The sequence below is a fragment of the Apteryx mantelli genome, chromosome Z (assembly GCF_036417845.1).
Source record: "Apteryx mantelli isolate bAptMan1 chromosome Z, bAptMan1.hap1, whole genome shotgun sequence".
NCBI lineage: Eukaryota > Metazoa > Chordata > Aves > Apterygiformes > Apterygidae > Apteryx > Apteryx mantelli.
Genome location: NC_090020.1, coordinates 26,962,207 through 27,106,385, shown reverse-complemented (window position 1 = coordinate 27,106,385; position 144,179 = coordinate 26,962,207). Strand labels below are relative to the sequence as shown.

Genomic DNA, 144,179 nt, shown 5'->3' with positions numbered 1-144,179 from the left:
GTCTTGTGCACTTTGTCTTTCAGAGCTTCTTATGTTGATTATCCTTCCGTTCAAAAACTGCTGTCTATGCTGAAATATTTTTAATTGCATCAGGTGAATTGAAAATGCAATTCTCCAAACACTGAACATTTCTGAACTGTGAGTACTAAATGTATCTATAAATTTGTTCAGATCCTAAGTGACATCTTAATAGCCCCCCTTGACTTAATATGAACTTGCATGACTTTTCTAGATAGATGGCACTGCTTTCATCTTACAACTGTTCTTCCTCTTCATTGCAAATTGCAGCACTCGAATCTCATGTAATTTCCCTTCAGAGAACAGGTATTTTGTAGCTCCTCTAAGAATGATCCTGAGTAGAAACAAATCTTTCTCTGCTTTTTGCAGAAATATGACAGTATTCTGTCCCACTCTTAAGTTCCCTTGGCAATGCAGGACACTACAAACAAACAAATGAACAGATAGGTTTCTGCTTCTAAGACCTTATAATCTTGGGATGATACTACACAGCGAAAGTTGCAAACTGTGGATGTGTACAAGGAGGAAGAGTTACTGTGGCTGGGCAAATATGCTTAATATCAGGTATCATTTTGATTTTTTTTTTATTTTGCTTTCTAACAAGAAATCAGGCACACTTATTTGGCTGACAAACTGAAGGCCAAAAGAGCTGGTAGTGATGAAAGGTTGAAAAATGGAAGTGAGTCTTGTGAAAAACAGACCAAAAAGTGTAGATATGCACAAAGAGGAGACTCTAGCCTGATATTCTAGTCGTCTCAGTGCTGGCTTAGAATTACTTGTGAGAGAGGAATGAAATGGAATATCTTCCAGTGTACACTGTATTCTAGCGTGCCAGCTTCACTACTTGTGAGTCACGGTCGGAGAAATGGTTAATAAGCCAGAGGTGAAAGCAGATTTATTAAGGGATCCATGAAGGAGACAGTGATAAGTTTCAACTTAAGAAAGAAGATTGGGAGCTTCTGTATGGCCCCAAAAGAGGTAATTAATAGGTTAGAGTAAAACAGAAGAAAACTGATTTTTAAAATGCATTTGCTGCAGTTCGAACTCCAGCTCCCAGCAACTGCCAAGTTTTACAGTGGCTTTGGGAATATTTCTCTTCAAAAGCCACAGCTCAGAGGTACGGACGCATGTGCACTGAAAGGGAATGTAAAATTGTCTGTTTGTGCTATCACTGAGGTAATGAAAGGAGGATCTGGCTATACTTAACCTATAATGGGAAAATATTCAGAGTTAAACGAAAAATCCTAAATTTCCTATTGCAGTCCTTTCTAACATTTTTCATGTCTTTTTAGTTTCTTTCAATAGTTAGATATACATAATTCTTTTTGATTTTAATCTATATCTGAGTCCACAGTAGCGGAATCTTCATCTCAAACCTTTCTTTATCTTTACTAACATTGTAAGTTTTAGTTTGCCTGTATTTTGAAAAAAGTCACTCCTTTCCTCCCTGCTCCTCCCCTTGACTGGTTTCTTTTTTGCCTTATAGTTTGGTAAAAGTGTTCATACTTACATATGCTGAATTAATACAAAACTCAAGGTGAAACTCAGCTGTAACCAACACTTTGCTTAGTTTTGAGATGAAACAGTAAATCTTTCTTGGCAATGATGGGAAAGGAGTGGTTTCATGCAACCCTCATCCTGAGCAAAACAGCTATGAATTTATATTGGTTATGAAAGACTAAATTCTGTCTGCCATGGCCTGCAAAAATTCCATGTCAGTGGAGTCTGGAAAGCTAACTAAACAAGGAAGGGTAGCAATATTTTAATTTTTCTAGCCCAATTTATAACTTTAGCTGTATGCAACTTGTTTTTCAGGGAAAAATTGTAAGGAATCAATAGAAACTCCTACCTTTGATAGTCATCCCCTGCCTCTGACTCATTTTTGCCTCTCTGCCTTCTCCAGAATCTGCTGATTGTTCAGGTGAATTTCGTTTTATTACTATCATTAACATCACTCCAGAATACAACTTTGGTTATCATCCAGATAATGGATAATCCTTAGAATTTTTTGTGAGTTTAGTATAAGCATAATTATTGTGCATAAGGCATAACATTATCACTCACCACCAAAGCAATAAGTCAGAAGTATGAGGCAGCTTATATATTTGACAAGCCTCAGCAGGATCTTGAAAAATGCATTGAAATCTTGTAAACATGCACCGATTTTTCCTAAGAATAAGAAACCTTGATGTTCTGTGTTCTCGTATTCTTCCTTACACAAAGTGACAGAACCAAGAAGTTTTTTGAATTACTCTGCTAGCTAATAATTGCAGCAGTCAAACCAAAATAAATCTCATTTTATTTTAAAGCTTAAAAAAAATTCAGCTCCTCAAACATTTTCTTTAAAGGTCTGAATTTGTTTCTTTTCTTGTAACACTAAGGCAGCAGCAGCCAGAATACATTACACAAAAATGGTGTTAAAAGGGGGTTTATTTACATTCTTAATTATATAGATTACCAGTGGCCCAAATCCACTGATGATCAGAACAAGCTTTGGAGCACTAGCCTACTTAAAGTTGCCTGAAATATAATCAGAATAGGATGAAATATACAATGTGAGATTGAAAGGTACTTTCACTGTTCATTGTCTTTGTGAAAAGAAAAACATCAACCAAAAAAAAAACCAAATAAAAAATAAAGATTAGAATCACAAAGAGATAAATGGTTTTGTTGCTCTAATTTGCTTATAAATTGTTTGGTAATTGGAAAATAATTGCAGCCTTTTTTTTCCTCATAATTACATTTTTGGGGGTTATACAATTTCTGGGTTAAATATTCCCATTCTTTAGAGAAAGGATTTTTTTTCCCTTTGTCCGATTATCCTCTTAGAAGAGAGGTGAAGCAAAGGTATTGAATCAATCAAAAAAAGTGGGTATAGTTCTATCAATCTCTGCTATACTCTGCATGTATGTGCAAATGTACCCACATTACACATCCACAAAACATATTTGTTCACAGTAGTTCTAATTTTAGATGAAAAAGTTAATAATGTCACACACCACATGCAGGGATGTGGTTTTCACCGTAAGCATGGCTTCTTCCAAGATTTTCTGTAGCTGGTCTTGCATTTGTAAATCTTCTGGATAACATTTTTCTGTAACAAAGCAGGAAATTAGTTCCCCAAATGTATTTTATTTGTCTGATTTCTTGTATGAGGAGGTTGTCATCTTTTTCATTCCTGAGTTGAAGGGATCTTACAGGAATGACTAATATATTTCAAATTTGCCACAACACATATTACTTTTTAAATGTTATTATTTAACTAAATGGTACACAGGACTTAACACTACTCATTCTCAAGACAATGGGAAAGTTGTCAACAGCATTCAGTGAGAGCTAGACTAATCACATCATTTTTCTTAAAATCATAGCCAAGTGTTTTAGTTCTTAAGTCTCACTTACCATTGATGCTAATGAGTAGCATATGTACATTAGTACAATACTCCTATCAACAAACACATAAGAATTGGATTATAACCAGGACAAAGTACGTGGAGAATGGGAATTACAAATAAGAAGCTAATGCAGTCAACTCACTATATCTAAACTTGAAAGTAAGATGTGAACAACAGGACAGGGATAATGTCAATCTTACTAATTACCTTAAAAGGAGAGTAGATTCTGCCAACAGGAAAACAGAGACAGTTCATGATTTGTTGCAAAAGTTTTATTGTATATTGGGACTTGCATTCACAGTCTTATCCCCAGAGCACATGTATGCTCAGATCTACAACTTGGTTAAAGTGCACTTTTCATTATGAACAACACTGTCTGAAAGCATCCACAGAAACCTCCCTGAACTCAGTAAACAAAGAGAGGTCTTGCCTAGTGTTAGATGTTTGTTTATTTAAGTTAAACTAAATTGCTGAGAAACAGGGGAATTAGAAATCCATCAAAATCCTCCTTTGGCATTATAATACTAGGAAAATACTTGAGTGTCGCAGTTAATTTGGAAATACCATATGATGAATCACTCTGCCAAGTTATTTTTTGTTTCTGATAACTCATATACAAGCAGGGTACTTTCCTGGCATTCCCTGTTTCACTTCAAATGTTATAACATTGAGCTCTGATCCAAACATTTCTTACCCATGTGAGTAGTTTCTAGCAAACTCTGTAGGAACTTTCTGGGAATGATCAGGCTAAAATCAAGTCCAGGAAAAGATAGAAGGCATGTTATTGATTCCACATTAGCTTTAATTCTAAGTTCAGTAGAGATCCTTTTGATTTCTCCTACTACAAGCAAGTTTCAAATCATGTCCCAGCTGTATAGGGAAAGTGCACTCTCCTCGAGTGAGAAGGCTGTTCTCATATCCACTGTGCAGATCCTATGGCCCTATATATCCTATACAAAAAATAAATCTTGCAAAAACACTGCAAGTTATAATAATGCTGCATATTAATGCCAAATACAAACATTAAAAATAAGAAAAATTGATACAATCAAATTATGGAATATATATTTGGAAAACTTTTTTTAATCAAAAAAGAGGTAGATTAAATATCCCTCTGATTTTTTTTTAGTTGTACATTAAATGGTTTTTAGATGCTCTTTAAAACTTCAGAAGTAGAAAGAGGGTTATTTTTACATGTGAGGCTTTCATAACTGAAGAACACAATCACTACACACAGACTTATAAAGCACACATAGCAATTATATAAAATCAATTGAGACGGTCTAAATCTTGGCTTGGAAACAAAGGTTCAGGGAGGAAATGCTGAAAACTGCTTGGCAGCACTGTTGCTAACAGTGCAGGTTAATAACTAGCATTGGGCCTGATTCTGATCTAACTCAGAGTAGTTTTGCACTTGTATGAAATCCATTGATTTGCAACAAGTTATTCGTGACATTCACTGATAAGAGCTTTTTTCTGTGACCTGTGGCATAAATCTGCCTCCTTATTCATAAGCAACTATTGGAGGAAACTTTAAACTATTTCATTACATATTTTCAAATAAATAAATAAATAAATAAATAAATCTGGTTTAATTTTTAACAGAAAGGCAGGAATAAATTTGTCATCCTGACTCAGGCAAATTGCCTCTACTTAATGTTACATTTCTACAGCATAAATTAAGGACAAATATAACAGTATTCCAGAAAAATATCTTAAATGTCAAAAACATTCTTTGCTTCCAAGACAGGCATGAAGTCTCTGAAAGTATAACGGTGAAAACCGTGCTCATATTTATTTACTGATAAGATGTTGCTGTGGTAATACCGTTCTTTTATTAGTTCTCATTTGTTACAGCTCACATACAATATTCTTTCCACAGTTTTCTCAAAGCAGTATTGCAGAAGAGGTATAAATCTCCATTAAATTTCAGAAAATAGTTAAAAAAGCAACAGACCATTAATAATTTTTTTAATTGAATAATATCCTCTTGACATGAAAACTAGTTTAGCCTGAGTGAAAAACACATACTTTTGTCAGTTGCTAATTTACGAATGAACGGTTTCAGTGACCTTAATTTTGCAAATATTTGATGTCATGATAGAAGATAAAGAGGAATGAATAGAGCAGGAAAAATTCTATTGATATAAAAGACATTGTTTAGAATTGTATGTTCCATATTTTAAGGTAAACACATGCAGAAGCAGACCATTAAGAATCACGGTTACATTTTTCATTGGTATAGTTTATCCCTCTCTCATGAAAACTGACCTTTTCTCCTTGTATGTACATTTCTGAGGCATCAGACTATAGAGTTTGCATTTGTTGCTCTCTTCACGGACACTATGATCTGTTTTATTTTTCTGTCAGTTCTTTGATGATAAATTCAAGAAGGGAGAAAAACAATCACATGTCATTTCAATCTAAGGGAACTTAATACATTAAATGTTACTAAATATTCTTGCAACTTTTAGGAAGTGCTGTAATGCTGAAGTAGTTAGTACTTAATCATGTAATTTGTTTTACAAAGAAAATTGTTTCCTATAGCTGAAATAGGTTCTGCAGCTAACCTTTTTAAAAAAATGGTGTTAAAATTTCCTGAAATAATTACTCTACTCTCTCTCATTGTCCCACAATATTTCTAGCTCATTTTAACATTCTCCTTTTGTTTTTTTCCTTGGTGTTGTTTTTGTGACGGTCCTAAATTCATTATTTTATACTGAAATTGTCCTACATATGGAGATGTGGCACCTGTCCTCAAAATTAATACATGTTAAGAAATGTATGCTACACAAACTATAGATCAGGAAGAATCAGTGTCCAGGTAATAGGAAGAGGGATGAGAATTCTAAAAACATATGGTTGTTTAGATGGATATATGTGCTTTCAGTAAATTTTTTTGCCCTAACTAAACCCTAGAATTTAAGCTCGATTTTAAATAAATAGTCCTGAACTCCCAGTCAGTCTTTTAAAGAGCAAAGGCTCTCCTGCACAAAGGATATGTTTATCTTCTCCTGAGGGCCAGTAAGGGGCTATATCCATGGAAGGGATACTGTTAATCTCTAATGTTGTTAAGATTTATTCACAGATTATTACAGCTCCAGAAGAAATATTAAAGATCATAAAAGATAAACAGGAAGTCATCTCCTTATGGTCGGGGGAAAAAAAACAAACAAAGTGAGACCTGTCTCACCTCACTCTAGATATCTCCAGTAAGATATTTGTATCTGAATTAGTTGTCTAGACTCCTTTTACAGTCACCAACAACACTTAGGCACCTCTGGGATTCCATTTAGCTGATCTAAACTAGGTGCCTCCTTCACAGTGGAAGGAATTTTGCTCTAAAGGGGCCCATTTCTCACCACTGATTATGGAGGGACGCTACATGGTTAGCACAGATGTGGACAGCTGTGTAGGATTTACCTAAATTTGCTCAAGTGAGCCCCATGCAGATGGGCTAATCATGATGGATCATGTCAACTCAGCCCAGCAAAACTAGAAGGACTGGGATTACGACTGGTTTTCTAAAGGTAGTTTTTGACTGGTTCTGCTGCAGCCTGGATGATTTGCAGAGTCTCCAGTCCACCAGGTAACTTTGCTGTCCCTGTGCTTGGGGGTTGCTGGGTAGATACTGCTATCCACACTATAAATATGGATTGTGGACTTTCCATACTGAGACCCAAGTTTCCTTTCTAGGTCCTTTGTTCTTTCTTGCTCTGTCTATACTTTCCTGCCTTTTGTGAAAGGATATACGGTTAAAAGTTGAAATATTTGTTTCTATGTCTGTTTAAAGGTCTGGATTCTGCCTGCAGAATACAGAGTCAAGAAAGGAGTTTCTGATCTGTGAATGAAATTAGAAGAAACAATATTGATCCACTAGTAGATGGGTCTCTTTCTGAATGAGAAAGTATTATATTGTGGTTACCTATCATCTTCTACATAGGAATAGAGGGGACACTTTGTCCCTCTTTGCAGAAAGTGTCTTGGGCCAAAAGTGTCAATACTGGATTCAGCAGAGAATAGGCCTCACTATGCCCTCTGCACAGGCATCCAAAGTACAGATGGCAAGAAGTTATTCAATATCTTTTGATACCAAGATTACAAAATACGTAGCACTAGTTTTGCTACTTCTTACTCTGCCTCTGCCCTTGTTGTAGAGAACCAATGCAAGTTAACCCTGACCATTACTGGAGCAAAGGTGTTTGCATGAACCAGCAAAGCAGTAGCTAGCATGATATGTGCTCAGACTTGTTTGTGGAGGCATTATCAAGAAATATCTTCTGGGACATTTCTTCATACGCTGTTATCTTTGTAGCAACAGGGAAAGATTTTTCACTAAATAAAATATGTTAAAACTCAAATATATACTTTTTCATCTGTCAGCTGCTTCACTCCAGGAGTTTGTACCTTATGGACATTTTATAATGAATAAAGAATAGTTGGACACAGAGATATCAATATTTATATAAAAGGAATGCTTGGATTTTCAGAAATGCAGCATACTCAGTATGCTACAAAAGTCAAAGGAATTTGCTCAATTGCCTTGAAAATTTGGTCATTTTCACTTGAATACTTCAATCTCAAAATTAGAGTTATCAGAGCTTTTAAATCCCAACCTTCTTTGGCCTTTCAATTTAAACTACAAAATTCACAACAGTTCTGACCAGTTTCTAATGTGGCTGCCTTTCCACAGTAGTGGAAATAGTGACCACTCTTTCTGTTTTATAGTTTTTGATGGGATATCAGAAGAAAGATTAACAAAGTGAATAAAAGATTTTAGAGTTAAGGTCCATTGATTTCAAAAATATCAATGACTACCACTTTTTTTAAGCATATTTTGGTGCTTTTGATATTTGTTGCTTCAAACCTTTCTGTCAATTCTACAAGAGGATCTATATGAATCACCGAATCATTTCCATTCTTGATTCCCTGGGTAACATGAATTTGGAAGAAGTGGTTCAGCTAATCATGATTTTGAATAACATTGATTTTGTTTCAATGGAGATTTTTCAAGTGATTTTTCATGATAAAGTTTTGCAAGGTAAAAATGTGTTTTGAGCATTAAATACTTGTCTAAATTCAGCACAGTTGATACAACAGTACTACCAAACTGTGGAGTACATCAGATGATTCAGTTCATTTCCTATTCCAGGGGACATTTGACAACAGCACTTAAAGATGCTAAGTTAGGCTATTCACCTGAAATGTTTTGAATTATAACAATTACAACTTTGGGGAAGTTGCTTAGACCATTATACCACTTTCTAGAAGGCATAATAGTTATGCAGCTCAAGGAGTAATTTTGGTAGATCATCAGATGCCAAAAACATGCAGTTAGGAACATTCCCAGAACTGTACAACAGCTGTACAACTGTACAACTGTACAACAACTAACAACTGAAAGTAGAGAAGATCTATTGTCGGTTTCCCTACAATAAAATCCTTGCACTGTCCTACATTAAAGGCAGTGCAAGCTAAATATATGCAGTCTTATCTGATCTACCCAGTTTTTAGCATGTCTAGTAGAAGATAATAGTTAGATGTCTTTAATGATCAAATATATGTATTCTGAAGGGCATACTCTCCTTTCTATAGAAACTATGGCCAGAATGTCTTATTGCTGTGATCACAATCTCAGCATTACGCAAAGAGTAAGTCACCTGTCCCCTATGCTGGAGAACGGAGGCACACAGACTGTGGGAACTGGGGAGATGGCTGGCACTGATTCAAGAAAAAAAATAGAAAAGAAAAAAAAAAAGATTGTTTGAAAAGAGACAAGTTTGTGTATATTCCCATAACAGCTTTTAAATGAATATTTGAGAAACAGATCTTTTGAAATAATATGGCGTAGTTAGAAAGCAAATATTTCTATATTAAATGCTGGAAGGTGGAGTTCCGTAACAATTATATAGCTTTCAGACTGTGTCCTGCCTGACATAAACTAATGCAAAAATACCAAGCAGAACCCTAAACCTTAGTTCATGGCTTCTGGTGCAGAAGCCTGGCAGAGATGACACAGGACCTACAGGAGTCTCCTGAACTGACATCCTGGGGTAGGTAAGGCATTTCAGATAGTACTAGTATTGCATTAGGGAAGTGAATCCAGTGACAGGTTATCTTGGGGTGATTTCATTAGCTGACACACTGATTTCATTAGTTGAAGATTTCCAGCTGACCCAACTGAAAACTTTGCCTTAGCCTGTGTGCTGCTGGCTATTAAGTAATATCTCATGTGCAGACCATGCTAGTACAATGAATCACAGAGTACAGGCCAAATCTGCTTCAAGCCAAATAACTTGCCCACCTAGATTTCAATAAACCTGATCAAAAAGTAACTGCTAACAATGTTGGTAATATCTCACTGTATTGCCAACTGAGGAAAAAGGTAAGGTTCATCCAGTCCAGATCAGGTGTTTTAGCACTTCCAGTGTCCTGCAGCAGGGAGCTCCATTACTTAATTACAACTTGTATGAAGAATCATCTACTTCTCTTTGTTCTTCCTTGATAATGTATTAAATACAGGAAATTAGTAGGTTTAAACCAGGAATAAAGTTATTCATTAAAGAGTAGAAAGCACTATCACACAGTTACATATGATATTGTGTGTTTCTTCAAGGTGTAGAGTGGCAAAGAAAATGGCTCTTACCTTAACCAAGAAAAGATAATAATAAGTAACTATCAAGACAATGACCAAAAGAAGAGAAAAAATCAGATGGAATCTAAAGTCTTCAATGTTAGGTGGAAAATATTGACAACAAAACTATGTAAACTTCCATGTATAATAATATCTGCAATATCTGAGTGTTGTTTAATCCACCAGCTGAAAAGAATAGTAGAGTCTGCTAAAGTGAAGCTCACATCTTTATTTTGGTGAAATGCGTAACAGTAATGTTGCAAAATGGGGGGAAAAAAAACTCAGAGAATGAAACGGAAGAAAGTTGTAACAAACAGGAAGACAGGAAGTGAGGAAAGGGAAATCATATCTATACTGGGCCAGAAGGAATGCTAGGCTGAAAGTGAATAGGAAAGTTATTGGAGGAGAATGGCATGATCATGAACAATTACTCTAAGTAATAGAATTTCCTGGAAAAGGGATGGGAGTCAGGCATTCATAGATGTGAGAAGAGAGAGAAAAAGGAATCATTGATATTAATGGTAATGCAAGGAACAAGCTTCAGCAGATAAGGTCAGACAATAGGACAAGCAAAGAGCTCAAGATAGCAAGTAATCTTTTTAAGACATGAGATGTCTTTAACAATGTGCAAGGTCTAGAGAAAAAAGAAAGGAGTCACTGGAAGGGTAGTAGTGAAGGTGATTCATGCAATCCAAGAGTGAAAGAAGGAAACAAAAAGGAAAAAAAAAAGAGGGTAAAATAAGTGTTAAATGAATGAATGGTGTGGAAAATAAAGCAATGATTACCAGAATGTTTGGAAAAGTTGAAACTTTTCACCCAGGGTAGTATCTCTAAAGCCTGTCTGATGAGATTTCAGGCTCTTCTTACAGGCATGAAAAGTGGATAAATGCCATTGTTTTTCAGAGAAGTTATCTTAATTCACTTGTGGTTCAATCATTAAAAAAAAAAAAAAAACAGGAATGTAGTAGTGCCTAAAAAAATGAGAATGCATCTAAGAGGATCTCACTTGGGAGAAAGAATTTTTTGTTTGTTTGAAAGCTTGAAACCAGACAATTCCACTGATCTCTGTGTTATAGCTCCAGTTAAATTCAGTTTAAGTCATGCAAATCTGAGCAATTAGCAGGTGAGCTAACTGGAGACCAAATCTTTGTGGGTTAATGGAGAAATAAGTAACAGGAAGACTATTATGAAGATTAGGGTTTAGTATCTAAATCAGAAATTTGCATGGAAATTAAAAAAAAGGCACAAAAAACTGTTGAATGAAAATAGCACTGAAAAGCTATTTTTGCAGATGAAAGTGTGATCATACAATGAAAATGCTTAAGCATCTTTAATGAACAACTCCTATTTAGACACTGTGTTTTTTCTTGAGGCTCAAGGACATTCTTTAAGGCAGGCAGACACTGTAACCCAAAATGTTAAGATCAGCAAGACATGAATACAGCACTTTTGAATATATTGTTCTACTTTAGGATGTCTTGAGCCAGCCAGTTGATGCAGAGAAGATGAAGGATGCATCCAGAAGGAAGTTATTGAGCTGGTAGCCTTAGAAATCATGGCATTATAGAGATGAGAACTGGAGCCCTTTGTTCACATGAAAGAGTGGATGGCTGAAACTTGTTCAGGTCCCCAAAGCTCTTTACATCTCACTGTGAGAAAGTTATTCTGAGAATAGAACCATCTCTTTTCCAGAAAATACTTTGAGTTTTCTAAAGGCAAGAAACTCTTGCTACAATCATCTGTCCAAACGCAAAAATCATCAATGAGAATTATAGCATGCTCCTTAATTCAGAAAGTACCTTACATATAACTAATGCATCATAAGATTAATCCCATTATATGTCTTATATCATCCATCAGTTAAAAGCAACAAAGCCTCCATTGCCAGATGGTTTAGATGAGTCCTGATACAAGAATTAACTGATCTCAGTGAGTTCTTCAAGGTCAGTGTAGTCTCAATGAAAGCAATAAGACCATTTCTCTTTATTTCTATGGCTCAAATCCTTTGTGCATATATAAAATCTTAACGTAAAAAAAAAGTGTTAATTCAGGAAAAAAAATCTCAATTTGTTCCATGATATCATTCTTCAGAAAAGGTAGAACTTCATGAAAAAAGGAGTTTCATGTGCTTTATAAAGAGATTTGCCTATACCATAGGTATGCTTCTCATTGAATATTCAGAACTGGACATATATGCACCAGTGAATTCCCCCTTGGTAGAAAGGTTCTGTCTATTAAATAATTCATTTGAAGGACAAACCCCCAGATTTTTCAAGGGTTCTGCAATAAAAATTCTGTCCTTACAATCAGCCGGGGGGGGGGGGGAGCCTTTGCTAGGTTTTACTCACAAAGGCTTTTCTGGATCAATCAATTTTGTTCCACCTTCACATTACTTGAAAAGTACATGAGGAACTTTGTATTACCATAGTCATCCCTTATCTCTGTGATCTACACAGAAGGTTCTAATTACAGGAATTCTAATCTACTCTGAACACATTATAGCACAACCTAGAGTTTTTTTTTTTTTTTGGGGGGGGGGGGTGTTAGTGAACGCTTTGCAGCTCTGGGAGTTACTCTCGCTAGCTCTACAGTGAGGGCTTAGTTTGTACCCAGAGATAACAAGTCTGTCTTTACCTACAGAACTGCCTTCAAGAAAGCAAAGAACTCCACTTAAAATCTGGGGACCCGCTGACTGAAAGAAAGCAATTTTACTGGTAAGACTATGTTTCCCAGCAAGAAGTTTGTTGTGTCTGGGTAGACAGATTGGTACAGCAGAATTTACTTTGTCGAGGTCTCAGCTCAGCAAAAACACTGTTGCTCTTGGTCTTAAAAATAAGTAGTGTCATTTTCTCTTTGCAATGAATTCTTTCATCCAATCATATTCCTGTATGCAAATATACTATAGCTGGTACAGATAAAAAAGCACAAATAAAGCTAAGGGCTCAGTCAGGGCAAAAATCACTGTGCTTCCCTGATACCTCATTTCACCTGTGTTTCAGGAACGTCCCCAAACTTCTGAACTGAAAATATGAAGAAACAAGGTTCAGACAGCAATCCTGCTCCAGTTAATCCAGCATTGCCAGAACCACTCAAAGATTTAAAAATTAAGTACACCAAGGTTAGTAGCATTTGCATTTGTTAACTTTTCTTATGCAGTCAGTTTAGAGTGTAAGATGTGCTAATTTAATTTTATTTGAGCTATGGAAGTAAAATTAAGTCAGGGGTGTGTTTAAAGTGTTTAATCAGATTATTGTTTCTGATACTGTACTTGTTAGTAATTAATGTTCTATGATCCTTTTGCCTAAGCATTTCAGGAAGTATGTAAGTGGGTCAGGAAACGTGTAAGTGTGATAGAATTATTTCATGCTTTCTTGGTAAGGGGAGCTCTTCCCCCTAGCCCCCCCCCCCAAGTTTCTGCAGTCATGTTTCCTAGAAGGTATAAATGGAGCAAAGAAGGAAAAGTTTATATTATTTTTCAGAACAGCAAGACCAAATTAAAATGTTACGGTATCACAATGTATTATAAGCAGATTTAAACAATTATGCCAGATATGCTCATGTGGAAATGGATGTGTGAAAATGAAACTAAAGTTCATACCACTCATATTTTTTTTAGAGATAATGTCTGGTTTTCAGCTTAAGCAAGTAACTATCAATAAAAAAGATGAAGGCTACCATTGCTAATTACTCAATATTATTATTTTTATTCTTTCCATATGCAGTCAGCAATACACAGATAAAGAAGACTTGTGTTTGCAGCTTTAAAAGACTCCTTGCCTGTTTGATATCATAGGAAGCAGATATCTGCAAGAACTTTGAACAAACTGTTGGCAAAAATATTGAAACTCTGCCCTCTGAAACTTTCGGGTAGAGCATTGATCAGAAAGGACCTCTTCTCTTTGGAGACTCGGTTACAGTTTGGGTTTTTTTAATCATTACCAGTGCAAAGAAAATAATTTTTACTTTCCTAGAACCACTGCTTACTTTCTTTTCCAAAAGAGAGGTGCTTAGGTGTTCAACAATTACCTAGACTTTGAATTCTGTTCTATTCCATCACTTAATACTTTTAATGTAAAAATCTACCAAAATTTCAATGCATACCTTGCCTGAATAAAGCATGCAGGACCTTAGTTTGTAAATATTTAACAGGCTAAAGAAGCAGTGTAGTTCTGCCATATGATAGTTCACTAGTGCTCTTCCTTTCTCCAAAAAAAAAAAAAGGGGGGGGAGGGGGGCACTCAGTTCAGAGAAGATAATTTAGTTCCTAGTGGACAGTGGTGTTCCAGAAACTACAGTGATATTTGTTAAATTTCTAAATTTTCCAACAGAAAACAGCTAATAAGAGCTAGTTGCCAACTCAGAAATCTGCTGTCACTGAACATGACAAACAAATTCCAATAAACATTTCTATTCTTCTAAAATATTTAGTAGACAAAAGCCTACTTCATTAATATCAGACATACCAAAGGCAACCACAGGATAGAGAGCGTGGCAGAAGTTTCTATATTTTGCATTAAGGAGAGTGTCATCTAGCATATAGATGGGGATTTTTTTGCCTTGACAACAGATAGCAGTTCCTTAAAAACTGCATATAATGTATTCCTTTGCAAATTTGCAAGGCATTTGCAGAATTATATACCTACAACTGAACAAATCAAACATACCCTTGCAAATGATTTCCTTTTGCAGTTCTTTCGTCCTCCTTCACCATTGTCTGAAAGCCACAAAAGTGAACAGGGGGACAGGGAGAAGGGATAAGAGAAATTTCATCTCATCAGCAAAATATCCAGCAATCCTCCAGCAGTTTAATGTGAACTTAGTATGGCTGGACTGACTTTCCAATAGCCTTTTCACTCTATATCTTCTTACCTGCCCTGTTCCTCTCCTGCCCCTTCAGAGTTGGTGCACGGTGTGTGGGTTTGCCTTGATGAGTTATGTTGGGCCATTGTGAGATCAAGACGAGAGAAGTGTTAATTAGTGCTGATGCACCAACCCTGCTACCTGAAGCACCCTGACTATCAGCAGCCACCTCACCTCTGTGAACTCACTCTTCTCCTTGTATATAATGATATAATCTCAACTGCCATCACACAAGGATCTGGGAAAAAGTCTACAGGAGATGTTCCAAGCACTTAGTTTAAGTCCTCTTAGTTTAAGTCTCTCCCTATTTTGCTTTCTACAAGAGGAGTCAGCTTGGGCCTTATATAAAGTTATTTTAGTTAAGTATTTCTAAACATCTGGGGCATGTAGGTTGATATAGTTATATTGCAGATTGTGCTTTTCACATAGAGCATAAGACTAAGCACACTTCTGAGAATCGGAATTTCAAGAATTAAATTGTATGAATTTTAGACAATTAAATTGATTTGGATATTGAACTGTTGTGCGATCTTGAATTGGTTTCCTATCTGAATCTCCTTTAAAGATATTCCAATGAACTCAAAGAGTGTTTCAGTGTTGGTAGCTGACTACAAATGTACCAGTAAATGTTTTACTTAGTCAGCTCTGAGGAATTAGACAATGATTGTTTGACAAATTATTTCTGTCATGATTCTTTCAATATATAATAATATATATAATATAGTAAGTCCTGTCATGCTCCTTTAATTAGGAAAATCCAGATCAATTAAATATTAGGTTGCTAAATTGCATTTGGAGGAAAAAACAGCAAAGTATTTTCTTACTAGGCTCCTTATAGGATACCAGAAAGCATGGTAAGCCACCCTGAGGGAAGAAAAGTTGCAGCCAAGTATCGTGCATGTTGTAATCACAAACAAAAATGAGGGGAGGGGAGAAAGGGAAAAAATTAATTACAATGTCTGCAGTAAAGGTAATCAACCATAAAGCTACTATAGAAACCGATTTTTCTTTTTTTTTAAACTCAGCTGATTTTGTGAATACCAAGCCACTAACTGACACACTAAAAAGTTTAAATAAATAATAAATAGAAGGGATAGCCTCTCTGATTGCTTGTTCACTGCAGAAGTAAAATGTAATTCCTGCGTCAATAATAAACTACAGTTCTCGGGGAAACAAAATGTTGTCACATGAAATATTAATCAAACAACTTCTTGTAAGGAAAAACTTGAAAAAAAAAAAGAGACATCACATAAAATATAGGAAATAGTTATTTAAGGCTAGCAATTTCTTCCCTTGAGAAGTTATAAAAGTAATTTCACTGATTTTAGTGGTACTACTTAAAGAATACACGGAGGCTTAATGAAACATATTGGAAGAAGTAAATCGGAGCTTATGGCACTTGAAATGAGTCTGTTCTTGGGCCACAGATCTCTTTCAGATTTGGATGTAGCTCTAAGATTTACTGGCAGCATCAAAACCAAGAATAACTGAATAATTCTTGCAGGCTATAAGAGCAGGTGTAAATAGGCACCAACTTTTTTTCAGCTTTGTGCTTCATCTCACCTGAGCAACGCTGAATTCAGCAGCCCAGCCAGAGCCCTGGTGCACCCTTTCTATTCCCAGCCTTTAAAAAAGCTGGCAGTGTAGCTTACTGGTTGACCATCTGCGCTAGGAAGCTTGTGAGCAGAGTCAGCTGAACAGCTGTTGAAATAGGGTGATCACATTTAGGTCTACCTATAACAGGCAGCACATTTGAAGAGCATTGTAAAGAAAAGCTTTATCAAGCCAGAGTTGTAGGTCACCAGGTGCCAGATTCATAGGGGAAAGAGGCTGTGCATTTTCTACGAGTATTTGGAAAAGCTACTAGTAGCTAAAGAAAAGTTAGATTAGACATATCCTTGCACATTTATAAAGCCACCTTTAGGTCAGTTTGAATTGTCTGCATTTTTGATGGTTATTTTATTTTTCTTGACTAGATCTCTGTAGTATGGTTTATATATTATAATAGTAACATTATAATAAAAATTCTTCCCTAATGAAGAATAAATTTATAGACAGATCCTGAATATAGGACCATGTATAAGATCTTTGCAGCATCAGAAATGAAATATTTTCTCCAAGCTGCACAACCAACTAAAACTTTTAATTTACTTCTACAGAAGCACTGAGGCCTGAAAATCCTGTACAGACTTTGCACAATAGAGAGCCCACAAAAGGAGATCTTTAATCTCTGGGAGATGCTGTAATAAGCTATGCTTTGCTAGGGGCTGGCACCTAGGGCAGAGCTCTGAAATCCTTCTCAGCAGAGCTACAGCATGTTCCACCTGAGACAAAGCTGTCCCGAGTCAAACACTTTCCTTATGCAACAAAGACACAAATATGGCACTCTCTAGCTAACAAATACTTTGTGAAATGTGCAAAATGATTTCATTGTCTTTGAAACATACGCAAGGGCTGAAGGGAGGAAAAAAAAAAACCACTGGGATGACAAAGAAAGGCAAAGAGCAGGTCTCTGCTCAGATCACTTGAATGACCAAATCAACTGTCTAAACAAAGACAGAAACACTTCAGTCTTGCAGATAACTTAAGCCTCAAATGGTGGAAGCTCTATATCTGATTATCTGATTTGAAATCAATCAGTTCAGAGAATCAAGATTTGATTATACTCTGACACCGTAAAATAAAATCAATCAGAGGCATTTTGACTGTGATAGCCTGTTACCTGGGCTAAATTTTAAACAGAAAACTTTAGTAGTGTCCAGCATCATCTACATCAAAAGCTGATTTCCACCTCCAGTGCCAAGAAGGGTAAAAGTTATAAATTCTTAAATTTGTTGTTTCTTAAAAACGCCAGTGAAATAGCAGTTACAAAATGCATGCAACAGTATTTCTAAGATGTCAGTTCTTGCAGCATAAATTTACAACCCTAAGCTCCATGGGCTCTATTCAATCATTATAGACAACCCCCTGGACAGCATGTGCAAGAGAGAAGTGGGTCTTTTGCATTTACATCTGACAAACAAACAAAAAAAATTTGGATTTTGGCTGCCAAAGAAGTTCTGCCTGACAGAAAAAAACACTGTAACCTTGTGCAAGGTGATCCCAAATGCTTTTTTCAGTAAGACGGGGGAGTAGCCAGAGACTGCTTTTGGCTAGGACATCAATGCTTCCTGGATGTAGAAATACACATCCTGTTTGTTTGCAGCATGTACTCGGCAATGTTAAATGAGCAGGGCTTCTTGCACAACTGGGAGTGCAGCTGCCTGCAATATATGTAATACTGTTTACATGGAGAGTTTTGGCTTTTTCCTTCTTTTTTCTGTCTTTCATACCTGCTTAAGGAAGACTGCCATCTAACTTAGAGAAGACATCTGGATAGTTTGATTTATACAGTCATGATACAATGTTGTGTACATATTTAATGTAATAAGTTAGTTTTTTAAAAGGGGATGGTATTAGAAACATTAATAAGAAAGATACTCTAAAGTAATATCATGGGTGATATCAGTTGGTGCAATAAATGTAGTATTTAAACAAATACTTTCAAAATTTCCAAAAATGGTATGTTTTACTATTATTCCTTTCACAGACAGATATGAATTTGGCATACTGTAACATCATAGCAGTGTTATGTTAATATTTACCTTTACTTTGTCTCTTTTCTTGGCAATGTAACTAGTTACTAAAGACTTTTTTTTTCTTATTAACTATTTAACTGCTGTCTTTACACTTGCATAACAATCAGAATTTTATGTGGATATTCCTGAAATTTCCAGGGACTCATATTTCCCTTATTTTCCTTACAGCTTTTGATAAGTTAGGAGTTTGCTGGTCAGCCCTGATAGCTAAAGGCAACAATGACACTGTATGTATGGTGCCCACATATAAACAAACTAAAACATATAGGAATATCATAATAGCAAATTGTTACCATATCCATTTAGAGAGAAATACTTTATTGGCCTTGGCAGTTTATTACCAAATTATTCACCAATTATTAATAACTACCCAGAGAGTCAGTGTAAGTAATTTCAATACTATGCAAAAAATCTATTCCCTGAAAGGTTTCCTGTTTTCATAGCATATAGGGTTGTAGTGGTTGTGTTTAAATTGCAGTTCTGTGTGACAAAATGAATTTATCCTGCAGTTATGGTGCCTTGCTTCTGCCCTCCTCTGAATCAAGCATTATTTGCTTTGATTTGCCTGCCCCAAAGTATTTCCTGGTTCTCTGTGTAAATGTAGAAATTCCTACTGTTATGAGCAGCAGTAGTGTTCTATCTTGATGGATAGGAAATGGGAATGGTACCTTTTCTGCTTGTTGATCTTCTTTTGATGGTGTGGTTATTAAGCAATGGGGCAAGGTGGTAGTTTCAAACTATAATCCCAAAGATAGTTGTGATCTGAGAATAAAATACCCTTGTAGCAATGTGGTGCAGTCAGAGCCCATCGCTGTCTGCAGGAGTGTGAGGTGTACTCACGCCTGCCTTGTGCAGGGGCAGGCAGCGCAACGGCGTTGGAAGCCCATGGGAAAGGAGGATACCACCCACCAACGGCGAGGAAGATGGGCTCAAACACAGGGCTTGGGCTTACTCAGACAGGTGATCCCATTTCAACACTGACCTCAACCTAGAGAGCATAGGGAGGATGCAACAGAAGCGATCCCTACTGGTAATATTGGACTGTACACATAATAGTGTCCACTTTAAAGAGCAACCCACACAGCACCAAACACAGCCTCCTCTTTTTATTATCTGTGCAATGTTTTAGGTCTTTCCATTGAGGTTTTTCCTTCTCTTTCAAGACAACTTACAGAATTAGAAAGAGAAAATTAACTCTTTCATTATTTCACCAGTAGTGGTTCAAAGATGGCAGTCTTTAGGGTAGCACAGATCTAACACACCTACTAATCAGGCCCAGATTCCACTTTGAATTTACAAATAGAGATAAGTAACTCAAATTTCACCCAGAAGTCCTTGGCCTTCACCCTCCTATTGTCTTCTAAATTTTTATAACTTTGTTGTATTATATAATATCTCAGTAATTGCAACCAAGACAGGGAATATTTTTAATAGATATATTCCTTCTCTACTGTCTAGCAATTGTTGAATCAGTTCATTTTGTATCATCTTCAATATGATGAGAGAGAAACTTCAACAGCATTATAGTCTTTTTAAAAAGGTGTAACGTAAGTGTTTTAGAAGACAGCATTTTTACAGTGGTGTGGAAGGTGTCATATTTTTCCCTACAGAATGAAAAAAAAAAGACTTTTCAGTAATAATTTCTGTGGCTTATTTCCTTTTTCTTTTTTTTTAATGGGGAAGCAGATTAATTTCTACAGATTGCATAAACTGTCATATTATCCAGACGGGATTTACCAGTAATCAGAAACCTACATGGATGCAGAACTTCTCACTCCTAAAAAACTCTTTTGGTGTAGTTTTAAGGGATATACAGCAAAACTGAAATAAGAATGCCAGAGCTTGGAGGAGCAGGAAAGAGCCATACTAAACACATAACAAACTAAGAGCAAAAGCAAACCTTAAAGGATTTTGTGCTGTCTTTGTAGAAAGTATTCTTGTCTGACACTGATTTCATTTAGACTTTATAAGGAATTCAGATATTTAATTATTTCTTCTACTGTAATGGCACATTTGTCAATTGCTTATGTGAAGGGGTCTAGATTTGAATTTCTGGTACTATTATACCATGAAACGTTATGAATCATAAAATTTCAATATGGGAAACCACAATTCCCGTCTTGTCTTATTTTGTTCTTATTATATGTGTGCCAGCAGTGTTTCAATCAAGATGTGATGGTGTTTGTTCCAGCTATGCAAAGTAGTTTTGGTACACACTGTGCTTTCAGCCTGCATAAAAGCTTAATCTTTGAATAAGGAAACAGTTCCTAGCAGTTATTAAATGAGCTTTGGATATCAGTTTCATTGCTGCTGGGTAAGCTGTTATGATTAACTTTGATGTGGGCCAGCCACTGTGCAACTGTTGCTTTTATATGCTTAATTGCTAACTACATGTTTGGCCCTTTATTAAGAGCTTGAAATAGAATGATACTAAACAAAAAGACAGAATATTCTGGCAAGATTGAGGAAAGCATAATTTTAGCTTATTTTCTTGTGTTTAATGTTATTAGACTTGCTCCCATCCCTGTCATGTAGAAGTCATGAGAAAACACTTAAGTGAGCAAAGTATGGTTGCCTGGTATTCCTGAAATATGATTGTTCAACTTGATAGCAACAGCTTAGAAAAAGGAGCCAGGAAAAAGAAAGGAAATTCAAAAGCAGTGGTGTCTCCTGAGGAAAATCAGTGCAGAGACATAACAGAGATCCTCAGAACTGGAATGAAGTATGAAAGACTGTCAAGCTGGACACAAATATTACTAATTTGCTGTGATGCCTCTTGCAATTCCAATAAAAATATTCTAACCGGTAGTGACAGTCAGAATAACTGGGGTATATTTGCACTCTATCCCTATCCGCTGGATGGGAGATAGGAAAGCAGCACTGATACCAGGTAGACAAAAGATTTGGAGCCTGTGGCAATTAAACTGGAGATAATCAGAGCATTGATGGAAATTACTAAATAAGCACTGAATCACAACAAATGATTGTGACTGGCTTGAGGAGAAGATAGTCATACTGGTTATGCAGTAATGACAGCTAAATCTGTCACCCAAAGACCATCTCATTGAAAATTGAAGTCATATAATGTAAGTAACTTCACCTTTCAAAGGCAGGAATTGCAGCACATGCTGAAGACCAAAGAGGGAGAGGTTTGAATTCCTGATGTGTTGGAGAGAAAAGCTGAGGTAGGGAGGGGAGAGAGAAGAGTTGCCCATAGATGTGACCATCATCTGTAGTCCTGTCCAGCAGTGAGGGCACATATAATGCCAGCAGCAACATTCACTGTATGTTCATGTGAGTATACACACACGCAGAGTGAAGGATTATGGTCATATGATTATAACCCCACATCTGGCATCCATCATATAACCTCTGTGATGAGAAAATGTTCAGGTCAAGATCCTATAAATATTCTTCCAAAAAGAGCATCTTAAGCTGTGATCAGAGATTGCTGTTTCTCATACATTTTCAGCTAGGACATATTTAGCTGTATTGAATTATATGTGTAGCTGGGCACCACTATCATCTTCTGCCCAAGAGCCACCCTTGAAAGTCCCCTTTTCATCGGCTCTTGGACTTTTTTAGCTTGGCCGATATGAATATTTAATGTGCGCTGGTTATGGTCTGGAAGGCAAGACCGTGGCATGGAAGGCAAGAACTCCCTTCCTTATAATAAATACTAGGACAGGCTGAAGCAGGCAGCAATTAAAAAAAAGGTATCTGGGATTTAATCAATGAATTAATTCAACTTTTTGCGATGTGACCATGGTATATGAGAAAGAACTTTTTTCACAGTATGCACTGCTAAGCTTTTTCTTTTCTTTTCTTTCTTTTCTTTTTTTTTTTTAAGCATGTGTCTCTAAAATGTGCCTACTACCAATTGCAAGGACAGTCTAGGATTTCTCCATGGTTGCTAACAGTACATTTTTGGCAAACACATCAATAACTTGCTCTTGATTTGTGATTCTTGCCTTTGTTTAATGGCATAGATCCTGTTTCTCCTGTAAAAGATTAATAGAATTATGTTTCTGCTTTTAAATGTTGATTATGATCACATCCAATGAGGCAGCAATCCACAAACCCAAAGGATTTTGGTGAAAGATAAAACAGGCTCCTAATCTCTGATTATTTTTCTCCTGTAACATGGAAATAGACAAGTATACAAACAACTTTGCTTGACGTTGTACTTTGTTTAAATGGTTCTCTTTGTTTCATTCAGTGGACTGTGATTTTTTCAGTCTTGACTTCATTTCAGAGAAACATGCTACCATTTAATGTTGGGCTTCCTTTTTTTTTTTTTTGGCAGGAGAGAATGAAAAGAATTGAAAGAAAGTTGAATAAAATGGCATTCTACAAGATACTACATGAACTACATGTGTTAAACCCAACTGTTGGGTTTATTTCTGTAGGGACACATTTATTTCTGTAGGAGCAGAAAGGCCCTCCACAGTTACTGAACCTATGAGCATAGTAAAGATGGGTAATTTTAGGTAGGTCACTGAGGACTGTGTCTCTCCTGCACTTCACAGACCTCGGTTTGAGAGAGGAAGGACCCCTACAAACCAATATCTTTTCATAATATGAGACAAAGTGAAAATATTTTGTGGAGAAAGTGGCTTGTCTCCATAAGAAGTTAATTTTAAAAAGCTATTCTTGATTAACTGCCTATATGAGCACTATTTTCTTCAGAATAATGTAGAAATAGCTATTCCATTTTGCATTCAGGTGCCAACCAGACAGCTCTTGGTTATGAACAATAGATTTAGTCATTAAAATAGATAATAGACAAGATGTTACTAATAATGTTGCATTATTTCTTTTCCTTTGCAGATATTTATAAACAATGAGTGGCATGACTCTGTCAGTGGTAAAAAATTTGAAGTCTTTAACCCTGCAACCGAAGAGAAAATCTGTGAGATTGAAGAAGGTGACAAGGTGGGGTTTTCTTTCATGTTTTTAATCTTGGCTTTGAATATAATTCTGTACCTTAAAAGCAGGAAGGCAACATCTTTCTTTGTTCATGTAAAATACTACTTCAGGTGGAGATATATCTACTTCTTCCTATATAAGTTCTGCAAACATAATTCTTACCTTTTCCCCAAGACTTAATGTTGTGTGTAAAATGACACTGGAAAACTGATTTACACTTAGGACCGTGCTCATCTGAAGAAGATTATGAGGAAAATCTTTTTGCTAATTTTTATCTATTATCTTTGATCTGTGGCATGTAGTCATTTTACTGTCGTTTTAGCTATTTTTTCACCTGTCTTCCTTACTCAGTAATGTGATCTGTTCATACCACATGTTACATAAGGCCTTTCATTACCAATAACATAATAAAGTGGACAAATACTAATATTTTCCCATGACAGGCAAACTCTGAGAAAATGTTAATGGGATCATTACTATCCACATTTATAGCTGTGAATTTCTGTCTTCTCAGTACTGCCCCCTTCAACAAGGTGATTTTTCAAAAACATATTGGAACACAGTACTAAAAAAGACTCTGAAGATGTGGTTTACCTATCAAATAGACACAAATTCCACCAAAGCTGATTTGTATGTTGAATTAATGAATTTAAGAAGAGGTCTAAAAAAATTGTTGACAGCTATAAACAAACATTCATTCTGACATATATGAGATTTCTTAGTGAAAAATTACAGATAAACACAGCTTAATCAAAACTGTAATGAAAACCTAAGCACCCAAATAAGCAGCTATATATTTGCATCATTTTAGGTAAATTTCATTTGAAAAGAGTTTGCTTAGTGGTACTATATAGTTTAAATGCATGTTATCAAGTAGGGGGTTACTTGTTTAAAAAGAACAGACACTGCAACTTAAACAGTTTCAAAACTGATGACCAATGAAATTTTTTGGATAAACTCTGAGAAAGTAAGTCTGAGAAGTGAATGTTCTTTTTCTAGCTGACAGCTATAAAAAAAACTGCTAGCTGTGCTTGAAAATAATACTGCTTTTATAATTAATGCTTTGGTTCATGCAAATATTTATTTGCTTTTCTACACTTTCCCACCAAGGGCAAATTTTCATGTCCAAAAGCCAGAAAATTTGTTCACATTTCTCACAAAATGACATCTGACATTCAATTTGTTTTCAATTGGGCTCATTTTTGATCAAGAAGTATGCATACTTATAATGATTTGTTTAAAGAATCTGTTTTATATTTAGCAGCAAAATGGTTTAATGGTAAACCCCTTCTTATCCATGAGAACTATTATGAAGCCTATAAGCACTGTATCTATCTTACCAGTTTACCGATGCAATCTCTTTCAGAATATTTTAATTTATTGTGTAGAGATTCTACCTGAAATTAAATTCTCTTTTTAAGGAATTCAGCTTTCATTGAATCTCAGTTACTTGATTCTATAATTTTGTCACAGATCTCCTGATAAACTTTGGCCCAAATGCTATCTGTCAACAGAGATTGTGCATGCTGCCAGTAATAAGAAAGTCACAGTGAAGACATTTTTTTAAACTTTTTATTATACAGAAGATGGCTGAGTAATGTCTGCATAAATCTGACTTTCTATAATCTCAAATATCTGAGCGTGAGTCTTGAAATGTCTCATTCTTGCTTTCTTTAGTTCTCGTTATCTGTGTCTAGAGCTCAGTCTCACTAAGATTGTTTCAGGCTCTTTCTGCCGTCAGCCAAAGAATTTCATAAGCATGCTGTTAACTGCTGAATTATATCACGCTAACAACATAGGTGCTTTTGATGTAAAATGCTACCCCTTCTACCTCTTCTCTGTTCAGTCTTTGAAAATCAAATTACATTGCAAATCAGGCTGGCCTGATATTTGATCATCCTCAAATTACATTACTCATGACCTGCAACTGTTCACTTAGCATTCAGAACTCTTGTAGCTTTCATTCTTTACAAGCAATCTAACAACTCGTTAAATAAAGAGATAATACTGTTCGACACACAGGTTTGCTTTCTCTCCAGTAATTTTGCAAACTAATGTGTAATGACAACTGCTATTAACTAAATTGCCAAGTGAAATGTACAAATCTAGTAAATTACACAGTCATTGTGAACCTAATATTCTAGAGCCTAGTCTTTAGATAATGAGCCAAGAGATTTTAGGAATTTAATTTGTGTGTACAATAGAGTTGACAAAGGGCTGTACACGGCCTTGCAGTGGTATTTAAAAAAAACAAGTGGAGATTACAAAGCACAGACACATATGTGGGTGGGAACTGTTTTCCTTTCAGTTTGATGGCTCTTTCAAGCTACATTCACTAATCCTAAAGGCCCCTGCTAATAATAAAGGAGGACTACATTTGCTTAAAAACTGGTCAGTGGGATGTAAAGTAAAAAATCTATAAAAATCTATTTAAAAAACTGGCTCTGCAAGGCACTATCAATCTTGATTCTCTCAGTGTATATATACCTAAATTTAATTTCATTTAGTTGAAGAAAATCTTTTTTTTTCTTACTTTACATTCACAGCATTTAATTAGTTTTAAATATTTTTTTCTTGATTTTTAATTATTTCTACCTGTAGTAGAAAGAACACTTGACACTGTATTTAGTTTTAATTTACATCATTCATGAAGGTATGACTTAAGTTCTCAGCTTGTTCTGCCTTTTCCAATACTTATAAATGCCAGATATTACAGGCCAAAGCAAACATCCCAAGCTGTTGTATTGAAAAGCTTTAGAATGTTTACAATAGTTAAATATAAGAAAAAATGAAAGTATAAATTAATTATTCATTGAATGCAGTTTTCTGGTCTACAGATAAGTGATAAGGTATTTGGTAAGATTCTGACAGTTCAGAAGAGAAGCAATCCTTCCTAATCTGGTAGATTTCATCTACCCGATATAGGTGACTGGTCAGAACTACTGTATAATGATGAATCGGCTGATGGATCCTTTTGATCCATCCGTTTCCCAGATCTCCTGCCTTTGCAAGTAGAAGAAGTTCTGGAGGGTCTCCTGCCTTGCAGGTCTGCCCTGGCTTGGGGATTTCTGGGCTTTCCAAGGCAATATTTGAGGCTTTTTTCTCCCTCTAAGGAGAATTAATTATTGGTTATCAACATCGGTTAAAAGTTCTAGTGCTGGTTTGCATTTTAAAATAATTGACTTTGGTGTTGACTTAGTCAGCTTTGACTGACTTAGTCCACCTTGATAGTGATTTACCCAGAGGGGACTCTAGCAACCAGCAATACAAAACAAGTTCAAAAGAAATCCTTTAAAGAATGTGTGCAAATTTCTCAGAGAAATGTGCCATAGATAGATTTGTGCTTTCTTCTTTAAATTTGTTTTAATCTATAATAAAAGACTAGAATAAACCTCTTTTTTTGTTTTGCTAGGAAAACTTTTACAAGATTCATGAAATACAGAAAATTTCCAAGTATTGAAAGCCATTTCTCAGGAGATTTTTAATTGATTTTTTTTATATCCTGGAACACCCTCACATACAGAAGAGTGTATGTTTCTGTGCTATAGCAAAAGCCAAATAATAAATAATAAATTATGCTATAAAAAACATTCATAATCTGACAAGTTAACTCGTTTAATGCAAAGACAATGCTCAGAGTGCTTAGGCTCAGCATTTTAAACCTGGTTAGCTAGTCAATTGTTCACATTATTTTAAATACTTATGTTCCTTAATGTCTTCAAATACAAATGCAATGATTTGTTTCTCCCAAAAATACATTTGTGTTCATTATACAAAACATTTTAAGGAACAGATTTTTCTAAACCGGTCTTCATCACACCACCAGATATTTTTAGATTATGTTGGATGCCTAAAAATTTAACTTGCAGATTTGGGCATTTCTTTGTATGTGAAAGAGTTTAAATTGCATGAGCAATACAACTTATGGGTACATCCCCAATTATGGATGCTAAAATCTGGACAGGTTTGAAAAATATAAACCTAAAAATAGAGTTCCTTAATATGTTTTTATTTTAGGAGCTTTGAGAACCCATCTGTTTCTCATATGACTTCACATTGCTGAAATGGTAGTAAAAATCTTTGAAAGGAAAAGAAAAACATGCACCTAGTTTACTACTACAAAGTTACTATACTAATTTTGATTAGATTCTAAGTTTTCTAATGGGATGAGTGTCTCTTATTTATTCTGCAAAACACCTTGCATGTTTAACAACCAACAAAACTGGGTGACAGAATCAATTATTGATCATAAAAGTTTCCCTGTTTTCCCCACAGGCAGATGTAGACAAGGCTGTTAAAGCAGCCAGAAAGGCTTTTGAGCTTGGTTCACCCTGGCGAACGATGGATGCTTCAGAACGAGGAAGGCTCTTGAATAAACTGGCTGATTTAGTTGAAAGAGACCGGCTGATTCTTGCAGTAAGTATAATATGTGAACAGAAAGAAGGATAAAGAAGTCTGTGCCCTGAATTTTAAAGGAAGAAGTATCAGCAAGGGTAACATGTGCAACCCCTTGGAAAGTCAGGCTATCTCAATACTTGGTTTTGCTCTGTATTGCAAATGGACCTCATTAAACCAGCTTGCACTCTGGTCCCCTAAGGCCCCAAATCCACAAAGTACTTAAATGTTCAATCAGCTTTAAGAGAATGCTTAAGCCCCCTACAATCAATGCAGTTTTAATTGTTGATTATTAAGGACACACTGACATCCAACATGTGCTTAATGCTTGGCTGAATCAAGACCTGATTCAAGGCTTAAATAACAGTTCGGCTCGAAGGTCCCATACTTACAGAAGAAACAAGTCAGAACTAGGAGAAACCTTGAATTCATGAGTGTGATTTTTCTTTTTTTTTAATCACTGACCTTTCATTAATTCCAGCTTGTACCTGTCAATGAGTGAAAAATATTAACCAGAACCAAAGGCAACACAAATTATCTGTTAGTAGGAAGAACATTGGAGTAGGGCAGAGGGAGGAGGATTTCCTGTCTTTACCAGATCCTGTCTTTTGGCGCACCCATTTTACCACTCCTAACAGCAGCAGCACCACCTACCATCTGTGCACAAATGCAACAAACAATATTTAAAAGTAGAAATGCACCACTTGTTTGGTAAACTGTTCTACCCTACATGTTTTAAACCCGAAATCTGAGGCTATCATTAAGATGATCTCTCTGCTATTTCAAGTACCTCCCGGAATTAAATTTTAGACGGGATACTTGTTTGCACTACCTTGAAGATGAACTCTGTTTTCTGTGAACAGTGTCAAAAATTTAAGAAAGCATAAGGAGCATTGAACATTCAGAGTCATCACTTTGATTCTATCACAACTCAAAGTATTTAGCCATTTGCTACAAACAGCACCAACAATAAGCTAGTAAAACTTAAATCTCCAGAATATGTAAAATGTGCAAAAAGGATTCCATTGTCCATGGTTTATTTCTGGCTCTAGTCTAGACAGATACTTGCACTGGAACTGAGGTTGTTTCCTCAAAACTTCAAAGTTTGCAATTGTCAGCTTTACACTTTTCTTCAATTAAGGTCTTTCTCTAAATTAATCCTGTCACCTTGAGCTGGAGTAATAATTAAGTTTCTCAGGAGAAAACTCAGGTGGCTATCCTTTGTGTCATTAACAATGTTAGGTTTATTGGAACTGAGAGAGACTACATTTTAAAGGAGTTGCACTTTTTATAGGAAAAGTATACCTGCTTGTCAGCTCAATATTGGATAAGCTGGCATTTTCTTCTCTGTCGTACAGCCTAAGACATTACACATGCAAAGAGGGCAGAGGAATAATCTTTCTTTCTCAAGGAAGCAGAGCAGTCAGTTTTTGTTCTTATTTGTCATTTTTATAGTAGCAAAGTACTCCTTCCATCTGGGGCCTATCTCTTGTTTCTATTTGACTGACTTTGTTTTTATTTCCCACACCTTCAATGTGTTATTGGCTACTTTTCCCTTTTAGATAAGGTGTGTTTGAATGAAGTGCTTTCCAGACTTCTTCAGAATAGTCCGAGTTAGCCAAAGAGATTTTCTCCACTCGCAGTTTATCTGAGGAGCCAGGGAGCCAGTAGAGAGAGAATAAAAAACAGCCTTGTAGCCACTAGAGGCCAAACAGACCCCCAAAGTTCATTGTAAAAACATTTTCACAAGTTTGTGCATCTGGCCAGGATCAAAATTATTCCATTTCGTTATTTCATATAATGATAAGATGCCTCTCCCAAAAGCTCCAGAGGCTGAACAGTCTCTTAGGTAGGCTACTGGAAGAGTAAGTCTAAGTAGAGAACTGAAAGAGCCACAAAGATTTTTGTTTCTAAAGTTTCAGTCTGTTTTGATGTTCAGAGTTCATAAGTTTGGGGCCAGAAAAGAATTTTCTCCTATGGCTAAAGAGAACATAAACAATACGGGGCTGGATTACCACCTTGAGTGGCAAGATATATTTCATTTAATCAGTTCCTTGTTGTTGAAAACCATCAAGCATTGCTGGCTTCTCCATTTGCTCTGCTCTCTTCCTGCAGTCCTTTCACTTAACTAAAATTATGGACAATACAGGGAGTATTGAGGTGAGATAATATCTTTGCAAGATCAGACTATAGATTCAGCCTGAAACGTTAAGAAACCTTAGCTATATGAAATACTAAATTTCAAAAGAAAAGAATATTTCCAAGATTTGACTAGATCTTGGAACTATAAGTTGGGATTTTTCCGCCAAGCATCTTCACAGGATTGTCCACAAAACTGAAGGTCCCCAGTGTCTCTGTGCTTGGAAAATTTGGGGCAAAACTTTTAGGAGTATCAAGAAGATGTTGACATTATTTAAGAATTGTATATGGTCTTTAATTAAATTTCCCAAGAATTAGGAGTATTAAAATGGTCCTAATCCAAACCACACCCCCTAGATTTGGCTGGAATTCCACCATACTCAGTGCTGTGGGATCATTAGAGCACTGTGGGAGGAACAGAATCAGTCAGTGGAAAAGTTATAGATGAATACTTGCTGATTATTATTCTACAGGTTAAGGTTTTGGATATATATTTGCCAGGCATGGAAAGATGCCTTCATATTGGCTAGTTAGTTCACTCAGTTATTAGCTAGCCAATAAAAAGAGTCTCTTCTATATAAATGTGCTTTTTTCATACTGCCTTACTCTCCCTTAAAGTTCCTTGAGGGCTCAGGTCTTTCGTTTGCTCATTCAGTGACTCAAGGTTTATTTTGGGACTAGTATTGCATGCTTTGGGTCTTCTTGCTCATATAATTTGCCACTTATGCATTCATTAAGCACCTAGAAAGATGTCCCTTGCTAATTAAAAAGCACAGCAGCCTAAATAAGTATGATAGTCATTGCCAGGAAACTACTACCTACCTTGGATGTCAGTGCAAAAAGCACATAGTGATGGTGACCAGTCGTTTTATTTACATCAGCTAACCCCCAGACTCCTAGTTCTAGAACTTTTTATCTGCACTTGTAGACTATTTAGATTAAATCAGAGAGGTTTCCCTGATTCAGCTGGGAGAAATTTAATGTTTTCAGAACCTCTTGTCATTTCAAATGTACCATGACCAATTTATCTGCATAGATTGCTGAGAATAAACCTTTATGAAAATTTCTCATTTGTAAATTGTCCGCTAGGGTTTTTTCGAAAGTTAACTCTCCCTCAGAGGAGAATTAATGTTCTAGATGATTGTAGTAAAGCTGAAAAATTGAACAACTGAAAGCTGTGACAAATTACTGATATAAGAATGCTTATCAGTATTTGATATTAACTTCTTAATTGTTGTTATCTGCAGACAATGGAAACCATTGATGGTGGGAAACTCTTTTCCACTGCCTACCTAATGGATTTAGGTGCCTGTATTAAAACATTACGCTACTGTGCAGGCTGGGCTGATAAAAACCATGGTCGTACTATGCCAATGGGTGAGTAATTTTGAGAAAACCAAAATACAGGACTGAATCCATATGATCTTTTTTTAGGAAAAAAAACCTCTTTCTAAAAGTGGTGCCACACAAAAAAATCTTAAAAGGAAAATATTTTTGAAAGATTTATATAGGTTAATTGAGGTTTATCATAGAGCTCTTTTTACATATTAAATGTAGTTATTCAAACTTATTTATTTGATAGATACACCACTAATAAGTACTCCTTATTGACTGGAAAGGTGTTAGCCTGTCTGTGCATTGAAAAACTCTGATAGTTTCCTTTTACATAGTAAAGTGTAGCTTATATGATGATACAATAATGTAAGCCAGGTATTTACTCATTAAGGCTAAGATTAGCACAAATAATAATCTTTGATTCAGTTATCGGACAGTGTATTAGGAAGAGTTCAACAGATAGAAATGAGGAAACACTCCCTTACTTTGCTGAAATTCCATTCTGATCTCTCTTCCCATTAACTAGCTCTATGAAAACATTGTGTCTAACTGCCTTCTCTCAGGAGGAAAAAAAAAAAAGGAATGGTAATAAAGAAGGAATTAAGGAAAACTACAGTGATAAAAACTTCAACTTTTTGCACCACGCAGATCCCTAGACTAGGCTTAATGGAACACATGTTTATTTGAAACAAAGAGAATTTTATACTTAATGGATTTGATTTAAGCTAAGATCTAATATTAAAAAATGTCTGATATGTATCTAGGATTGCAAGTAGCTTTTAAAAAAGCACTTTCCAGAAAAAAGGTGATAGAAGAAAAAAGAAACAAAGAATGCTCATTGGTGTTCTGTGCATACCATATTGAGAAGCAGGGTTACCATTGCAGCAAGTCAGTCAGACTGGCAGAATCAAACCTTGAAGCTATGAGGAAAGTAGAGACTGAATCCAGATGTACTTTTTGGTTGTTGTTGCATAGTTAAAATTTTGAAAATGTCACTTATAAGTAAAATAGTATGCAGCTAAGTTTGGTATCCAAGTTTATCTTCTTTTTTTATTTAACTGTTTTTCCCAAATGCTTTGTCTGAAGTTCTTATTTATTTCTTCTTCCTCTAGATGGAAACTTTTTTACATTTACAAGACACGAGCCCATTGGTGTTTGTGGCCAAATTATTCCCGTAAGTTGGAGCCATTTATCAAATCAAATGTTCCTACTGTAAATGGACTTGCTTGTGAAATTTTGTCTGTGCAAGTGGGTATGTGAAACATTATCAGTCAGAACTTCTCTGGTCCTATAAGGTAGAGACTATCTTGAGTATTCTTCAAAGTCTGTAAAATGGCATTTTGAAGAATGCTCACCTGCTCACCCTCACTTTTCTCTTTCGTGTGTTTGGAAAAAAAAAAAAAAAATCTCAAAAGACTTATTGATAGATTGCTTTGAAAGACAGGTCTGTGTTCTGTTTGAATTGAAAAACTTGGGAATAAACTAGTAGGAAAGGTGAATATTTACAGCCTATAAACAGCATGCTCTTTGGGACATGGAATGTCTCCAATTCTGTTTCATACAGTACCTAGACCACTGGGATCTTTATTTATGACTAAGACTCATACACCCTGTTGACGGTACAAGTAACAACACAAAGAATGTGTCCAATAAGCACAGTGATACTGAGCCACATGTTCCAAAGCTCCTGTTCAGAGTGTCAAAGTTCCTAGTTTTTTTAAGTTACTTGTTTTAAGTGGAGTTAAAAGGACTGCCTGAGTCAAGTCAACTCTGAGATTCTTTGGTAAGGTTTGTACGGATGTGATGGGTTGCTGTGAGAGTAGCTGTTATTTGTTGTAGTTATACTACACACTCCTAATCCACCCACCTCTGTGCACATGGTAGGGTGTGGGGAGCCTGACCTGACCTGTTTGACAGCCTTATGGTTTTTGAAATAGTCAGTTTGCCCACCAGATCTGCTCAGACCTGTGGATCCCACACATGTTCTCAGTGTCTTTCAGCTGAGCTTGGAGATTTGACCTCTTTTTAGACCACTACACTGGTTTTGAGGTCATCACTGGAATAAAATATTTGGATGGAGCCCCCAGGAGAGCTGCTATTCTGCGTTCCCTTGTAAGTCAGACATGAGCTATTTCAAGTAAAGCGCTCAGAGCCAAGATATGGTAATGAACTAGACACATTAGATGTGGTAACTTCTAAGTAAAATTGTGGCCTTCAAGTATAAGCAGTTGGCTTTTAGTGCAAACACTGGCTGCTCTTATAAAATATTCAAGAACTCCTAAGTGTATCTCTCTTTGCTCTCCATTGAAACATGAACCCATCAAGTTGGAGTTTTTTTATATAAACAAAATCTTGGAGGATTATGTGAATGTTGCAAAACACTTCAACTAGTTCTGCTTTTTCCTTCCTCTCGCATAATTCTACTTCACTCAGGAAGACCTAGGAAACCCTGTACCCCCTTACTCTGTGCTAGTTTGTGCTTTTGTTATTTTGAGGGGGAGAAGGGTTGGAATGAGTTAAGGAAAGAGAGAGAGAGCAGTTGTATATGTATTTCTCCAGGCTTTTCTGGCGTAATAGGTAAGGGTTAACAGCCTTTTCCCCCTCTTTCTTAGATATAAGACGCTCTATGTCTCTTGCAGTGAGGCTCATGGGCTCAGTACTTCCAAAGCCACTACAAGTATTCTCAAAGGGGCAGAAATGACCAGCCTGGTTTGTGCCCCAGCCACACTGTGACCCACATGGCTGAACAAGGGGCCTGAGCAGTCAGCCATTCTGCAGCCTGGCTGGGCTCACCGCGATAGACAACTGCCAGTGAAACGGGTAGGGAAGAGGGCAGGGGCAGTGTTACAAATTATTACCTTATCTCCCTTAGAAGGCTGAATTGGTGACGGATGTGATCATTTAAGAAAGAAGATAGCAAAACTCCCAACTTCACCACTAATCCAGCAACTTTTTGTCAAGCTTTGTTAGAGGCCTACTTTTATTGTCTCCTGAGCTTTTAACTAACCCTTTGGATCCCCTGGACTCATATGTACCAAAATCACTGGTCTTTGTGTAACACCACTTGCTAGTTGCTTTTTCAAAATATCTTCACACTGAAAAGAGTTCAACAAAGAGTTCAACCACCCAGTTGACAATTCATGTTATTATTGCAGAAAAAGCAAAGGCAATTTGGTGGTGTATTAGAAACAGGATACACCTTCTCATCTGTCTTTCAGTGGAACTTCCCATTGGTTATGTTTGTCTGGAAGATCGCCCCTGCCCTTTGTTGTGGAAACACGGTGGTTGTCAAACCAGCAGAACAAACTCCACTGAGTGCCCTTTACATGGGATCCTTAATTAAAGAGGTAAGTCGGTAACAGCCGAGTTTTTGCACTTCTCAGAAATGTAAGAGAATACTTTGGCTGAAATGCCATGGAGGTAATATAAGCCCAGCTGCCCTGTGCAAGTACTTCTCATTGCGTGTCTAGCCTTGTGCTATGGAACTCGCCTTACTGTAGAGCAGTGAAGCAAATCCAGGGCAAAAGCATGAATATCTTTCAGCCTAGTCCCAGCACAAAAAAACCCACAATAGCAATTTAGTAAACCCCATTCCTTGGCAAACATATGTGTATTACAAAAGCACCATACCTTTCAAAAGTCAAAAGCAAACAAGGAGTCAAGAGCAGGGTTTTTAGAGATGGGTGTCAACAATTTTATTAGCATAGTTATCACAGAAAGGGACCTGTTTGTACAGCTTATTATTATTATTATTATTATTAACTGAACAAACATTTCATCCACATGAGTTTATGATTAACAGAGAGCTGTAAAACTAAACTGCCTAACTGCTGCCAAACTCATGAACTCTCTTCACACAGAAACTGGGAGAAAGATACACCTTGTGCTTCTGAGTGCAGAGCAGGGTAGTTTCCCCAGTGGCTCCAAAGTAGCCTTGATTATTGTGCCCAGCCCAGCAAACAACCAGAGAATATCAGTGAAATAATTTAACTATCCTGCCTCGCAATAAGGTCAACAAATGTAAGGTCATGTGTTTGAGGAGTTGGTGCGAATGTCAATAACTGCCAGCTTGGTGACCTTCCAAAGTGCTAATGGCAATGACTTAGCACTTTTCAGCATGCTGAACTGCTCCAAAGCAGTGATTCAGCTGGATGCACAGACTGCCTGCACCCTGATACTTGGTGCAGACTGGAGGGGATGAAATGAGTGAGTGTATGAAGAAGCCAAGTCCTGCCATTAATGCATTACACAGGAGTTATTATTAGAAAATATTGAATAAGAAGGGGAGGCTTTTAGAAACATTCAGAGGTATTTTCTCTACTAATTTTTAGCAAGTATAAAAAAGTTTATTTCTGTAGAAAAGCAAATTTACAGGGAAAATAACTCAGTTCTGCCCTGAGTCTAATAAAGTATCTGTTCTGATATGACTTCTTGAAAGGAGAACTAATAACTGGGAATGTGGTCATGATTGCATTCAAGCTCAGGACTTTTGCATAGTGATAATGACTGGTATGACATTACAGCACTTTTAGGAAAAGACAAGAGATGATCCACATTTTGCCTATTCAGTGATCAACTGAATGAGAAATTTAAATATATCAGTGTTAAATGTCTTTAGTGGCTTATCTGGCAGACATCGTAGGACTTTAATTAAAGACAAATATTTATCTCATCAGAAGACTCAAGATTTATTCACCAAAATCTAGCTGAGTTTTTGTTTACATCTGAATTACCCAAATAAAGTGGGAGCCCAAATCTTTGTTAGAGATCAAAACTCAGTGATCACTTCAGTAGCTTCTTTAGAGTTCTAGTGAAACTAACTAATGAGCTAATTTAATTTTATATTTCTCAAGTGTCTGAATAAGAAAAGAAATATAGTCATGGCTGGTAATCCTTACTATCCTTATTAATAGCCCGTGTGAGGCTCTTTTGATATAAATTATAGCTTCTACTACAGACACAGAAATTAAATGCCCAAAGTGAGAAGGTGTGACTTAGCCCCCCCCTCTTCCCACCCCCAGTCTGCAGAAGATATCTTCCTTATTTTTCTCTACAAACTATTTGTCCAGATTAGGTGTGAAGCATACTGCTAAGGAAATGCAGAGAACCTCATTGTCTCATCAATTCTGGGTAAATATTGATCTGAACTGTTAAATGAGCATAAAAAGATTGATGGAGTGAATAAGAGCGTAATCCTGTGAGCAGCTGAAATTGCTAGAACAGAAATGCGTGTCTGGTGTCCATAATGCAGGATATGAGGTACAGGAGCTATAATTCACCAGCAGATAAATGAAAATGGAATCTAGGCATGTTATTCCAAAGACCTATTTAACCCTTAAAAGTGACTCGTTTAAGTGATAATACAGGAGATGAGTATTTTTGGTCCTATAACTCTATGCTTGCTCTCTTCCTAAGCAACATGGAGATCCTATAGCTGCTTCAAAAGTGGGAAGAAAATCCAGCTGCACCTCACACATTCATGAGAATTTGGGCTGATGGGCTATTAGAAGAAAAATAACTTATTTTGTCTATGAATGGAACATATCCAACACAGAATTAGTAGGAGACAGCAAGTTTTATTTGACCTGTAGGAAGGGCATCTTTAAAAAGAAACTTTGCAAGATACTAGAACTGCAGATATGCCAGGTAGCCAGCCTTTTCATGGCTGTTGGCCAGATCTGCCTTCTTTTGTACTATAAACTGTCATGTTGTCCATTGCTCTGCTTTCAACCCATGTCCAGAAGGAGAAGCAAAACCATTTAATTTGAAATACTATTTATTTCCATCATTTTTCCTAATAGAATTTCAGATTCATATTATTAATAAAATTAATAATCATTAAGTAATCACTTACTAGCAAATTAAGTATCGTCCAACTTGAAGAATAATGCACAGAAGTCAACAGGCAAATAGAATGATTCAAACAGCTTTGATGAAGCAGGCAGGAAACTAAGCAATCTTTTTCTTTACACATCTGACTGAGGGAGAAAAGAAAAAATAAATGTATTTGTTGGCAATGTCACTGAAAAAATACTAAAATAAAATAGAGAGTTCTTTTTAAAGGACAAATTTAATGGTCTAAAAGGTAAGTGTGGGGAAAAAAATAAAGTGAAAAATGAACACATTTTGGACTCTACAGTTGAGAATAACTGTATGTTGTGGACAAGGTGGCTGGAGAAATGAAAAGGGAAATAAGACAATACAATATGAGATATATTTTTCTAGTCATTATCACTTCCTCAGCTTTATGGGTTTCTCTCTTCCAATTCAGGCTGGGTTTCCACCTGGAGTTGTGAACATTGTGCCAGGCTTTGGACCCACTGCTGGAGCAGCAATTTCTCACCACATGGATATAGATAAAGTGGCTTTCACAGGCTCTACTGAGGTATTATAATGAATGCAAGAAAGTATAAGCAGGAACTCTGCACCTCTGATTCCCAGTAATGATTTAATGTCTAACTTGTTCTGTGTAACTGTTTTAACTTTTTTCTTTCTTTTGGCTGCTGGTTTGTTAAACAAAGTCTGTTTAATGATTTGTTGGTTATTATTAACTTCAAACATATTTAAACAATGTTTGTAATGCAGGAAAGCCCTTCAAACAAAGGCACTCCATGAGATACAATTGGTTCTAGTATACCAATACTATTTTAAGGCTTGTCCTTTAAAAAAGAAAATATTTTCATAACTTTTTCAGTTTTCTTCTTGTTTAAAAATGTTATTTTTACAAATGCAAAAGTGAAAAAAGCTGTGCTCTCTTCTATTTAATTTTAATAATAACATGATGGTAGGAAGGTACTTCCAAAAATCCCATTTCTGGTCCTGCAAAGACTTAGGTTAGGTTATGGCTTTTGATATTTGAATGATACTGATGGTTATTTGCATGGCCTTGGAAGTCTATTTGAATATGTATGAGTTTAATAATTGAAAGGAAGGTCACTGTTAATTTCCCCTAGCCTTATTTCTAAAGAACAGTGATTCATAGGATTAAAGATTTGTCAGTGCAGACATTATATAACTATATACTTAATACAGTGCATTATGCTATACTGCATGCATGCTGTGTAGAAGAGCTGCCAACTGGTCTTTTAACTTCTTGGATGTAGACTCCAAAGATAAATACTATTGCCTCATGTCAAGGGTCAGTACACACAGAGTGCAAGAGTTATGTTTATTCTCAGAAACCCTCAGTGCTAAAGTAGTGGGAAAAGAAAACAACCCAAAAGTGCAGCCTCTGAGAAATATCCCATAGACATTCCCAACATACAGCAACAGCTAAAATCCCCAGTGCTCCCAGGGAACCTCATTCCCTGCAAGGGCATGTGGAACAGAGGGAATATCTGTATCTGTTGACAGTCCTCTTCATCTGACAGAGCAATTTAGCAGCCAGAAAGGAAGGAGAGGTGTTCCCAAAGGCCAGAAGGCAAGCACAGGGAAGAAACTATCTGAAGTTTGCTACACACTGACCACAACCACAAGTGCTATGAGCACATTTTCCCCTCACAAGTGAAGTACGTATTATATTCTTTTCCAGGACAGTTCATAGAAAAAGTTCTTTTAATTATGCTATCAATGCAAAGAAGAAGAAGAGTCACCCAGGTCTGCACCTTTCTTCTAGCTCTGTCAGACCTCTTTATCAGCGATGAGAGAGAAAGGGTAGGCCATGCGGGCAGTGTGGGTATCTGTATTTTCTCTCATATATTTTGTGCATCAAAGGGCTTTCTCATGTATAAAGTGGAGAAATCTCAACCTAATGGAAGGAACTGGCAGAGCAGAAATTAGTGTCTACTTTAGATTACAGATGTGAGAAAGTAGAGTGGTGGTACCAAGCAAGCACCAGATATCTTTTAGTACAAGAACATCCAGGGACAAACTGTTTTAGGAAGCAGTCCCAGCTTGTGATTCATCTGCATCCTGGCTCTTCCCTTCCAAGTCTTCTCTCTCTTTTATTCATTTATCTGGGGTTTTTTTGTTTTGTTTTGTTTTGTTTCTACAGTTACCGTGATAGTGGACAACTGTGAACTGTGATTTTCACTTTTAAGGAACTCAGAAAAGTGTTACTGAGGTCATAATAAATTTATTGAGATGAAGTTGTTCTTTTCCTACCTTTTAGGTTGGCAAACTAATCAAAGAAGCAGCAGGGAAGAGTAATCTGAAGAGGGTTACATTGGAACTTGGAGGGAAAAGTCCTATCGTTATATTTGCGGATGCAGACTGTTAGTAGTGTTTTTATTACATAAACCTAATACATTTGCAAGTCCTACTTTTTTTCTTTTCTTTGTTGAAAAATGGTTTGTAAAGAGGGGAATTATTCCCTAAAAGAGGGGTAATTCTTCAATTTTTTCTAGTCATGCCATAGTTTTCATTTAGATTGCTGCCCATTGATGGCCCACTGATGGATGGGAACTGCTGACAGCGTCCCAACTCTCACTGTAATTAAGTATCATCCTAATTCAACATGAATTCATAACAACAACAACAACAACAACAACAAAAGGATGGATATTATATAGGTATATTAACTTTCTAGCTGAATATTCCTCTTGGTACTGCTAATAGAGCAAATAAAGTTGAATCAACATTTCACATGGCACAGTCACATGTGCATTTGTCCAGGCATACTGTGCTATTATTCATGAGAGTATCTTTGGACATAAGTAAACAGATGAATATCTGTGTTTTAAAGGGCCAAAATATAGAAAGTACTAAAAAGTGAAATGAGGTGGCATGACAAATGGTAATAAAGAATTGTGCTGTGACACTCAGGCTTATAGTTTGATGAACTCTGTATTTCTCTGCAGTGGACGCCGCTGTGGAATTTGCACATATTGGTCTGTTCTACCACCAGGGTCAGTGTTGTATAGCAGCATCTAGGATTTTTGTGGAAGAGCCTATTTATGATGAGTTTGTTCGCCGAAGCATTGAACGAGCAAAGAAGTACACCCTTGGGAATCCTCTGCTGCCTGGTGTACAGCAAGGCCCTCAAGTAAGTTATGTTACATGTTTCTAATATAATTTGAATAGGACATCACATTCTAATGTACTTATAAATTTATTGTTGTATTAGTGTTAGAGCTAATAACAATTGTCTAGTGGTTAGGCTGAAAGACCAGGAGGAAGAAACCTGAGTTCTAGTCTTTACTGCCACCATCATAGGCCTAAAGGTAAGCTTTGACCCTCTTTTCTAGCTCGCTTTGCTGTGGAATGGGGACAAGCATACAGAACTTAAAACACCTCAAGAAAGCTCAGGTGTGGCAAGTGAAAAAGTGCAAGTTCAGCCACCCATGTCAGAGATTGCTAATAGCATTGTATTCAAATAGTGCCACTCTAAGTGAGCAACTTGAGGAAATTAGTGTCTTTTCCCCTTTTTCAAGGTGCTGGTGTATCATTATGGGAGTCAATTTTAGAGTATTGCACAATTTAAACACATTATTTTGTACTTTTTCCTGCCTATGTTGAAAGATTATGCCAAGAGCTGCCCCATTAAATGAATGCTAACATGCAACATTAGAAAGCATTGCTATCACAGGTCTGTGGATTACATTAGAGAATTTTTAAATTAGTTTTTATGTAGAGTCTTATTGATATAGGATGTACATTTTCTTGGCAGAGTTATTATGTACCCATTTGATCCTTACAGAATAAAGGAACTGTATCAGAGATAAAGCAAAAGCAGGAGTGAAGGAGACTCCCACGCATTTGATAATGATAGCGTGTTCTCTACTGGCTATCACAATCATTTTATATAACCAGAGACATCAAGCAAATTAGAAAACTGCATTCCAAGCCACACAAGCTTTGGAGAATTTGAAAATACTAAGAATGCTATTTTGATCTCCTGAGGTGTGCCTTGCTAATAAACCAATATCTTCAGCTGAATAAATTCAAATACAAGAGATCAGGGAGTCTGTAACAAGGAAACTCTAGGAATTCAGTATCTGCTTTTCAGCCTAGTGTATAGTTAATACTAAACTAAGAGGAATCCACCTTCATGTTATTGTATTAGCAATTTAAATGATAGAGAAAAATAAATTTTACTAATCAAAATGAAAAGTTAAACACTTGAAAATAACATTGCTGAGAATAGTTGAAATAAAATGAGAGCTTCTTTCTCCATCAGGCTCAGCATTTGCCTTTCTTGACCTCTTTTTCCTCCCTAGCAAGCCTTAGCAGACAACTTCTTCACAGGTTAGCAAAGTTTCTCCTTCTAGAACTTGTGCGGTCTACTTTTGTCTGTGCTGCTCTTCCAGTCCAACTTTAACGGCAAATTGTAACCATGCAGTTTAGATTCATTTCTTCTGTGGTAATTACTTTAAATACCTCTCTTTGTCTTTTACTTCCTTGCTGTGCTTTGCCTACTTCTCAGGTTTCCTGGGTCAGGCATATCACTATGTCCTCTTGCCACAGAGTCCTCTCGAAAGCCGTATTTGCCCTCTCTGCAGCATGCAGGCTCTGCGGGACAGCACCTGCCTTGGCACTGCTTTGCACAGTGGGCACCAAAGAAAAGCCAAAGGCCCTGTTGGAATGCATAGGAACATATATATGCTAATTCACACATAGTTAAGAAAAATAATGACGATGATAATAACAAAGGGACAACTGACAGCAACATGAGCTGTATCATCTGAATGTTTTCTTCTCTTCATGATGTTTACGCACAAGAGGTCACCAGGGTAGCAGAAATTTTATGTCTTCAGTGTGCAATGAGGCAATTGTTTGAAAGCATAATGACAAAGGGAGTGCAGGGAACTAAGAATCACATTCTTATATGTATCCTTATAAATAAATGTTCTTATAAAAATAAGCTTTTATCAATTTTTTTTGAATAACTGTTTAGTCTAATATGTCTGCAGGATTCCCCCAAACCTTTTAAAAATATTGTTTTATTTTATGACCACAGCAGCACTTGTTCCTTGTGCTCGAATGGCAAAAGAGAATAAGATGCACATGATCCGTTGCTGAGTGTTGTAGTATGACCACAGAGAAGCAGCTTTTGTGCAAGAATAACTGTCCCTCTGGAAGTAATTTCAGTTACTTCATGAGCCAGTGCTTGAAGGGTTGAACTTTGAAAAAATTAAGAAAAGAATAATGAAATTGTGAAAATGGCCTCTAACGAGCAAGCTTTACCATTGACTTTCTCTTGAAATAAATGTTACCTTGTACAAAATTTCTCTGTTGGCATGAAGCAGTGAAGTGCTGATGTGGAGAGGGGAGGAGAGGAAAGGAAAAGTGTTCTATTTCTATACCCCATTTAGAGCTTTCTGGGGGGCTATAGCTTATTTTCAGTTATCTCTTTGCCAGTGAAAACTGGAAGGGGTTGGAGGAAGGCAAGCCTCTTTGTACTGCCATCATAAACTCCTTTCCCAGGCAAACACTGTACTTTCTGTTATACCACAGAGCCAAAATGAAAATGGCATAAGTTGTATTTGTCGGTGGGTTTGTGCGAGGGACAGGAGTTGGCTTCATCCAGTAAACAATCTGCCACATATGTTTTTCAGGCTCAAATGTACGAATCTTTATTTCACTAACATGTCAGAATGAACTGGAAACAGAAATTAATTTCAGTTGTATTGCATCATTGCTGCTTTTTAACTTTCTTTAAATAGTTTAGGAAAACTGCAGGGCCAATCTACTGGCCCTAGTGAAGTGTGGAAGAATCCCACTGGCTTCATCAAGCTCTCCATTATGACTGCAGAATCAAATCCAGCAATTCTCATTTTAATGGGCAATTTGTAGTTGACATAAGTATTGAAAGAAGTATAGATATATTTATTTTATAGATAATTTTTCTTTTTCCTTCCCTTTCCCTTTCCCTTTCCCTTTCCCTTTCCCTTTCTTTTTCCTTTCTTTTTTACTAAGGGAAAACAGGATATCAGACCCCATAGAGCTGATTCTCTTGTGCCTAAATTTCTGATTACTGATCCATCTGAGAAAAGCCTGTAAAGTTTTGAGAAGTTAAGACCGGAATGCTTGTAGGGCTCTCCAGCTGTTTCACTTCAACAAGTACAATTGAAGAAAACTAGAACATTGTTACAGTGCAGCTAATGGGTCAGAAAAGAACTGTTATCAGTGTACGCTGTTTTCATCCCTGCAATATCTTTTCTTTTAGATTGATAAGGAGCAGTTTCAAAAAATCCTGGAGCTAATTGAGAGTGGGAAAAAAGAAGGAGCCAAACTGGAATGTGGAGGAGGTCCATGGGGAAACAAAGGTTACTTCATTCAGCCCACAGTGTTTTCTAATGTTACAGATGATATGCGCATTGCCAAAGAAGAGGTAAATAAATTCCTGGCAGTTTGTACTTTCACTGGAGATAGTCTGTTTAAATGTCTGTACAAAATATCCATTTAGAAGGTCAAGTGGCTACATAAAAATGTTCCCAGTAAATCTGCCATTCTAGCCTGGTGCAGTTTAAAATCCTTTCCTGTGTTTCTTGTGCCCATTTCAGCAACTCCGTGGAGGTGAGGGAGAGGAGAAGGAGGCTGGCCTGCCAACAAAGGCTCCAGCTGAAGCTGATAGGAGATAAGAAGTGTTAAGGTTGGGACTGTTAATTACATCACTCCAGTGTCTCTCATACCAGAGTCACGGTAACCTGTAACAGAGGTACAAACCTTGGAGGCACAGCTTGCGAATTTGTTGCCCCACATAAGGACCCATGACACTTGGGGTTTTGACACAGCTCTGCAACAGGGAGCTATTATGCGATGAGAGAAAAGAGTTTAACTGTGCCTCCACAAGCATTTTTCTTGGTGGCAATGACAACAAAGCACAGTTTTACCTCTTCAGAGTTTATTTAACCTGGATCAGTTTGCAGATGCTCCCACGCAGTGTTGAAGGAGCCTGCTCTAAGGGAAAGGTGCCCAGGCAGCAATGGCCAGCTGGAAGGGAGGGGAAAGGGTTAAGAGTGCAGAGCTGCTTTGCTTTAGAAAATTAATTGTGTAAACAGAGCCTCAAAGTACCATCCTGGCTTCCTCTCTCTCTGTTTTTTTACATTCACCTTGATTTTAACATCTGCAATTGTGCTGCAATTGGTGCCCATTATGCTTCTGCATACTAGATGGCTCCTTCAAAATCAGTTCAACCCAAGTTATTACTTTACATAGCCAGCAATACTGCAGCTGCATTCTGCTAAAAGTATCCAGTGCATTCATCAAGAGTCAACAGGCTGACTTAAAATTTGCACTGGAACATCTAGACTTCATTATAAAGGGGAGAAAAATAGGATAGCACTGTCTGAGAAGTAAATTTGATTATTTTTGCTGGTCTGGGAGTCAGGTGGGAAATTGCGCAGAGATGTGTTTCTTCACAGATTTATTAGTTTCCTGTGGGTCAGCAGAATCACAACTGCTCTTCTCATGCTATTTCAAATTTATTGAATAATGAAACGACAGTGAGCCAAGGCAATTTGAAAATATTCAGGTTCTGAATATCACAGTTTGAACTGTGGAGCCATGGTCACTAGCTTTCTCATTTATGTAAATCAAATCCTGCAACTATAGTTAGAAACTTGGCACAAGACCCTGTTTCCAGTAAAATCACATGGAAAGCTTATGATGATTTCCATGGGAAGAAAACTCATTTGATGGGTCAGTGCCCCCCTTCCCCTGCCTGACATTAGCACCATGTGGTGGCACTGACATCCCTGACTGAGAACACAGGCTGAGGAGGTAGCAGGAAAGCTGACTCTGAAGGAGTATTCTCTTGTATAATACCTAACACCCAGAAAGAGACCATAATCAGTTGTTTTACTTGATGTATATGTCTGTTTGTGCAGCTGCTTGCAGCGATAAAAACTCTAATAAAAAGTTCAGGAGAAGGAGAAGCTGAATCTCTTTTTCAATTAACTGAAGTTTAGAGAAGAAAATAACAGTTTACAGGTATCCTATATAGACCTGTAATATTTTGTGATTTCATGCTAGGTACCTCTATGCTAGGTGTCTCTTCTTCTTAATTTATTTTCATCATTTATTTTCAATTCCTTTATTATTTATTGCTTTATTAATCCTTTTACAATAGACTATCTTGATATGTGGCACTGTACACAAATCTTATGGTTATGTGAACTTACAATACTTTTTATTATTCTGTTCTAAGAGGCGTAATCTTGACTAAATGAATGTAGGAATAAGGCCCATCCAAAAAAAAAAAAAACTTTTAAAAATGTAAGTTATTCAAAATAGTGAGCTATATGAATCCACTTCATGTGTATGGGTGTGTTTCTGAAACAGATATTTGGACCTGTTCAACAAATCATGAAGTTTAAAACCACAGATGAAGTTATTAGGAGGGCAAACAACACTACCTATGGCTTAGCAGCAGCAGTTTTTACCAAAGACGTTGATAAAGCACTGACATTTACAGCTGCTCTTCAGGCTGGAACAGTATGGTAAGTAATGACTTATTTAATTCTTCCTCCTTCAGAACTGCAAGTGCCAATGGCAATAACTGGTGGTGGTGGACATTTATGTTTCAATTCTTGGCCGTCTTCAAAGAGGTAGATTGATGCCATCCTCCTCTGCTTCTCTTTCCCCCACCTTTCCACATTTAAAGTGCCATAAAATAAATATTTCTTGCAAGTCTTCACATGATTCTCCTGTAAAGTCATTTGGAAAAATGAAAGACACTTGCTTAAAAGGAAAAGAGAGAAAAAGGAATACAGTGAGAGCGCCACTTTCTTCCATTCAGGATCCTGGGAGAGCCCAACACATACTCAGTTTGGAGGGATCACTTTTTGTCCTATGTAAAGAAATCCATTATTTGAAGGCCTTTGGCTATTAGCCTGGGCAGAATGTCCTCCTGTGTTTAAAATGGTTGATAAAACATGTCTGCAAGACTGATGGAACCAGAAATGGGAGGAGACCAGGTGCAAGGAGGCAGGAGCAGATGCAGGGCAGGTACTATGAGGCCGGAGAAGGAGCTAAAGAAGCTGCCACGCTGAGGTGGAGCAGAAAGAGGCTCCTATCCTGCAGGGAGCTGGGAAGGGAAAGGCTGGGAGAAGCAAGAATGAAAGCCTGGAGGAAGAGCAAACTGAGTCTCATGGCTATTGCTGGCAAGACAACCTGTATCTTCCTACAGATATCACAGTGCATCAGACAGAGAACAGACGGTTTTACTTGAACCCAAAACATGTCTCTCTTTTATATTAGAGCTCAAGGAACTTGCAGCCAGCACAAATTCCTGCCCAGGTCCTGTGACCTAAACAAACACACTTTCTAAAACTCAGTTAATATTTTAACTCATGTGTTGGTATTCTTTTAAAAGGAAGAAGATTTAAAAGCAAAAGAAAAACAAAAGCTTTATTTTTTAATCTCATGTCAGAGTTGATCTGTCTAGAAATCTTCAGCTGCAAGAAGAACCTCTTTGCTGAAACCAGTAGGCTGGCAGTCAGAGTAGAAAAAAATTAAGATGTGAAAATGGAGAATCTCTTATTTGCCAATGCTGCAAGACAGAAAGAGCTTCTCAGCTAGTGAGCAGAATGCTCATTCCAATAAAGCTCTTCATACTACAAATTCCCAGTGTGAAATTCCTTTCTTAATAACAAGCCTACCTCTTAATGTATTCCTGTCCTCAACAACAATATACAATATTTAAACCACTGAGCAGCATCAAATAAAATTCTAGTGACTGAAGTGATCCTGAATTTACCTTTTGGAAGCCTACCTGCAAAAGACTAATCATGACTACTCTTTGGTTTGAAAGCTGATGCAGTAGCTAGGAAGAAGATTTACCATAGTGATCAGCAGAAAGATTAGACTGTCACTCTGTTTGAAGACCCTTGATCAACGGTAACACCTGGTCATATCTAGTAGTATAATTTCTGGTGATATTTTGTTTCTTTGAATCTTGATCTACATGGATTTTTGAAATATATAGTCATATGTAGTTTGTGAATATCACCATAGGTTTATTACAGTCAAAGGAACAACACTGATTTTTCAGAAGTGGAAAAATTTTACCACGCTGTGTAAAGTCATTTGCTTGTTCTTCCAGGGTTAATTGCTATAGTGCATTGTCTGCTCAGTGTCCTTTTGGAGGATTTAAGATGTCAGGAAATGGACGAGAAATGTAAGTAAATACTTTTCTAACTGTAGATTCACAAGAACTGCAAAATGAAATTCCAAAGTCCACTATTAATATTCGTGACTAAGATGCCCAGTTTGAGGTTTTGTCCCTATTATTAGGAGCAGTGCCAAGCAAAGATTTCCTCTTTAAAGCAGTAAGAAAATTATTTGCATACACACATCTTTTCAAAATTACAGCTTTTAGTTGCTTGCATATATATGTAAAACTGATCATTGTGTTTACACTGTGCAGTTTTTGCATATATATATATATACAGTGTCATTTGCATGAAAGTGTATATACAGTCATGCATAGTTTGTCAAATCCCCTTTAAGTGCTCAGTTTTTGAAATCATAAGACCTTGCTCCAGTTTCAAAATCTTTGATTTAGAAAAGAGTTTTCAGGTTGACAGTGTTGTGGCACCAACGATTTTGCAGTACTGTCCAGCTTGGTCAAAAGTTATGACAAAAATAGCCCTCTGCGGTATTTAAGCCTTTGGCCTTTTCCCAAACTAGTAGTGCAGAGGTATACACAAATGAAAAGCTAACCAAGTTCTTTTGAACATCTAAGGTTTAGTCCAGTTTCAGTTTGAACAATGTCTTGTTTTATCTGCATTTATTCTGATCTTCATATTAGCAAACAAATCGTGTAATGTGTTACATCATGAAACATTAGAGATCATATATGTTTGCTATGTTATATAGCATTATGTCTTCTGGGGGTTTTTGGAACATAAATCATAAGCAGCCTTTTACTAAAGAATGTCAAATAAGTGAGAATAGCAAACAAATTATTTTTACAGAAAAGAATAAACATCGAAACATGTAAGTTTTCCCTTTTATTAATCCAAATGCAAAGTACTTTTACTGAATTATGGAAGTAATTCAATAATATGTGTGCAGGTGTAATGCATCAGAGAGTTATGCCAGTGATGAGAGCTTTAGAAAATGTCAAAATGAAAAAAATATATATAATAATAATTTAGGCCATTACTATCGAGGACTGTTTTGCATTTGCTGAATGCCAAAAATTGGGAGATCATCAGTTCTGAATTACTGTCCTTTGTGGAAATACTTTTGGGATTTACCTGCTGGTAAGGATTAATAATGTCTGTAACAATGCATTTTAAAGGAGTCCAGCTTTTGTGCATATGATTTTTTTTCCTGATGTTTGGTGTGTAATCACAAGTAGTGAACCAACAAAAAAGTACTTCTGCCACAGGGAAATGAAGGAATTAGTACTAGATAGATTGCTGCCATGGAAAAAAGAAATTTAATGCCAAATAATTTTGTAAACAACATGTGACAAAAAATTTTAGGAGTGGGAGAAATAAGTGTGAAACAATTACACTGTAATAATCAGAAAGTCAATGTATCAAGGTATATCTAGAACTTTCTTGAATCCTAGAAGAAAACTCCCTAAATAATTCCTGAAATGATAATATCATTGTGAAGTAAACTATTGAATGTTACATATTTAACAGGATGCCTCTTCAAAATAGTATGAAAAGGAGATTAGTAAACATTTTCCCACATCACACAGTCCTGAGCATAGATTTCTGTTTTGCATACCTATGTACCTAGTAAGATGGCTGTGGGAACTGGATAGCGTTATATTGCAGCAACTTACTGTTCTATAAAAGGATCATTTATCTAAATTGTGTGACTGCATCAAATACAAAACATCTAGGCACAAGCAATTTCATCTTATAATGTAAAATTTAAAGGTGGAAACATGCTAATTAAATGTCAATAAGAGTTAAGATGTTTTCACTGTCTAAGAGATATTGTAGTGGATTAATTATGTCCCCTCATTTACTTGAGATGAAGCACCTGTTCTCTGACTCTGGGGAAAACGAACAGCTGAGGAAGACCTTTGCAAAAGACTTGTTAAGCGTGCTTGTGAAGACTTAGTATGTCCCCGATTTGGTGGTCAGAAGCCCAATTTAGAAATGCACTAAACTGATTAAACAGCATTCTTCTGCACAGAAATGAAATTTTTCTCTTTCCCACTTTTCACAGGAAACTATTGCTGTTCCTTTTCAAATAGCATCCAGCAGCTATCTAGCTGCAAAGACATCTTCAGAATATACCTAGGGTATTTGCTATACATCTAGCCAATTGTACAGCACCACAGAAAATCCCATCCAGGACACAACTCATATAAAAAGCATTAGTCTAAGTACTGCCTTTTTTTTCTCTTTTATCTAGGGGAGAATATGGCCTTCATGAATATACAGAAGTTAAGACTGTCACAATCAAAATCCCACAGAAAAACTCGTAATGCTGCTTGAGGTGTCAAATTTAGCTTCTTCAAATGCTAAATGACTCTGCAAATGCCATCTGGAATCTGAGAAGCTTTATATCCCAAATCATTCATTAGCCTTTTTGCTTTCTGATTGTATAAGAGATACTTGCTTACATTAACAATATAAACAATAATGTAGAAAATCAAAATGTGATTAACTGAGAGAGGGAAACTTCAATGTCTGGAACATAGCTAACTTTTTGAAATTCATATTAAGAAATAACTTTTTTAAAATTTTTGTTGGAAGTTATCTGTAGTGCTACGAAAATATTCCTTTTTCAGTACACCATACATGTACAGCTTGAATTTGTGTGCTCTTCTAAATGTTAGATGGCAAGCTTCTCTTTGCATTTTCTTTTCTTGTGGCCTTAACAAAAGCACTTATGAGTAACTAGCAGATAGATACCTTTCTGTGTCTTTGGAAAATCATAGACTTCTCCTAGATGTATTTCTTAGAATGTTGAATTTATTCATCATATTAAGTACTACACAAATGTAATCTGAATAATATTAAACAATATTAAAATCCACCCTGAAAATTAATATTGTTTCTTTTATTAGTCTTTTCTATTTCACTGGTTTACCATTGGGCACTGTGTAACACATATTTTATACCCTTAAAGAGGCACTACTGTCTCAGTAGTGTGTTTAGGTCATTGGAAGTATTTTATATTGGCTGTGGAAAGACTAAACTCCCTAATTCTTTGACAGTATTATAAATGGAAAAATATGAACACAAACAAAGAGCACCAGCCAATTTGCCAAGAGCCAGCACTGGGCTTTGTAATGATGAGTTTATCATAAGGTCTTAAACAGATGACAAACGAGAAATAAAAGTGTGGCAGCGAAAGAAGGGAAGTGGAGGGGAAAAAAGGGAGTCTCCTTTCTGATTTATATTGGCTCCATTTTCCCTGTACTCATACACCTGCATGTCACTCATATCTACTCCTCACTCTTTCTTCCCCTCCTCCTCTTTCCAATCCACCTGTTTCAGCCTCTTCCTTCAGCATCTCTTTTCTGCACAGTTACTCTCACAAAGACCCTCTCCAGACGTTCACATCTCAAGATGACGGTAACCCTTTAAGGTCCCTCCATCTGCGCAGCTTTGATGTTTTCATTATTCCCCTCCAACGGCGGTTGCTGTCAGCAGCCACCAGATAAACTCTGGGGTGGTGGTCTCCAGGCACCAAGTAACCCACTGCCGACAGGTCATATTTTCTCTAAACCTCATTGAAGTCCAGAGCCACAATTCATCTCTTGGAAATATATATGTTTATAGCCTTATGTACAAACTCAACCCATTAGGAAAAATATGGTACACTATATAATTTTAAGCAGCAAATATTGAGATGTTGCATAGTATTGAAAGCATGGAGATTTTGTTCATTTGGATATATTGTCAGATCTTTTTTTAAAAAGGGGGTTACAACAAAACCCTGATCAGGTTTTCACACTGTGCATCTTCTCTGGATACAAGCAAGTTTTGTCTTTAGGGAAGTTAAGAACTGAACATAGGCCTTATGGCAGAGGTCCATCCCTTCACAGGCATCCACATCATCTGACTTTGAAGGGTGGCTCTTCCAAATCCCCCTCATTTGCCTTCCAAAACAATTTCACTAGCCATAGTTGGCAAACAAACCGAGTCCTCGACCCATGTCAAGAAATGTAAAATGTCATAAAAGAGAGAAAAGAAGGAAGACTGAATTGAAAATGGAAATGCACTGTGGTAATGTTTAGTAGAGGTTATTCAAAGGAAGAAAGTGTGCAGAAGAAAGCACAGAAATCAAAATAAATACCAAACAAATAAAAAAAAGAACTTCCTGAAAAAATAAGATGCAAAGAAGATGGGAAAAAAGACAAAACACTTTGAAAGACTTTAAAAGCAGTAAAGGACAGTGCATTAGAGGAAATCTGGATACAATAAAAGATTAAACATTTAAAAAGAAAAGCAAGGCAGTATGCAGAGCAGGTATGGGGCTTCATAAATCTCTCATTCTTCTCCAAATTCTGCTCTTGCTGGAGTCAAAAGAGGAGAGAAATAAGCCAAATGAGGGCAAGTCTACATTTGCATTGTGCTTTGGATTAGGAGTGCACCTTTGAAGTGATTTTCCCAATGGTCTCCACTTACTGCACTTTAGTTCACAGGGGGAGTGATCCTGGGGACACAAGCATTCAGCTCACGGAGGCAGACCAGTGCCAGCCTGAAGCAACCCCCTCTGACTGTGTACAGCATGGGCAGAGGGTCATCACCACCTAGTAGGGTCCTTTTACATCATAGGACTGCGAATCCAGTCCTGCTGGACTACACTACCTGCTGCTATAAGCATAAGCAAAGAGTGTCTTCAAAATGTAATCCAAGGAATGGGGGGGGCAAAAAAAGCATAAATACAAGGGGATACAGGAAGGACTGACTCTGTCCTTGCATATTTGTATGTATTCTTCTTTGCAATGCCTGAAATATTTTAATACTGTAAAAGAAGCCTGGTGATGTTCTTGATTTGTCAGTTTAAATGTTTCAATCTGATCAAAGGGTAACACCTATTAGTGACTTTAAGTTCTCATCTCTGCAACACTTTTGAGTCAGAGAAGTGTGTCCAGTGTGCACTATGAGCAAGAGAGAGAGATCAAAAGAAAGCAAAGGCTACCATTCAGCCAGGGTGAAACACACAGGTATTTCAGCAGAGCTGAGTACAGCTTTGGGTTAAGCTGATGACAAACTGAAGTTGCTCCCAAGAGATGCCAATGTAAAGAGATACACCTTTTGGCTTCTGCTTGGTTTAAAGAACTCAATATGTCTGTGTTTGTCTAAAGTATTTGAGATATATTTGAAGGAGGCACACCAAAGTCTCAATAAATTGCACAGCCCATTTTACCTTACAAGAGCAAGTCAGTTCACACTGTATGACAAAAGCATCCAATCCAGAAGAATTTCAGAATATAGCCCCAGTTTTTCCTCAACTGCTCGGTTACTAACTCAGCATTGCAGAGTCAACATCAAGGGTGGATTTCTCTCCATAGTACACACACACACAGTTGGTACTAATACAATATCTCTGTGAATAAAGCAAATTCTCAGAAATGAGCTTCACCAATGAGTTCTTTCACAATTAAGAGTGTTCTTAAGTTACTATTAAGACTTCATTCATCTGCTAGTGAAATATCTTTGTAACGTCTTTGCAGCTATGCGGATGGGTACAGTGGCTTGTGATTACTCAGTCTGGGCAGGTATAAATGAGGACTTACACTCTGCAAATATTACAGAGGTAATTAAGGAGGCCCTTTCTTTCTGGAGTTGAATCACTGTCATGTTACTCCTGTTACATGCCAAAGTAGCACCACTGAAATTTATTTATTAGGATGAAATATGAGAAGAGCAATAGCTGATCTGTATGTAAACACTTCTCATAACATTAGTGAAGTTGAGTTCAGCATTTCACAGAGAATAAAAATTAACAAGGAAAGTGAACTTGCTGTACTTGTTTTCAAAGTTCCTGAAAAATGACTGCTATAATCAGCAGCAATTACTGAATATATGTTTTATGTTTAGATTAAAATGCTGATTTTTTTTTAAACTATGCTTCTCCAAGGTATGTGCCCTAATAAACAATCTACAACACAATAAAATCTTAGCAGCATTGAATGTGACCTTTCCTCCAGGCATCTATCAATGTCCTTTCTACCTCTTTAACATTATTGAATGCTTATTTCTAATTTTGAACAAAAGCATTGCTGAGGAGATGTTTTTGTAGAGTTCTTGGAAACTTATATTTTCAGGTTATTTTAGACCATGTGGAAAAGTAAGTCCTGGAAATTTGGAGTCCTTAATGCCAATGTCCTGCCATTACCCAGGCTGTCCCTCCCCCACATGCACACTACTTTTTATAAAGAGGGGGAAAGCTGTTGAATGGCAATAGCAAGAAAGAGGGACCCTCTGGCTATTTCCTGCAAAATAGTGAAGCTGTAAGGAATTCTCATTCTCTCTGAAGAAAGAAAATTACCAATAATCCCAAGATGCCAGATATCCAGGTCTTAAGACAGACAAGAGAAGATATGGAAAAAATATTCAGAGCAAGAAAGGCATCTGGCTTGGATAAGGAGTGAAAATTCACTGATGAAGTAGATTTTAGGGAGGAATTTGAAAGATGTGAGATCTTGGCAGGCAGAAAGGGTTGGGGGGAGGAGAGGAGGATATTCCTTCTGTGACACAAAAGATAACACAAAAGACAAGTGCAAGAGAAAAAGGGAGAAAGGAAGGGAGCAATAGCAGAAGTGAAAGGAGTGAGACCAGGAATGAAAGCAAGGCTGAGGATCACCTTGACACTCTATAAGATCTCTGAGTTCACATTAAGGGCTTAAGAGATGACGCTCCCTCCCACCCCCATGTTTGCTGTCAGGTTGTATTTGTCCTGCCGGATGGTTCCCTCTCCCTCTTCTCATTCAAGTCATGCTCCAGTTCTCTTGGTGTTAAGGTTGTCTTCCATCTATCCATCTACTGAAAACTGATGTTTAAATAACTCCTTATTAGAAAAAGCCCCCTTTAAAATAAAGAAGCAAAAGCAGAGTGTCTGAAAATTTGGGAAAAATAGTTCCCTGTGAACTTAGTGGGAGGCCCTAAAGACTCTTCTCAAGGGCTGAATTATAACCTTTGCTATGCAGAGAGAAAAACAGCGGCTTGATGAATATACTGCTCTGGAAACAAAGATCTGGGAGCACAACATAAACTGACTCAGTAAAATAAAATGCTGCATAGTCTTGTAAGAAGGACATAAATCACTTGTTGCGTTAAAAATTGAACAGGCATAAGGGTTCAATAAACAGAACTGAGTATTGGCAGAGTTGACTGTTGAAATGCCAACTTGCGAAACAGTCCTAAAAGGGCAGCAACAAAGATGATTCACACACAGTATAATAAACTGGCCAAGCAAGAAGAGACCACAGCTGCTTTTGCACATTACTAGCAGGCATTGCACAAAGACTGAGGAGAAGTGTAAACCAAAACTCAAGAAGGTTGTCATGGATGGGGACAGACTAGTAGAAGAAAACTCTTCTAAGAAAAATCCTTAGTACTGAGAGGACTTTAGAAGCAAGCCACAAGGAGAGTTGTTCATTATTTTAATTTACACTCCTCATATTGCTTTTGGTTCAATATGGAGTGTAAGGTTATGACTAAATAATAGCAAGTTTGCTTGACAGTTATGAATGCTCAAGACACCCCAGTCTAAGAAAGCTCCAGGCTTAAAGAGCAATTTGGCAGCCGCTGACAAGCATTACAAGTTTTTAAAAAAACCACTGAGACTGGGCACCATCCTTTCACTGTCAGCCATGGGTACCTCTTCCGTGGAAAACCAGGACGCTTTGATAACGTAATACAGCATGATACACACAGGACAAAACCAGCTGTGGCAGACAGACTCAGAATATTGCCTTTGTATCATCTATCTTGCAGAATGGTACCAGCAGTCAATGCCTTACCTATTAGCTTCTGGTAAGAGACTAGTGACTCTAGTGACATGGACTCTGCATTTGTACCTAACAAAACTCTTTATTGTATATATTTACCATGCTTAGCTCCGAGAGGCATACCATGTGGTGACAGCAAGAATGAGACTGGCAAGATTTGAGAAAGCTCTGAGGTTGATTGCACTTGGAAGAGAGGAATCTCTGACAAGCAAATAAGTGAACTCAGAACAGACAACACCATCCACACATAAGCCTACTGAAGAACTGAGAAAGATTTTGTGTGAATATGAAGGAAGAAATGTGTCATATGAACATTGCCTCTGGACTATAAATGTGTCCAGACTATAGACATGTAGACACATATCATAGAATGCTTATTACAGACAGAGTATTCTTCTGAGCATGGTACCTATTAGAGATCTGACTGTTGCCCAGAGGATCCTTGATTCTGCTTATTGGCTAAGAGACCTGCTATTCTCTAAGAGACCTAAGGTCCTATGGTCTTTTCCAGCTCCAGAAATACTCAAGGAAGAAAGTCCATGCAAGAGAATCCGTGCAAGTTATCTCATATACACCCTCATGACTAATCCAGAGTACATATTTTCAGCATTGTGCATCAGCCCTCAGACTGTAAACTGGTTATGGCCGAAGTGAAAAAATGCCGATGCACACATTTGGATGATGAATTAACACAAGAAAATCATAATCTGTCCCCAGATATTTCTCCAGCAGAGGAGGGAGATGAATGCATAGAGTAAATATTTCTTGCAAATTATTTGCTCAGTATTAATATACTAACTATTATTCAATAGTCCTCTTCTCGTGTTTTCTCCTAGTAGGGAATTTCAGGGGACTATAGGTCATCTATATGTTCTATGCATACTAGTCAAAATTCTCAAAAAGAAAAGAATATATGAACATAACAGACTAAATATAAGTACTTATTTTTGAAAGTCTTGGGAAATTAAGGGGTTCAATTGAATACAGGAGGCTTTGGGAAAAGGTTAACTAAAGGTAGCAGAAGGAATCTGAAGTTACAGCTCCATGTATCCACATCTCATGAGGAAGATTCAACCTGAAGGAAGAAGGAGACACAAGCACTCACCCTTTGTAGCTGCAATGCTGTTTTAGTTGTAGTGGTCTAAGAACACTTACAAAACACCATGAGAGGAAATCTTTTATAAGACCAAGCGAAATAAAGGGACAATTGCTTTGGGCAGCTTTGGAAGCTTTTGGATACAAAATCCCTTCTCCATGTCACCTGCTGGCTGCCTGTTGTCAGAATGTGGTCATGAATGAGAGTGAACAATTAAAGTTGAAATATAGCCACTTCCATCTCATTAAAAAAAAAAAAAAGTCTTTATTAGCCTCCCTGTATGTCATTTACTGTGCAATGGGAAAAGCAGTCAAGGTTTCTGCTGCCTCAGCCTTCTTCCTTTGATGCACATATTCCCCAGTGCTGTGTGGCTACTTCTCTGCTATCACCTTCATAGGACTTGCTAAGAAATTAGTTTTCCATGTTGAGTTTCGTAATAAATAATTTTAATATGATTGAGGAGATACCTGCATGGAGTTATTTACATGTTATTATGACAACTAGTCATACTAGTATAAAAATAGATAAAACAAGCAGTTCCCCCTATAGAGCTAAAGAAATCTCTATTGAATCTAATAAACAGCATGTTTCATGTTGTGTGTTTTGCTGAGGCTGGGTTTCATTATGTTTCTCTTTAGACTTCAGCAAACAAATGGAAGCAAACAACTGGAGCCGTTAACCCTAAGGAGAGATTAATCTCCATGAGGAAATATCTTAGGAACCTAAACCTTATAATCAACAAAGCAAGCTGTCTTCAGGGTGTGTGTTTCATTCACAGTATGTTCCTTCAACATGTGTTATGTCACTGTACCCCTCTTCAGAAACATCTTAATTACCTTTAACAAAGGAAAAATGTCTATGAGTTAGGCTATTCACTGATACAAGACCAGTCATGTCTCACTACATATGTCATTTTCTCAGGAACTGCCTGCAATTGTTTTCTGTATGTGATACACCAGCCATCACCAAGCAAGGGAGCCCTTGCAAAACTTTTAATATTTTATCTGTCACTTTCCCTTGCTTTGGTGAATATAGAGTCTGAATATATATACACTTTATTCACTGCTAGGAATACAAATACCGATGTACGTAGTTTTATGGACGCTGGAGGTAATTTTTTAACTTCATTTAGCCAAGTGATTTATTTTTATGAGATGTATTTGTTGCATAAGCAACACTTACTTTTCTTTGTCTCATTCTTGTTTTTCATGTAAATATCCTGCTTACAAAAGACTACATTTAAATACTAGTCATGTGCAAGTGACATATAAATACGAGATTACATGTACACCATTGCATTATAGAGTATATTTATAAGAACAGAACAAGATGACAGAATTTTATTTCATAAAAGGGCATTATGAAAATTAAAAACTCTTGGCATACTAAACAGTTAGGAAGAAAAACAATTATGTCTTGTACAGGCCTTCTCAGCCACACCAACAAGCCTGTCCAAATCAAGGACACAGAACCTTCACTGTCTGCTTCTGTGCCTGCTTTCCTAGCACGAAATCAGCTGCCTTGGAGGAGCTGGGTGAGTCAGTTTGACCCAGACATTTTTGGGGGTGGTTATGTAAATATTGCAGCTGGAGACAACAGCTCATTAAGAGTTTCTTCATGTCATATAAAGAGCTGTATGGGAGAAGTCACCTCTATTTTAGAGCTGTCACCCCATGACAGACTGAAATGTTCCATAACCACCAGATCTAGCAGAAACGGATTTTCTAGCATCTAGCATTTTTGACTGTTAAACCAAGCATCCTGCACTGGCCATGCTCGCTCTGACCTGTGGATGACAGAGACCAGCCTGGAGGCTTTATAGCCTCTACAAAATTTCAGCTTTATTCACATTTATTTAAACTGGAGATTTCTATCTGTGTCATCTATTGCTAGTATTAATTTTGACAGGTCCGGATATCCGTGTGATTCAGGTATATATCTTCCATGAGCCTGGCTACATGTCAGCAGAAGAACCAGTTATTCACCATGCTCTGGTACTTTACTATCCAGGATTGCTTGTGTGACTTTGCTGCTTTAGCTTCCAAAAGCATGTTTTATCTGAAAGGTGCATTTTAGCTCTTTAATTTTTAAACAAACCAAATGGACTTCTTTAAAACTACTCTTTCTCTCGAATACAGCATAGAATAAATTATTTTGAAGGTGAGACTTTTAATAATGGCATTCAACCAGGGAAATGTATAACAAATGTTAAGACAGAAAAAAAAGCGCACCAGTTGAGAGAATCCAGAAACAAGTTAAATATTTAAAACTAAAATTCTCATTGTATAAATAAGACATTACATGATTAAACAGAAAATATCTGTTTACTTTTTAGTCATTGTGGTCTCTGTGAGAAAACTCGCTGCTCACCAATGCACAAATCTGCGAGTGTGCATGTCGGTGTGTGTGTGCACATGGACCAATACCACTTAGCAAAATACATAGTGCTAAGGTCAAATCTTGTTCATAACAGTCAGATAAAGGAAGAGGGATTTCTTGAGTAAGATGAACAAGATTTACCAATTTTATCTCCCCAAACATTTATGGGCTTAAACAGTAAAACTGGAAAAAATAAGCAGAGCAAAGATATAAAGTAAATTATGAATCCTTACTGGGAAGGGAGAAAATATATGCTAGCAGAAAAGAAGTAAAAGTCAACAGAGAGTCAATGCAGAAAAATACACCGAATCTTTTGCAGAGGTAGAAATAGCAAAGAAAATGACTCATTATGTGAAAATAAGTCAATTTCATAATTGTTTTGTATATGTAAGAATGCATTTCTGGTGGCATCATTTTAAAGTGTCAATAAGTCAAACATTCCACCCTGTTCTTCTAATTTGTCAGTCATCTTCTAGAAGGTCCAGTTCCTAAGCTTTATAGGTCTTCCCTATATCCTTATATACTTCTTTAAATACCTGTCCTAGGAGGCTATAGTTCCACGTATATATTGATAAGTTAGCATTAAGGAAAAAAATTACAGAGAACAAATTCAGCAGTACAAACAGATTCAGAGATTCCATAGTTAAGATTAGACTTGAAAGAAATGCAAGTACACAATGCATAAAAGCCACAGTGGGGCATGCAAAGTTCTGTAATCTTTACAGTGATACTCTGTAGTTGCCAAAGATTTATGAAAAAGCTGTTTTAGACCCTCTGTTGCTAGGTTAAAGTCACTAATTTATTTATTTTTAAGTCATGTCTAAGTTTTTTGCATACTTTTCTCCTTGTCAGTACCTGAGAAATAGCTGTGTAACAGTGGAGTCATCCACAGTTAACCTGCTAATGGGCAGTATGCCATTCAGCTCAATCATTGATGTGGATATTAATGAGAATTTCAAGAAGGCAGTGAACAATGGCTCATCTGTGAAATATGATTCTACAGCTGTGACACTTGTGACAGATTGGCCTTGTTTTCCCCAGTAAATACATTTTTTTCCTCTGCCATAATGCAATGCAAACACTTGTTTAACAAAAACATATCAACCCATGAAGAAATATTGTCTGTCAAAAGAATATCTGCAGGATTTATATAAAAGAAATCCTCCTAGCCTCTAGGAGGCGATGACACAATATTACTTAAAACTCACCTTGTCTGTCAGTGAAATAAGAAACACAAACAGAAAATAGCTCTACAGCTCCTGCCAATAAGAAGGTTCCTGGTTTTTAACTCAGGATTGAAATAGTCTTTATTTAATTATCTGTCTGGGGGAAAATCATGCTTCTTATGCCACAATCTCATACAAATTAGGTGTAGAGCTACAGTAGCCTTGAGTTAAAATAGCGAACAAACAAATTTTTCATTTACTCTTTGTTTAAATCCCTCTGCAAACACACTTGCCAACTTCTAGGAGATTTGCAAAATGCCCTAGAAGTTATCCTACTGGTTAAGGCTGCAGTCTGTAACCTGAAGGCGCTCTGCTGCCTGCAGGTATTCCCAGTAAGGTGCCCTGAGCTCTCAGTAGTAGAGCAGACTCAATCAAGTGCTTTGGAAAGAAATCCAGAAAAACGTGCATACTGAGCACCAAGCCTCACTGCCAACAACTACAAAATAGTCGAGAGAGTTGTGGCAGCTAAACACAGCACAGACGAGAGGTCAGTTTCCCACATCTGCAGGGGATAGCCCCTACAACCACTAGGCTCCAGAGTCAACCAGGCTCACCCTCTGGCCTGAAGGCTCACTCACTGCAAGTGGAATCAGAGAAACGCAGAAAGAGCCATTCCCAGAGCCCTCTGCTGCATCCGCATTTCCTGCAGAGAGGGAACAAGCTGGGGAAAGCCTGCTCACATGCCAAAGATTTGAAACTGGTGCCATGCACAACAAAATCCTTACACCATCAGGGCCCTAGGACAGAAAAAGGTTAAGTGTCAACCTGACCTTTTATATGATGTTAGTCATTTCAAAGCTTACGTGCTTAAACCAGGTGGGGTTTAAGCCTGAATCGGAGTTACTCCCAGTAGATCTTGGGTGACTTGGTGCTTGGTACAGTCAAGTCTTAAGCAGGTCTGTACATGCCCTAGTAGACATCTAGGTGACAGCGTATCTCTGGTGGTAGAAAGATATAGTCTTAGAAACTTTGATAATATCAGGCAGGGCAGCAAGAAAGTGAATTTTTTAACTCTAAAATTTTGAATACATGCAATGAAAGGGGAAGTTAAATGCCTATGCTCTTTTGCAGATCCACCTACTGCTCCTCTGTTTTGTATCTCTCAGACACTAGTGTAGCTGATACAGGAAATTTATTCACTAATTCTTTGGCCATCCTGCTGAGAGGTCTCAACAAATCACTTCAGATGGTCCTGTATTTGTTTAGACTTACCCTAGCAAGAGAAGCAGAACTACAAGGACAGTTTTGAGCAGAAGAACCTCCTGCAGCCTTACAAGGGGTGTAAGAAAAGTTCACCACATGTGCAGAGACAGTACCATCACTTGAAACATAGGAAGAGGGATTCTGCTATATATCTTTGGCACATCATAAAACACCACAGAGCTGTAGCCTCAATAAGTCATAAACTATTCCTAGCAAAGAACACTGTAAAGAAAATTATCCTTATAGTATTCTTTTCACCCTTCCCAGGAATTAGCTTTCCTCATTTCTTGCTGCAAGATTCCTATACCATTTTAGTTTAGTCTGTGGCTCTTAGGAGACCAGAAAGCATTTATTCTACATTGCACAGTGGCAGCTAGAGTTAAGGCAATATTTGTCTTCTCCTGAGTAATGCTGGAGGTTGTCTAGAGGGAGTATTATTTGCCACTGCGTAAGTATTTGCTGTAGTTAACTGAAATACAAAGTCCGGATTATATATGCCGCATTGCTGTCCATGGAAGCTGGCTGCACCTCTGCCTTACGTTGCATTGAAAATAAGATTCTTCCCATACCTTAATACTTATCTTTTGTGTTAGGGAAAGGAAAGATATGGTCCGATCAGTCATGGTGTGGAGAAATGCCAGCAAGTACCTGCAACCTCCTGCGATGGATTTCTTGGACTTTGAACATGTATTGGACTTAACTCTACAGGCGGGTTTTGTGCAAAAGAGCAGCTTTTGCCTTTGCCCTGTTTGGTCATACCTCTTAAAAGTGTGGCTTTCTCTTCAGTGAAACCTCTGCATGTAATCTCTCTTTCCTGTTGTATTTGGACTATTACAGATGCTCCATGAGATGGAAAACTGCTGAATTCTTTGCAGCACTCCATTCATAATCTACAATGAGAGACTAGCCGTTCACAGTTTGTCCAAAAAACTGTGCTGCACGAAACTGTCTATTGAATTATTCTGGACATGATTTGTTGTCTGAATAGTGCCACATATCTATGGATTGAGCCTGAAAAATGTAAAACCCTGCTGCATTGGTCAGTTACTTTAGACAAGACTCACTTTGATGAGCCTGCAGCTTGACCTCTCTGTGTTTTTATCAGTAATGCTTCAATCTAGATTTTTCAATGAACATTCATTGTCACGTTTGAAATGAGAGAATAAATGGAATATTTTGACCTGCACTATACCTGTTGATCAGACTATGTGATTCAGCGATGTTGGTTTTTGAAAATAGAGACCAGCAAACATACTCCCAAGTGATTATATTTCTAGTTATTTTATCTGAGATACACCCAAATGTTGGACAGACTTTTTTTTCATCATATTTTCCCATGAGATATTTCACACAACCTTTCAAATTCTTTATTTCCATCCTTTTGTGAGAGTCACAGTACAGCAAAGCTTATATTGTGGGTATTATTCCAAAATATCACATCAACAAACTTCTGGCATTCCCATTAATTCCCATTGAGCTGAAGCCCTACAAGCATCCTTAGTTCAGTCAGCTTTTAAAGGATCAAATAGTACTGTTCTGTTTTGTTTTGTTTTGTTTTTTCCTTTCCTAATGCAGCTACTCACATGGGCACATGGCAATATGTTATGTTGCTGTGACATCTGCTGGAGAAAAGATCAAGGCACATGCTTTTTTCTTTTTTTTTTTCCTCTCTGAGACAACGGAAAAGGAAAAAAACAGGACTTGACTGTAAGCTTTATAAGTATTATTTCCTTTGCACTAGAATAAAAGACAGATTAATTCATATCTGGTGACACGTACCAAAGTGAAGTTATTGGCTAAGTACTCACACACCTAGATGCTCGCTTTACTAGCAGCTCTCAAAGATCCCCGTCAGACCAACTCCACAGGGAGATCCTCACAAACAGATTAGAAGGCTGCACTACCTCAGAGAGCAATCAGAAAGTCTGACAAGGAAAAATAGCTGAAAAGGAAGCAGACAGGCAGATAAAGACAGTAGTGATAAAAATGTAGATTTTTTTCATGAGTTAACTTTAGCATCAATTCAAAAGTTATTAAAGTGGGTACACAACTCTAAGAGATGCCTCTGAAGTCAGTGAAACTGCCTATTTCTTAAGTTTATGCTTAAATGCTGGATAATGAGCTATGTAGCTACAGTCTATAGTGACAGAGTGGATAGGGTAGAAGCTAAGCTATCAGCCCAGTCCTGAGGTAGCAAGGAATAAAAGCAAAGAGCAGGATTTTCGGGAAAGGGCAGAAGGTTAAAAAAAAAGACAAGGAAGAATTCGGGGTACAATTTCATTAAGTTCAGATACTGGCAAGAAAAATGTGATATATTTATCTTTGTTGAGTTAAAGCCAACAACCTACTGAGATAAATTATCTCCTAAGTAAAACACTTTGGAATACAGAAGTACAAAAGGGGTTGTATCAATTTAATTTCATTTAGCTTTAAGGAATCTTCTGATAAATAAAGAAGCTGAAGGTGGGATTCAAAGAGATACAGGGTGCCCTGAAGAAAACATTTGGAGTCATGTTGGAGACAGCATATAATCTATAAAAGAAAATCTATAGATTTTATAGCCTGAGTTGCACAGGTAAATGCAGAAGTTGGTCCCCACTGCCTAAATAACCCTACATATAACCAGTGGCTTTTTTGGAAATGGTCTGCAGAACTGCAGATCTGGGAGTAGCTCAGGACCGCCTCTGCAGAGAGAGATTTCCCCTGCCTTTGGACACCATGCTTGGAGGCAGCATCCTGTACCACCCATGTAGGCAGCCTGTGCTGGAGGGAAGGTTTCTTGAACCACATGAGACACGAGGAAGAGATGACTAGGGAAATGGTTTGGGTCACAGAGAGCCCATGGATGCATAGCGTGAGCTGAGGGGAAGCGTGAAGGTACCTTCCCTGCCCCTGCATGGGGCCAGTGCTGTGGCAGGATGGGACGGTGGAAAGGGGAGGGAAGCCTCTCTCTACACAGGAAGGAGACGGTGCAGCAGTCTCAGAAAGAAGAGGTCCTGCCCCTGCCGGGTCTGGATGGGGCTGGTCCCGCAGCGCATGGCAGGACCACCTTGCTGTGACAAGGGCTGTGGGACCACAGCCGGGACTGTCGCCAGAGCTGAGGATTTAGGATAGCATGCCCATGGTGCTGCTGAGCGAAGGGAAAGCACATTAGTTCTTCCCTGTTCACCCTAGTATCAGTCTGTCCTTCTCTGTGCCTGGATCTGGAGAGAAAGGCAAGAGTCCTCTCACTAGATTTGCATTCAAGGTCAGGTGTAAAGCATAACCAAACAAGGTCTAGAGGCAGCTCTGCACCGACATCAATGTGTTTGTGTTTTCACCAAATGGAGCTGACAGAAGGCAACCCTGAAATAAACAATAAAAATTCCTTTTGGCTTCCCTGTATATCACTTACTTTAAGTTATAGTTCTTTGACTAGGGCAGAGGAGAATGATTACCTAGAGAGTACGTTCTGATGCTCCATTTGCTAAATTCTCAGATGAGGTTCTTTCGATGATGTAAAGCAGGGTTTGGAAGGTGGGTGCCATGAGCCGGAGAGCAGGATCCCCCGTGCCAGTGCCCATGCCCTGCCTGGCATTGCTCTGGTCAGGTCTGCAACGTGCTCTGACGGGGAGGGGATGGCTGGGGAGAGGGACCCTGCCACCAGAGCAAACCTCAAACACAGACAATACAGAAAACCCCTGGGAGACACCCCTGAAGTGGGAGGGGAATCAGAGATCAATCCATAATGGGCTTTGTTTTCCTTGCTGTAACCGATTTCCCATTTTCTGTGCTGTCACAAAACCCTCTACACTGTTAGAAACTTTTTTTTTATTTTTATCCTTAGTCTTGCATGGTAATGAAAGTAACGGCATGTTATTCAGGCAGCCAGTGGGCACTCAGCTCCTCTGAAAACTGCTATTTGCAGCAATGTGTCACTGTGCCCCCAGAGTATTTCACTTCAAATGCATGTTATGCCGCACTCCTGTGTGCGGGGGAAGGACAGGAGATTTGCTTTCCCTTGCGCAGCAAAGGTCATTTGGGGACAGCAAATGCCAAGTGCTAAGAAGCCTGCCTCAGCAGACAAAATCAGTGAAAACACAGCTTGTGATCCGAGACTACCCATCTGCGTGATGCTAATCCAGCACATGAGAGCAGCAGTGGCACAGGCAGAACTATCAGTCTGCTCCTGCATGCTACCTAGGAGCAAGGCTGATCTCAACAAAGAGAAACTACTTATTTAAAAAAAAAAAAAATCATATTTTCAATCTGTTTGCAGCTGGAATGGATTCAAGGTCCACCAGTGTGTGTGTCCATCAGAGATACTCTGAAGGTGCCACACTACTGCTGTAAACTGGGGACAAGAATATGCCTTTAGCGTCGGATAACAGATTTTATAGGCTTTCTTCATTAGTTGTTTACAAGCAATAACAAGACTTACAAGCTGTTTTGAAAAATATTCTGAACATTTTAAATACAATTCCTTCAAGTGAATGAATGTAGCATGCAGACTTTCTAAAATTATCTTTTATGGAAGGTACCTGAAGCTGTGGCTCTGTCTGTGCTGCATACATCACAGTGAATTTTAAAAAAGCAGAAAGGAACATTCTTCAAAACTAAAGTACAACACTGAGAGTACATTGGCTTCATCCTTCCTGCAAAAAGAGAAAGAGAAGGAAAGATAAAGGCTTTGAAATACCACATTTAACTCCAGCTGGTAAGAGAAGAGCCCCATATTGATTATGATGAAATTGTGCTTCATACTTGCACACTGTAAGGACTGAAGTATTACTTTATATAAGACAGATATATCTTACTGGTGGGTTTTGGTGTCTTGCTGAAGATCTGGCCTTCATACTTTGAGAAACTCTGAAAAGTACCAGATTTTTTTCCTATAACTGTTATATTTTACTTTTTTTCTGTTTTCCCTTCATTTTTCCATTTTTTTTTAATCTAGTTGAAAAACAGAGACACTTCCCTCATCAGAGTGCCAAGAAACGGTTTTACTTGTTCGTTATTCATTTGACTCTCTTATGGCAAAAGGCAAAACCAGCTTTTAGTTTGTGGAGCCAATCACTTGTGGTGGGCACAAGTAGACCTTTGTAGTCAGAAAGTTCAGTGTTAAATTAACAGTTTTAGTGAATAGTATTGTCTGCAAACTGCTCTAAGAATTATGCAATTTAAATATCTGTAGTATAAATATTTTGTTTCCTGATTAGAGACTATTGGATATTCTTTTGGGATATTTGGATATTGGATATTGGATTTTATTTATTTATTTATTTAATCCCAAAAGACAGAAGATTACATTCTGGTTCTACTTTTATGGAGGTTCTTCACAATGGTTTAAAAACTTGAAAAGCCAAAAGCTTTTCCCACAGTCATGTATCACAGGCCAGGGCACAATTAAAGAAGCAAAAAGGTAATTGATAATCACAGCTTATTGCAAACCTATCAGTTATTATATGATAGCAGTACACAGATGATAAGAATAGATTTAAGTCAGAAATTCAACCACAAGCTTTGAACATACACTCCTTTCTTGTGTAGGTTCAAAATTAAATAGCCAATGTTTTTTAAAATGTAAGAACCTATAATATTAACCACATGGAATAGTACACAGAAACGTGCAAAACATTTTCCAAATATCAAGAAAAAAAAATCAGATAAAGTGTGTAATACTGTTTTTTTTATTATTTTGCTAACACTTCAGCAGATGTGGTTCACAGCTTTCTACGACTATGCACTGCAGCTGAGATGTTATGTCTCAAGAGAAAGAAAAAAAAATTTGATGTGACATATGAGCTCTGCTCTTCAGATTTTCATGCTAAGCAGGACAAAAGATTCTCACCCCTGATGTGTGGATCAGTACATGTCGGTGTTCCCCAGACAGGCAGGGGGCTGATATTTATTCCTGTCTTGAATTATTATTGTCATAGTTAAAGATCTTTCAGCCCTTTACAAGAACCTAAAATCTTCTAATAATGTAAATATGAGCAAATACTCCATGGTGAACTTTGAGACCAAAATACAGCACAACTGTGTCCTAACCTTAGGTGCATTTTTGCTTGCAAGAGGTCAATAGGATCTGTAACCTTCATATAGACCCTTTTATCCTAAAGGACTTGCTGGCCTCCAAGGCATTCTTTAATTTAGGGAAACATTATCTTTCACAGTTTTTTATAATCACTGGGTATGGATGCACGTGAGATAATAATGAACTTCTCTGCAGAAAGTAAGGGAACACTATTTGTGCCGCCATATTTTTATAAGCCCTTTTTTTGACTACTCAGTGATTATAAGGAATTAATACAGACAGGTTATGTGGCACAGACCGTCCAAAGCTCAGAGTGAACTCACATAGCCTCATTCTTCAACAAAGGACATACACAGAGCAGATGTTACCTGCTTTGGGAGTTAATCTCCAGCCACAATTTTAACAGCCTGTTTTTTCACAGAGAACTAGGAACTGAAGCAAAGCACTCAACACAGATAACAACTGTATCTAGTTTTCCAGTGAGCATTTTATGATTTGTTTATCAGTGTAAGGTAATTAAATAATTCTTTGGATTTAAATCTCTTTCAGCTTCACAGCTGTTCTAAATTTCCATGGATTTTCTTGCAGAATGCATGTTATTTTCAGCTGCTGGCTACCACTAGCGATAGTGTTGAAAAAGATATGTTATAAAAAGACCTGTCTCCCAGTTTCTGTGAATTTGGTCAAGGCCTGACTTTATTTTCATTCTTGCGCTTCCACTCCTTCTGAGAGCATTTCAGAGTCCCGGGGTATGATTTTGTCATTGAGTAAAAATATTTAATTCAGCATCAGAAAAAAAGATGAATAGGAGAAGGGAGATATGCGCAATAACTATAATTTTTCAGTAATTGCAATTTTCACAGATCAGTGTGAAATTGAATTTTTGGCAGGGACTTCAAAATATTTTGAAGGCCCCTTTGTGGCAGTACACGAATATAGTGAAATGCACTTTTATTATGCAGAAAGTTACATGAAATGCTCAGCCAAATATTGTGAAGACAGCATGTAAATTGTGCAGAGGAAGCCATGGGACATGGGAAGATGCACTGAGCCCATTTGATGGTAGGGCTCTGAGACATTCCCAAAACAATTTGCAGGTCTTAGGCAACAGCACAGAAGAAAGAAAATGATACATGTGTCACTGCCGAGAACAAAATATATTCTGTCTCTATAAGCAAGATCATCTGGCATGATCTGAAACACAGTAAGCATTATTCCTGCTGTCAAGATTGTTTGTTACTTGTTCAGCACTGTTCAGGACTTAAATAAAGGCATAGATGGGTAGGTCCTGGGATGGAGGTTGCATGAGGTGTTTTTTTAAAGAAAGCAGAGAGAGAAAAGATTTGAACTGAAAGATTCACAATACAGAAGCAATGGGAAAAGGCTATACAGAAAGGAAATGTGAGTGGAAATCTGATCACACAAAATTATTGTAACAATCCTGAAACCAGTTTTGCCAAGAAAAAAGCAGGTTTTCTTAAAGATGGATTTAGTATAGAACATTTAATATTATAGCATTAGATCTTCTCTGCTAAATTCCTGTTATTTTATCAGTAAGACGGCAGACAATTAAACAGAACTAAGGAAGCATTGAAAGCACAGGCTCGTGAAAAACAGTGCCAAAAGATCTTTACTTAAAAGCACCAAGGAATATGAATAAATATTTCATTTTCAGTCACAGCAGTTTGATGCTGATCTCAGGACATGCACAACATCTAGTCTTATTGTTATTCATGTTAGCTATTACATGCTCATCAATGCATGTACAGATGCATTCTGAGAACACATTTATTGTTGAAAATCCATACAACATATAGACCTAGCAGAAAGTTTTTCAGAATAATTTCAACTGGCGTTTTTATTGTTGTCTCTCTCTTCCATTCACTGATGTAAAACAATCATGCAGAACAGAATATGAAGCCCACTAATAATGGAAAAGCCTTTTATACCAACAGAAAATTTCCACTCCTAATAGAAACAGAAATCTTTATTAAGATCAGTGTATATGGCATAAACACCCCTCTACACTTCCGGGAAGTAGGCTGCACCTAAACCAGTTTACAACTCCAATTTATTCCAATGCCTTTGAAAAATGCAATTCTATTTGATCTCCTCTTGAAGGATCATCAGGACATAAAGCATCTCTGAAATCAGTTTATTCATCTGTTGTATATATCAGCATGCAATCTGCAGGTTTGATTGCAAAGTAGCTTTTTTCCTTTTTCTAAGGAATATCCCGTGTTTTCTAAAGTTTTCTCATTTTGAAATCTCTCTTCCAGATAACAAAAGATGAGCTAAAATCTCTATACAAACCAATGACAGAAAAATCACAGCTCGTAGGAATCCTAATCTTATTTTAAAAGCACAGATGAGACGAAGACTTAGAGCATTGGGGCCCATGTTTAACTTTGAAATCACTGAGAATACTTACAGTCTTATAGGTTTATGGGTTAAAAACATGCACACTTTAAAAAATAATCTTGTTAGAAAAAGGTTTGAACCTTCCACTTAAAACACAGATTGGATTACTGCACTGTTTTCAATACATCTGAAGTCCATGGATTAGAAATCTTATCTGAGAAAGAAACAAATTATGTTACAGTTAGCCATACTTCATCTAATTTAACAGTATAAGACCCACTGCACCCCAAATGCGGTCGTGCCTTGGGATCCAGTCTTGGTGTGTTTGTCCCCTCATCTAGTAGCAATTTGCTTCCAGTCTATTCTCTAGAAAAGACCCTCTCTTGTTATCATTGTGATTCACTTATCTCTTGATTTGGTTAACGTTGCTCCATGTTTTCAGGCAGAACAGCCATGCTCATGCTGACTAAATGTCTGTTTGATCTAATATCTTATCTCCAGCTGATAGCAGATGCTTATGGAAGCAGTACAAGAGTCAAGTCAAGTATAAAGGGAACTTTCCCTTCCTTCATCCTACCAGCAGCTGACAACTGATTTAAAGACTTATTCTACTGGAATTTGCACCTGGATCATTGTGTACTATGGGGATTTTTTATAATCCTTTTCTGACTCCTTTTATATCTTTATATCCATGACTTCCTGTGTCAACAGGATCCACAGTTTTATTATATGTAAGTTGATTAGTGATGTCACAGGTTTGCCTTATATTGAGATATGGTTAAAGTTTTTTTGACTGTAGAAAATATACCTGTATTACACAAAAGGCCCCCCATGAAATTATATTCATTTTTTTAACAAGAGTCTATTGACCAATTTTGTTGTTATTATTCTTATGGGTCTTAAAATAAATGTCATGGCCCAAACTCTGGATAATGGAATAAAATCAGAACACAGAAATAAATCTACCTTATAGGAATAGGTAGTAACAGCTTGCATATACACTTGTGTCCATTCTGTGTTTGTACAAGACCCATGACACTAAAGTCCTATTCCACCCTGGACTCTCTGGAAGTCATTACAATGTAAGCATACAATAATAAGTTCACAGAGCTGTTGTGTTTAATTATACAGCACATGTTCTTATGCAAACTAAATGTCTTTATGCAATGACACAATCTTCGTGATTATCTGGGGAAAATATTACAAAAACAGTCTTACCTCTCTTCCCCAAATACTTTTTTTGCATAGGAAATATTCCTTCCTCTCTTTGATTTTTCAAATTTATTTTTAGTCTTTCAGAATGTCATAAAATTAATTATTACTGTATTGACTAAAAGTGGTACTGTAATAGGAGTGAAGTTTTCTTCATTGCAACTGCCAGAATATTCCTTGTCCTTTACCTCTTTATTACTTTCCCAAAGACTTCAGAGGTAACCATCTGCCTTTTGAAAAAATCCCAGTTTCCCATGCAGTCTGAACTCTTTGGGTAAGCATGTTGGACCAGCAGAAGACAAGCTATATGCTTTGTTTAAGTAAAAATGACTGATACACGTTGTGAGAAGTTATGTTTCCAGTCAACTGGGCTTTTAAGCCAAAGAAAAAAGATACTGGAGAAACACTTTCAGGGTTTTAGGCAAAATAACCAACTAAATAAAAAATAATTTTTGTTCCTCTAATAAATATCTGTAACTTTAGGAACATATTGACACAGAAAACACATTTTTGCAATGCCTTCAAATGCAAGCAGACAGATGCAATGGTTCCTACTGAACTTAAATATTGAAGCCTCCTATTCCGCAAATGCTGAAGCATGAGTAACTTCTACGCACATAAGGATTTACAGTGAACGCAAAAGAGTTCTGCACTTATGGGAGTGTTTTGGGGGTTAAAACCACTCTTTGCTCCCTCAGCGTCCTTCATCGTATTACAGAGCATTTTTTCTCAAGGAGAGGGAAGAAGAGCCCCCTCATCGGTAGTTTGGAGGGCCCCTGGGCACTCCTGGCTGTGCCCCTGGAAAGCGTGGGTTTCCAGGTGGATAGCCTGGTGCTCCGTACCCTCGGGGCCCCGGAGGCCGTGTCACAGCCACATGTGGGGGAGGAAGGTTTCCTCCTCTGCTCTGGGGGGGAAAGTGCCCATTTGGGGCCAGACCCGGATGCTGGAGGGACTGCAAGGAGCTTGCTTCCTGCTGCTGGCTTGTCTTCTTTGATTCATTGTCTCCTTGTCCTTTCTTGTTATCTGAAACATATTTGGAGAACAGCATTAAAGGATGAAAATGCAAGACAGAAATTCTTTCCTAGACAGATTCTGCTGCATCCTACCCTCTCCCAAATAGGAAGGCAGCAGACATGCTTTCCACAAGGTTCTTCCGAAGATGATCATTTCTAATGCATTTCTAAGCCTTTCTCTCTCAGTCACGAGCTTCTAAGTGTTTTGTGGCACACATGGAGAGGAAAGCCTAGCAATGTTCAGGAGTAAGGAAACAGTCTGTGAAGTTCTTCAGGATGGTTGAAACCTGCCTGGCCAAGCGAGGCTTTCTGATAAGGACTGCTACCATACTCTGTTCTCAGTGCATCTTCTCCTGTTGAACCTTGGCTTACAGGCCATACACTGTCCTGAATGGTCCTGGATCGAAGAAATATAATAGGAGGATACAATATTTGAACCATACTGATTTGCAATATGTAAGAGGGATCACTGACTTTCAGATCAGACTTTAGGCAACTTTTTTGGACTGGGACCTCACAATATGCTACAGCTGCACTACAGTTTTATTACTTCGGTAAAAAGTTTTGCATGGAATGATGTTACAGTATTTCTTAAAAAAGACACAGAAAGAAAAACGGACTGGCGATTAGGCTAATAATTGTAAGACAGTATTGTGACTGTCATTGAAGGTATTATTTCAAGTGAAGCAATAAAGGCAGCAAAGACAACTATAGTCTGACATACAAATATTCCTCAACCTGAAGAATTCAAAACAGTCCTTACCTTGATTTGGAGTGGATTCATCTTGCTTGTTGTTTTCTTTTTTCTTTGGCTGTGGTGGTTCTGTCTCAAATGGGTTTTCCTCTTGTTCATTTGATTTTTGTGCTTTTTGTTTATTTCTTCTTTTGTTTTCTTCTGCTTGCTAGAGGTGGAGAGAGAGAGAGAGAGGTCACATTTCAGTGAGTTGAATGGTTTCTCTAATATTTAGTAGAAACAAAAATAAACAGTTCTCTATTCCTTACACTTTGTAGTTTCTTTTTAAGCTCCAAGTTAGCTTCCTTGTAGGATTTGGATGTAGCATTGAGATAATAAATACTCAGGCTAAATGTAAAGAAAAAGAATATATCTCGTTAGGTAACGATTTAAATATAAAGAATTTTACAACATTCCTGTAGCAATAACTACAATTGTGTGAATACAAAAATTGTATCCTTTCCTCATTTATACTGCCTTATCAGTAGTAATATTTTGATAATTAACAATGCGCTTCCTCACAGTGTGAAGAAGGCACTCTTATTTTGGGGAAAAAAAGGCTGAAAGAAATTGTTCCATCTATTAATATCTCACATGCAGTATTATGGTAGTTAAGGAAGATGCTCCATAAAGCTATGCCTCGCTATGAAGTGTGTTCTAGACAATAACTTGTGAAAGTTAATTAACTTGTATGACATATTTAAAAATGGCTACACGATATTTATAAAAGCTTTTTAACTTACACAATAGGCAAACTCATGTACTGCCAAGAAAACAACCTAAAGCATAGGTTTTAATTTTTGCTCTAAATTACAATATCTTTCTACCAAATAGAAACATGACTGCATAATGAAATTTTCATTTGTCAATGTATTGTATTACTTTTGCGATAACTCTATGAAATTAGCATTTTTTCACCATCCTGATTTAATTAGAGACATCCTTATGTGATGTCTTTTACTGATGTAAGCAGTAAATAATCAATCTGAATATGTTGTTTTCTCTGCTTTGCCTGATTTTGCCTGGAATTTTCTTTTCTTTTTTTTCAATCTTTGCCTTGAACAATTCCAAAGATAAGAATAGTACTCAAGACAATCAGTGGAAGCTGAGACCATGTATTTCAGAGGACAGTCTGTGCTCTTTATTTTTCTAGCCAAGGGTTAAACAGAACATGATTTTAAGTGAATTTTGACCAAATTCCATCTCAATATTTCAGTTTGCTCACATAACATTGTTCTGTAATTTCTGTTGTATTCTATAATCTTCTGTTGGCAGTGCTGCAATGCAGGGTTAAATCCCAGCTCATTTCCACCAAGAATTAACTTTTAGTTCAGCAGTATACTAAGTTATCCTGTATATGCATATATAGGCATCATCATCAATCATCAGTTTGCAATGATTTTATCTTGAAGGACTTTATACAGTCTCTGAGAAATGTTATTCAATGATCATTATTCTTTAACAGCTCCTGAAATATAGAAAATTCCTACTAGCCCTATTCCACAAAGCAGCTTTGGACATGAGGGATTTCAGACAGATAGTTGAGATAGGAACGTCTCCATATATTATGTCCCCCACCCTTTCTCACACTCCAGGCCCAATGGCATAGAGTGTTCTTTTTATCAAGGAAAGTCTCAGGCACTCAGGATCAGACTTACTGAGAGTTACTGAGAAATAACTGTTTCATAGGGGGTCACAGTTCTAAGAGCCTTCTATTGAAATATTTAAGGATTTATGATGTGTTGTTCTGCCTACTAAATAGGCTGAGCAAAGTCATTGCACTTCAGATTCCTTACAGGCTTTTGCATTTTAATAGTTTGGCTATTATGGTAGCAACAAAAAAATTAATAAAAAAGCAATAACAAAAACAAAAATAAAGCCATTGAACAAAAAAGAGATTGCCCTTTGTGCACAGGCACATTGATCAAATAAAAGGCTCATGAATTCTTCAAGTCCCTCACCATGGGGCAATCAGTATTGTTTTTAATTAGATACCCAGGCAGCGAAGACAGAATGAAAAGAACTTAATAGACTTTAGACTAGGCAAGCATTGAGTTAATATTCTAATACGTACACCATCAGCAAAATGAAAGGTAGGATGAGTCCAGGGTTAGAGGCATACCCAAATACCTTCCCAAACCAAGAAGGGAAGTCATGCTCCAGAGTTTCTGATATGACTTCAAACATTCTAGTTTTCCCACTATTAAATAGAAAAGGTGACAATGTATTACATACAAATATTCTGACAGTGGCAGTGCAGTAGTTTGAATACTTAGATGAATCACATCACAACAAACTTGGGGCAAGAACAACAAACTGTATAAGTCAGCATTATTTAAATCTTAAAACTGTACAACTGTCATTATTTAAAGCAGTATTTATGCATTTTAAAGAGAACAATGGATACCAATATTTTTAATGTCTGCTAACAGGTTCTGCCTGCAGTTTCCAACAGGTGTTTGTTCTATCACCAAGATTAGTACTCCAAGGATCAGTGTACTGATCTGTGAACGCCATATCACCATCAAAGTGTAGAGGGTTATTTGTGCTCAGATCCCATCTTCATGTGATTGATAAGAGAAATGCAGTCCACTAGCAAATAGTGCCTATTCAGCAGTGCACAGGGATAAATTCTCCTCTCTCTTTGCTCTGTATCAATCCTATGGAGGTCAATGGCTGTGTTTTAGGACATTTTGGTTATTCTTCTAGCAAACTAAAAACTTTCATGCTAAATTGTCCCATGACCAACTTATCTAAAGTATTTTTTCACTCGATCTTTAACACACAAGTTTTTCTTGCAGAACCATTTTAATAGATGTTCCAAATGTTCCTGCCTTTTTATTTTGCTTTTGGCTGTGCCTCACAAGGTAGAGTTTGACACTGTTTACCTGAATGCTGCCAGCTACATGGCTTTTTATGTGCATTGAGATCAATTGGGGCAGGTTCACTTGTTTAAAAGATTTGCCACTAAATTCACCAAATTGCCTCCAGATATTCCAGCCATTGAGGTTCTCTATCTCCTATTTTTAGTTCTTGTAAAACACTTCTTCCAATCAGATCTTTTTCTTAATTTAATGATCTCAACCTTTATGCTCATCCTGCAAATATAACAAGATTACAGGCAGAATTCTTCCTTCAGATCAGCTCTTCCTCTCCACTTCCTCTCCACCATTGGTAGATGTGAAATACCACTCTATGTCCTCTTTTTTGTCTCACCAGCACACACAAGACTTCTGTTCCAACTTTGCTAGTCCTGTCCTGGCTCTCCTGCTCCTGGCAGATCTAGAAATCTCTGCTGAGTTGTATATGTTGACTTTAAATTCAGGATTAAAAAAAAGAATTGGAATTTTCATAACGGATAAGCCATTGATTTACCAACAGGATTTTTTTTTTTTTAATATATAGCCACACGTTGCTGGTATTTATCTGCTCAACAGTAGTATTACCTATATAAAGGTTGAATCAAGCTTCTTTAGTTTATAGCCCTTCCCCATTAAAAGCTGTATCAAGGATTTTACATTTTTGATTAAGAAGAAAATATCTTTGCATTTGATAGAGAAAAAGTTACAGGTTAAGTTTAAGGCCTAAGTTAATGTGTCAAGACTTCTGCTGCTTTACAAAGTGTACTGGGGATTATGCAGAGATCATTTTATCCATGACAGTAATGTATTATTCAAGACCTTCACTGGAATCAGGAAGCCTCTTTTATTGTTCTACTGTTCTTGCCCTACTGATACTTTGTTCAAAAGCAAGGACTGAAGCCTTTTAAAAATCTGAATTTTATGTATTAACTGCTGTTGTGTACTCATTAAAGTTGTATCTCATGCTAAGAGGTAAGCAGAGACACTGAGAATGGTCCTGGATTTTCCAGCGGTAGCGTGCACAGAAGGAGGCACTGTGGCAGCGCCTCAGCTAGCTCGTATGCAAGGCACGTGTTTGCCCAGGTACAGAAGGCCTGTTTTTTCAGAAGAGACTAGCAAATGTGGAGGTCTTGAAACCTGAGAAACAGATTCAGCATCACAGAGGTAATACTTCAGCTGCATGAAATGAAATACTGTGCCACTGCAGAAATTCAGAGCAACCAGACCGAAGCGCCTCCTTGGCGCACCACCACTCACCAATGCTCCAGTATTCCTCTCCTGGCAAGGCATGTGCAGATATATCCTGTAACCATCACTCTCAAGCCAACAGACAAGAGATGCCTAATAGGTCACTGCCCTACTCCCTAAGAATTACGTAACGACAAAATTTTTCATTAAAACCAAAACAAACAAAAAAATTTTTATCTTCTACGTTTCAGGAAAAACTTTAAAAAAACTAGCCAGTTTTCTAGGATTTCACCTTCAAGCATTATGCATGATTTAAAAATGACACATAATTAAATATTCAGCCTATCAGATACTAAAACTTCTTAAGGAAGCTCCTTTTCATTATTGGATCATTCACTGTGATGCTATGAGGCAGTTCATTTCATTGGTTAGAAAACACGGACATAAAATACAAAAGACCTGAAAGGACCACAGTCAAAAGATGGTGGGATGGAGACAATAGTGTACACAGCAGGCAGCGTGGACAGAAAGAGAATGAAGAGCAGCATGGCCATGTAGAAGTTGTTGGATCTGGAAGCCTTGAAGACCCTCTCCTGGGGGACATTGCAGCACATCACTGCCCAGCACTGCAGGTACATGGAAGTGTGGAGGCGGAAAACGTTGATCGCTGGTAGGCATGGAGCATAAAAAGATCCCATCCTAGAAACCAACCAAACAAAATATCACCAGTTTGTTGCAGAATTTCTGCCTTGCTACATAGGCCATCCATTCCCTTCTTCCATGTTCTTGTTTTACAGCCACACACACTGTGCATGCAGAAATCTAGTTCATAAAACATTTACATCTTTTTACTGGTCTTGTCTCTCCAGTGTTTTCTTAAAAAGAACTCTAGGCATATGGAGAAAACTCTCTATATGAAATTTTCAAAGTTCCAAAGCCCTTTTTCTCTGTAAATAAAATGACCACTTAATGAAATATTATCCACTTTTACTGTGACTCTTTAATTCAGGTAACATCTCACTTCTATTGTGTACAGAAAGATAACCCAAACTTAGATAATTATCAAAATAATCTTTTTCTTTATTATTGTCTTATATATATTAGCACCATTTTAGGAAGGATATTTTTGCTAAGTTGACATTTATTTTACTTCTGTTACCATGGTTATTTAGTGCCTCATTCCAAAGAACTGTTTATTGATTTGCCAAAATTGTGTGTTTTCCTTATTATCTACAGTTCCATGGTTATGACACTGAAACAGCTGAGACCATTTTATTTTTATCTGACCTTGTTTGTTGTGCCATGCTGACTGAAGAGCAATCATTTTCATCAGCCTGGCGAAATGATACAGAATGTAAGGAAACAGGAATCGACTTCTTTCTTGACCACTGGCCAGTCACCAGGGCTGAGCTACTTTGCCTCTGAGTGCCTCAGTTCTTCTATTTATAAAATGGGAAATAGATCTACTTCTCTACAGGGTTGGAAAGACCTTCAAAGTACAGTGATATCATTATAGAATGAATATATGATATTAATATCTCTTCTTCCTCATTTCATACATCTTTAATGAAAAGAGATAGTAAAGACTTTGGTAGTCTATGGGTGAAGGCAGAGAGCACTTCATCGCCCTGTTTCTTATGCTCACAGAAAACATTGCAAAACACTCAGCTTTGGCAAGTTGAAACTCTGAGTGATTCATGGCTGCTATCATAAGATCCAGGTATAACATTTATTATAAGGTAGAAATATTCTTGCCAATGCCACATTAATATGGAGAAAACTTTCAAATGACTTGCAGTCCACTCACTTTGTGAAAAAAAAGAAGAAAGGAAATTTCCTAAACACATGGTCTCTCTCTCATACAGAAATATAAATGCACACACATACATGCTTCTCAAATCCTTTCTAACTCTGTGATACAGCCAACTCACCAGGTGCACCTTAAACTTGTTATTCTGTTTCAGATGAGCACAAGCATGTGCAGTGGAATATGTAAAACCATATAAAACAGAAACAAATTTATCCTATTTATAATACCATAGTTTCTGAAGTATATATTTACTATAATTCAGTCACCTTTTTTTTTTTTACTATTCTATTACTATGTTTACTCCAGAACTTTTTTTAAAAAAACACCACAGCTCTAGTGCCTTACGTGGCCCAGCAAATATCAATTGGCATGTAAATGTGATCCCAGCTCTGCAATTAGTCGTAACATAGACAGTACAGTAAAATAGATAGATAGTAAGATAGATAGATAGTAAGATAGATGCTGTATTTATATAGCATCACTAAGACACAAGTCACAGATTCTGTGATGGAACATATATATTGGAACATTGTGCCATGGAAGTGCACAAAGTCTGTATGTGTAATGAAGTATAAAATGATAGCTGCTACGTATAGAAGTTTTCTTAGACAGCAATCAGAAATCTCCTCCCTCATCCAGTCCCCAACTTCTTTCACCTACAGAGTGATTTCTAAAGTGTTAATTACAGCAGCAGAAAGTGTGAGCGTGATCAATTGTGTATAAAGTGTGCAAGCACAGGTTACACTGCAGCCTCATCATTTTGACAAACAGCAGCCTGAGAAATGCTTCCTGTTAGAAACTAGGACGCCACTCTTAAGGCAGACAGGAACATATTGATGGTAAAGCTAAGCTGATTATTCAACTCGAAGTGTCATGTGCAGTGCAGGTCCCATGTACTTTAGCAGCAGGCTGGACTCACTCTGCCCATGCTTCAATGGCACGTGGCAGATACGTGGCAATGGCTGATGACACTCTCGTCCTACCAATGCATCCTTCATCTGAGCAAGCCAGTGGGCTTGTAATGCTTCTTGGGCATTACAGACCTGGGGGCTTGCACCAAGCAAAAAGTCTAATCAGCAGAGTTCTATTAAAGTTAAATAAATTGGGTCTAAATGATAATCAGTTCAGAGAAGCAGTCAATATTGCTTGAGGAGGACAGTTCCTGAGAAGGACAGAGCATTTCACATGAGGAGTCGACAATTTGCTTTCTCAGCAAATCCAACTAATATAAAGACCAGAAATGTGATGAAACTTAGATCACTCATGCAGCAGGGTTGAGCGCTAATACTGCAGTGATAGCATTTTATGCACAGACACACACACACACACACACACACACACACACACACACACGTATATACAAATTTGTTTTAAGGCTTTTTTTCACAGGGTACATGGGAAAAAGAGTATAAGATATTTTGAAAGACTGAAATTCAAAGCAAAACAATACAGGCCGGCTGCTTGATGTGCTGTCACAAAGGACCGCAGTCACGAACCCAGCTTTATACTGTTTGGTCTTACCTGCTCATTGCAAAATACTGATGCGTCTGACCCCACAGTCTTAGCCCAGAACTGGTTTTGGAACAATTCCACTGATTTCAGTGTGCCTCAGTTTGATATATATTGTATTACACTTCTATCAGACTAGAGTAATGAGGCAGGATCAGCATTTCAGAAGAACCTTTTACAAATACTGCTAATTCTTGCACCCCTGCTAGGAATGCTGACCCATAAGAGACCATTAGGACACAACACCCTTTGACACACCTACCAGATCATGCCTTGGTTAAAGATTAGTCCCAACACATTCCCACTTATATCAAACTCTGAATATGACGGCTGAAAGAAATAACACAAATACTTTCATTAGGCTTGCACAGAGCATTTTAAGATGAGTTACAGTAGATTAAAGCTGTCACTTCCAACAGCACAAACATACCGGCATTGTCTTGTCAAGACTCTTGTTGCATATTATCAGTGAAACATGAAACAAATTAATATGACTCAAAGACAGCAGGCAGACTTTAATACAGCTTGCAGCATTTTATTGAAGATCCTTTCGAGCTGTTTGTACAGAGTAAGGTGCTAAAAGAGAATAAAAATAATTCTGGGTACTGGGTAAATTTTGAAATAATAATTTGTCAGCTTCCAATTGAAGTGGCTAATAGAGATTGTGGTGGTCATCTAGTCTGCTCTCCAATAAAGTACAAGCCACGAGGCTTCCCTGAACTAATTCCTGTTTGAACTATAACATATCTTTCATATTTTAAATTTAACAATTGTGCTGTTGAAGAATCCATTTTAAGCATTGATAGATGGTGCTAATGGTTAACTGGCTTTCCTGTTTAACATGTATGTCTTATTTTGTTCAATTTTTACTTCAAAACCCAGTCATTGGGTCTCATTATTGCTTTGTCTGCTAAATTGAAGAGCACCATGTTGCAAATTTTTCTTTCCAGTGCAGATACATAGACTGTCATCAAATTATTCCTTAGTCTTCTCTGAACTATTCATCTCATTCTGTTTTTCTAAACCCTAAATCATTTCCACAAATCTTCTCTTACCCTGTTTACTAGTGTCGCTCTAATTCATGAACACTTTTCAATTGCAAACACTGAATACACTGCACTTGAGCAAGGACTGAGATGCACAAGCATTCATTTGTCTGCACACGGTTGCGTGTGTGCACACCTGAACAAAACTTTCTGGTAGGAAATAAAAGCTGTAAATTTTTGGTTCACACCAAAATGTTTGATTCAAGCATATTATCCATAGGGTTTCACCTTGTCACAAGATTTTGTTTAATCAGCTCTCTCATAATTGTCAGTATACTACACCACAGCTGGTGACTTGCATGAGTCACTGTAGTGGGTGGGCAAGAAGATCATGAATGATATATACCATCCAGGTAATAATTACTGATGACTGATAGAGGGAGTAAGGGCATGAGGTACAAAAATAACTATTCCCTTGAGGTTGAACCAAGTCAAAGATATTCTATTAAAAGGGCCAAATTAAAGTCACTCTTTTGGATTGTACTGTTGGAATGTCTGCAGTCCCTGTGCTCTTTCTACATAGTTTTCTGTGCATGTACAGATATTTATGTGTATGTTTGCATCAAACTGCTATATTTATGTTGTGTGTATTTATGAATTTTCTTCCATACAAGGAAAGATGAAATAGACTGGTAGTCCTTGACCAGGCAATAGTTGACTAAAGGGAGCTATACAGAGGGGTAGAATATCATAAATGATGTGGAGAAGGTAAATAGCATCAAACGGACCTGAATAATGTGTCACTTTTTCATAACATAGGAGCTAGCAGTATCAGATGAAACTATCTGAAATGAATTTTTAAACAAACAAAAGGAAGTACCTTTTTACACTGCATGCAAATTAATTTGTGGAATTCATTGCCAAAGGAGGTTTGGGTTGTCAAAAATATTTAAGGGTTTAAAAAAAGTCTGAAAATGAATGAACAAAAGCTACTTTTGTACTACTTTTGTAGCTTTTGTCACAGCTACTAACCACAATGGCACAGGTACAGACTCTTGCTTAGGAAGATTTTAAGATCAGAGCCTGCTAGAGATTCAATGGTTTTCAGTCTGCACTTCCACTGCTGGCTGCTGGCTGAGAGAGGATACTGGACCTGAGGAATCCAGTATAGCCACTCTTACATACTGCCAAACAAAAATTTCATTGTTTTATTAATAATAAATTGGATTCCATAGTACCAATGGAAAATATCAGTTGAGTTTGCTAAATATGTGTTGCTGATCAGGGCATAAACTGTCAAGTGAACACAGGGTGATTTTCAAATTTAACTCTGTCAACAAAAAGAAAAATCTGGACTTGACTCATCCATGGATTCCTAGTTCCTTATAGTCTCTGACAATGTAAAGACTTAGAAAAAATTGCATTTCAAGTGTTCCTTTAGATCAATTTCTAGCGCTTTTTGCACAGAAAGAGCAGCACAAAGATTCCAGGCTACAGCACCGACTCTGAATCCTTAAATCAGGAATCTCCGAGCCTTTTAAATGAAACAGATCTAATTGTATTCTTTCTGTACAACTAATATATTCCTAGCACCCCCTACCAACAAATGCATTGTTGATGCTCTGAGAACAATAATATAGCATGGAAACGAGTCATCCCCTCACTGATGGATAAATACGCTGCAGCTCCCATTAGCAGTGCTTGAACCCTTCTCAGGTGGGCTGTGAGGTTCACTGTCCCTCCTTCCTGACAGTCAAGAGCCGCTCCCTATACTATCACTCTCTATCTGTAGGCAGCTGGCTGGCTGGAAAGAAGGATAGTATCTATGCAGCTCTTTAGCCCAGTACTTCAATTAAAACACTCCACTTTATAGGCTTTGCTCTATCGATTCAATTACCATAGCATATTCCTTTAATATAACTACTGACAAAAGAGCAAACAGCAAGAATTAAGCCTGAAGTGTTAATGGGCAAACTGGTGTTTCTCCAACTGGCAACCCCAATTCAAGCCATACTGTCCTACAGCACACTGCATGGCTCTCAGCTCTGGGAAGCTGGAAGCATCGCACAGATCATGCAGTTAGTAGCCCCATTCAGTTGCTCTGGATATCCTAGGGCATCTCGAAGAGCACTAGACACTGTATTTCAGCAGCTGAACTCTACCCTTAGTGAATGCTTTAAACCTTGTGAGTAAGGTTTGTACCTTACTGTAAAATTCAGGATGCTAACTTTTGTACTACCCTGAAAAGAGTGAGGGGAAAATACCAACTGAGTTTCTGTGGCAGCATGCTCTGTCTCTCTGCCAAGTCAAATGCACAATGGGCAATAGCACTTTGCAACACATAAGGATATCACTTTAAATGTATGAGTAATCCCATTGGAAATTTGCATGCTCCAGTAGCTTGCTGACTGGAGTATTGAAGAGAAATATCCTTTGACCCCTTAGAGCCTCCCTATTGCATAGCTTGCTAGCTTTGAGCATCCCCTTACCCAAAGACATCTTCACTGAGTTCTTCATTATGGATACACCAAAGGGTACAGTGAAAGAGAAGGTTCCCTGTAGCCTACTCCTCTCAGATACATCAACACAGACCAAACCATAACTAAATCTGAAAGCTTTTTCTAAAGCCTACATGGACATTTGTAATTCCTGCATTTCTCAGCTATGCAGTAAAACTTAAAGGTTGTCAACTTTGGCTTTGGATGCCAGCAATATGGAGATCGTACTCTGCTCTGCATCACCTTCAACATCCTTCTCCAAAAACAAATACTGCTACCCCTCATCTTTCTCAGTCATAAAGAGCAGCTGATTCAGAGTAAATGGCAACAGAGAAGCAACTTCAGGAAGCTCAAAAGGCAACAAAAGGAAAGTGAAGCCACCTTAAGTAAATGGTCTGTCCTACAGTCTTCAGAATGACTTTCAGGCTTGCATCCATTTAGGCTCTTTCATTGATCTTGGATATCTTACTAGGGAAAATGTCCAGACTACCACTTCAGCATCTTTGGAAAATATGAAATCTGAGCTACTTCTGGTCAGATGTAGCCTTGGCTACAGAGATTCGTGCATTCTCCACATCCAGACTCAGCTATTACAATGCCTGCTGTACATATGAAAATATGAGAAGGCTCCAGAGGCAATTTAAGTATATGAAAATACATTGTTCCAGTGCTCTACAAACTGTGCTGGCTCTCTGCCCATACTATGTTCAAATTCCAACATTTGATATTGGTATTGCAAAGGATATGACTTGTTTGTCCACAAGCTGTCTGGCTGGTTGTTTCTCCCCAGCCCTATACCAGCCCTGGTTGAGACTCCCTGTCTCAACTAACAGTGAGAAAGCTGAACCTTGCTATAACAGCTGAAATTTCATAGTGGTTCAACAGTAACAGTGAGATTGTAATACCAGAAACCACAAAAACAACAAAATTTGTCCCTGAGTACTAATCATTTCCCTAAAGATGGCTTTCAGTAAAAGAAGAAAAGCATGTACTTGTGAAGGTAAAACTCTGAGGAAGCGAGGACAAATAAAAGGATGTCAGGACAGCTATGACAGCTGTTCACACACACATAATAGAGAGAGCTTCATGTGACTTAGCTCTTTTCCATAACAGTTAGTATGTACAAGATAGGCTTCAGGAGGGGCTTCGCAAACTTTCCTGGTACCCTGGTAAGTGCCTCACAGGTGAAAACTGCAGCCATCAGTGCAGCTATCTTAGCTGGCTAATTTAAACCTAGCTCAGATCTGCTTAAAAGAAAGAAAGTCTCTCCAGAGTGAGGAGCTGGCATACCCACATGCTTATGCTATGGGACTCATTAACTTTGTTTCAGCTAAACTAATTCCAGCAGAAAATATAACTAATAAAATTTCTAGAGCAACTTCTTTCATATTTTTCCCCACAAACACTGGCTGCCTTAGTATGTTAGAAACCATTTAAGAGCCTGACTGAAAGTCCACAAAAATCAATGAGAACCTCTCCATTGTTTTCTGTAGAACTGAGGATGAGGCTTTAAAATGGAAACAAGTCAAAAATGTGTACCCAGTTTGCTTACACAATCAAATGAATAAAAACATATTTCCTAAGGTTACCAAAGCCTATGGAACAAGGTAGATATAAAGACAAAAGTGAGAAAAGCTAACACTTAATGTTGTTCTGGGATTTTGAAGGTGTCATGTCTAGTCAACTATAAACTCTGGAGGCTTGATAGGAAAATGTAATTCAGTACAAAAATGTCAAGTGATAATCTGACGAAGACATTTAATATAGCAAATCAGATACTTACAAATCCATACTCTAAGTCCCAGCACCAGCAGTAATTGAAAAACCTAACGAAGACAGCTCTCAAGAAATCACCAATTAGAATCGTGATATATGTTGTCATCGTGTCAGAGACTGTCAATCGCACAAACTCCTGTTAAAGCAATATTGTCTTTTAAGAATATGTTTAGGCAATTAATAATTATAATAATAATGAAATAACAGACTAGATCCCTAAATGTGCTTACCCCAATTCAACAAAGAAAAGACTCTCTGCTCCTCCTCTACATTCATCAATTCTGAGAGATGCCAGGAGAAAAACTACCTCTCATTTGTTGCTCTAATTTGTATTCATATTTTCTCAGTCAAGACTTCCAGAGTATAATCAGGTTGGGAAAAACTTCCACCCAAAACTGCTGCTAAAACGGAATTCTTTGCTGATATCTTAAATCCCTTTTGATCCCTATAACATTGGGAAGATTCATGAAAAAAAAGGGCTTACTTCCTATAGGAGTACCAACTCTCATGAGAGAGATATGGAGAGGAAGTATGGAGAGGAAAGAAGAAATTCCTGACAAAAATCCCCATTTCTCTAATATCCTTTCACTAAACCCCAGTAAACCCTACTGTATCAGGCCTTATCCCCAATTGTGCAGAAGACTCTTATTCTCTCTGATCTCAAGGAGAAAGTTAACACAGTGATGAGCTTTTGGTGTTCGTCGCTTGTCACTCAGTGCTAGTTGGAAGACCAGAGAGGCTGTTTTCTCCTGCCTGTCTGCTCCCAACCAGTGCCTTCTCCAGGACTGGAGATAACCAGATAGGGAGACTGAGAGAGTGATGGAGCAACAGCAAAAGGTTGTGATTTAATAGTTTATTCAGTCTCAGGAACAAAACAACAACAACAAGAATGAGGTATGATCAAACAGAGGAATAGGAGATGTTGGGAAAGTCTTTGGAAATGGCATATTATATGAATAGGTCAAAAAGTATGGATGTCCAATTGAATCAAATAAAATGTCTGGGCAGATTTACCATTACACCACTGCTGTTGTATTGCAGCATGCTACTTGGCTAAAGATAGAGATACCTTCTCAAATGCACACTGCTGGCAAGATCTGATTTTATGTATATTTCCCTGCTGAGCTACTCATTTTTTCTCTTTGATATAGGCCTATTTTAGTCAGAAATTGATCTTGTCTGATCAACATTCTAATATCAGATGCTGTCAGCTATCAGGAGAAACAAATGAGTTTTTACTAGACAGGGTTCAAAGAAACTAAAATAACTTTTTCTCAGCTTTGTAGCTAAGGAAAACATAGGACCTTGTCATTATCTTGTCCCATATCTTCATTTCACCACATCTTTTTCTGCCTTAATGGCACCCAAAAACTAAAATAGAGAGGGATTTTATATGATATCTTGTAACAGATTATGATCTATTTTCAAATATTAGCTCAGTTGCATTACCTGCCCTACCATTGTTTCCCAGCATGGCCCTCTGGGGACATCTGCAGGGTCCACCTGTATTGGAGGAGCAGTCGAATTTTCTGGAATAGTACCATTGTATAGACTAGCTTCCCATATTGTCATGTTATATTTGACTATCTTCTCTTCTTCCAACTGAAAAATAAATAAATAAGAAAACAACATTATGAGCTTGTGTTACCAATTCTCAACCCTTTCTACCCCAAGACTCCCATTTCCAGCTCAGGCATGGACATATTTCACAATATAAGAGAAGAAATTATCTGCTTGACAAGTCTGCAACATGGCTGGAAATCCATGTCATTGCCCTGCTACATGCTAAAAATGGTGAAAGGAGGTCCACTGTAAATAGCTTGCCTTGAGATTGATTTCATCCATCAAGGCAATAATGAAAGTGTAGAGATTGCCAAGGAAAAGAGCAAAGATGCGTCCCAGCTGCCATCTTAGAGCTATTCGAGGGTGGTAGTTTTCCAGAGAACTGATTACATCAAAAAGTGTTGGACAGAACATTCCTAAAAGTGACATCACCATGTTCACCTAGGTAAAAAGAAAAAAAAGAAATGTACCGTGAAATGTTAGAGGCATGTTCTTTGATTATTGATTTGAGAGAAAAGTATTTATTTCCACTACTACTTTTTAGTTGGTATTTGATTTAATGAGAAACAAAATCAGTTTGGGGAGTCACAGGATGTTTTCACAAAAAAAAGAAAGGGGTAAAAAATCAGTAGTAGTCTACCATAGATGGATATATGAGGTCTTTTTTTTATACTGTACTAAATTAAATTTATCTGATATCTCACCCCAAATTAATTCTATGTGTCTTTGCTGCATAGGCAGATTTAAGTCAATCCTTCTTCTGCCTGCCTGTTGTTCTTTGAAGCCTCTAACAACATTAACTCATCAGCATAGCAGTATGGAAATGGAATGAGTTTACCAAATGCAAACTTAGAAAAAAAGAATAGCTAGCTTTCATAAAAAAGTTTGAAATTCAACATGGATTATACATCCTACAGAGAACAAGGCATTCCAAGGATCTAACATTCCTAAGTGGTTGCTAAAATTTATTTCACATCTGCTTGAAACTTTTGGTGAAATAGTGTAAAGTCTAATTAATTGTGTCTGCCAAAAATGAAAATAACTGAAAAGGTGTAAAAGTGCAGTTTTTCAATTTCAAATAAAATTTCATTACAAAAAGTGTATTTTCAAGGGATTAAAAAAACCCCAATCAACAGAAAACACTGTTTCAAGCTAAATGACACAGGTTAGTGGAAAACACAGAGATGTTTATTTAAGATGACTCATATATGAAACAAGTAAGAAGAAAAGGGTTGATTTAGTCACAAAAAACATAATTGTTCACAGCACTCTAATCTTCCAATTGCTACGAAACTAGCATATCTTAGCCATTCTAGAATACTTCTTGCTAAAACTGATACAAATTTTAATGCATTTCGAACTTCCTACTATCATGAGAGTTAAGACTGGATCTCGGTTCTCAGAAGTCATGTGACAGCAGTAAGGCACTGTGCCAACAGATAAATTCATCCGGTTCCAAATTTGCACATTCTCACTCTTACAAAACTTTTTCTGTTGGACTGGTGATTTTAATTAAAAGAAATAAATGTCTTTCCTTTTCCTGTTTTTCAATTATTTTTTTTAACGAGTTCTATCTAGAGCTAATTACTGGATTTTTGTATTTATAGGCAATCAGTAGTACATTCTGAACATGTCTTGTGGCACTGTGTAAGAAATAGTCATAGGCAGATTTTTAATGATCACAGGAATTCATTGATGTTTCCTATGTATTTAGACAGTGTTATTTGTCACTGGGATTAGTTTGTTAAAATAACAATAAGTTACTATTCTTTCATAACAGTCAAAAAGAAAGAAACGAACAAAAACATGTAGCTGCCATCACCTGCAGTATTTGGCTTTATAACTGAAAAGGTAGGATTTATATTTAAAGCTCCTGTAACCTTGACCTTATTGTTTTAACAGCTGATGGGTTTCATACCTTAATCTGTTTAAAAAATTTTTTTCTCTTTTATGGAAATTGTGGATCTTTTTGTTTTTTGGTACCTCTAGAAGACAGTATTAAGCACTAGAATATTAAGCTCTAGATGAAATGTTAGTGCTTAATACATTGGTTATTTTTTCATAACAGTAAAGTATGCAAACATTTTTATCTTAAAATCTTCAAAATATCTAACATATTGTTTCTAACATACTTTGTCTCAGTCTCCACTAAGCCAAACAATTAATGCCCAATATAGCGGCAGATGGCAAATACAGACTTTCCTGCTGGAGCCAGCTACAGCCAACATGACCAATCATGAATCCCTAAAATATAAACTTATTGTAACAGGCTGCATATCCCAGTTATCAACTGAAATACTCAGTCCTGTTGTGATCCTGGTGAGTCTCAAATCAAAATCTTTGCTAAGTCTGGTCTGTCGTATCCTCTTGTGGCATTGAGTACCAGGGGGCAAATACGAACATAACATAGGAATAGACATTCTGGTTCACACCAGAGGTTGGTCTAGCCTGACAGGTGTCTAGAGCACAGCAAGAACAGGGCAAACACATTGCTTTCCTTTTTTGTTTGTTTGTTTTTTAACCTGAATCCTACTTGACTCATTTGATGTCACTTAGTTCTAGTGCTAGAAGACTTAGTGATGTGCATTTTGGAAGAAAAGGTATGTCCTACAGTAAGTTTTAAATATAGCACCTGCTAACCTTACTGAAAGTTTCCTTGCTGCATTATTTCAAAGGCAGGACAGAAGTCACTAGTTTTCTTTGTCCTTAACATTCAGTATTTTCTATATTTTTATTATGTTCTCACTTTTTTACTGCTTATCTAAAGCATGCATGTTCCTTTGCTTTCTATGTTAGTATTTTTCTATGCCTTGATTATTCATGTTCCTCATCTTGGGAACACTTCTAATTCTGGAGAAAAAAATATTATTGGGATGGGAGGTGAAACAAGGCACAGAAACTTGCCAAGCTGAAAAGTGGGGAATGATTGTAACCAAAAGTGCAAGGTTTTACTGAGAAAAATGTAACCTATTGAATTTTCAAAATCCAAAAATTTTGATGGGTTATGTGTTTCAAAAGCATAAGCATTTCTCATACAAGATTCATAGATATATTTTCTTTTTTTTTTTTAGTTTGTTGTAAAGGATTTTGTTGGACAGACAAGAAAAGCAAAAGTACATCTTCCAATGAATTTTAGCCACATCAAGGGTGATTTCAGAAAGGGGCCAATTTATATTCTGGATTTTTTGTCAACTCCAAGCTCAGGTGCTGGAGCCAGATTTTCTTCTGCTGCTTATATCGGGGACAGTGCCAGTGTTCTGTGTGACTTAAAAATTATAGAATGATATGCCAGAAGAGGGGCAACATGCCAGCATGCATGCCGGATAGAGTTATACTCGATAGGCAACATCATCTTTTATTCAGTATCTGCTGAGTGAATCTCAGAAACACTCTCTGCCCCATGGAGATGACATTTCTCAGTAAGAAGGGAACAACAATCAAGAGGCACCCACTAATTAGCGAAAACTGTGGTTCCAAACACATTTTTTTATTCTTTTATCTCTCTGAGAGATTAACTACTGTAGAGACCAAGCCCCTGCATGACACTTTGAAAGCTAGAAAATTACAGCTTATACAAGCCTTTCTGTTTTTCCAGCTGCTGTGAATTTGATAAGAAATGCTGCAACTGAAGTCACGTCTAAACACCAGCCCCCCCAGCACGTTAAACTGTGCCAACACAATATTAAACACGGAACACTGTCTGCTTGTTGGTTAAATGGTAAGTTCATTAAGAGTAAGCAGTTTAGTTAAAATAAATCATTTCTTCCACCAACAATGATTGTGGTTTGTTTAGTATCTGCTGCAGAAGGCAGTAATAGAGATCTGTTTTTCTAGTAAATACAGTTTCATTTTAAAAAGTAATTAGAGTAGAATTTATATTTCATAATAATAAAAGTTGTCTGATGATTTCTAGAATTAAAACTGAGCATTGGTTTAACAACTTCAGTATAAATGCACTGATCTACTTCATCTCCACTGCTAGGAACTCTAAGATAAATAGCAGGATATTTTTGGCAAAAATTCTATGGAGTCATTTAAGCTTGCAAGATATGAAATGTGAAATCTATATATTTTTGCACCTAGAAATTTTTTTTATGTATATCACCTACCTTCGCCTTTCCCAAATGATTTGTGATTTGTCCACAATTACCCACCAGGCCACAGCCATGCATGGGGAGAGATGCAAAGCCTGATGAAATCCCGTAAGAGCCCTGGTCTGCCTTTTTCCCATTATTTCCTTTCCCCATCGTGGGCTGTTTCATATAAGCCATGACCCCACAGGACTAGGTACTGCTGCGATGGAGAGGAAGTTAAGTCTCACTGAACCTGAGACTAGTTTTGTGTAGTTTTGCAGGAGTGTGCCAGAGGAGAATAACCAGAGAGAAATATGGCATATGTAAGACATGTACTTCAACTGTATGTAAGAGGTATACTTTCATTTGCTCTAAACAGTACATCAAGTGTTAATGGTCTTTTTTTGATTAAAATCTCAGTGTTTCTTCATGATACAAACATAATCTGGATTTAGATCAATCTAGAAAATAAGAAAAAAATGTTTAAATGGCTATTAGGTAGAAGGCAAAATCATTTATTTAATTAATCATTAGCCTCCAATCAAGAGCAATATTGTGTACCTCACTAGCGTGTTCATTACCTGCCAATAGGTAGCTCTAGTCAAACCCTGGCAAAGCTGCCTTATCCACCCTTCTTCAGAAAGACATGCTCTATATCTTAGCTCTGTGATACAGAGCCTCCTTAGCAGGATTTTTTTGTAAAGCATACAAACAAAAAATCCCCTGAAATGTAAACATGCATATGTTTAACTGCTTTGCAGATTGCAACATAAACTAATATAACAGCTTTTGGTAGCACAGTTCTCGTTATCACAGATCTGTTACCACACCTTTTGAACAAAAGAAAACTGAATTCCTCCTGAATTGCCTTCATTTGAGAGTCTGTTGTCACACTTAGAGCTCATGTTGCTGACTTCTGTTTCCCATTAGAGAAAAATGAAGTAATTTTTTTCAAGTAATTTCATCCAATGTCAACAGCCTCATTTCCAAAGACAGATTGCTAGTGTTTTTTATGTTAGTTTCTCATTTGGTTTTTGATGTTCAAAATTAGGGAGTGACCTTCCTTATTCCACCATTATTCCATCCCAGCAGCTTTGGCAGGTTGGCATCCTTTTGCCTTACCTTAAATCAGGTATCTATTTTACCTACTAGTTCAGAATATGAGCTTTAAATAATGAACAGCTAGTTTCACAACATACACAACCGTGTGTTTGTTAAGAAAGTAAAATCTGCCCAGGTTTCCGTATGGCAATGCTGACTTCAGGTGCTTACTGCAAATCATCGTAACACAATTTCTTTCACTATATACCTCCATTAGGCAGGGCTAGATCTGTCCAAGAGGCGGTCACCCTAAAAATGACATTGGATTCTTGAATTGGGCTGTTGGAGCAGGAAGGTATAAGTTTCACCCTGTTGCTGCACTGCAAAGTTATGTTCATGAGGCCCCAGACAACTTTGGGCACAACCACACACCAGTCAGTTTGCCTGTACCAGACTCAAGAGGAAATCAAGAGGACAATAGGCTCTTTGGAGGGATCTTGTGAATCCACAGAGCAGCTGAAAAACCATCTTAGTAGTACAGAGAAGAAAAGGCAAAAGCATCAAATGAAAACTAAATATCAAGGGACATTTGAAAGAAACAACAAAAGAGTAATCATTCTAATGAAGCAGGAAGCAGGGAGACATGAAGAATTGCTTTGTTAGACATTTGCCACCCACACCCAAAGTATTTAAATTCCAGGAGAAAAAAAAGGCAACATGCAGAGCATAGGAACACAGTTTCAAACCACATCTATTATAAAAATGTGCTAGCACGAACTTCATTTCTTTCCCACCACCCGTAGTTCTCCAGACCTTCCAGGGCAAATTTCTGGGATCTTCTCACAACAAAAAAGATGAGGTAGCCACTCCCAGCAAGTGTGCACAGGGCCAAGAAGTTAGCAAGAACCCTCAGGAATCGAGTCAAGTGAATATTTTCTTCTTTTCGGCTCTCCTGCTCCTCCACAATAGCTTCCTGCGCTTGTTAGAAACAAAAGAGTGTTATTAGCAGCACTTTCAGAGTCAGTCTCAACAATGTCTCTTTAGCTGTTAGAAGTCAGTTAAATAAATTGTGAAGATGCCAATGCATGCCTGGTCACCATGTGTGGAGAACAGCTTATATTGTCTCAGAAAATCTCTTTTGGACCCTGGTGGACCCTGGGGTTTTGGCTCCCCAGAGTTTGTTTTGCCTCCAGTGACCATGTCTTCATGGAGTCTTGTTACACCTGCACTCGTGCGCCAAAAAGCAACCAACACTTTCTGTCAGCTTGTGAGGTGCTGTAAGGCTGAGTGACCCAGAAGGATAAATGTGTGACTAGCTGCCACAAAAGGAACTGTCACACTTAAAAATATGTGCATCTGTGAGAAATGGCAAAATGTTTCATTTTTAGAGTAAGCAGTTCAGGAGGAATAAAGACAGGAATCCCAAACAAGGCAAAAAGTGCATAGCTATATACTGCAGAATAAAATGTTTGCCCCACATTTACCCTTGGCCAGGACTGATAAATATCAGGACTGTGGTGTAACTTTAATGTCTAGCTCCCACTTGGCCAGCAAAAAGAGCTTTCTCTCTGAGATGTCCTTGTGAAAAGGGGGTTTAATTACAGCTTCTCACTTCAGAGAGGGAGATCGGTTGCCCAGTGGAGAAGCTAAACTCCTGCACTGTAATTATTATTATGTAAGTCTCTGCTTTTCTTACCACTTTTGTTTGTTACATAAATGAAAGGCAACTGCAGCTCTTGAGCAAAACTCCCATGGCCTCACTCAGGCCCAAACTTCACACTTTCTCTCTCTGGTTCCTTGCTTGTTTGCAAAGATCATGGTAAAGCTGTGTGGGTTTATTTCTCAAGAATAAGTCTATCTCAACCAGTTTATATTCTTCCCCATATAGCTTTCAGCAACTAACCCTAATAGGTGTGCAGGGAAAGCTCACAGACCTCGAGTTTTTCCAATCAGTATTTCTTCAATATTTGTTTTCCTGGGACCTTTTCTTTCCACTGTCTTTGACTGAATTTGTTGTTTTCTGCCTGCAGTTGGGAAGGTGGGCAGGGTGAGGTGGTATACCGGCTCTAACATCACTAATGCAGAACAGAAGGGTGAGGTGGGCAACTGGAAAATGCAACTACTGTTTGGTCCTCCAGCCCCCGTGTCGTATGTTGTCAGTGTGACCACAAGTCACACTCACTCATTGCCTCGTAACACCCTGCTGGAGTATTCCCTGTACATTATTATACTGAAAATTACAGTTTCCTTTAGAAATTGCTTTGGCATGTCCCAGTGACTCTGGTGTAGTAGCATTTTCTTCAACCTTCAACAAGTAATGTACCTCCCCTCCACCATTTTCACTGTGGTGCACCTCATATCCTGTCCCAGATCCCTCACAGAGTTACTGAGAAAATCATCATAGCCTAAAACTGAAAACAAGCCTGAGAATGCCTTGTATTGCATTGCAGACTGAGCTATGTTTCATAATTCATCTGAAAATAAAGCTTTCTCTTATGCAAGGAAGGCAACCTTTTTTTCTCATTGAAGTGAAAGTATAGACTCAAAATTCTGAAGCAAATTCTTTTGATAGGATGAATAGCCCTTTTTAGACAATGATATTGCTATCAAATGATATCTCATCAGAATAGAAAGAGAAGATGATAATGACAGCTTGGCAAAATGTCACCAGCATTAAAAAAGAAAACTGATATAAGCATCATAGATACCGGAAGCCACCAAAGATGAAGACAAGGAAAACATTATTTTACAGTAGAAACATTTTGCTAATACTGCAGTCACAGAGGACACAAAGGATGCTTCTTCCCCCACAACCAAAACAAAAGAGTTGTGACGGCAAGACACAAAGACCCCATCCCACAAAGGTATATAGCTTCCCAGTTCAAATTTAAGCACCTAAATCCCAGACACACTTGATATTTGACATTAGTTCTGTCTGGTTCGCATCACTGTGAAAGACAAATCAGTTTACCTCTCCTTAATAAGCTCTATTTTACCTTAAAGCTTGTTGTGATGGAAGCAAACTTATTATCTGCTGTCTCAGGATTGCCTATCAGGTAGTCCCAGCTTGTGAACATTTTCCAGCTGAAATTAAAACTAGTATCATCCCCACCACCATCTTCATTTGCATTTCTTGCCATTCTACAAAAGCCAGAAAGACACAAAAAAGCCCTGTTAGAACTAGTTTTGCTATCTGAGCTTAATTTTCAAATTGCTCCTAAAATTCTAACTTTGTTCTTAAAGAGCTACATTATTATTGCTGTCAGTCATGTTATACTAAATCCAGAAAGTTCAGTTTGAAACCAGAATGGAGAAAGATGGAGAAAGGATTTTCATTTTTTTAGACAATTCATGTCATCATTGCACACATTTTTGTGTGCTTCTTTCATCAGCATTGCAGAGGAACTCTGCTGGATGAGAAAGTCAATAGAAAACAAGATGTCAAGAAGATCTCTCAAATAGAAAGCTGTAGAACATCCTGAACTGCTGTAGATTTGATTAAAGACTTCACAAAGAGAAAAAAAATAAGTCTAAAATAACTAGCCAGAACAAAAGCTGGTCATACTAAACCAAGAATTCCCTAATACAGCTATCTATCTTGCTTTTCATCTCCTATGCACTTATAAATAAGATTTATAACAATATCCACAAACACGGAATTATTTCCTCAGTGATTTGACTTCATCTGGACTACTAGATTCTCTATTTCAAGGTGTAATAACATGCATTATACATACACACACACACATACAAACACACAAAACATACATGTATTATATATATTTTTTATATTATATATATAAAAAACAATAATTCATGCAATAACAGTTGTCCTATTTCTGCATAATTTATCTCTTAATTCAACTCATTAAGGACAAAGGTGGAATATATTGGTAGAGTATAAACCATTTAGCCCTGGGTTCTTCATTGCTTTCTTGCTCAGGAAAATCCACTGCTTTTTTAAAGTTGACTAATGCAGCAGAGTTACGTTATTAAAACCAATATGTTCTATGCATCAGGTTTCTAACATCACAGTGAAATATATATTCTCAAACACAGTCAGAGAACAATAAATAAATAATACTGAGCTGGCATAAACCCATGCCACTATTTTTGTTGTTATGGCCTAAATACGGTGGGACAAGGATCGTGAAAGGGTGTTGGGAGGATCTGCCCCACTGCTGCTTTCTAGACTAAGATAATTCCTTCTCAAGAGTTTCTAAAAGATAGCAAACAATCCAGCGGTAAGAAAATCTATTTCCTAGAAAAAAACAGGCCAAAACAATCGTTTACAAGTTGGTCAACAACAGGAATTTGGATATTTAACTGCATATTTGTGTTTACTATTGCCATTCAGCATGCCAGTGTAACTGGCTGTTAGCGTATATAAATAGTATAACTTAGGTAATTTTTAGGATGAGACTAGATGTATTAGGTACATGTTCAGTGTTCAGATTCTCCAGAACACTGCTCCATCTTAAATTGTTTCATAAGTCATACCTTCTATCTTTTTTAGATGTAAAGATGCCCTTTTTATTCCTAAATACTCAAGAAAATGCTCTCCAAAATCATATTTCACAACTTCTGATCTGAACAATATGGAATCTAAATGTTGCCCTCAGTTAAATGGAATTAATTCCAACTAATGTGTTTATATTAACAATTACTGAGGAGCAAGCAGAGAAAGGAGTTAAAACCTTCTTCAAAACTTTCTTCATTTCAGTTTCTCAAAACATCTCTATGATGAGCCAAGAACACAAGGTGCCTGAAGGAGTTGCACAGGTCCCTCCCTTGTAATTAAAACAAACTGATAACTTTGAGACCAGAAATATTTCCACTTTATATTATGCACTGGTAGGGTTGCAGAGAGGTGCCTTAAATCTAAATGTTTTCCCCAAACATAGTAAAATTCCTCGTACTTTTTCCTCCCTCTTGCATGGGGTTATGCCCTTTCCCAGGTCCCAGTCACATGCAGAGCAATGCTAGCACCCCCAGTACACCACCTTTTAGCCTGTGTGCCAACTGTGCTGCTTTCTGGGGAAATGGCAACAAGCAGAAGATTGTAACAACCACTCTTGAGATTAGCTAAATATAGATCAGCACTAGACTCATGCGGCCAGGTAGAAAGTCAGTACATACAGTGTATGTTTTCCCAAGGGTATTTCCTTTGTTTGGGCCTTAGGGACTCTCTGCTGGAAGGACTTTTTTCTTTTTTTCCTGGTCTGAGCGGCAGTCGCTGAAATTTAATTCTCTGAGACTAAGATAATTCTAACCTTCACAGCTAGGCTATCGAAGAAATATTTTAAAAGATGCTCGCCAGCTAAACCAATGACTTTTTCACTGAAGTAGGTTGTTCTTTCTCCAGAGATACACATGTGTAATTGAAGAAATTATTCTTCTTCCAAAATGCCTCTCACCCTATGCAGGAAACCATGAATTATTTGAAAAATGGAACATGAATTTATCCAATGCTCATGAAAGTGAAAAATACTGGCTTCAGCACAATACAGTTCAAACAGATTATCTGCAATTTTCTACTCTATATTCACAAGTGTCCTTGAATCTTAACCTGCAATGTTCTGAATTTTTTCACCCTAGGCATATTCTAAAGCCACCTTACTACCAAACTGCATTTATTGTGGTAGGTGGTTGTCTCACTTGAATCAAGGATATTAAAGATTATACTCAGTAGTGACATATCTCCTTTGAAATTAGCAGAATTACCGCAGTTTATTCCAACAGTGAAACTAGCTATAAAGTATGACTGAATAAGTATTCTTTTTATTTCTGATCCTAGGACAAAATTGAAGTCCAGAATGCAAGATTGAAAAGGCCAGTGTCTCACAAATTGTACTGCTGAAGCCCTGTTTCACTTACCCATATGCTTCCTACTGTTTTTAATGTTATGTTATTAACATTATATTAAATATAGTTTTCCTTGGGAAAGTACTGTTGGAGATTATTTTGTCTGCCACAGGACACTAAGCCTTTACTATGACCAATAGCATTAATTCTTATACACCACTGTGCAAATATGAGCTAACTGCTATAGTCTTGCTGAGAATCATTTACTGCTGCCTGTGAGTTATACACAGAATTATTTGCCATATGTTTCTTCCTTTCCTGTCGTCTTCCTTCTTAAAAGAATTTAACTCCAATAAGGTATTGTTAAAGGAAGAACAACTGAATTTCCTCGATGTAAGCTGACATTCTGCTCAATGGAGAGTACTACGAAAAGACGGGCCAACAGCTCTGTTCCTTACCTTATGTATTCATTTTACACATTTAAGTTGCAGGAGGGATGTGCTATGTTATTTCAGTAAAGATTTTTCCCACTTCTGTGAGACTGTGACATGCTTGCTGGTGCAAGAAAAAATATATACATAGGCCTAAGGAATCTCATGAGACTTTGACGTAAACTAGCCTTTCCTTGCAATATAGTTCTATTGACCTTGCATTTGTCCTGTTCTTAAAATTATCATACTCCACGCATTAAAAAAAAAAATCTCAGTAATTCAACACTGGAATTATCTCTTTTTTAACACATCTTTACTCCAGAGCCAAAGAGAACTTACGTTCGAATGACAATCATAAAGCTGTAGCCAATAGTCCCAACTCCAACAAGGAAATATGAAAGAGGCATTCTGAACTTTAGCCATCCAATTGTCCTCTGGTTATTGTAATAGCCATAAAAGAGCACAGAATATTGTGCAAAGCCCTGAAAAGTCAACAAAAATTAAGTAACATCACCAGTCTGTAAAATATGCAGATAAACAGAAATTGTATCAATAGCAATGAACTGAAACATGCATTTCCATGCATTTGAGGCAGTTATAAGCATACTATAATAAATTTTGAAATATAGAAAAAAACTCCTTTTGAAGTTTTTAAAAATACTTTGAATATTTCATGTTTATTTTCAGATCTCTTATCCTTAAAACTTTTCTTGGGCATTACAGTTTAATGAGTCAAAACTTTTTTATCCACATACCTCTTGTTGAAAAGAAAACTTTTTCATCCACGTACTTTTTGTTGTAAAGACAGAAACACTTTGTTTTACAAAATTTGTTTCACGAAGCATAAAAGTATGAGAAATATGAAAGTATGAAAGTAATTTCAACAAAAATGTCAGATTAGTAATTTATTTTCCACATTTGTAAAATTTCCTTGCATGTCCTGTTTGGTATAACATTCTCATACACTTTCTACCCACACTACTCTGTCAAGAAATGTTATTTGCTGTTCACAGGTGATATACATTATTCAACAGGTAGCTGCATTTTATTGAATGATTATTATGTATGCACAGGATTTTTTAAGCCTATCTTCCAAAGCTATAAAAGTGCAATGTGAGTGTATCATCTTTTTCAGAAATTCAAATTTATTCCCTTTTTTAAAAATCTTAATGTGAATGACCTTTTCTTTGGGTCAGATTGTTGATTTTGCAAAATAATTTACTGGTGTACAGTCAACTACAGGTAATTTCTGGGTTCTAAAAGTAATCAGAATAGTTAAAGCTTACTGATAATCTTCAGGTTACAGCAAGAATTCACCACCTTGGAAGGACACCATATTCAGAAACCTTTACAAGGACAGCTCAGGTTATGCACAGCAGTGGCAAAGCTCTTGCTGGACATAATGAATTCAAGTCAAATACAGAGTTCAGTGAAAATGTAATTGGTGGATAGATTGAGCATTATTTTGACACTAATACAGTGAGCTTAGGATTTCTTGAGTTAAAACAGCCATTCACTTCTCTTCTGCTGCTAGTATTTCTTAAAATAAATCCTTTAGATTGTCATGCCATTAGACTAATATCCTTGTATATTATCAAAGACATGCATTTGATTTATTGTAGCTCTTACTATATCTGAAAAAAGTCTTGGTGTTATCTGCAAAACCTCATCTGCAATTCTTGTTAAGGTGAAAATAAATTATTAATATATGATAAATAACAGGAGTATTCAAAATGTCTTGGTTTGATAATAAATATATTTCATTTTCATTAATATTGGACTAACTTTTAGAGATGTGCAAGGATATAACAGATAATAGTATTTGCTTCTCTGATAAGGGAAATATTATTATAGAACAATTTTATTACTAATTACTAGTAGAACACCTACACTGATCAGGGCACACTCAGATGCAATAGCTTGCCTTTTGCATCTTTATGTTTATTACAGCATCTTATAATTCTGTGTTAGCCTGTGTTTCTGTACAGCCAGTGCAGTTCTGGAAAGCCTTTTGGATCCCTCAAAGTATTAAAATATCTTTTAAGTCACTGTGCTCTGTCAAGTCAGAGATAATCCCTCTACTGTGCATAATTCAGTATGTTGTTTCCTGGCCTTTGCCTACAGCACTTCACCATGAAACTTGAAATATTTTTAGCTGTGTAAAGGTGAGCATACATGGAAGATCATTTTCACTCCTTCCTCAGTCTAACATAAAAGAAGAGTGAAATAATAATATTGGTCAAAAACATTATTATAATGAGCCTTGAGAGTCTGATTCCTTTAGATTTGGACTATTGTCTGATCTGTAGAATATACAGTGTTAAAATTGAATTCCAGGTAGAATATGCATGAATCCAAAACTACTTCTCTTTGCCATGTCAATAAAATGAGTGCAATATTAAGGACAACAAAGCAAAGAACATTTTGAGCTCATCTTTTGTTCCCCATTTTGAAGATTGGTGGGTATTTTTAGAATGTGAAATGATGTTTGGTGATATGTATTCAGTCACTTATAACTTACTTTGTAGCATACAAAAGTTGCTATCAGATAAACAATAATATTTCCTACTATGTTTAATTAAAGATGTCATTGCCTTTGGAGAATGTTTGTCAATCTGACATGCCTCAAGAAAGTTCTTTTGAATCTGAACACTTCAGGGGATTTATCTCTTTCATTGCCCTATTCTACATTTTTATTGCCATCAGATTTGCTCCCTGTGTTAACTGCTGCTGTTATTTGCTAGACTTTCTTCTTCAGAGCTGTCAGACCCTGTTTCTCTCATTTATTATAAAATTCCCTTCTCCTTCCACCATCTGTCTTCATTCATCTCTTTTTTCTCCAATCCATTTCTTTCAATACTTTCTTCTCATTCTCTGTATAAACCTATTCACCTTTCTACTGTCTTTACAAAAGCTCTAAGTTACTATATGATTAATTTTTCTCCAATATCTCCCTGTTGTTTTAACCTCTCATTTTAAAATGTCATCATCATTATCTAATTTCCCAGACACATCTCTAAATGTATTCTTTCCGTCACTTAAATATAACTCCTGATGAACCAAATGCAATGTTGTTTTATGTAACAGTCATTGCAAAATGTTATTCAGATGGCTCTTTAGAAAGGCCAAGAGCCCTTCTACCCTTAGTAAGCAAAGGGGGCTCACCATTTTATGTGACCAAATAGAGCAGAAGTTGTCTGATCACTTTATATACATTTACAGTCAAAAGACAGATAAACATACCACTTTATACTTGTTATATATTTTTTTTAATTCAGTGGTTTACAGTGAGTAAGCCTGAAAGAATTGCCTGTAAATGAGAAAATTAGCGTATTCAGTTCAGTTTTCTCCTACATTCTGTAGTCTTCCAACCAGATTCCTCATCTGCTGATAGATGAAGATGGAAAATAGAGCCAAGAAAAGCTAAATAAAGGACGAAAATCTGGAGTCATTTGAGGCTCTACATAAGAGTATTGAGCTACAAACAGAGGGACCTTATCTGGGCTTTTGTCCAAGATCTGTATGTCACAAGATTAGGGACCTCTGCACACACTAACCGTAGTCAAAAATGGCAATAATAATGGGAGGCATAGCCACTATACCCTTTCTATGTTTTTTCAGGAGGGATAAGAGTTTTCTGTACATTGTCAGAAGGAGAGGTAGGAAAATCTGCCTCTGCCCCCTCCGGGTTGCTGACGTAGACCCTGTGCTGTTCCCTCCACCAGCACGGTGGAGTTGGACCTCATGGGCGGCAAATCCAAACGGAGAGGATACTTTTAGAAGAGCCCTTCTGCTGACAGCTGAAGCGGCTGAGGTGTAAGCTGGAGGAACCTGTGTCTGAGTTTATTTGTCCCCAAAATGGGTCTGCTTCCAACATCATATCTTTGCCTGCTGCTGTTAAAACAACTCAAGTGCTGAAAGATATGTATATGCACAGCTCATTGAAAGTCTTGGTACTCCTTATAGAAAGGAAAGAGTGCAGCAGATTGAGGGAGAAATCACACACCTAAATGGATGCTGCTTCTATTATCTGAAGGAAAATTGTAACTAGATGTGAGGAAGAGTACTTTTTGATGACAGCAACTGCAGGCCATAAAAAACTCTAACAGCCTTCTAACAAAGATACTGTAACACCAATTTTATTGTCAGCTGGCTTTATACAAAATTGTATCATCTTTGTATAAAGAGACCAACTACAGAGACATGCCATTGTGAAAAATTAGACAAAAATATGTTTTCACAGAGTAAAAGTAGTATGACATACTTAAGAAAGTACCATTAAGGAAGTATAGGAGGTGTAGTTCCCCAGGGTAGAATGGGCATCACATCAACAGTAAAGAATTAGAGCATGTGTCTCAATACATCTAAAATAGCTGCATATGCCACAAGATTGAGAAAAGCTAAAAATAATATTCTTTGTTTTAAAAAAAAGACCTACAGAGCATGTTTTGTTTTGTTTTACTTTTCTTCTTTTTTCTAATTCATACTGCTTCCTTGGATTTGGAACCTTAACTCACATAAACACAAAGGGCCACTTTCACCTGTAAGGAATGGATGGCAACCAGAGATGTGAATCCAGCCTAAAGACTTTTTCCCGTACATCTTTTTATTGCTAAAAATACTAAAATGTGCACGTGGACACTAGACTTCAGTATGATATGTTTTACCTGAAGGAAACATCTATCTTCAGAATCATGAAAAAATTAGGTAAATTATTTCTATTTCTATTTTTTCCTGAAATATTTCATACAAAATCTCTGAATATTAAATAATGAAGCAAAAGTCGACAATAAGCAAAGAGTATTGTGAATATGCAGTGTTGCAAGAATATGTACTTACACTAAAATCCCAGAGAGTAGCAAAGTTCATAGCACTTGCTTCTTCAGCTCTTGGGACAGTTTTTCTAGGTAAAGAGCCATATGGCTTTCCCATCAAAGCCTGGAACCAAGAAATGAGAGAAATTTACATTTTAAAGCAAAATACTAATAAAGGGAAGGAATATAGATCTGACAATTGTTAGGAAGACTTATTTTGTGCAACTTAACTGTTTAGTGAGTATGACCTACTTCTCCACTTCTTTCCATTCCTCCTCACGTTAATAATTGGAACTATGTTAAAAGTATGCAGTAATGGTAAGGTTTTTTAATTTAAAGTGATGTTCTGCTAGCTTCAATAGATGGTCATGCTGTGCCTCTTACATTCAGAGGCAACAAAGAGGTCTGAACTCCTCTGAGGAGTGAGCTTGTCTTACAGACCAATGGATTCATTTTTCTCCCATTATCGATTTTGCTGCTTTGTTAATAGAACTGTATGGGCAGATGCTACGGATTTAGGTTCTGGATGATGACAGTCAGGATGCTGAAAGTCTTCCTCTTGCTGGTGAGACACTTGCCCAGTATATGTCCTCACTGGGCCCTCGCAAGGCCTCACCCTGGAAATAGTTGGCATTTTCTCAGTTTTTGTTTCAGTGGAAGATAGAGCTGTTAAAATGCAGTACTAGGAAACTGTTGGAAACTCTTATCTGATCTTTTCACATCTGCTCACTAGGAGATAAGGAAAGAGGATATGAAACAGTGAAATCATGGAGATGGCACAACACTTTTAATTTCATACAAGTCCTCTTTTTAGGAAGACGCTCTAGCGGCCCAAAGGTACTAGATAAATATTACATTGCACAAAAGTGATTTTTGCTTGAATTACAGCATTTTTAACAGTGAAGCAAACAGCTCAAAATACAAGGGGCTTCTCTCATGCCTTATCCATATGTGCATGTTAAAGCTGCTGAAAAGGACCCGTGCTGCCTAACAAGCCTGGAATATATCTTCATAATGTACATTATGTCAAGATATACTCAGCTGCTGCTTAATCTCAGTCCCTCTGCTTGGTTCTCCACATACAAAAACACAACACTGGCTCCATCCCAAACCACGTGAAGTCATTTGGGGAAGATATTTTACCTGCAGATATTTTTAAGTCATGTCTATTTCAAGAGACCTCTCTAGAATCAAATGTCCATGAAGAAAGTACACCTTTACAGCCTTTGTACAACTTCATAGCTCTTAATGCATAAAGATGTTACAAAATTAGTTGATAGTCCAGTTTTATGAAATCTTACAGCAAAGACAGAAATTCATATAACAATTTTCAATGATAATTTAAAGCATTCTCACCTCAGGAACCATTACAAGTCCAAAGGTGAGTCCAAAGAGAATCATGTTTATTCCGTACATCCAGCGTAAGAATATGAAATAAGAAGCTACTGATGAGCCAAAGTGACCTATGAAAACACAAGATGTGAAAAAAGGGCAGATGGGTTAGTCCATTTGTGCTTCTCTACTTTAAGGTAAAATTGCTCAAAGTTTGCGTAAAATAAATAAAACCAGGGGAGGCTTTTCATTTTCTTTATTACTATAACCTTAATGCCATTTTTCCAGATTGCATACTAACATTCAATGACTTGACAAAAAATAAAAAACAGAAACAAAAAAGCATAAGTGTTATTTAGACACACTATTTGTAGTCATGTAAAATACTGTCATATTTACTTATTCAAAATCTTCTAATAGCAGCATTCAAAGAGAATCACCCTTTTTTCATTTTTCCTTTTTTTCTGATGTGCATGGGAGTGTTTTTGACATGTTAAGAAGTACCAGCCCAGTTTTAATGGGAAGAAGTACCAAATTAGCCAATGGGAACAGTCTTTCCAAAGGCGCAAAGTACTTGTAAGTGCTTGTCTAACCCAGTTACTGGTGTGGTAACTGGAGTTGTTCACCGGAGAAGAAAAAAAGTGTTGTATACCCTTTCCTTCTTTTACATTGCTATTGATGTACTCCACCCGCACCCAGGTGCAGAGGCAATCCCATCCAACCAAGTGCACAGAGGAAGCCTTGGACTACACCGTTGATGCAGCGCTGTGCAGGGAGGAGGAGGCTGCAGAGGAATCACAGTGCAACAAGGGCCTGATTTGACTGATATCTCTGCAAGTGAGGCCAAAGAGAAGTAACAGTTTGAATTCAATGCCAGCTTGCTGCAGCACTGCTTCTGCTGAATATAGAACAGCTGATGGTCTTGTTCATCTGGCTGTTAGAATTAGGAAAATACCAGATTTCATTTCTATTACCAGTCATTCGCATGTAAAAACTGACCTTCTCACAAGTTTTTTCACACACACAGTCTAGTGAAGGAGTCTGATGCACTCTGATGGCAATAATGAGAGGCGAATCTCTCTGTGCATAGGAATTTAGATTGGTGTATCCACACTGTTTTGCAAAGCCCTGTAACAGATTTTTTTCTTTTGTAATATGCTGTTAACACAGCTGGTGCCATCTGTGGTTTAACTATGCACTTCTTATCATACTAACAGAATCAGTAGAAAACTTAATATGCTTAAACTGGTATAACCCCACAGTATTAGCAGACATCCATTTATAAGAGGCATTTATCAGAGCTGCGCAAAGGGAGAAACAAGCCATTTTGTCAAGGATTTCAGCATTTCTAAAGCTGCTTGATTCACAGTTCAGATTGAAAACAATTTTGAAATTCTCCATGAAGAAGAGGACAATCTTAGCAGTTGTCTATCTACTGGGGAATCTGGGCACAGGCATAAGGCGAGAGACACTTAGTCAGTCAGCCTGGCTGTGCTATGTCAATTATCCCATTACAACCCTACAGCCCTTTGGGATGCCATGGACTCAAACAAATTAAGTGCAGGGAGTCAGGAAGGTTTCTGGTAGCAAGCAACCTTTGATGCCGTAGGACCTTCCCTGCTGTGTGTTTTGTTTTGGGTTAATCCTAATATTCCCTCCTGTCAGAAACAGCTTCCTTTCATGAATCTAGTTACAGTACAAAAAATGCCATCCTGATGAAATCACTGTTATGCATCCACCTGGAACATCTGTATTAAGACACTGCATTGGAATTACACGTATTAGTATAGTTATTGCAAATCACAATGCACAGTCTGATATTGACCTTAACTTCTTTTCATCCAAGAGGCAGGAACAGCAGCCTCTTTTAAGAGGAAGGCTCAGATGGGGATGAAGATAATTTAGCTGTGGATGCCCTCCTCCAGAATGGGCAGGTCCAAACAGGGGACAGCAGGAAATGTGGAAAATGGTACATACAGCCTGTGCCAACTGTGAACAATGGTAGTCCTAGTCTCACCAGATGTTTGAATCCACTTTGAAGTGCAACATGTTCAAGGGATGGATGAAAGTCTAATATTTTAAAATAGGCATCAGCCATCCTTTCCAGGTTGCTGGTGCATCATCCACAGCCTTGCTATACATTGGGATCCATAGTTCAAATGCCAGCTGTGGAATGAGGAGACTCACTGTCCCAAAACGGCAATGTGCACCTCCCATAAAATTCTGGTGCACAGATATTATTAAATGTCTGTTCTGTAAGAAAAAAGCAGTGGCCTGGAAGAGTCAGACCCAGCTGAAGGGGGCTGTGATAAAAAGGGCATTCGTTACAGAAGGGAATATTGTGAAAGTAGGAAGAGCTAAAGAGGAAAATTTTTTTCTGTTAGGGCTTAGATGTAGTAGTACTTTTTCTATTCTTTTTATTAATCTCTTTACTTCTTCATTATCTGATTTATTATTAGCAGATGATATTGCTGCACAATAATCAGAGAAAGGAGAACTCTTTCAGGGATTACAGTATAGAAAAAGATCTAAACATTAGCAATCCTCCTGTCTCTTGTCCGTATGCCCACCAGAGACAAGTCTTTTGTAAAGTTTAAATGTGTGGGTAATGTGACTTTGCAGTTTGGGTTATAGTATGAAACAACTATAACAAGGGTGTGTCTTCTCGTGCCAAAATAATGATTAAGATTTATTCCTCCTATAAGAAGCTTTTTTTAGCCTGTCTAAAGCACAGTGGTGTAATTGTTGAATTATCTGACTTGCTGTGGTCAAGGTGTTTCCTGGGTATCTATAAGCAGCCTTGAAATAAGAACCTGACTTGTTTTTCCAAAGCCGACAGGGACTCTTAGATTTACACAATATCGGCTGGTCTCCTTTGCAGATTACTCTGACTCATCTTAAAGAAGCCCCTTGTTTATTAAAAGCATCTTCCTGAAGTCTGTTTATAACTTCCCATCCAGACAAATCTGTGGTCAAAAAAGAAAAAGGATAAACCTTGTCTCCCTCACCATGGAAGTTTCCATGCAGAATGGCCACAACTCCAGGTACAGAGAGCTCTGACCACAACAACTACAAAGCTGCTTAGTGTGAAGTCCTGTCTTCCCTGATCTTTCTAGCATATAAGCAACGGTCCAGGGAAGCTTTCAGTTCAGTAGCGCTGTCAGGCTCAGGCGTGTTATTTGCCACTGTTCAACACGTTCTTCAATTGACCTTATTTACCTAAAGCTGTAGCTACTTCTGTTTACACAGAGTGTGTGAGGTCATTCTGTTGTTTTCATAAAGTGTGTTTCTTATAGTGTTATTTTCTTCCTGTAAGTTTTCTGATGATATGTTATCAGTTAGAATTAACCCTGTACTCCAGCTATCTTAGCAACATTTGTCTGAAAGGAATGAATCTGTAGTTGTTCACTAAAGATATTGATTGGGACTGAAAAACCTATAGCCCTTGTTGTGGTATAGCTGCAATACCTTTTTCTTTTTAAATAGGCTTGAATTTGTTGGCCTTCCAACGTTAGTTGGCAATGGTTGGGTGACACAGCTACCTACCTTCTTTTGCTTGTGTGAGAGGAATCTTTTTACAACTTCTAACATTGTTTTACCAGTACAGCATATCTTTCTAAGTCAAGGGAATCTTCCCCAGAAGTACTCAGCTGATCTTTTGCTACTATATGGGACTTTCAATTATATCGTTTGCAACCTCCCTACAACCCAGGCTAATTTTGAGAATGGACCAACACCTAACAACACTAGAGTGTTAGCATCAAGTTGCTAAACAAGAGCTTCTATTACATGTTAACTTCTGACCTGCATAACAAAGGTGACAGTCAGATCTGTGTCATTTTATCAAAAATGACTTGATCTCCTTTGCTCTGTTGATCTTCTAGATTTCAAATGTAGGTATCATTATATGCCTACACTAATATTAATTTATAATGCAGAGATCATTAGTGCTGCGAAATGATTTCCTTTTGGACTGAAACTAGTCATGTTTGGTCTGTGTCCAGATACAATATTTAGAAGGACTGAAGGATAAACATTAGCTGCTCTAAGTGGATAAAAAATTTCATTTACTTGCCTCATTTTCTACTATAAACAGTTACTGCCATATTTGGTTGGGATTTTTTTATAAGCAGCTCAGCTTTTAGATGAAAAAATGCAAATCATCCTCATGTAAGAGCACAGACATGACTTATGCTGAGAAGTAACTGGGTGGAAGCTAAGAGCTGTGAGGGTTTGCTGAGCATAAACAATCCCTTTGCACACGCATTTAACCAGACAGAGAGTTTCGCTATATAGAGTAGTTGCACATAAGTGTCAGTCTTTTATTCCATTCACAAACCTCTACCTTACACTTTCCGTTAATGGGATCATGTAAGATTCAAACAGAAGTTTCATAATTTTTTTCCCTCTTTCAGGCATTTTTGACATGGCCTGTTATACCCTGATAGTACCTACACTTCAGTGCTTAGTGGCTGCCTTTATGCTGAAAGAAAACAGCTCATAGCACAGCATCAAAAGTGATAATTAAGGATTATATACAAGTTTTACCTCTAGGTTTTTTTGGCCTGAAAGTGTTGCTTATTAAACTTTAATCCCATGATCCTTCTGTTGGAAGGAGCAGATCCTGTCTAGGAACATTTCCTTGCTAAATGTGTTCATCTGCCTGTTGAAGTACACCAAATCCATGTGTGTATGCATGTGTCCTAGCGGACAAAATTATCACAGAAGAAGCAAACCAGCTTAAACATGCCAAGGGGCACAATAACATGGAAGGCAGTTGTACAGACCAATCTCTGTGGCGGAGAACTGAGCCAGTGAATTTTGTTAGGTTCATGTGTTGGCAGGCTGTCGAAAGAGCAGAGGATTGGTATGCTGTGCTGAGGCTGTCTCCCACCTTACTAGTGTTTTGAAAGGTAGACTTATTGTGTGATAACTACACTACAGGTCTGTTTGCAGCTGGCTGTTGTAACATACATTTGCAAAATTGAAAACTCTTTCTGAAAACAAAAGATTCCCAATTCCTCTTGCAGGAGGACTTGCAATCTCCTTTAAATCCAGTTTGTCCTTACTACCAAGTCTATTGTTGCATGAATAACCAGGGACCACTGGGGACCATTGCTTAAAATTTCTGAATATGCAATATGATACCTAATTTTAAACTTTGACAGGATGTTTAAAATAGCTGAAGACTCCAATCAGTCACCTGGAATTCATTCTGTCTCACTTTAAAGAAATTCAGTGAATAATTACATACTAGGCAGAAAGGCCAGTCTTTGCTTTTTCTTGTATATAATTTAGAGATTATCGAAAAAGCAGTGATATTACCAGATAAACAAACTCTCCTTGTGCAACTCCAGACTGATAGATCATTCTTCAATTTTTTTTGTATAACCTGTACAGACTGAACATTCATTATATATATATTAGTGATTTTCCAGCTTTTGTTTCAGACTGGCTATGTTTCACAGATCTTTGGGACATCTCATATTTAACTAAAAGACAGTAGATTTAAATGGAACTTTTTCTTCGATATCAAGTTTTCTTAATTTTAAATAATCCAGGAAGATCAAGAAAATTAAAGTCCTCAATTGGCTGAGGACTTTAAATAACTCGGAAAAGGCCTGAGAAAATATATTTTATATTTTCAGTTATCACTAAATAAAATCACATTTTCCTAACTAAAGACATTTTTGTTTTCCTTCTGAAAATCTTGCCCAACTTTCTTGAGAAGTCTTTGCCTATTCTTAGTACGTAGTACAAAAGCTATGTAATCAAAGGAATTAAAAGCTATAGAATCAGAGGAATTAAGAAAAACATGAATCATCAGAATTTATTATTCTCTTCTATCTCCACACATAGCATTACTAGCCATCAGGTAATGCAGATGTTCTGCCTCATTCCTGCTCCCTCTCGCAAATGGATTTCCAGGAGTGGTCCAAACAGCCTACTTTACCTGTCACAATTTGATATTTACTGCTTGTTTCACTGTTCTATCTCCTCCTGAAATGAGCTGTGGTGTAGCCAGTGCTCCAAGTGCCTTTACATTGCCCTATTTTGCCACATGAGACTACAGTTTGTGGGAACTAGCATGACTAAGCACTCACCACAAACATAATTTTGTCTAACCACAATATCTGTCTTTTAAATAATGATCCTGGTGTCCAATCATTTTCTTCAACCTTTCTTGAGTCTTTTGGGTAGACTACAGATCACAGAGTGGTTACAAGTGCTGCCGGCACCACCAAGAAGATTCTCTAAATTGTTCAATATGCCATATTTAGCACCTCTTGTGTAAAGGGAATTTTAAGCAACCAAAGATATTTTACTACCAGATTCTTTATAAACAGCATCACACATATCCTATTCCTTGTCTGATGTCAGGTGCTTAAGTCAGTAGTGTCCCTGTCATTGTACAAGTGGCTCCACTGAGCTCCAAAAGAAGAAATGGTTGGCGCAGTGACCTAGGAGTCAAAGATGAGTCCAAGCATCCTGGTCCTGGCTCAGTCCGTAGCCTCTGGAAACACACCTCCCCTTGCAGAGCTGCTTCTGTGGCTTCTTTTAACACAGCTGCACCTCTAAAGACAGCAGTTGTTAAGGACACTTCCTGGAGTTCACACATACCAGCTTGATGCTCGAAGCTTCTCCAACACGGTCTATATTTGATCTCTGCTCAAATCTGGAGATTTTGATCAGAGCTTGATATGAAAATGGTTTTACAAATGATCTCATACTGACTCTGCTAACCTGAATTTTTGAGAAGGCAGTGTAATCCTTTACTCAGGCAATGCACTTTGTTAAATGCCAAAAAATACAGGGTAACTCCTGGCCTATTACTGACTTGAAAGAGAATGAGTGATATGGTACATGTTCTATCTACGTATAAACTCAAATCACACTTAGGTTTCTATAAAATGTTGAAGCAGCAATTGTCTGGTCTCTGTGCCTCAACGGATCCTATTATCTTCTATTCTCTTTCTTCCATTTCAATCTGTCTTGCTTCTTTTTTTAATATCTAAACCACTTTTCTTTTTCCAGGACTTGGAAGACTCTTCCAGTCAAGAGGACCTTGAGCTTAGTATTGCATATGAGGTACATGGTGAGAACTACTGCTTAGATTAACCAAGTCAAACATGTTATGACTTAAAACTATTTTCCTCAGCATTATTTCGGAGCTGTTTGTTTGAAATCAAAACTTGTTCCAGACTTTAGAGTTTTGGACCAAATTGTAGTCTAATTGCACTTCTTAAATTACTAATATTCAAAGCACAGGATTATTTCTGCAAGCAAAAGCAATTGCAACTCACCTAAGCAGTGAGCTGAGCTTATGGAACAAGTTATAACAGAAGAGCAGAGTTCACAGTCTTACTTCATCAGCTTACTAAAAGGTAATATCTTACTGTGATCTGGGAGCTTCCAGGTGACAGCAAAAATGTTGCTCATTGCAAGAGAGAAAATAAATAGATAAAGACACAGGACTAGAAAAATAACTCATATTTTACCAGGAGAGAAATGTGGCTGTTAAAAGTTATTACTAGCAGAACAGCTTGTGCCAGGACTACTCGTTTACAGAAACTAACAGAAACATCACTCATAAATCCTCAAGGTGCCTATTGCATGTCCCGACCAGTAAGAGACCATGTGCATCTTGCTGCTGGGTTTGATTTTATTTACATATATGCAGCAGCTTCTTCTAAACTCCACCCTAAACAAGTAGATAATCTGTTCAGCATTCTGTAGACCATATGTTTGAAGGCTTTATATAAATTCTCCTCAAGGGCTCTTTTGCAGTCCAAAACTCCACAAAATTCACAGTGTATTATTTTCTTGTGCTTCTGTTGTTCTAGTCATTGCATTTTGATGCAACTCACATCCAAAGGGACCAAGTCACTTTCTACTGCACTCTCAGCTGAAGCTCATCAGTAGCAGAGCTTTCCTAAAGTGCCCATGAAGTCAAGCCAAGTTTCCTTTAAAGAAAGGGCTGGAGATTAAATCTGTTACTGGAAGTGGAACATAAAGCTGACTTGTGTCAAAGAAATGCTCTCAAACATTGCTGTAGTACTAACTACAAAGTTTTGTTTACATTTATGCCTAATGTCCAAGATCATGATTTTTTCCTCTCTGTTGTATAGTGTTGTTGGAAATGAGAGAAGTAATGCCTAAAGATTCTCTTATATAAGGCTCAAAATGATGAAAAAAGTCACAGAAATAATTATATAAGACAAAGTAAAATGAAGGTAGAAAATAGCTGAATTCCAATAGCAGTTTTCCAGATTTAATTTCAGTACTGGCTTCTGATCTGTGATCTGTGTACTAGGGATTATTATGTGTAAGGTGACTAACACAGTCTCAAATATATTTTCAAATAGCTATAATATCAAACTCAATAAATATTAATGAAAGAAGAAATATTCATAACTTTTTATACTTTACACTTGATATGGACAGGTGTTTCTCAAATATAAAAAAGATATTTAAAATTCCCATATACATCAGGGCTATGATACTAGGTACTATTCTTTATTACCTTCTATAAGTACTTACTTTCGATCTCCTTAATTTTCATTTCCCAGGGTATACAGGCTGTTTTAAAATTCTCAAAATCTCTTTGAAATTTCATCCATTTCTGAAAGGATCACAGAGAAAAAACACAATCATATCAGCATGTGCATGCCCACCCCTGGTCACTGTCTTAGATTCTCAGGGGAAATGGAAGGAGTTACTTGTAACTGATGTTTTCTACTGCAGCAAGCAATACTGCTAGCTCTGACTGAGAACTGTCTAGAAAAAAATGTGTTTTAACTATTTCTTCTTTGAAATTGGAAAAGCGATGAGGCTGGCTCAGGCCAGAGCTCTATCTATCCCTTATCTAACAACAGTCAAAAGTGGTACCTGAAGAGGATAACTGTATGTAATACTTCCATCTTAGTTCCCTCTCAGACCAGCTCTCAGCTCCTAAGCCAGATGGGGTTATTACATATTTCAAAACCCTTTGATGGATTTTCCTGCCATAAACTTTCCCTGTTACCACTTGAGCCAATGTAACCCCTTAAACATCCACAGTGTCCTCTGGCAAATAGCATTGCAGCAAAAGTGCTAGTTCGTGAAGAACCATGTCTTTTTGTTGGTTTTGAATGTGGCTCCTACTGGCTTCATTTGAAGCCCCTATTTCTTCCACAAGAAGAATGATTAAATAATCCCTTCCTTTCATATCATTCATTTTTGAGAATTGTTTCTGAGAATTTAATCTGTTCCCTCCTTTGCTATTCAAAATTCAGATCTGGATCTTAAACTGTGTTATTTAATTGAAACTACTTGAACCAGTATTTTATCTGTTGGATAAGCATAACTTTTATAATTGAGCTTCTTGTGCGCAGCTGAGTTTGAAAGTCTAATATTTTTCGTGAACGTTAATGCTAATTAAATGTGACTCCACAAAAATGTGTAGACATGAAAATGTGACAGTTGCCTGCAGAAAAGCCAGATAAACTAAGGGTAAACTTGGCCATAGCAAGTAGTCCTGCCAAATATTACTCTTAGGGTGTTTCTGCATAGCATTTGAGTTTGGAACAGGAGCATGCTTTAGAAATGAATACAAACTTACCACACTTATTGCTTTGTTTTGCACTGCAGAGTGGTGTCAGAGCATAAAACTAAGCCAAAAGATGCGCTCTAGGAGTGCACTAATACAAATCAGTTGCTACTGGGCAGTCCACAGGACCACACTGGACTTGGCCCAAGGTAAAACCTGCCATGACACATGTAGTGTGGACACTGGGTCCTCAGCAGCAACTGCTTGGCCCTTCAATTATGCTCCTGCTGAGCCATACGGTGTGCTGGGCCAACACAGCCCTGGAGTATTGTCTCAAGGGAGATGCTGACAGCATTTCTACTGGGAGGGAAAAGGCACTTTCTGATCTTTCATGGTGGGCTGGCTCACAGAAAACACCAGGCTTCGGATCCGGTTCACAGAGGAAAGCCAATGTACACCCGTATGAAATTAAACTCACAAAAAAAGTTGACTTTTGTCTAGATGATAAGTCTCAATCAAACTGTGTGTTTGCATTGGAAATTCTGACACAGAACAGCAATGGAAAATGGGTTAAAATGCAAATAAAATAGGGAGCTTTATTTGGAAAAATGTGGACATACGACAATATCTACAACAAGCTCTCTGTCTGCATTACCTGAAGCTAATGAAATAATATATTTACCTTGGTCATCATCACTTTGTATGCGTAGAACTTTTTTCCTTTTCCTTTCCCAAGGGCACCTTCAAACTTTTCAACAAAAAGCTGGGCTTCCCTGGGAAATGAGGGCAAAAGAGAGATACAGATGATGTGATGTTAAACTGGATATTGTCTCTACCACTGTAATGTAATTTTCTGGTGTGTCCTAACCCCTCCCTCATCACAGATTTTTGTGTAACACTGTTCCTTAGCAATATGCAAAAAAAAAGCTCTGAGAGGTTGTATTTCACAGAAGACTAGTCATCTGTAGTGCAAACAGAAAAAGCAACTTGAGCCACTGCTCTAATTCAAGTGTATTTGCTGACATCCAGTTAATGTTATCTAATATTTGTAGTTTCAGTGTCTTTCATTAAAAGTCCAACTACTGTCCATTTGCATCACTTATAAACTGTTATTCATCCTTTGGGCCACTGGTTCTTGTCCATCTACCTAATGGACTTTTTTTTTTTTTGGAGAGGTGTATACACTTATGGCCCTGGCTCCCCTGTGACTACCCTTCTCAAAACTAGTTTTAATTCAGTCCTTCAGAATTTTTGTGTAAATCATATTTAACTGTACCATTCTCAATCATTTCTTATATGTGTAGCTTCAGTGGTCCCCAAAATATTAATTTTTACCCTATGAAGATATGGAAATTAAATAATACCCTAGTGATACAAATATGAAAGGGAGATTTTTTTAATCATTTTTAAAATGCATGATGTCCATGGATTAAAACAATAAACAGATGAAATCAAGAATGCACTAATATTTCCTGCATTCCATTGTCTCTCTATGGAGAAAATATGCCATAAAGGCCATACATCCTGACCTAAAGCACTGGAAAATAAAATAAGATTTCTTAGCTCGAAATGTATGCGTCAGAGTGAATAACTACTTTACCATCAAGTGAGACTATTGCAAAGCATTGTGTATTGTATTAGTTATCACACTAAGCGCTTGGGGAAAAGTAGAGAATTCAAAAAGTGTTAATTGTGATGCACATCTTTCTAGAAGCCATGTGGATAAGTTCACTGAGTGAAATTAATTATCATGTTCCTAGCTGCATCCCACTGATTGAAGTTACATGAGGAACTGAAAAGATTGTGTCAAACTGCAAGACCTAAAAATGACATGACATTCCTGAGATGACGCAATATAAAGCTGCTGAATTCATCATTCATTCTCCAGGAGCCCTCCAAGTGCAGAGCTGCTCTGTCACCTTCTGTAGCTCACACCTTCACCATGCCGGCGAGGCATCAGCTTGAGAGCTGGCTTTTCTCACCTCCCCAGGAGATCAGCATGCATTTGCCACCATCTGATCCTCAGTTTTCTTCTTGGGAAAACAGGTTGGCAGAAGCGAAGAGGTACACACTACAACGTGGATCCCAAGCCAGTAACTCTTTGTTTTTATGTGGCACAAAGCTCACACATTGAGATGGAAAAATAAAAGACCTCTCCTCCCCCACCACCACCACTACCACGTATCCCATCATTTCACTCCTTCAAAGTGTTCTTCAGGAACCGAGTCAATGTCTTTTAAGGCTTTAGATCTCTTATTCTGAATTTTGTTCTTCCAGATCACGTGTCTTCCGGATCTTGGAGGCTGATCTTTCTATGCTTTAGCTAACTTTGTTTGACACTGACTGAGCCCTTAGCTTTCTCCTTTGAGGCAGTCCTCTGAGTACTTCAGAGATTTTCTGGCTCAGCACTAACATCTCATCCTTTCATTCTGATTCTCAAAAAATTCTCCTCTTAAATTCTAGCTGTTTCAAATAAGTTGGAGAAAATGGATTCTTCCAGCTTCAGGAAACCAGCGTTCAAGAGTCCCATTTAAATCCATGTCCTCAAGGCTTAAAATCTTGCACTGTCTGGAGAGATATAAAGCAATCCTAACAGCAGAGGGCACCTTTCTCGTAAACTCAGTAGTCAGTGGTGGAGCAGTACCATAAAAGCAGCCAGAATAAACTGGGCTTGTACCAATCCCCCAAATAATCATACCATATTTTTGACTTAAGAAGTAAAAGGAAAATCTTCTACCAGCCACTTCTGTCACTAAGTGATTCAAGCACTGGAATAGGTTCATGAAAAATTACTGAAATCAAAACCTACGGAGCCATAGAAAAACTGTTCTTCCAGTCACTGATTACACATAGGTTTGCTGCAGAATATCAAGATTTTCAAAAATTTTTTTAAACTGAAGCAGTAAGTTAGAAATTCAAGAGGATAATATTAAAGCAACCATTAGCACATAACGAATCCTCCACAATGTTTATGAACACATTTTGCATCTGTAGCCTCAAATAAGTATGTTCTGCTACAAAATTAAGCTAAGCTAGAACAAGAAGGAACTTTCCCCAATAAGAGTCATTAAAAAAATTATTTTCAGTTCTGAATCCAAGCCCTGTGTTCACTTGTGTGCAACATCTTGTTATGTTTTTCTACACATAAAAAAATATTATTTCTTATCCCTCTGTATCTCCTGGACTCTCTATCAAGGGTATATTTAAAACAATCTTTAGAGTGTTAGTAGTACAAAAGCTCCTTCTCTGTCTTCAGGCTTTCAAGACAGACCAAAACCTTGCTGTTTGATCCAGATCCCCAGGCTTAATATTGCTGACCTTCCTGAATGTTTCCCTTGTTTTCACTCTGCCAATGGCTAAGTTCTCCTCTCTCCCCCCATTCCCTCTTTGCCAAAATGAATCCCTCCAATTATGACAAGAAGGTATTTCAAACAAGCATAACAAACTATAGCTATTAGTATTGCCCATTTCTATGATGTAATAGCCAAAATCTTCATATAGCAAGTTAAACATAGCAAATGCTGTGTGACATTATTATGCAGTTGAAAGAAATGTGTAATTATTTTGTAAAATGGAGAAGAGTGAAAGTCCCTCTTATGCATCAAAAAAGTTACAAGCATGTCTTACCCTTTTTTGCATGTGGTGGATTTCTCTTTACCAATGACATTTTAAAGAGCATTTTCATACCAGAGGGTATGAGGCTACGTCTCATTTAGAGAGACTAAATCTCATAAGAAAACCCACTACATACAAGCATATAGAGGAGTTATGTGCCCCACAGCAGCCTATCCATTAACTGTAGCCATGAATATTTGCATGAGTAACTTACAGATCTTATTTAATTGGTAGTTAAATGCAAATCTCAGTACCAATTTTATTCTATGAAAAACTCCCACTGGAGTTTAATGAAATATATGAAAAGCAAATTTATTGCAGACGCAGAGCTTGAAAGAGGGCCTGTGGGTAATGAGGCAGAGAACGTGTGTTACAGTTATGTTCAAGGCAGTAATATGGAAAGCATTACTACCAGATGATGCTGGAGCCATCAAACAGAATGTGTTTTCCTTCCCTCCCTCATCCTTTCTTCCCTCCCTAGCATGTTAGTCCCACTGGGTTGCTCCTGACTTCTCTGATTTGTAGGTTAAGTAAAACTTTCCCCCATTTCTGCTTAAGCTTCCTGGCTTTAAAAGTTCAGCAACAACACAGCAGTATTCACTTGTGGAACAGGTTTTCAATGGCCTTTCCATGCCTGTGACACGTGCTCTTTTTTGTTAAATATAATCCAGTACGTAATTTAATTCAGCTTTCTACCTTGATGTCTACACTAAAAGACCTCTATTTGTACATCTCTGCAGACTTTTACCAGACTTTGTCCTTTCCTCCATTTCTTTTGTACTAAAATAAAATATGGAGGCAGGGGGAAAGATTGAGCAATAAAATGTAGTCTTAAACCAGGAGCCCTATTTTAGATGCCTCAACAACGGTCAAAAACCACGCACATATATATGCACACCTCCTTGGAAGTAATGCAACTTAGCTAACATGAGGACGTGTCAAAAACAACACAGAGAAACAAAACCAAGCTTTGTAATCACTGGTATCATGTGTTATAGGTAAATTATCTATATCACAAGATAGGCCAAAGTGTACCCCGTTAGCTAACTGTGAATTTAAAGAAGCTTCAGAGAAACCTTATTAATTGAATTACCGACACAAGGAACTAATAAATGTTGCATGGGGCCAGGCATTATTGTCCTGAAGAAGCCTGAGTTAATTATTAATAGTAGGTGTGGAGTTACAGCTTCCAAAGTGCTAGGTGTATGGTACTTTGAGCACTTCAGCATTGCAGAGAGAGGATGAATTACAGCTCTCAGAGGTTGTTGCTAATGAATAGGATTCAAGTGGATTGCTCGCATTTTTCAGTAACAGTTCAGAAAGGTTTCAGTCTCCAAGATCTAAAAACTCATTAAAAAGAAATGTTGTATTAATATTGATCACCCAGGATCTCTCCAAGTCTTGAAAAGATTGGCTAAAAACTGACCGCAAAACAACTGTTGTCAGGCAGGAGCTCACTTGAAAAGCAGTTCAGCAGTAATAATGGGCAAATTATAGTGTTATTTAATACCCAGCTGGCCTCAGGGACTGCCACGCTGGCCTTGGGGACTGCCAGTATGTTCACAGTAAAAGAACTGAGATACAGATACACTTGAGTATAAAGACAACATCCAAAGAGGAGAAATTTCCTCCATCTCACAAAGGCACCTTATGAATCTTTGCTTTTTGTATATTTACAGAATATTCTGTTTTTATTTGACTTGTTTTGATGGACAACCTGTGTTCTGTAACAAAACAAATGACACTAAAGAAAATATATTTAAAAATTATTGTACTATATTCTGTCCCTGACCCATGAAGAAGAGATTGCTCCTTGGATTATTTAGAAAAATTAACTCCTTCTGGACCTCTTTATAGTCTGTATTTAATTGGGAGTCCTTTAAAAACCATAAGCTTGACATTTCACTGCCTTCTTTTTCATAACACTATTTTGTTTGTTTTGATAGTTTTCTAATTGGCTTGTGGTATACCTCTAAACTGAGACTACTATTAGCACTTTTCTGGGTCTTTGTGTACAATTCTCTGATTACATGGTAACTTAATAGACTTTGTTAGTAGATATAAACTACATGGCTGCTAATAGTCCTTCCTATTTTATAGCACGAAGCTTTATGTAAAATGTGGAGTACACTAAGAAAGAAAGATTAGTATTCAAAAGCCAAACACAGTAGCACAGCTTTTTAAATCTTTCCTTTGCTTTCATATCTGTGCAAAATCCAACTTGGAGAAGGCCCAGAAAGGGACACAATCCTCCAAAGCAGACCCTTGGTTATAAATTGGTATAGCTTTTCCTGGAGCTTTTCCAACTTGCAGCAGCTGAAGCTGTGGCCCCATGAGTTTTATCTTTTGTCCCATTTTCTAATCCAGAAAATGTCTTAATAGTTTAGCCCTCTTCCTCTAAATCTCATTCTGGTAAGAAACGACTGATGGCCATCACCAGCTGACAGCTCTTCAGCTAATTTTGGACAGGTGTAGGTAGCCAGTTTCAAGAGGAAATGTGCACAGAACATCATCTCCCGCAGAAAGGGCGCAACAACAGCACTCACAAGCCCTGAAAACCAGCAGGAGGAAAAAGCAGTGGGCCAGAAGGCTCTTGTGAAAGAGGGCATTTTTGCATGAAAACGGAAAACTCCATGGGCTCCAGCACGGACTGCTGTGTCCTTTGCTCGCAGCCTGACATCTTTATGATTAGAGGTTGGGGGGAGGTGATGCTGATTTCCATGCGACACCATTTCATGCCTCTCCTTGCCTTCACGTCCCTCCTTTCCCCTCTCCGGACCTGCAAAGGTCTCAGCGTGGTGTCACCGGTGGGACTGGAGCCCGGCGGGGACCAACATCCCCCCTGCCGTCTGCAAACCGCAAGGGGAGCAGTAGAGCAGCGGCTGATCCCAGAGGCTTATCCTCGTTCGCAGGTCTTCAGAGATAGGAGGCTATCTGAAATGCATCTTCTAGATGCAGGGATGTAAACTAGAAATTAGAGCTGATCTAATTTTGTGGTGCAGCTCAATTAAGAGAACCATTTCAGCAGTGAGTATTTAAATCTGGTTTCAACAGAAGGTATTTTCTACAAAGCAACTAATTCAGTGACTGTGTTCTAAATTAATTGCTGATTCACACATTTCAGAACAAAAGAATCAAGGAAAAGATTAACTTTTTTACAAAGCAATCACTAGAGTTGAGTAGAAATTGGCTTTCCCATCCTGTACAAAAAAAAAAAAGAAAGAAAGAAGCTCCCTCAGAAAAATCCAAAGCATTCCAAAGCATTTAGTTTCATTACTTACTCTTTAAAAAAATAATAATTTTATTATAGTTAGTCTACATTTGGACAATGAAGAGGTTTCAAATCAGAAGAGTAAGTGTATTGCTTGGTCTTGAAAATGCTTAAACAAAATTCTCTAACAATTTTAAATTTCTTATTCACTTTTTTAAAATGGACAATTTAGTGAAAATTAAACCTTTTGTTAAAAAATGTTTGCTTTGACAAATTAACATTTTCTGATAAATAATATTTAAACAAAAAAATCCTTAACAGCCCTATCAATTACTCTTAAAATAATGTGAGAAATATTTTTTTCTCTCTTTTTTGTCATGAATATGTAACTAATCCTTAAGCATTCTTTGGGAGGTTTTTTCTCCTTCTTGGAAAAATATAGGTGCTAATAGAAAACAAATAGAGAACTGGGGTTCATGCCAAATGACATTCCTTAAAATGCTGAGGAGGAACCTCCTCCAGTGAAGCATCTCCCTTTTGTGGAAGCTGAAAGGCAAAGAATAGGAAAGCTTGTTCTTCTATCTTTGAAGCCTTTTTTGCTTTCTGCACATCCCATAGCATTCAAACATCTGCCCAAGCAAAGAAGCAGATGATACAGGGAAAGAATGACTAATAATAGTTGCTGACCAAAACCTCCAAGAGTAAGAAATGACTGAGGCGTTTAAGACACTTTAAGCCAGTATGTGCCTATTTTTCATATGTACAAGAATAATGCCAATCTATAAACCTAATGATGCCAGGATAACAGTCAAATAAGTTCCTTTAATCCAAAACAAATTTACAGATATCTTAAACTGTGTGAATATATGTTCATAATAAAGCAGCCACTGCTATAACAGCATTAGTTCTTAGATTTTAAGCAATATAAATACACGAGGTCTTTCATTGCAACTCATTTGGACTTAGGCTCCAAAGAGCCGGTTATGAAAACAAGACTCTAGAAAACATTGTTTATATCTGTATTATGGTACCTAAATGATTGGTTTTGATTTTTTTAAAGGTATTGAGTACTCACAAGTTCCATGATTTTCATCTAAGATGCAAAACATAGGTTTAAACACTTAATTCTCAGCACACGTTTGAAAACATGACCAAATATTAGTTTTTCTTTTATAATTTTTCTTCCAGCAGTTTTCTGGATTTGTTGGTTTTTGTCTGCCAAGATATGCATGATTCTGCGCAGAACTGTGACAATCTAAAATGAGATTGTCCAGAGTAAATGGTGACTATTTTTGGAATGTTATTTGATAGAGGTACAGTGCAATAAATGTAATTCTTCCGTTAATAAAAGTAGATTCAAAATAAAGAAGCTAATCTGAAGAACTGTCATTTCCACTTGGAATACAAATTTTTCTAGGGTAAATAAGCTACTAAAGTGCTTCTAAGCCTACTTCAAAGAGAGCTGTAGCAAAGTATAGAAAAAAACATTGTTTTGCAAAACCCCCAGAGAATACATTGATGCATGTATTGTATTAACATAAACCTTCTGATGTGAGCAAATAAAATTGAATGCAAGTCTAGTCACTCAGTCAGAATTTCAGGAATAAAATAATTTAAAAGTTGGTGAAGTTAATGGACATTCAGATAAAATTGCTGCCCATGCGAAAATATATAAGGACAACTTAATACTGAATATTAACACAGAAATGATTTTCACTTCTTGGACAGATAGTAAGAGCGAGATTTTGAACACTTACTGTTGGTTTAACTGTGAAAGCCCACCTCAGAGTATAAAAAGTTGTAATTGGCTGTCACCCAATCACAAACATTTCACAGTAATGTAGATTTTTAAGGCCAGAATGGACTGATATTCTCTCTCACTCTGACCAGGAGGGGAGCTGCAGAAGTTCATCGAGGGTCCTGATTCAAACCCAGAGCTAGTGGCTGAACTAATCATATCATGTAAAATTTACACATCTGATTTAAAGACTTCTATCTGTACTTAATCGACACTGTCCCTGAAGACACTGCTGTAATCTACTCTCACCATAAATGTGCGCCAGTTGTCTTCAAACACTTCTTTTTTTGTAATGCCATAAAAGCAAACTGAGAGAACCAGCTGATGTCAAAGCTAGAATAGAAAAACAACTATAAAAATAGAAGCTCCGTTCATAATAAGGATACAACTGTAAAAATTTTATTTTTTGTTGGTGAGGATCCTATAATTTTAGACTACAAAAAATAAAATAACTCTTACATAATTATCTAATCTGCTTATTTACTTTTCCTGAAATTTCTCTCATCTTCACAATATTTTCTCTTTACATCTGCCGCGTACTCTGTTCTCTTTTGCTCTACGTCCCCTTCTTTCAGAATAAACATTCAATTTCCTCATTGGTATATCTTCCACAAAACGACTTTACCTTCCAGAGGGGAAAAAAAAATCATAGACCTTCCACCCTTCATTTTTCCATCACTGTTGATTCAACCTGTGTTATGTTCTCTCTTCCCAACATGTTTGTGTTTTCTATCAATATTGAAAACTCACTGGAGCAGGGACCATCTTTTCTCTGTTAGTTGTGTCTAACAAAACCCAGTCATATCTTTTGTTGGTGTTTGGGCAGTACCACAGTGACTGATGAGCTATTTAAAACAGACGAGCGTAGCAGCTTTTGCGAAAGAATAAATTTTTCTACATTAACACAGTTTCCTGTGCCCTAGTGGATTTGCTAGGGCAAAACACAATTTTACATGTGGCATACCTAGAAATGTATAAAAAGTCAAGCTCAGTTTCCAATCAGAAAAAAAAGGTTTGTTTTTTTCTTAATTTCAAAAAATCTGTTCTTTCCCCAAGAAGGTTAAGACAGAAAAGAAAATCTGCTCTTCCCATCCCACTAATCTTGAGGTATTGTTGAAATTCAACATTTGGCTTGCATCAGATCTAATAAAAACTTATCAACTGAAGAAAATGAAAGCTTTTACTGTGGTGTATGATGCAAACCTAAAACAAAGATCTAAGTTTTCCATATTTGATTTCAGGTCTGCAGAGATGAAAAAAGCACTGATCTGCAATACCATTTAAATCCACTCTCTCTGAAAGCACATACTGGGAAGGAAATAGAGATCAGAAATGGCTTGAAGTTGATTGTGTCAGTAGATCTAGAAATAAAGGGAAAGTTCAGGAGAAAAGTGCACAGTGCAAATCAGGATGGCATATATTCATCATGAAAATCAAACCATACTTCAGGACAGACAGCTTCTTTTTCATCTTCCATGGCTTGTTTCGTAGCGTGGCAATTAGCTTCTTTTTTTCTTCTACCTCTTCTTTCAGCTTGGCCAGTTCCTCTTCTGTAATCGGCTCCTCCTCGGAATCAGAATCAGAGCTGCAAGTAAAAACAGGGAGAAAACAGTTACTAAAACTCTGGAGAGACAGAAGTTTTCACCGATGTGTGTACTTGGTGCTAACTCCTGTTGTCTTTAAGACCTAAGTATATGTCTTCCCTGCTGTTCAGCAGGGAAGATGGAGTTACTCAACTGGGTGGAAATTACAGTATAAAAGGCAGAGCCGCACGCGAAGTGCCATATAGCAGAGCCCCGGCTGAACCAGCATCACACTCAGAGCAATCCCATCACAGACAGAGAACAGGCAGCTCTTTTGGAGATGTATCTGACAGCTGGTGATTGCTCCCATAGGAGTAACCAACCTCCTCAGGGTTCAGCCCAAACTCAGAGCGGACAAATAAGGACGCTGTAATGGCAGCATTTAAAATTAAGCTGTCCAGCCCACTCCACCATGCCTCAAGAGAGGAGACACCACACCTCCACAAAGATGCATTTAAACCAGATGAAAGCCCATGGCTGTCTCCACTAATCAAGGCAGTAACATTTCAGAGCTGGGAAAGGTTCAAAGCTACATTGCAGAACAACTGCCACGTGTCCTGGTGCTGTTAGTAAGCTGAGGCAATAGTAATGGTATCTCCAGATGTGTTTTGTTTACAAGGTGAACATATTATTCATGCACCGATTTGTAGCATCAATGAAAAACCTTGTTGATGGAGGCAATGTCTACTTTCCTAAAACCTATGCAGATCTTTTCTTCTGTGAGCAATCTTATAATGGCAGAAAATCAATAGCAACAGGTGTTTCCTCTGTTTATGCCAGCTAACAGGAAAATAGTTAAAAAGAAAACATTAGACTCCAACTTCCTGCCCTAAAAAGCTGACAGGGATGACTACCATTAAGCAAGTTCTTACTAAAAACAAATTGTTTGATTTTTTTTATTTGTTTTTTAGGGGGTTGTTTATTTTGCCCTTTTTTTCTGTCTGGAATGTTTAAAAATGTACTGCAGTTTTTTGGAAACAGCTTTCCATTTTTTATTGCTTTGGGAACAGTTCATTCAAACTTTATCAAGCTAGCAGTTTTTAGGCAGTTTTGCTTACAATTCACCTTCTTGAGTGTTTGATATTCAAAACCTGATGTCCAAGCTGAATGATTAGTTACCTAACTCACCTAATAGTATGGCCTATGTGCTTCAGATAGCTAAGGAATTATAAACTTTTGCTTCTGTCAAAACAGATAACACAGCTACAGTAAAAGATCTCTGGAATGTGTTTTCTACTACCAAAAGGACTTGTCAGCATGAATGTTTATGAAAAAATTCAAAACAACCAAATGCGATAAAACCAAAATTCTTTTGCAGCACATCAAAATATAAATTTCTCATTGGTCATCTATCTTTAGCTTTGGTGAAATAGACATAGTTTCAGCAAATGCTACAGGGAAAGAGTTTAAAAACTCCAGGCACACAGGAGCAAATCAGCAGAGGAAAGAAGGAGACTCATGTTTATCAAAAGGCCTGCTATCAAAGACTCAAATGTTATTTTTTGAAGAGGCTGTCACGTTAAAAAGTTGAAATCATCAGCCATAAAATTTCAGGACTTCATGTGTTAAGAAACAATGTCACAGAAAATATAAATCTCCTGGAAGAAAGATCCTTCCAGAAAGCCAATGAGACAAATTTATTGCTATTCTGGTATTGCAATGAGCAAATGGAAGACCTATATAAAAACTTAGGTCAAATGGTTGAAGGTCAATAAAAAGATTTGTATATACAATTGAGAGGCATTTTAATGTGCACAGGGTCAAGAAAAAGAACAGAAGGATTAAAGGAGACTATTTTCATGTTTATGAGAGGGCTCTAAATCTTTAGTTGTTTCATCAGCTGCTTTGTGCTATACAAAGCAGACAGCAACCTGCCTGATACTGAGGATTTCCTTTGACATAAGAAAATTGCTGGGTTGTGCAAATGTGAAATACTCAGTTTTACAAGAAAGTAGTGAGAATAGTGGGAAATATGAGTGGTAGGTAATAAATAATACAGTGAGAAAAGAAGCTGTGCGTAACAGAAGGGGTAAAGCAGGGATAATACTGGTTCTTGTGCCCATAGCCTATTAGTGCTTTATTTAACTTTGCAAACACATCTGCTCTGAAACTAAACATCTCATCTTTCATTTTTCACTTTCCTTTGGAACTAAGAAAATAATCAGAATTCCAGTTTTCTAGACACCTTTAAGGTGTTGGATTTTTTTTATTTAACCAGATCTGTCCAAGAATGGTGCAATCAAACTTGATACAGTTGCAGCAGATTTTTGCTTTAGCTGAAATGATGGAGCACTGTGAGATTTCAGCTAGGAAACTGGAATTCTGTCTTCTTCTGCAAAATGCACAGGGTGACATCGACAAATACAATATTATCCTTCTTTGAAATAATATCATATTCAATGCATTGTCTATATTAATTTTACTTTCATTTTTCTTGTTTAATTTTTCTTTCCCAACTTCTTATTTTCTTTTAGTACGCTTTTCCAGACTGTCTGAAATGCCAAGAGCAAGATGCGCTTTTAAGCAGTGCGTAGCCTTTGTTGTGATGAGTCTTCATGGACATACTAGACAGCTTATATTTCTATCCTCCCACCCTTCTGTTCCATCCTCAAGGTTTGCCTGAATCATAGCTGAACTGATCACCAGCATATTTTCCTTTGTTCTTACATTATTTTTTGTTCTGTTATTAAAAAACCCTATGAATGCTCTTGGTTATTTATAGAAAGCTGTCTGAACAATAGGTCACTTAAAGAGAGAAAGAAAGAAACATCCTTTCAACCTTCTTACAATTCCTTTTTAAATGTCACTTTGTGATGTATCTTTTCAGCTTCTACTTTAAAATGAAGGATCACCCTTCTATGTGCTGCAGAGTTGTTACCTTACTTATAATTGCTTGTTCATTCAAAATGAGGTCAAAGCAAAGCCTGTAATCTTGTCAGTTGGTCTCCTAAATGTCTAAGAATATAACGTTCTTAAGTACCTTCTGGAGTAATTAGCTGTCCTCAGCTATTCCTCAGGTGTTATGCTCACTGCCTCAAGAATGTCCCGATCTGGTTAACAGTTTCTAATTATTTAGCCTAAAAGTATGCATTCTAATGTTCAGTTGTTTGGAAGACGATCAAAAGTGTTTTGCTTTCATTGTTTTATATTTTCAGTGGTCTTTTTTTAATTAACGCTCAGTAAATGTTTACGATAAAAGACAATAACAATAAGCAAAGGAACATGGATTGGCAGAATCAGAAATGTTGCCATATGACTACAGGAGATTGCACAGAGGAGTATAATTGGCACTATAGTGAAGAGCTCACACAAGGAGGGGAAATGAAGTTGAAGTATATTAAAATGAGACCATGGACAAATTAATACAACAGCATGTCTCACCATATTTTTTTCCCTCTCAGTCCTGCTGTGTTCTCCAAGGGTGCCTCTGGAAACACAAACAGCTGCAGCAGGTGCTGACTGGGGGAAGGGGAATCTCTCTCCCTGTTCACTGAGATAAGTATTTCTAGCTCCATTTGCTCCATGATACATTACTTCCAGAAGCTGTTTCCTTTCAAAAACACGAGAAAGGACAAGGAGCAAGAAAAAAAGTACAAAGAAATTTTCAGAAGTGCTCAATACCTGTGGGATCTCCCAAAGACCCCCACTTAAAATGCTTTGGAAAAGTGACTGTGTATATTTCAGTGGGAGTGGTGGCAGATGAACTTTGGACAGTCCCAGCTCAGTTCCTGGTTCTGACTCCCTCAAGCTGTGGCACAGATCTTTTGTGAAAAGTTGGCCCCAACCAGGCTTGGAAACAAGAACTCCATTTTGTGTAAAGCTTCAAGATTTTAGTTCCACACCAGAAATAAAACTAGACCTTGGGTGCTCGTTGGGTTTTGAGCTCCACCATGACCATCCTTTTCTCATTCAGTCCCCTCCTCTGGCATCTTCCCTTCCCCATCTCCAGAGACCAACTCATAAACTTAGGGCATCTAACACCATAAGGAGCAGCCAGGCTCAAGTCACTGGATTTTTTTTTGATCAGGTATCGGTGGTCCCGGAAGGGTATGGCTGATCGTTTCCAGGAGTTACACCCTGGACCCATGACACCTTCCTGACTTCATTCCATTGCAACAGATACAGTTTTTGTGGAAAGTTTCCATTTCACTAAGCCAGAATTTCCTTGCTTCAAAAAAACATTCTGTCCAGCTCATATTGGGTTCTAATGAGAAAAGGAGTCATATTGACTCCTGATATTTCACAGCTGTAAATGAAAACAGGTTTTACATGAGATAAAAATAGGTTTCATATAAAAAAAGGAATATACTGAATTACCCTGAACCTGATTTCTTTTTGTCCTTTTTCTTCTTGTTGGCCTTCTCTTTTTTCCCTTTCTTATCAGACTTTTTATCCTGTTTCTTCTCATTTTTGCCTTTCCCACTTCTACATCCTTTCTCATCTTCCTCTTCTTCACCATCTTCCTTGGATTTCTGATTTGCCTGGTTCTTCCTGGTTTTGTGGGGTTCCACCTCAGAATCACTGCCCTCATTTCCAGATGCTCTTCCCCGTCCTCTCCTGTTTCTGTGCCTGCGATGCCCAGCTCTCCTTGGTCCATCTTCATCATCGTCCCCATCTTCCTCACCACCACGTCTGGCTCTCCCTCTGGCATGCCCCCGTCTGGTCCTGGGTGTTGCTTTCTTCCTCTCTTTATCTGTGATGGGGATAAAAACACAAGAGAAAGCAGCATGCTGAAGGGAAATTTTCCCTTCCCTCTTGTTTCATAATTTGTAACCCAAAAATTTCTGACTGTAGCCTCAGAGATATCCACGCATAGTTACCTGTATCTTTGACATTTTCTTCATTCTCGGCTTCACTGCCTTCTTTGTCAACATCACTGCTCTCTGTGAAACCAAAAAAAGGCCCTGTTTAGTGAGGAGTAGTCATTAGGGATACAGATCTTTCATGAAATGCTTAGAAATTGCTCCATTTCACCATTTCAGAAACCCAACTTTTTGGAACACCATGAACAGTTTTCAAGAAATAAGGTGAAGACAGAAACAATACAGTTACACTGTCCTCTAGTACTCAGATAAGTAAGCCTGAAAGTGATGCCATGAAGAACTTCCTCATTATCTTGCAGAAATAAGTAGGACAGTAAGACCCATGAAAAAAAACACCATGTTCAGCAACATCCCACAATATGGAAAAAAGAAGAAGGGAGATGAAAAGTGCTTCTTAGCCTGGTTAAAAACATTTTTGTTTTGTGTGGGATGTCTTGCTTAAGTTGTTCAGTCTCTAACAATTAATACTAAGTTCAATGAGAGAGGCTCTTCTACTACTGATTCATAACCAGGAAAGTAGCCAAATCATTTACCTTGTACACTTTGAAATCGGGATCAGGCACATATGGAGAAGAAAGAAAAATACTCCTCTTTTTCATATATATTATAGCCACAAGAATGCTATGTATATATGGGGAAGATATGCATACATTATATTTAATTAATACTCTCTCTGGAAATATTTGTATGAACATATTACATAGCGTGTCACTACTGGAACTGCCAGTGGACATTTCCTCAGAAGCAATACACTTAATATCTGAGAAGCCAGAAACTAATAGGCTTTCTTGAAGTAAATTTGAGTTTGTAGATATAGGTCAGCATTTGAGATACATCAGTGAAATATATGAAGAGATACGTAGTAGTAGGGGATTAATGAGAACACTAAAAAATATTAGTCTGAATAGAAATAGGCAGCTGTCATTCCACTCCTATATGTCATACATTTTCGGACACATGTCATCTAACTTCTCCTCTGTACACACAGGACGGGTAAAATGTCATGGTCCATATGGCTCTGTTTTTCAGGCAACAAGAAATTGCATTTATCTTTCATTTTCACTTACCTGTAGTTTTTTTGATTTTTTTTCTTTATATTCCATTTTTCTCCACCCATTCTTTAGTTCCTTTCATAAATTTTACTAAGTCACTAGTGATTTCTTGAAAATTTATATGCATGTTGATCTATTTGGTGACTGTTGTAGCTAAACTATCAAGCACATCTTATTAGCTTTACCCAGACAGGAAGGTATCAAGCAAAAATGGTAAAAGACATAAGGCTGCAAACAAGAAATAACCTCGAGATTTGTTTCATTGCGTGCAATAATGTGCAAAGGATTTTTATACAGAATTTGACAGGCATTTTAAAACAGGAACATATGCAGAGTTTAAATTCCCTCCACAAAGAATTTCATTGTAATAGCATTTTCTAGCATTTCCACAGCATCTGCACAATAATTTTTTTAAGGTTATGCAAAAATGTTATCATTCAATATCATCAGTAGAATGTGAAAATAAGTGCTCTTTTGTTCTTTCTGCCTTCTGTTGCTGACAGTAACTAGATCTGCATTTGACAAAGATCATTACGTTGCTATAGAAAGCTTGCAAAGACAGAGACAGACACTTCTAAAGAGATACTCTGCATGCAACAATAGGGAACGGTCTTTTATTTGCAGCTAATGCTTTTGCTGATCTCCTCCAGCCAAACAAAAATTCCTGGGAAGCACTTTAATGATACAAGATTGGCTTCACTGCAGCTTCTGATGATTGAACACAATAAGCAAACAGCTGGAGGCTTATCATATACACTGAAACAGGCATTAGCACTGGAAGTATATCATGCAGAAATTGACATAACATTGACATAATAGTGAAAGAAACAAGGGACTGTGCAACACCCAGGCTTAAACCCAACAGAATGTAGTTGTTTGAGTTTAATTAACTATGATCACATACGGTAACAAATGTGTAAGTCTGAATCCAACATTTCAGGCAAAATAAAGTGTTAAGCTAAATAAGGAATTCAGACTGCTTCATGAAAGTACTGTGAGTACTACTTAAGGGGAGTGTATCTGAATTACTAATCAGAACTAGTCCTGTGTGCTTGTACTTTTTATCTATGCATTCAGCCATCTGAGTGATAAAGAACACATTTTAAAAAAAGTGAAGACAAAAGCATAAAACCAACTGGAAGTGGATATTACCATGGAAGGAGCCTAGAAAACAACCAGTGATTACGTGGAATCACACAACTAGAAGAACAGTGGCTACTACAGACAAATGCAAGAAGCACCAGTCCAGCTTCAATGATGATTTTTGCAAAAGCTGAAAATTATAGCACCAGACTGAACTTCAGGTCATTCCTGACTCCAGGGTGCTGTGCTCATCCAGAGATATGAAACATACCCATTTTAAGTGTCTGAGCATACTAAAAAAAAAAAAACACCTCGTTACACCCCTTCAGTGTTAAGTAGAGGATTGCCATTAGTTCATATGAAGCTTGATGGAATGCACATTGCTTTGGTTCATACTGAAAATTTGCAAACTTTGTCTGTGCTACAGCAGACAGTGCTAACGGATTTCAGCCAAATCTGCAGAAAGAAGAATTTTGGGGGTTTGTCCCTCTGTTTCTGGTGTATCCAGAGAATGAGAGATCTCTCAAGGGCTTGGGGTGTGATGCAGAAAATATAGTATTAGAATTTGTTTCTAAAAGAATCCAGAAGAAGCCAGACAAGAGTCTCATGTCCTCAAGTTTGCCTGCATATGATTCACACTGATTTATGTTATGAGCTGTGTCACTAGCAGAAGGTGAAATGAGGGAGCTTTAATTCCCCTGAGGTCTGTCCTGAGCAGCATATATGCATACATTCATATAACGAATGATGGACACACAGCTATATAGTCAAACCCTCCTGCACCCACATTATAGCTATCCCTGTAATGCAAGAACTGTAATACAGACAGTCCGTATTAATAATTGTCTTTTTCTGTTTTGGGGTTTTGCTCATCTCTTTGAAAGACCAATGATGTTAATTGGTTGGGCATTTGAGCAATAAGAGTGATAAATTATCATTAATGTGCTTAACGTTATTATTATTAGAAAGCTACTTCAGATCATTAACTCTGTAATACTTTTCAAAGAGGAAAGCAAGAGGCTAAGCAGCTCAAAACTCAGCACTTCAGTTGCTTGTGGCAAACCCTGTCTCACTGAATTACTGAAGAAGCGTTTCAACAACACACAAATTACATTTCATGGTGACACTAAATCTAAATGCACTTTAGCACTAAATTTAAATGTTCCTCTATAAACCAACAACATAGAGAAACAGTAGAGAAGCATTCCTCAGGCACTGTATTATCATCCTGTAGGAATATTGAAGAATATTTTTGATGCTCTGACTTGTTAAAGCAGAAGTATATGGTCTTTCATGCAAGAACAAAAATGTGATCCTTTTATGCGGGATCCTTTTAGCTCTATAATTTGGCTTCTGCTTTTTCAAACAGATCTTTGTGTGATCCAACTTATGAAAAGCTTAATGAAGGAGATATATAGCCTTCACTGAAAGCAACTAAATCTCACTAAAGCAATGTCTAGAATTGCTCATTGTTCCAGAGAAGGGCTAGTAGGACCTCATTTCTTCATTGTATTAATATTCACAGGGCTAATTTTGGTCATTAGGCTCTCGGTCAGCTAACCTGAGGCAAGGTGACCTCAGAGCAAACTATTCTTCAGCTGTTATCTATTCCCAGATAGTGCATCCTGCCCCATGTATTATTAAGTATACAGGCATACCTTGGAGATATTGCGGGTTTGGTCCAAACCACCACAATAAAGTGGATATTGCAATAAAGCGAGACACACAATTTTTTTGGTTTCCCAGTGCATATAAAAGTTATGATTACACTATAGTGTAGTTTAAGTGTGCAATAACATTATGTCTAAAAAAACAATGTACACACCTTAATTACAAAATACTTTATTGCTAAAAAATGCTAACTGTTTCTGAGCCTTCAGCTCCATCTTTTTGCTGATGGATGGTCTTGCCTCAATGTTGATGGCTGCTGACTGATCAGGGCAGGGGTTGCTGAAGGCTGGGCTGGCTGTGGCAATTTCTTAAAATAAGACAGCAGTGAAGTTTGATGCATCAATTGACTCTTTCTTTCATGAAGGATTTCTTTGTAGCATGTGATGCTGTTTGATAGCATTTTACCCACAATAGAACTTCTGTCCAAATTGGAGTCAGTCCTCTCAAACCCTGCTGCTGCTTTATCAACTAAATCCATGTAATATTCTAAATCCTTTGTTGTCATTTCAACAATGTTCACAGCATCTTCACCGGGAGTAAATTCCATCTCAAGGAACCACTTTCTTTGCTCATCCATAAGAAGCAACTCCTCATCCGTTCAAGTTTTATCATGAGATTGCAGCAAGTCAGTCGCCTCTTCAGGCTCCACTTCTAATTCTAGTTCTCTTGCTATTTCCACCACATCTGCAGTTACTTCCTCCACTGAAGTCTTGAACCCCTCCAAGTCATCCATGAGGGTTGGAATCAACTTCTTCCAAACTCCTGTGAATGTTGATATTTTGACCTCCTCCCATGAATCATGAATATTCTTAATGGCATCTAGAATAGTGAATCCTTTCCAGAAGGTTTTCAATTGACTTTGCCCAGATCCATCAGAGGAATCACTATCTATGGCAGCTATAGCCTTAGAAAATGTATTTCTTAAATAATAAGACTTGAAAATCAAATTTACTCCTTGATCCATGGGCTGCAGAACAGATTTTGTGTTAGCAGGCATGAAAACAACATGAATCTCGTTGTACATCTCCATCAGAGCTCTTGGGTGACCAGGTGCATTGTCAGCGAGCAGTAATATTTGGAAAGGAATCCTTTTTCTGAGCAGTAGGTCTTAACAGTGGGCTCAAAATGTTCAGTAAATCAAGTTGTAAACAGAGGGGCTGTCATCCAGGCTTTGTTGTTCCATTTACAGAGCACAGGCAGAGTAGATTTAGCAGAATTCTGAAGGGCCCTAGGATTTTCAGAGTGGTAAATGAGCATCGTCTTCAACTTACAGTCACCAGCTGCATTAGCCCCTAACAAGAGAGGCAGCCTGTCCTTTGAAGCTTTGAAGCCAGGCATCGACTTCTCCTCTCCAGCTATGAAAGTCCTAGATGGTATCTTCTTCCAATATAATGCTGTTTCATCTACACTGAAAACCTGTTGTTTAGGGTAGCCACCTTCAGCAAATATCTTTGCTAGATCTTCTGCATAACTTGCTGCAGCTTCTACATCAGCACTTGCTGCTTCACCTGGCACTTTTATGGTATAGAGAGAGCTTCTTTCCTTAAACTTCATGAACCAACCTCTGCTAGCTTCCAACTTTTCTTCTGCAGCTTCCTCACCTCTCTCAGCCTTCACAGAATTGAAGAGAGTTAGGGCCTTGCTCTGGATGAGGCTTTGGCTTAAGGGAATGTTGTGGCTGGTTGGATCTTCTATCCAGACCACTGAAACTTTCTCCTTATCAGCCAGAAGGCTGTTTGCTTTGTCATTCATGTGTTCACTGCAGTAGCACTTTGAATTTCCTTCCAGAACTTTTCCTTTGCATTCACAATTTCGCTAACGGTTTGGTGCAAGAGGCCAAGATTTCAGTCTGTCTTGGCTTTCGACATACCTTCCTCACTAAGCTCCATCATTTCTAGCTTGATTTAAAGTGAGAGACGTGCAACTCTTCCTTTCACTTGAACACTTAGAGGCCATTGTCGGGTTATCAATTGCCCTAATTTCGATATTGCTGTGTCTCAGGGAATAGGGAGGCCCGAGGAGAGGGAGTGAGACAGGGGAACGGCCGGTCGGTGGAGCAGTCAGAACACACACAACATTTATCAATTAAGTTTGCCATCTGATATGGGTGCGATTCATGGCACCCAATACAATTCCAATAGTAACATCAAAGATCACTGATCACAGATCACCATAACAGGTAGAATAATAATGAAAAAGCCTGAAATACTGAAAGAATTGCCAGACTGTAACACAGAGACACAAAGTGAGCACATGCTATTGGAAAAATGGCGCCGATAGACTTGCTCGATGCAGAATTGCCACAAACCTTCATTTTGTAAAAAACACAACAACTGTGAAGCACGATAAAACAAGGTATGCCTGTATTTGAAGATAACACCTTTTGCCCTAGGAAACTCAATCACTTTCTGACTTTTTTACCCAGTGATTTAAAGGGACCTTTGTCATCTTGCTAGACTAAGGGCAGCAAAAGCACAAGTCTGAGAACTGATTTGCGTGAAACCTCCTTTAGGTTTTAGCCTATAGCCACAAATGAGGCAACTACACTAGGCTGGAAAGCACCAAAAATCTGGATGAGGGCATCCTGACTATGGGTTCAGAATAACCCACAAGTGAGAGACTGCAGTGAAAACAAGGCATCAGATCTCAAAAGGCAGCTCAGAACAAAACTCAGAATGTTGTTACTTTGGCTGGTGAGGAAAATAAGCGCAAAACAAAATTTATAAAATCCTAGAAGCCTTTACTGTATGAGGTGGCCATTCAACAGTCTTGCTCATCCTAGTCACCCAGCTTTCCTGAGTTCGAAATTAGGACTGTGGGGACTTTTGTATTCTTATCTAATTTTCCCAAATTGTTTGTGTATTATTTACCAAAGGGTACTACTCAGATTTCATATTTTCTTTTAACTTGTCTTCTTACTGACAAACTTCCTTTGATTTTTCATTCTGAGAGGGATAATGATTCATGGAATTAACCCATAAAATGTGGCCCAGTGCTGGAATGCTACTGCTCACACTACTACTAAGTATAACTGACTGCTGCTAAGCAATTCCCTGTGCCATTGCCTTGAAAAAATTTCAGTGATGGGCAAAGGATTTTGTATATGGTTCAAAAAAATGCTATCCAACTTTTTGTATGCACTATAAAATAAATGTTTATTGTATTATTTAATTGTTAAGCCAGTAAGATGGGTCATATGCAGACAGACCCTTGCAAGCAATTATTGTGCTTCTGCTGGCTTGTACTGGACTTTTCTCGGTGCCAGAAAGATGTCATACTAGACAGCTGAGAAACTCGGCATCCAACATGCAGAAACATCAGCAATGCAAGATCATATTAATCAAAGTGATAAGCAATAAATGCATGTGAAGTATCAGTCAAAAAGGAGAGAGTATGGCATAATGTTCAATTCTAGATATCTACATACATTTTCATGCTATTGTTTCCGATCATGTAAATATGACAGTATCTGATAATATCTGACAAATATCTGACAAACATCTGACAAATATCTGTCAAATCTGACAATATCTGATAAACAGAAGTGACAGCTGCAAAACATACCATGAATAATAAACCAAAATCTCACAGAAAGTGAATTGATGCAGATTTCAAACATCCAAGATTTGAGACCTAAACATTAGACAGCACCTCCTCTGAATAAATTCCTAAACAATGGAGTTGCAGTAGTGGACCTGTGCCTGGGATATGAGGCAAGCTAAAACCTGATGCACTTGCTGACCCATCTCAGGAGATCCCCATCAGCAAGACAGAGATTACAACACACTGGCAACAAATCCAGCTCCCCTTGTGACACATAAAAAGGTAAAGAATGACATTGAATATAGATGTATGCACAAGACCCCAAACACACGCTTGAGCAAGGGCTGACACCCAAATCAAGCTTTAGATCAAAGGATCAGGCCCATCCTTGAAACACCAAGTAGATGTATCTTGCTTACCCAACAATAGCTAAGGGAGGCTGACAGACCTCCATCACGATTTGCAGGACGGGTTATTAACTGGGGAACCGAGGTTCAACAATGAGGAACCAGTCATATGGGAAGAGGTTGACCCAAGTCCCTCAGGACACCCCAGAGTGAAGAAGTAAGAGCAAAATGGTATTATTGCTGTTCAAGCATCTGTGTGTCTCTTTTGCCATGTAAAGCAAAGAATACTTGACTGGTTTGATAAATACTTCTGAAAAGTTTGCTTCTACTATAACATCCCCTCAGAAGGTTAAAAGAAAATCCACAGTGGCTGAAAGAGCAGAGTTTTGGGAAAGGTCAGTTTTTAAAAAGTTATGTCAGCACTGATCCTGAGAATATAGGAATGCTGACACGTACAACTCCACTTCCAGAGTAATAGAAGGGTTTTATATGTGACCTGAAAAAACAAGGCATTGGTATATTCCAAACTCAGTTGTATTTAATTTCTTTCCACCATTGTCCCTGTCCCAGATACAGAATCATCAAATTTAATTTTTATCTTCCATGAAGCAACAGAGTAGGTGGCAGGACCAAATCCAAAAATCAGATTCTTTCTCTCTAGTCTAAAAAATATCATTTCTCCTCTACTTTAATTTTCAGATCTGCACCACAAATCTGATATAGAATTTCTATTGCAGTTTTATTTTCAGATTTCTTTATGACCTTCTCTGTGCAACTTTTATTTGTAAACTTGATGTTTCAAACCAGCTCCCTCCTTCTTTCAGGAGAAAATATATGTGATGGAGAAACAGTCAGGTAGGTTGTTTACATCTGTCTAAAATGCCTCAGCTATTTTTAATAATGTTCCATTTCAGCAATTAGGATCTGATAAATAGGCAAAGGATTGCTCTCTCTCTCCAGCCCCCGCCACCAAACAAAGTTTCCGTGACTGTTTTATAATCAACCAGCTTTTTATGTTACCTAGATTCAGAATATTATTCTGAGAAATTATCAGTGGATAAACAAAATACCTAAAACAGACAGAAACAGCTTGAGATGGGGCAGGTTTTGCTCAGTTACTTTCCTGTTGTCTTTCTTGTAATATTTCATTAAATAACAGAACCATCAAAGTTATGTCTCCTGACTACAAGTTGTAAAATTCTTTATAGAAGCTATGTAGAGGTTCAAATGTCTTCTTTGCTGAACCCTAAAGTCTTCCATCATTATTCCCACTTCCTAGAGACAAAAGAAATACCAGATACCTGCCACATATTGCCAGATGCTAAAACTAAAAGATGAAACATGGAGCTTCCAGGATGACTTTCTATACACAGCAGAGAGAAATCCACCCGGGCAGCGGAAGGTCCTAGAGGCCAGATCCAAAGCTTGTGCTAACCATCCTATATGAATGGATGCCAAAACATGTGGCTGCAAAATTTCCATTAACTTCAGTGTTTCAGGATCCCTCACTTATTTCACCTTTTCAGAAACTTTATTTAAGAAGAAGAAAAGAATTTCCATATTCACACTAGTGGAAACTAAGCCTGATTCAAGGAATATTGCCTTTAAAAATATCCTATATTTTTAAGGAATATAAATTAAAACACAGAAGTTACAAATGAGAATTGCAATTTCTAGAACAACTAGAACAATTAATATTGGAAACTATGCTTGATTTTTCTTCTATTTTAATCCCAGTGGTTACTGTAATTTTTCCTTCCATACATGTACAAAAGTAAAAGTCACAACTTCAAAAAATGTCCCGTCCAGCATTAGGTATGAATTTATGGAGTAAAATAATAGTGTCTCTTCAATTACACCCACATTAGCAAACATACCACTTATTTTTCAACACCTGTACGAACAAGGATGTAAATACTAAAGTAGGCAGAATATTTATCCTACTATGTCATGAAACCTTTAGCATCTGGGAAGGCTTATTAGTCTAATACATATGTTGTGGCTTTCAGAATTCTACATCCAAAGAGTTTCCAGAAGTTGCCTGAGGTGCCATAAGCTCTCCCTCTCTGCAGACTGCCACTAAAGAGAATTTGCCCAGCCAGCTGTAGCCCAGTCAACATTTGAGAATTACAGATGGGAACCACAGGGAACAAACGAATGACAAACATTCTTTCAATTCAATTCACATCCATAAATTGCTCATTTGGTTTCTGTTGGTAAAGGAAAATTACAAATCTTCCGCTATAATAGCAGAGACTGTCCTACTTAAATAGATCAAGCTGGCACTGTGGCTGGCATTGGGCACTCCATCTGATTATGCTCTCCTTTTTCCAGTTTCCTTTGGGTCTGTACTTATACAACACAGGCTTTGAATATCGTCTCTCAGTTTGCACATCAAAACTTCAATCTCAGGCAAGTTTCCCTTCAGGAATAAATATGTTTATTGAGTGATTTCAGACCAAAAATTTCAGGCCAATTTGCTGCTATAAAACCTACATAAGACAAGAGAGGAGCAAGATAATTCAGTGAGGGACCTCTCAGCATTTCACCCCTTTCATGAGAGCATGGATAAAAGTTCCCACACCACTGCCTCTCCCACAGTATCTGTGGATATATTCAAATTTCTGTACCTATACCAGATGAACATCTAGTCATGCAGTGTTTTGGACAAACTATGATTAGAGATCTGACAAGCTTGCAGGACCCACTGGTTACTGTAAAAAAACAATGAGAAGAAGCTGTGTTTGCATTATCTCTTTGTCACACTGTTGGTTTGATGGTGGGCAATTTCTCATTTTCATCGCAGTCTTTATTGTAAGAATTAGGATCAGAATATTAAATGTCCAATGTATTCTGGGAAGTGTGAGACTGCAGTAAATCATACCATTCTGACCTTTTCAGGTTCTGAAGTGTGATTTACTTAACTTATTCCCATTATTCATGCCACTGCTAACATGGAAGAACATGTGTTAATATTGAAAAAACAGCTATGTTCAAGTTTCAAATGTAGCATTCTTGGTGGATCTGAACCCAAACATATTTTCAAATGTATTATGAGGAGACAGCTCTTTTAACACAGGTATCTACAGCTGACCTGCTCACCACAGATTCTGTCTGTTGTTGATAGAGAAAAATAGGCACTTTTTATCTGATCTATTTTAAACATCCACTCTGATAATTTGTGCTCTAGGTCTTCTTTCCTATATGAGGAGCCTAGAACAAGGAACTCCCATTCATGAACTTAGAGTAATGAACCGTACATCTCCTGCTGTCCTAGACTTTGCAGAAGACATGCTAAGAAACAAGAAGAATGGTCAAACCAGGACTTCGCTAGAGCTACAGAGATCAAAAGGAAAAAATGCATGGCCCTAGATTTCATTTCTGCAATTCTTCTGGGGTCCATTCTTCGCAAGACTATTCCTTGGGACTGTTAACAATAGTGAAGCAAAACCCATTGTACAGAAATTGCAACTGGTTTAGTGCCTGAGCCCTGCGCTAACCAGTTCCAATCCTCAGGACATTTTAAATTAAAAATGGACTCAGAACCACACTCTGAAACTGTCTCATACCTACTTATAGTGACATTCAATTCACATTTCTTAAATCAAGACAGAGACTTGAATTTACTCACATGATCTCATCTCTAAATAAATCCATAACTGCCTTTAAGGTAATTAGATTTTCTTATAAATTGCAAACAGGATACATTTTGATGCAAAATCTGTCTAAAGAATGATCATGATTCCACAGTCTAAAGATTTCAACCCTTCCCTGGTAAAATCTATGTGGGTTTTGTTCATCCTGGGAATACTGTCCTCTGTAAAACCACTCTTTTGGATGAATAATAAAATCACTGAAGCAGCAGATAAGTCAATTCAGTCATATATCTGTGACTGGAAGGCAGATACTTAGGGTAGATTTAAAATCTTGATTTTCTAAAAAAAGTCATTACAGGTTTTTTCTTTAAATGTATATATTCTATGATCATACCCATTTAAATTGCTTCTTATTCAGAAAAAAATATCAAACCTGATAAGCATTTTGCCTATGTTACATGAAATTCTGTGTTTCTTTTATGTTAGAATAAGCTCCATTAGAACATATTGCTTGAAAAGTAAATTGTTCAGTAAAGGTATGTACAGAAAACAGCTTGGGGTGGGGGGAAAGAAGGATCTCAGACAAAAAGAGGAAAGAAAATAGAATGGACTCAAAAATGAACAAGAGGTTATATTCTGACAAATTGCTATGCAATCCCTTGTGGGGTTTTCTACAGAAGCAGAATCCATTTTATTACTATTGCACGTTATGCATTTGGATTAAAAAACACAGCAATAAGTGTTTAGTAATCTCAGCCTTACTTAATGAGACTTAACGAATTCATCAGAAACTGCTCTAGAGTAAGGTCCCTGGAAATCTGCTTCCATGCTGAAGATCAGAAGTGTCATGCCTATTCCATATTAAAAAGATCAATATTTTGGAAAGGGCAGTATTGCCCATGAGAACTGAAAGTACTTCCCATATCCAAGAGTTGCTTCACACTTGCCAGAATAAATCATTAAGCACAGAAACATTTCTTAAATTTCCTACAAAAACATTTCTTAAATTCAGAACATAATAGTGCAGTATCAGTATAGAAATTTTGTTAATGCTTTATTTTACTATGAAGCATGTGTTTGACATTTAATATTAAATACTGAAAGCAATAAGCAATGGAAGGTTTGTTTCTGTGCAGCTTACAGGAGCCACAAAATATCCTTATTTTCTTAATCTTCCCTATAAGCTATATATAAACGTGAGTCAAGCAACAGGGCTGTGGTTGCACTGTTTTGATTTACTAACTACTGGAGAACTACACTGCCATCCTATAATTAGCCAACTCACAGCAAAGCTGCTTTCAAAAGCCAAGCAAAATACATTTCTGAACAAAAGATAATGTATTGTGACAAAGGCAAATTTTTATCATAAAGAACAAGAAGAAAACAAAACTTGCACACTGTTGAGTTACATGCAGAAAATGAATGCTTGTATAAGATGTATAATTATATTTGTAATTACCATTTCCTTCAGTGGTGGTTGGCTTTTCATGTTTAGGCATCGTGACTGTATTTCACAGGGCTGCTCCCGCTGCCACCTACATTGGAGAGTGCCTGGAGGTTGAGTGGTTCAAGATAAAGTGTACCACATAACATCGTCCTGCCTGTCAGTGAATGGATGGAGCTGGTGAAGTTTCACCGACTGAAATATAAGAAGATACTAATTTCCGAAGTGATTAATTTTTCATGAATGTTTAGTTTACTATTTAGGGTTGGCATGCGAGGGTCAAAAGAATGGAAGAACTTGTTCTCCTTCTTTATTATTATTACTGAAAAAAGAAAAATTCTCCTCCAATATACTCACCTGTGGCTGCTACTGCTGTTTAAATGCTTAAGTGCCCTCTTGATCAAGGGTGTTGCACATCATCCACAGGGGAACACTTTGATGCTATATATCTACACTTCAGTGGTGTTTGTGTGTGGAAGATGAGTTATATGGACATTTTTTTCTCATCCAAGACAGCTTTTACCTTACACTTATATTTAAAAGGCGTAGCTTTATAAGCCAAAAAGCATTCCTACCCTGAACTAAAACATCATAGCAAAAGGAGCCTTACGCTGATAAATCCGCTGGTTTAAATTTGCATGACTGGGCATTGCAGTTTCTTAAGACTCCTTTCTTCTGCCTCTATGGAAACATTTCATCCTAAGTTTAGTAGTTTTACCCTGATTCACCTTGCCTTGATAACACCAGACAAGCTTAATGGTAAAACAAAGCAAAAGTTTATTCAACAAGACAGAAGGTCAAGTTTAGAAGTACAAGATTAGAAACAACAGGTTAAAAATAAAATGATACAAAATGCAGTTCTTGGTTTGTGTTTAACTAGATCATTCTTTCACAGTTTCTTCAATATTCCTCATCTAGAATTCTTTCAATGTGACCTAGCTAGAAAAAGGGACAAATAATGGACAAAATACCCCACTTTCCTAGATGTTCCTGAGTGACTTCATCCTCTTATCCACACTGCCATAAAAACCATTTGAATTTCTTTGCACCTGCAATTCAGATGCCTGAAAGAAGTTTATATGGAAAAGCAGTGATGCTGGATACCTTGTCTGCCCATTTCCACATTTTAGCATCAGGGTTTTTTGGAAGTACTGAAAATGATTGTGGGTGTTGCTTGGACTGACTTGAAATTCAATTTAGAGATAAAATACATATAGGTATAGCCTTGGTTGTGTCAGTATATTAACGCCTTATGTTTCAGGCGTTAATAGATTAAGTTTGTCTATACAATTAAAAGAGATATTTCTTTTTATGCAAGTTAGGCACTACTCGTTTGTCTATAAAACATGTTTTCTGAACTATTTTTACTTCCTTTACTGCATTCTAAAATTACTCATTATACAAACTCCTAGCTCCTTGTGTTTGATGTGCCTGGGAAATATTTCTAATTCAAAAAGAAAGGCAAGGAAAGATTCAAATCATGTCTGTAAATCTATAGTTAGACCATGTCTAATAAGCTATGATTTTAAGAACTCAGAAAAAGAATAAGCACATTCTAAAAATCCAGCTGGAAGTCTTCTGTGCATAGTTTAATATTCTTTTTTTAATAACAGAAAGAAGAAAATCTTGAGAGGTATGATGAACATGGTATTCAAGTTTATGATTCTGCAAATACTTGCAAAAAGAAGCAGAGAAAGAATTATAACAAGGTGTTTGCCTATTGCAGTCAAATCAGGAGCATAAACTTGATGGAAACGTATAGGTCAGCCTCAGAAATTCAAATTAATAATACTTCATTTTCATTTATTAGCCACATCAGAGAGTATTTGACTGGATATATGAAAAGGAAAGGAATATACATTGAGAGCTGTCTGATTTACTAATAACTGCCAACAAAAATGACATTACATTAATATTAAAAAAGCAAAGGCAAGCATTCAAAATCTAAGGAAATAAAGGAATTAAGGTTACAAATGCAGTCTGAATGTGGTCCCTGAGCAAGCACTAGCTACAATATCCCTGAGTGAGCATTAGCTATGATATAGTTGAATTACACATCCCATTTTATTTGTTCCTCAAGGTCTCCTGACTCAATGTTCAGCTTTAGTTACTACATCCCAACTTTTTAGTGTAGACAAACCAGAATGTCTCCAGTTTGATCTGTGGTTTACATTTACAGATGCAGGAGTTGCTATGTCTGCACAAGTTCCTACCTTTGATTTCCAGGGTAGTTCACGCTGCAGCTGAGCATGTATAACCAGAGGATTTCATCCTGAACAGGGAAAACAGTTTAAGGCATTTGTCGTTTCACCCCAGCATTTGCTGCCCTCTTAGTTGTACCACTAAAACTGCCCACGGAGCTGCACTGTAGACCAGGCCACTAATCAAAATAAATGGTTACTTGCTTAAGTCAGCTTAGTGCAGTGATCCCGTCTGCAGCATGGCCCCACAAGCACTTGTATCTGCGCAAGGGGGGACCTAGGTTGTGACGTGGCGTGGGAAAGGACAGCCAGGGTCAGGGGACAGAAAGAGGGTGCAAACTTTTAAGACAGGCTTGCCACTGGAGATAACATATCATGGAGCTGCACCCCATATTTCTGCTTGTCCTTGGAAGTAAAACACTGAACAGGGAGTGAGGACAAACTATATCAATTTAACTTGGCAGCATCTTACTGCCACTCTGTGCTCTTCTTGCAGGGATATAAATGACTCCATAGAGAGCATGAACAGTTCTCATTTACACAAGGTCCTCTTTACAGCAGCCCAGTCTTGCAAAGAGGCCTTAAATTTA

General features: G+C 37.4%; 2 protein-coding genes across 2 annotated transcripts; one reads left to right on the top strand and one right to left on the bottom strand.

The window, feature by feature from the left end:
* Positions 1-13,005: 13,005 nt before the first annotated feature.
* Positions 13,006-50,250, top strand: ALDH1A1 (aldehyde dehydrogenase 1 family member A1). Its single transcript, XM_013949934.2, has 13 exons — positions 13,006-13,165; positions 23,376-23,480; positions 27,750-27,890; positions 31,256-31,385; positions 32,456-32,517; positions 34,562-34,690; positions 37,615-37,728; positions 39,454-39,556; positions 40,142-40,326; positions 43,450-43,614; positions 45,567-45,724; positions 47,329-47,403; positions 49,611-50,250. The coding sequence occupies exons 1-13, from the start codon at positions 13,076-13,078 to the stop codon at positions 49,681-49,683; spliced, it is 1,530 nt and encodes a 509-aa protein (XP_013805388.2). The 5' UTR covers positions 13,006-13,075; the 3' UTR covers positions 49,684-50,250.
* Positions 50,251-71,414: 21,164 nt separating this feature from the next.
* On the bottom strand, positions 71,415-134,012 carry TMC1 (transmembrane channel like 1). The gene is made up of 20 exons (XM_067316045.1): positions 133,730-134,012; positions 128,650-128,733; positions 128,147-128,522; positions 123,691-123,831; positions 114,305-114,395; positions 112,635-112,716; positions 104,118-104,224; positions 102,787-102,885; positions 98,287-98,429; positions 94,708-94,852; positions 92,490-92,684; positions 86,859-87,038; positions 86,484-86,636; positions 85,042-85,170; positions 80,037-80,104; positions 76,915-77,154; positions 74,481-74,606; positions 72,676-72,754; positions 72,437-72,575; positions 71,415-71,683 (listed from the first exon to the last, which is right to left on the bottom strand). Exons 1-20 carry the CDS (start codon positions 134,010-134,012, stop codon positions 71,415-71,417), a joined length of 3,129 nt encoding a protein of 1,042 aa, XP_067172146.1.
* Between the last annotated feature and the right edge of the window lie 10,167 nt (positions 134,013-144,179).

Excerpts from the sequence above, each read along its gene's own strand:
- TMC1 (XM_067316045.1), bottom strand. The coding sequence starts at position 134,012 with ATGAAGTTTAAGGAAAGAAGCTCTCTCTATACCATAAAAGTGCCAGGT. Across the intron at positions 74,607-76,914 it reads TTTGACTGTGGTCCTTTCAG|TGGGAAAACTAGAATGTTTG; the intron begins GTCTTTTGTATT and ends TCTATTTAATAG. Across the intron at positions 72,576-72,675 it reads TTAAAAAGAAACTACAAAGT|CAAGCAGAAGAAAACAAAAG; the intron begins GTAAGGAATAGA and ends CTCCACCTCTAG.
- ALDH1A1 (XM_013949934.2), top strand. The coding sequence starts at position 13,076 with ATGAAGAAACAAGGTTCAGACAGCAATCCTGCTCCAGTTAATCCAGCA. Across the intron at positions 39,557-40,141 it reads TATATTTGCGGATGCAGACT|TGGACGCCGCTGTGGAATTT; the intron begins GTTAGTAGTGTT and ends ATTTCTCTGCAG. Across the intron at positions 43,615-45,566 it reads TGCGCATTGCCAAAGAAGAG|ATATTTGGACCTGTTCAACA; the intron begins GTAAATAAATTC and ends TTTCTGAAACAG.